Genomic DNA, 144,179 nt, shown 5'->3' with positions numbered 1-144,179 from the left:
GCGGCCAGCACAGCTGGCTGGCGGAGAGGGTCTTCCCTGCTGCCATCACCGCACAGCCACAGCTGGCATGGCCAGCCAGCAAAGAGAGTCCTCACTGTCACCAGCTCAACGCAGCTGCAGCTGGCGCAGCTGGCCAGCAGAGAGGGCTGCCGCTACCGTCAGAGGCCAGCGGGGAGGCGGGAGGCCCTCCTCCTCCAACTGGTGCCAGATAAGTGGGGGTGGGGAGATAAGGGTGGGGAATGGAAAAGTTTAAAGGGCCCTGCCACTTGTGAAAGGGCCCTTTAAACTTAACCCCCCCCCCAAAGCTTTCCAAAGCATTACGAATCCTTAGACAAGTAGATAGCTGGGTGGCACAACCGCGCTCTGACCGTATGGTGACTTGCCTGCCTGGTGCGAAGGTAGCGGACATTACGCGTGTTATAGATAGGCTGGTAGATAGTGCTGGGGAAGAGTCAGCGGTCGTGGTCCATGTTGGAACCAACGATGTTGGGAAATGCAGTCGTGAGGTCTTGGAACAAAAATTTAGGTTGTTAGGCAGGAGACTCAAGGCCAGGACCTCCAAGGTAGCCTTCTCAGAAGTGCTACCTGTCCCACGCGCAGGGCCAGAGAGACAAACGCAGATCAGGAGTCTCAATGCGTGGATGAGACGATGGTGTAGGGAGGAAGGGTTCAAGTTTGTTAGACACTGGGATTCTTTTTGGGACAAGCGGGAGCTGTACAAGAGAGACGGTCTCCACTTGTCCCGAGAAGGAACCCGGCTGCTGGCACTTAAAATCAAAAAGGTGGCAGAGCAGTTTTTAAACTAAATGCTAGGGGAAAGCCGACAAGAGATAAAGTGTCTCTGGTTCAGGATGGTTCATCTCAGAGAGATGAAGGGCTAGGTATAACACTTCTACAGGGAGATAGATTAGAGTTGTCAACTGAGATGGAGACAAACAGTGCAGATGACCTAACTACGTCTCGAGGCAAAGTGTGCCGGGGAAGTTACAGGTGTTTATATACAAATGCTAGAAGTGTCCGAGGTAAAATTGGGGAGCTGGAATGTTTAGTGTTGGGCGAATCCATAGACATTGTGGGCATATCAGAAACTTGGTGGGATGAGGAAAATCAGTGGGACACGGTGATTCCTGGATATAAATTATATCGGAAGGATAGGGAGGGAAGGGTTGGTGGTGGGGTGGCTCTATATGTCAGAGAAGGTATACATTCCAGTAAGATTGAAAAGGTAACTGAATTAGATTCGCTTCTGGAAATGCTATGGGTTGAAATTACGGGCCCAAATGGAAACTTAACTGTGGGAGTTTGTTATCGCCCTCCAGATCAGAAAATAGAGGAGGATTATAAAATGATGACAGGATTAAAGTTGGCTGCTAAACAAAAAAACTGTGTTGTAATGGGTGATTTTAACTACCCACACATTGACTGGGCCAATGGGTGTTCGAATCGGGGGAGAGAAAGTGAGTTTCTAGACTGTCTCAATGACTGTGCTATGGAACAGATGGTTACCGAACCTACTAGGGGAGAGGTGATCCTGGATTTGGTCCTCAGTAATGCTGAAGACCTGGTGAGAGATGTAAATGTGATTGCACCACTTGGGAACAGTGACCATAATGTTATTGAGTACAACATATATATAAATAGGAAATTGCCAAATAAGACCAACACAGCCATGTTTAACTTCAAAAGGGGTAACTTTTCTGAGATGAGGGGGTACGTGAAGAAGAAACTGAAAGGGAAAGTAAAAAAGGTCAAAACACTTGGGGAATCTTGGAGACTATTTAAAACTACAATCCTGGAAGCTCAAATTAAATATATACCGCTGGTTAGGAAAGGCACAAATAGGTTTAGGAAAAGGCCAGCATGGTTAACAAGCAATGTAATAGAAGCTGTAAAAGGTAAAAAGGATTCTTTTAGGCAGTGGAAAACTAGTCGGAGTGAGGTTGATAAAAAGGAGCATAAGCTGTGGCAAAAAAAGTGCAAGTCTGTGATCAGACAGGCAAAAAGGGAATATGAGGAGCATATTGCAAAGAACATAAAGAAAAACAATAAACAATTCTTTAAATATATTAGAAGTAGGAAACCAGCTAGGGAGGCCGTGGGGCCCTTGGATGACCAAGGCGTAAAAGGATTACTAAAGGGTGATAGGGAAATGGCCGAGAAGCTGAATGCGTTCTTTGCTTCTGTCTTCACTGTGGAAGATAAGAAGTGCATGCCCACTCCGGAAGCACTGACTTTGGGAGGGGTTTTGAAAGACCTGAGTCACATTGAGGTGACGAGAGAGGAGGTTATGCGACTGCTAGATAATTTAAAAACTGATAAATCACCGGGCCCAGATGGCATACATCCAAGAGTTCTGAAAGAACTCAAGTGTGAACTTGTAGATCTCCTCACAAAAATATGTAATCTGTCATTAAACTCTGCATCTGTTCCTGAGGACTGGAAGGTAGCTAATGTTGTCCCCATCTTTAAAAAAGGTTCCAGGGGAGATCCGGGAAATTACAGGCCAGTCAGCCTGACGTCAATACCGGGTAAGTTGGTGGAAACTATTATCAAAAATAAAATTAGTGGGCACATTGATGACCAAAAGCTGATGAGGAAAACTCAGCATGGGTTCTGTAAGGGAAGATCTTGTCTCACCAATCTGTTAGAGTTCTTTGAGGGAGTGAACAAACAAGTGGACAAGGGAGACCCGATAGATATTGTTTATCTTGACTTCCAGAAAGCTTTTGACAAAGTTCCTCATCAAAGGCTCCTAAGTAAGCTCAGTAGCTATGGGATAAAGGGCCAAGTCCTCTTGTGGATCGAAAACTGGCTAATTAATAGGAAACAGAGAGTGAGCATAAACGGGCACTTCTCACAGTGGAGGGTGGTGAGCAGTGGGGTGCCACAGGGGTCGGTATTGGGTCCAATGCTTTTTAACTTGTTTATTAATGATTTGGAATTGGGATTAAGCAGTGAAGTGGCTAAATTTGCAGATGACACGAAATTGTTCAGGGTGGTGAAAGCCAGAGAGGATTGTGAGGCACTCCAAAGGGATCTGTCAAGGCTAGAAGAGTGGGCATCCATGTGGCAAATGAGGTTCAATGTAGCCAAGTGCAAAGTAATGCACATTGGAACCAAAAATCCAAAATATAAATACAAGTTGATGGGGTCTGAACTGGCGGAGACTGACCAAGAGAGAGATCTTGGAGTCATGATAGATAACTCACTAAAAACGTCAGCACAGTGTGCGACTGCCATAAAAAAAGCTAATGCTATGCTAGGGGTTATTAGGAAAGGGATTGAAAACAAATCAGCCGGTATCATAATGCCTCTGTATAAATCGATGGTGAGGCCTCATTTGGAGTACTGTGTACAGTTCTGGTCGCCACACCTTAAAAAAGATATCATAGCACTGGAAAAAGTACAGAGAAGGGCAACTAAAATGATTAAAGGGTTGGAACACTTTCCCTATGAGGAAAGATTGAGGCGCTTGGGGCTCTTTAGCCTGGAGAAAAGACGACTGAGGGGAGACATGATAGAGGTTTACAAGATAATGCACGGGTTAGAGAAGGTCGAGAAAGATGTGTTTTTCTCCCTTTCTCACAATACAAGAACTCGTGGGCACTCTATGAAATTATTGAGCAGTCGGGTTAGAACAGATAGAAGAAAATACTACTTTACACAAAGGGTGATAAACACATGGAATTCGTTGCCACAGGAGGTGGTGGCAGCTACAAGCATTGCCAGCTTCAAGAGGGGACTGGACAAATATATGGAGCAGAGGTCCATCAGTGGCTATTAGCCACAGGAGATAGATGGTATTCTCTTTGTGGGGAGGTGGTGCTCTGTTGTCTTGGTGCTGGAAGGAAGGCAGTGGGAGGGCTTCTGGTGTCCTGGCCTCACTGACAGTCCTTTAGATGGCACTGGATTTCTAGCCACTGTGTGTGACAGAATGTTGGACTGGATGGGCCACTGGCCTGATCCAACATGGCTTTGCTTATGTTCTTATGTTCTTATGTTCTTCAGGAAGCTTTGATTCGGTATTTCCTAATCGGACCCAATTCAGGTATTTTACCTGAATTGGATACCCAAAGCACACATCCCTACTCCTGACAGTCTGGCAACCTATTCAAAAGGTCTGGGCCTACCACAGAAAAGGCTCGTGATCTCTTTGCAGCCATATGGACGGTCTCAAAGGAGGAGGCTAACTGAGAAATGTAAGTGGCATAGGGGAATATACAGGGAATATACAGGGAGATGTGATTAGATATATAGGGTAGCCAGATCCCCTTAACCTCCTGGCAGGAGGGTGGGGCTTGCATTTACCTGTGCGATCTTCTCACTCACAATTTTCTTTTGCACACGGGCTCCCAACAGGCATAATTATATTACTTCCAGAAGTGATGTCATTATGCTCAGTGGTGGGTATGCTCCCACCCTTCACATGGGCCAATTTAGGCCAATTTTGGCCCCTGTGAAGGGTAGGCACATGCCCACCACCAGGCACCCAGGAAGAGCATGCTTGCTGGAGCTGGCCCAGGAGGCTTCTTGCTTCCCAGACCCATTCCCTGGAGCCTTTTCCCCTTGCTGGCCAGGTGAATGTTGGGGAGGGCAGAGGCTGAGAGCAGGTGATTCCTCCCCCACACCGGGGGACTTGCAGTACTAGTTATGTATGAGGGCCCTCGGCCATGAATATGGTATTCCCATTATTTACCATGAGTGTAAAACAAAGATTTGGAATATATAAGATCCAATGCATTGGATCTAAGGCTTAGATCATGTGCTCCTTTCCTTACTTCCTCATCCCTCCTTTCCTCTAATACTGAAATTCTCTCCTGTCTTTCCTGTTTGGAGATAACCATAGTTTGCCTATGCCCAAACCAGATGTAAACTATAATTTATGTTTTCCCTTCAATACAAAACTGCAAATCATGCTCAAATAATGGTTTGCAATTCCAGTTTGGAGGCAAGCACTAGCCATATTTTGTTCATTCAGATGTTATCTCAAACTATGGTAATTCCAAAAATTAAAAAAATTCCATATAGCCTTAAATAAATGGAGTCTAAAAATACCATAATAAAAATATGAATGTTTTAAAAGGATTTAAACAACATTTGTAACGAACTTCTTCACAATCAGGTTCTACATATCATCTCTGAAATATGAATGTACACTTTAGAGGAATATAATTTATCCTACCCTATAGGGTCATCAAAGAATGTCGAATTAAAAATAAATTTAAAAATAATGTAAATAATGTGTTGGATTTTTATATAAGGGAATATCAACGAAAGGAAGCAACAGAGACCCATTTTCCTGTTCTGTGAACGTTGTATGCCATCTACTGGGAGTTGGAAAGAATTGTCGACTGAGCAAATCCTTGAAATAAAATCAGTGTTGCAATAACCACACTGCTGTCAAACATTATTAATATTTTATTATTTATATTGTTATATTGTTATTGATATTTTCCAACACTTTCTGTGAATGGCAGAAATAAGGGGAAATGGCACGGGATGTGAGTGTGAAGATGCAAAAATCCACAACTTCCAGTCCATATTTTACTAAAATTTGCTTTGAGTGCAATCTTCCTAGTAAAATTGTACCAAAAAACGTTTGGGGAAACCTACAGTAGGGGTGGATAAAACTCAAAAGGTGAGTGAAAGTACAATAATGCTATGCAGAATCCCAAATGTTTTAAAGTTGCCATTTGGGAAGGAATGCAAAGCAAGAACACTTGTATATTGAGTTCTGGAGTGGCTTGGACCACTACCGCAGAATTCCAGACTGCTCTATACCACTTATACAGAGGAAAGGTGATAGATCCCCAATATGTGTTCTGTGCTTATAGATATGGTTGAAATGTTGAGGTCTTATCAGTGTATTAAATAGGTTTGCCAGATGTCTAGTTTTGAACAAGTTTGGTGTAGTGATTAAGAGCACGGGACTCTAATCTGGAGAAGTGGGTTTTATTCCCCACTCCTCCACTTGAAGCCAGCTGGGTGACCTTGGGTCATTCACAGCTTCTAGGAGCTCTCTCAGCCCCACCCATCTCACAGGGTGTTTGTTGTAGTGGGAATAATAATGATATACTTTGTAAACAGCTCTGAGTGGGTGTTAAGTAGAGATGGGCACGAACAGCAATACGAACCAAAAAAAGCCACGAACAGCCCAATCCACTGTACGCAAGCAAGCGGTTCGTGAGGCCCCATTCCCGGCGAACATGTGTTCGTTCCAAGCCCTCTTTGTGGCATTCGTCAGCCGTTCATAAAGCCAGACACTGGCACCTTTCAATCAATTTCCCTGGCAACATAGGCATGGACTGTCTGAACTCTGTCTGAACTCCTTCTGGCCTTTACTTCTGGCTTGTAACCCCTCAAAATAGCTTCCAGCAGACAGTCCAGTTTTTGCCACTGTAAACAAAAAATGACATGAAAGGGAGAGACCCATGGATCATGCCTTTCCCAGAGTGCAATCTTTCTAAAACTTGGGGGGTCTTCAGAGGACAGTGAAGACTATGTCCCCTACAAATTTGGTGGGTATTGGACATTGGGAAGGTCAGTTTGTAGCCCCTCAAAGTAGCTTCCACCAGAGAGTCCAGTTTTTGCCACTGTGAAGAGAAAATGACATGAAATCATGAAATCCCGGCTCAAGTTCAGCTAAGTCCCAAGGGGGCCATTCTGGTTCCCACGAACCTCCAACTACGAACATGTTTGTGGACATGTCATATCTGTCAATGTTTGTGAAGCCCTGTTCGTGGATAGCAACGATCAATGAACATCGTGTTCATTTTCTTTCCCTGTTCATGCCCATCTCTAGTGTTAAGTCGTCCTGAAGGCAGTATATAAATTGAATTTTGTTGTTTAACAACGGAGCTTATAAATACTGCCTTTTTAGTTTAACATTGCTAGAAAATGTTGCCTCTATTATTATTATTATTAGTAGTAGTAGTAGTAGTAGTAGTAGTAGTAGTAGTAGTAGTAGTAGTAGTAGTAGTAGTAGTGCTTGCTGTCCAGGAAATAAACTGAGAAGAGACTGGACATACAAATATCCGGTATTTTCTAAGATGGTTTCTCCTCTCTGAAAGAGGGTGGTAGAGTTTTGTCTATGCGTGGAAGCTCTCTCCTCTCCTGCAAGGCCCATGGCTCTCTCCTGTGCTGGAAAGTGGACAGTTAACTTCTGCTTATTTCTGTTGTGTGTGTTTTTTCCCTTTCTTCTTCTCACTTAAGGAAGCATATCTAGTATTTTTTATCAAGTGTGCACAGTATATTTGTAGAACCCATCTGGCAAGCCTAGCTGTTAATAAAGGTGAACAATGTATAATAAAGGTGAACTTTGGGCAATTTCATGGAAGCTGTGGAAAATGAGATAGATTTGCTGACAGACAGGTGACCACCAGCAACACTGCCTTCTCAGCAGCGGCACCTTGCCTTCCTCAAGATATCAACAATATTTCTTCCTTAATTGTTTTAGGAAGCAAGACTTTTATCCGCCAATATTTTTAATTGAATGGGTATTGAAGGGGTTATCTTTTAAACTCCTTTTAATGCTGCTGTATTGGTTTGGAATTATTTATCCAAAATAAAATTCAGATTAGTTTTATTATATATTTATTATTGTTAGATTTAATTTTATTTAAGTGTTCTTTACTGAAAGACAAAACAGAAATAACAACTAGACAATATAAAATAATTCCCCCTCAGTAAATTTAAAACAGCTTTGCAGTTTTTATTTACTGTAAAAATAATCTTTGGTGTCTTGTATCTCAAGGCAAATTTGTCAACAGAGGAACTCAATGAAGCCTGGCATCTGGTGCTGTTGCTCAGCACCATTTTGTGTCCTGTCACAAATGACCTTTAGTGATTCACCAAAGCCACTATCACAATAGTTAGTGCCCCTTTGGCTGATTTTGGATTGTTAGTGCCTTTTAACTGATATTTTCAAGAATATTCGTCTCTGAGGAAAAAATTAATTAAATTAGATAATATTAAACTGACATTTGTATTCCTCCAATAAAAATAATTATTGTTCTTTATCTTCTTTTGAACGAAACATTAGGAAATACAGTATGAAATACTGTATGAAATACAGGAAATACAATAATGAAATACAGGAAATACAATAGTTTGCAAACTATTGCTTAATGGATACCAAAAGAATTTGATAGTAAATGGTTCATTCACATAAAGGAATGAATTACGTCTGACAACAGAAACAATAGGGAAAGTATCCTATGAGTGCACAGAATGTTTCCCCATAACATTCTAAGTAGAAATGCTTCTGGTTTTGCAGCTTGCAATCAAGATATGGTATGCTCATTACCTCTGGAAGAATTATAAGGAGAGCTCACACTTACCCAAGAGTTCTTCTCTTCTGCTTGTAACTTAAAGAGATCATTAATTCATTATCAAATTATTGTATGTGGATGTATGTCTGCTCAGTAGGCACTGGGGAGTTGTTTTTGTGGAAGGAAACCTGTCTGTCTTCTCTCCAAAGTAAGAAAAAGTGCAAAGTTTAAAAGAAAATGTAATCTGATAATGCTTCCCTCGAAGTAAGTCCACACAACACAATATCTTACTAGTATTAAATAAAAAATGCCTGGATCAGGCCAAAGGAGGAGGGGCAATTTAAACACATTAAGCAATTGTCATCAGTACACTTTAACAATGTAAGCACTTCTTATCAGCACAGCCTTTTTCTGATTTATCTGAACAGCGCTCAGAATGCTCTAACTTCAATCTGGGAGGAACCTGTCATTTCCAGTTATAAATGGGGCAATGGCTTTTAATAGTAATCAATCAGCACCTCTAATGTTTAACAACTGTTACAAAATTTTTTACTTACACACACACACTAACAGTGCAATCCTAAACAGAGTTACTCTAGTCTAAGCTTACTGAAATCAATGGGCTTAGACTGGAGTAACTCTGTTTAGGATTCCACTAAAAATTAATGAGTGTTATCTATATCTATAATAAACATTATCACATATCTAATTCCTTGTTAATCAAGGAAGTAATCAAGAAAGTATGGAATAGCCTACCTGATGAGGTTGGGGGTTTTTTGCTCTCCTGGTTTCCACAAACTATGCGAATTGAATTATCCAGGAGAGCATTTTACACAGGTTGGAGGGCTGTACTATAAAGATATGTTTCAGAGAGATGCTTTGGTAAAGATACAGGGACCACAGACTATACTACTGTGTACTGTATGTTGCTGTAAGTATATGCTCCTACTGAGTAGCTTCTGTATCATTTAATATGTCATGTTTAATTGCTTGTGCTTTGTTTCAGCATTGTTTTCAGCCCTGTACTGGATTTCTGCTTGTTTTCAGATTTCAGCAATCCATACCCTATTGTGTATTTTATTGAAAGTCCCAGGCATTGATTGCATTGACTGACATTGTGTAATCCAAGGCAGAATATAGCTAACCTCCTGTAATATAAAAGGCAAACCATATTCCTGACAACTCACTTCCTACCCTTTTGTGCCTCCTGAGGGCACTGCCATGGAGGGAAGCCTAGACGAGGCAGCCTGTCCGTCCACAGAGTGCTTCGCAGCAGGAAGCCCAGGCCAGGACTGGGCATGGAGCAGGGGGCGATGCCCTCCCCCCGCCTTCACCTGGCCGGAATCAGGCATTGAGTGGAAGGCAACACACACACCCTTCACCCAGCCAGGATCAGGAGCGGAGCAGGTAGCACTGCCCGCTCCCCACCTTCACCTGGCCGGGATCAGTCACGGAGGAGGAGGCAATGCCTGTCTGCCCGCCCTCTCCTTTCATTGTCTTTTCCCCCCACAACAGGCTTTGTTACTAGTAAATAAAATAAATACATTCCAAACCAGGACGTAGAATGTGGGCCAATAGATCCGTAAAATGGAGATAGAGAAAGATGGGCGCAATTTCTCTATAAACCAGAAAAAAGGGCCAAGATTGCAGAAAAAAAATGAAAAAAAATAACCATTGGCCAAAACAGCCCTGGATCCTGTCATGTCCCTTGGATGGAGGACAACTTGCCAGATACAAGCCTGGCAGTGACCAGTGGAGTCTAACTATGTCACTTAGTTTGACTTGGCCTGGCAGCCACCACACAACTGAGCCAGCCACAGAGAAGGGCAAGAAAGGCTGTCATCAGTCTCCTTGTGCAACTTTCATAAAATGAGGCAAATTATTTTCTTTTCATTATATCTGAGGGAGTAAACACACAAAAGTTCATACACGAATAAAGGTTCCACAAGACTTCTGTTTTGTTTTGCTATAATACACCAAAACAGTTATCCCTCTGGAACCATTATTGAAATACCATGTTAAGTCTCATCTTCCAAGTCTTCATAAACTGATATAAAAGCTTTCCTACAAGCTTCCTATAGATGCCTTAAAATATAAATAAATTTGGAAAACAAAACTCACAAGAACGAGTTATGCAAGATACCTATATCAGAGGATAGGTGGAGAAAATTCTCACCTCTGAAAATGAGTGCACAGGAAAATAATGTAAAAATAGACCAAGGTAAAATTAAACTTCTACATTCTGGCTGTCTCCACATACCTGTATAGGGACAGCCCACTTACAAAATGCAGGCGGCGTTTCCTCAGGAGTCCAGACGTCTCTGTTTGCAAAATGGTTGCAGGCTATTTGGCTTCTGTTTTTTCAGTGTCTTTTCTGGGAATGCACTCAGTGAGCTTAGACTGAAGTAACTCTGCTTAGGATTTCACTGTAAAAGTAGTTTTAAGCATTCTTGGAAAAAGATGATCTGCACAGATCATCTGGAAAGGGCTCAAGTATTTGCTCGGCTTTAACCATTTACTTTCCTTAGCTAATTTCTACAACGGAGTTTTATGTTGTGTGGTCATATTTGACAAGAGAGACAAGAGTGACACACAAAATTTGCTCTTTAGTCTGCTTAGTTCCTTAAGCATTGGTGGTTGTCTTGGAAACAAAGCTTGTGTTCTTTCCTGCATCAAAATGCTAGCAATGAAAGAAAGCGCTATGCATCTCTGGGTCATGTCACGTTAATTCACTGCATATTCTGTATGTGAGCCAGAGTACTGATTTAGTGTGTGATGTACAATTTTTAAAAATCCAATTATGAGTGCTAAGAAGAAATAAAGCTGTCATGTGGGAGGGCCATTCCTCCACTTACAACTGTGTCTGGCACAGGCATGTGGGCCATCTGTGTGCACAAAATATTGCATCCCACAGTTGGCTGCCATGAAAGATGCCTCATTACACATACCATAATTTCACTTGGCAACAGCTTTCTCCAAACAGTGCTACCCAAAATGCCTAGGCAATGCCATTTAAGCAGTCGGGAGTGCAATCACCAGTAAGAAAATTAAAAACAAGATTAATGGCCTATTCTTTGAAGATGGCCTATTCAGTGGTGTATTCTTAAGGAGAATGAACTTGAGAAAGTACCACAAGATTTCAACTGGTTATAGTATTTTGTACACTATGCATTATCACTTACAGAATTCACTGTCAGAAATGTGATAATAACAACTAGCGTGAAAAAAGGAATGTGTGAATATCTCAATGTCTGCTCACCCAAATAAATAAATGGAACTTCCATGTTCAGAGGTGGATGAATGGCTGTTGCATTCTTAATTCAAAGAATTAAGAAGACTACTTATTCAAAGAATACTTCTAATTGCTAGAGACAGAGATAGATTTCAGACTTTTCTTATTTCTTTGTTTTTTACTTTATATAAAATATTTCTACAGCTTCCATATTGCTTAATTTAGCTGATAACAAAATCATTATGAAACAGCATATTAGTGATAAAACACTCAAATTATACAGTTATAAGAGTTATTAGCATCTTTTGATTTCTTAATTACTTCTAACAACATGTTCAAAGGAATCTTAATTCAGTTGGGTTTTTTTTAACCTACTGATGTTAAGTATAGTTGACCTTCAACCATAGACACAGATTTTGCAAATGATCTCAGTCTTGAAGGAAAAGTCAAAACATATCTTTTGGAAAAAGAAGAATCCAGTCCAGTTCCATTAATCAAAAGTCAACAATATATCATGCAAGCATGCCCATATTTGACTCTCAGCAAATATGTGGTGACACAGCCCATAAATGTAAAGCAGGACAACTGAAGGCTTAGCAAAAAAACAGAATTAGCCCCCCTGTATTTTATCAAAGCTGAAAAATTATAGATTCTTAACATGAAATACTTTGTTTGAATAGGTTAAATAGGACTGTTGGGGAGAATGCTTCTCATATGTTAACTTTCAAGATTTTCCAAGTGTAGTTCTGGCAAACTATACTAAGAATCATTTTTCAGTCTGAGGAAGCCAGATGACTAAATTTTCATCTCCCCTAGCATTGCCTATGCTATAATCAAATTCCTCTCTGAATTTCTAAAACTTTTTACAAAGGTCAGCAAAGAGGCATTAAACCAGTCTCCATACCTGATCTTTAAACTCCAGAATAGTCCAATCTAACTACTCAGCTTCAAGAGCCTGAGTTTGGCCTGTTACAATGGACTAGCTACAATGGACAAAAATAATCTTTTCCAAGTAGAAACAACTTAACCATGCGATCGCAGAAGCTCAGAGTTGTGGTGAAGACCAGGTAATTCAACCAGTTGTTTAATGAGAAGACAAAGCTATAGCTATAGAACTGATTATATAAAGCTGAAAAGCTGAAAAGTTGTTTATATCATGAACCAACAACCTTGCACATAGATGTGTATAGTGATAAAGACAAGAAGGACAATTAAAATAGTCTCTTTGATGAGAATGATGGACAAGGAAGGTATTGGTTGAATTGAACCCTCAAAAGAAAATACTTGGATAATATAATTGGATGAACAGGAAAAATGGTTTCTTCTGCTAAGAATGAGAAAGGCTGCCTCTAATCAACAAAAGAGTATACAGGACTAGACTAGAACATATTATAATCAGGATTTCCTCTCTGAAGTTTTAAAACTTCTTAATGTTTCAACTTTAGTCCCGCTCCTTCCCTTCCTTTTACACTGCTTGTATTGCCTTACTGCTTTGCTTCTGTTTGATTGTATTACCTTTCAAAGGTGATGGCATTTTTCCTTTCTCTTGAGTTTTTCTTGTTGGGATAGTTTTGAAGGTTCCTTTGTTGGAAGGAGCCCATCTAAGAACCAAAGGAAGAAAAGGCAGCTATGCAAACTGCCTTAGGTTAAGGCAAAAAGAAAGGGTAACTTGGATCAAAATCCACCAGCCCTATTGAATAACGTGGCATTTGCTTCCAGGTGAATCTGCTTAGGGTTGCTCCATAAGGGGCTTAGCTTAGCTTTCAACTAGCTGACCTGGAGGTGATTAGAATGTTACACTATTGCATGTTTTAATGTTATGTAATCATATTTGTTATTGGTCTATATGGCTTTAATTGATTGCCCCAAAATGTATCACTTTTTCAATGTCTATGTTTAATAATTTTTTATCTTTTGTGGTTTGAAGATGTAGTGTTGTGCATATAAATAAGTTTTTGTATTTTATTTCTGCTGGCTAATGTGAGTTTTTAATATTTATTTACTGTGGGTTTGCCCTGGCCTAGATAGCCCAGGCAAGCTCAATCTCAAAAACTAAGCAGTATGTGCCTTGGTTAGTAATTGGATGGGAGACTTCTAAGGAAGACCAAGGTTGCTATTCAGAGATAGGCAAGGGCAAACCACCTTAGTCTCTTGCCATGAAAACCCACCAGGGATTACCATAAACCAGCTATGACTTGAAGCCAGATTCCACCACCACTGTGGGTTTAAATGCAGGCCTCTGAGGAAAGAAGGGGGGCTGAGTGAGTGAATGGAGTCTGATCTGATTGGACAGTAGCTGTACCATAGGGGTGGAGTGAACTGCAGTTTTTAGTCAGAGAGCTGAGGGGAAAGTGTTCATTCCGTCAAGTTCAGTGAATCTGTGTGGAAATTCTGTCTAAGTCTGGCAAACTACGTGTGAGCCTGCATCAATCTGTGTTTATCTTAGAGACAGATTATTGTATTTAGGAAAGGCAAGCTGTGTGGAAAAGCCTGAAAGAATCTGTCTGTGTAGATACAAGGAATGTTCATTCTGTTTGTGAAGATCTGTGTGGAAAATTAGTCTTTGTGACTGAGTCTGTGAATATACCTTTAAGAATATATAAGAATATATAACTGTTTTTGAAACCATTAAGTTATAAACCTTTTCTGAGACCAATACCCTTATCAAAACTCTGCAACTATCATGCTTATGTGCTTATAAATAAATCCTTCTTCTGGTTAAGCAAAACATCTGTTTCATTTGGAATATGTAATTCCTTTTTTTTACCTCTCATCCACACCTGCCCAGTGACAAGTCTGTCATTATTACTACCTGTAAACAAACGTTCTTATAATACCAGTTACACTGGGAACACTGAGATAGTCAGAGAGGTAACAATATATAAGTCATAGGGTGAATCATAGGGTTGGAAGGAACCTCTAGGGTCATCTAGTCCAACCCACTGCACAGTGCAGGAAATTCACAACTATCTCCCCTTCCCACACCCCCAGTGACCCCTGTTCCATGCCCAGAAGATGGCAAAACATTGTCAGGAGGACCCCTAGCCAAACTGGCTGGGGGAAATTGCTACCTGATCCCAAGGTGGCGATAAGCCTTAACCTTGGTCATGTAAGAAGGGGCCACAAGACCTAAGCACTGATGTAACCCTTCCTGCCCTGCCTCTCATGATCTGCATAGGTTCACAGAATAGGCATTGCTGTCAGATGGCCATCTAGCCTCTGCTTAAAAACCTCCAAAGAAGGAGAGCCCACCACTGCCCGAGGAAGCCTGTTCCACTGAGGGACCGCTCTAACTATCAGGGAGTTCTTCCTAATTTTTAACCAAAAACTCTTTTGATTTAATTTCAGCCCGTTGGTTCTGGTCTGACTTTCTGGGGCATCAAAAAACAATTCCACACCATCCTCTATATGACAGCCATTCAAGTACTTGAAGATGGTTATCATATCACCTCTCAGTCATCTTCTCTCCTGGCTAAACATACAAAGCTCCTTCAACCTTTCCTCATAGGCCTTGATCTCCAGACCCCTCATCATCTTTGTTGCCCTCCTCTGAACATGTTCCAGCTTGTCCATATCCTTCTGAAATTGTGGTGCCCAAAACTGAACACAATACTCTAGGTGAGGTCTAACCTAGAGTATTGGTCTATTGGCTTGTTGTGTAAATAAGTAGTTAATTTGACCATTGATGCATATTCATAAATCTTGTCTATCCATTCTGACACATTAGGACATATATCTGTTTTACATTTTTCTGTGTATAGTACTCCTGCTGCTGTCACCATGTAACAGAAAAGCTCAAATCTGAGTTTGAGAATCTTCTGCATCTCTTCATGTATCTTTATCCAGTATTTTCATGTTCTGTTACAGGTCAACCACATATGGTCAGATACAACCACAGCTCTCTTCATCAGATGCAATGAGGAGAGCTGTGGTTCTTGAAAGCTCTTTCTTCTCTCTCTCATCATGTTATTACTGCATCTGACAAAGACAGCTGTGGTTTTCAAAAGCTTATGCCTCAATAAAGTTGGTTAGTCTTAAAGGTGCTACTGGACTTTTTACTATCTTGCAACTACAGATTAACATGGCTAAACCCTTTGAATTTGATGTTTGGTACTGCCAGTTCTTGATTTTTGTCATCCTGTAATACTGTGAATCTTATCTGTAGTTTCTTCCATTTCCATATGAAGTCATTTATTACTTTCTGCCACTTGTTTAGAATTTTTTGATCTATATGAATTGGGATCATTTGAAATAAAAAGAATTTAGGTAAAACATTCATTTTGACAGCGGAGATTCTTCCTAGCCATGAAAAAACCGACCCCCTTCTACTGACAGCAGATGATCTTCAGACTGAATCCAGTGATCACAGAGCAGTTTTTGTTTTCCAAGGGAGTCCTGTCCAGTAGCTTTTCATCCAACCTGATGCTGATTATTGTTCCTGGAAGCACAGCGTGGAAGTTTGCCACTTCCTATCTTTTCAGGTGAAAATCTGCCCTATTACCTTCCAGATTTCCAATATGTTCAAATCTTATATATTGGAAATCTGGATGGTAAGATGCTTGTTACAATTGGTCTGGACAGAAATCATGTGCTGTTCGTCTTGTTTCTTTGTCATTTTTGTCATATCTGATGAAGGGACTTTGACGCTTGAAATCTTTTCGGGACTTCTCTAATGTGCTACTGGAATTGAACCTTGCTCTCTCTCTCTCATCATGTTATTACTGATTATGTAGCCATGCATTCATTCAACACAAATTTGTTTAACCAAAAACTAAATTTCACAATCCTAAAGGAACTTAATTATCCAGTGTCAAGATCCCTCCTCCCTAACGCTTTTTTTAAGGTCAGACTTTTCAACATACCCCATCTTGGTTGTTGGGGGTTTTCCGGGCTGTCTTGCCGTGGTCTTGGCATTGTAGTTCCTGACGTTTCGCCAGCAGCTGTGGCTGGCATCTTCAGAGGTGTAGCACCAAAAGACAGAGATCTCTCAGTGTCACAGTGTGGAAAAGATGTAGGTCATTTGTATCTACTCAGGAGGGGTGGGGTTGAGCTGAGTCATTCTGTAAGAGTTTCCCAGGGCGTGGAATGCTAATGGCGGGAGGCTTCACTGTATCCTGAGGCGGTTCTTTTGCATATGGATTGGTGCTTGATGTGCTAATCTTCTCTGCAGGGCTATTGTCGGGTGTGGAGTGTTTTGTTGGCCTGGTGTTTTTCAGAACTGGAGCCCATGCTCTGTTCATTCTTAAGGTTTCTTCTTTCCTGTTGAAGTTTTGCTTATGCTTGTGAATTTCAATGGCTTCCCTGTGCAGTCTGACAAAGTAGTTGGAAGTGTTGTCCAGTATTTTGGTGTCCTGGAATAAGATACTGTGCCCTGTTTGAGTTAGGCTATGTTCAGCCACTGCTGATTTTTCAGGCTGTCCAAGTCTGCAGTGTCTTTCATGTTCTTTTATTCTTGTCTGGATGCTACGCTTTGTGGTCCCAATGTAAACTTGTCCACAGCTGCAGGGTATACGGTATACTCCTGCAGAGGTGAGGGGATCTCTGCTGTCTTTTGCTGATCGTAGCATCTGTTGTATTTTTCGGGTGGGTCTGAATACTGCTTGAAGGTTATGCTTTTTCATAAGCTTTCCCATCTGATCAGTAATTCCTTTGATATATGGCAAAAACACTTTTCCTGTGGGAGACTGTTTTTCTTTGGTTGTTTGATTCATCCTGGGTTTGATTGCTCTTCGGATTTCATTTCTGGAGTAGCCATTTGCCTGAAGTGCGTGGTTTAGATGATTAATTTCCTCATTGAGAAAGCGCGGCTCACATATCCGTCTTGCACGATCCACTAATGTTTTCATTATGCCTCTTTTCTGTCGGGGGTGGTGATTGGAGTTTTTGTGTAAGTACTTACACAAAAACTCCAATCACCACCCCCGACAGAAAAGAGGCATAATGAAAACATTAGTGGATCGTGCAAGACGGATATGTGAGCCGCGCTTTCTCAATGAGGAAATTAATCATCTAAACCACGCACTTCAGGCAAATGGCTACTCCAGAAATGAAATCCGAAGAGCAATCAAACCCAGGATGAATCAAACAACCAAAGAAAAACAGTCTCCCACAGGAAAAGTGTTTTTGCCATATATCAAAGGAATTACTGATCAGATGGGAAAGCTTATGAAAAAGCATAACCTTCAAGCAGTATTCAGACCCACCCGAAAAATACAACAGATGCTACGATCAGCAAAAGACAGCAGAGATCCCCTCACCTCTGCAGGAGTATACCGTATACCCTGCAGCTGTGGACAAGTTTACATTGGGACCACAAAGCGTAGCATCCAGACAAGAATAAAAGAACATGAAAGACACTGCAGACTTGGACAGCCTGAAAAATCAGCAGTGGCTGAACATAGCCTAACTCAAACAGGGCACAGTATCTTATTCCAGGACACCAAAATACTGGACAACACTTCCAACTACTTTGTCAGACTGCACAGGGAAGCCATTGAAATTCACAAGCATAAGCAAAACTTCAACAGGAAAGAAGAAACCTTAAGAATGAACAGAGCATGGGCTCCAGTTCTGAAAAACACCAGGCCAACAAAACACTCCACACCCGACAATAGCCCTGCAGAGAAGATTAGCACATCAAGCACCAATCCATATGCAAAAGAACCGCCTCAGGATACAGTGAAGCCTCCCGCCATTAGCATTCCACGCCCTGGGAAACTCTTACAGAATGACTCAGCTCAACCCCACCCCTCCTGAGTAGATACAAATGACCTACATCTTTTCCACACTGTGACACTGAGAGATCTCTGTCTTTTGGTGCTACACCTCTGAAGATGCCAGCCACAGCTGCTGGCGAAACGTCAGGAACTACAATGCCAAGACCACGGCAAGACAGCCCGGAAAACCCCCAACAACCATCGTTCTCCGGCCGTGAAAGCCTTCGACAATATACCCCATCTTGTTTAATGAAGTGTAGACAACCACTTCCACACTTTGCAGGACTCTTCCATTTTCAATAAAGGTATTTAACTGCACCCCCACCCACCCCCAAGCACAGTTCTAGGAGAATTGTGAATTTACAGAAAACATGCAGTGACTTGATTCCAACCTGTTTTTTGGCTGGTAAAAAGGGAAGGACCACCTAAAAAGACTCTGGTGAGGGTCATGGGACCTGCATGTACAAAGGTCATGTGGGATGGAGGCTGTAGTAAAGAAGAAAATTAGGTGAGGCTGAATGAAAAAGCTTATTGGATTCAACCCAATTATTTGTACATAGAGAACAAGGGGAAAAAATGAAATGGAACAAGAGTGCTAATCCAGACATTAAAAATGAAGAGATTTGTCAAATATTCATTTTCTTTTTCCTTCTTTCTTTTCCTTGTTCTAGCATACACTTAATTTCCATTTCAAAATATATCTCGCTGTTAATGTTGAATAGAATTTCACATATGGATTATATTCACAGTATAATCAAGAGCCTTCCATTATGAAAATGAAATCAGCTACAGGATGCAGATTCATATTCTGAGCATAGAGGATTCAAACTTGAGCTCCAGCTGGCCTGATGAATATAGATATGGATATAGATACATACAAGGATGTCTGAATAAGGATTTTGTTTTGCCGGAAAGAGAAGAATAAGGGAGCCATTCCAGTTACATGCATAGTTATTGCAGCTTTATTCATAGGTGGTGTCTTTCAAGAATCTGCTACTGTCTACACTTTCTTTTTAAAAACCCGTATGCAAATGTTTCTTTTCACAATATTATGAAGAGTTTTATTTACTCTTTGGAGAACAGGCTGCCCATCTCAGACTGACTGGTACTGAGAGGGTATCTCTGGAAAAGTATTACAAAGTCTAATTTCTCAAGCTCCTATATAATAGTAATGCTAGTATAGAACTGAATTAATCATTACTGCATTCCCCATGCATTGTGGCCCTGTGTAGGGACTTTAACAGTCCTCTGTCATGGCCATTTTATAATATACCCCAGCAAGGATAAATTGAGATATAAGAAATTCAACCATGGTTGTATTATCAGAAAAAAATTAAATGCTAGGATGTGTAATACGAGTCCTATTATCATTCTGTCATGTCAGATTTAAACGGACAATCTATTGCCTGTTTCCATGCTGGCAGAAAGTAGTTTGTGCTTTTATGGCTTAGGCATGCTTTGTTTCTCAATGATATGATTCAGCAAAGGTTTTTTGTCTTGTAGTGCAGCATTATCTTTCAAAAATTGTCATGCCACTTTTGATGGGGTCCCTGCCTTTCCAGCCTCCTTCCACCTGTCTTCTCCTGAGCTATTTACTTTTCCATCTTCATCAATTCACCCAATGTGCTGAGCAGTTTGCAGAGCATGGCCATGGGTATGCATTCTATCATACTAGAGTGGGCATAAGAAATCAGTTTCAGTCCAGCATGGTATTTAAATAAGTCTGTCAGACAGCAGGGACCAATCAAACAGATGCTTCATATAGAATCAGCACTACAGTGGAAGTCATCCTGATTCCATGAGCAATTCAAGATGAGCCTTGTTCATGAGGTTGGTTCCTCTAAATATTCTCCAGGCATGTGGGAGCAGCTTCTGCACTGATGTGAGTATGGATAAAGGGCACTTGCTCACAACATAACAACTTAGAACACTTAGCTCACTAGGATTAGAAGACTGGGGGGAATTCTATGTACAAAAATGTCAGCTAGAGGCAACACTATGTGGCACAGCTGTGGACTCAGTTGGACAGCATGCCTGTCAGGCACATATCTGTTGAGTCTAGCCCCTAACCCCTGCCATCCCACTACCCCTCGCAGTCTCTTAAAAAGATACCATAAAATGGAAACTGAAAGCAAGTGCTGCTGTAGATATCGGCTTGGATCCAACAGAGGATTTTTGTGCAAGTGTGTGTGGGGGTTCCCTTTTCTACTGCAGAACTCGGATTCATCCTTGTAGTGTTCCTGGGGGTCTCCTGTCCCCAGGGAGCAGCATTTGTGGGGGCATTTTGGCCTGCAGTGGTAGTGTGAAGGTGAGGAGCTTACACTTTGCAAATGGAAATCCATTTCATCCACAAAAATTGAATCCAAACCACTGAATCCAAACCACTGTGCTGCAGCCAGAAAGATAGCCTGGTCTAGTCTACTAAATTTGGATCTAAAAATCCGGGGGGGGGGGGAATCAATCAGATTAAGCACCCTTCTGAGATTAATGAACTGAAAGTACTTAGATCACATTCATATTAGTTACAAGCAGGGGACCAGCAAGTACTTGCAGGGGACATCTCATTTCCTCCACCCCCACTATGTTTTCTTTCCCTTCCGAGAAAGCCCCCATAGCATCTCCGCTTTTCCTGCTTCCTTCCCTCCTTGCCACACACCAGCCAACCTACTTTTATCAGCCCCCACCCCACCCCACCCCTCCAGATTTCCCTCCTTGGAGAGTAGTGAAGCCAGCTAGCCAAAGATTAAGGCATGGATAAACTGAGGCGGGGAAGGAGATGACACAGTGTGAAAGTTCAGGAACAGAAGGTAAAATGGGACAAATCAGATCATACTCTGCCTGTCTTGAACAAGGGATCCTGTTGCTTTGTGTTAGCAGTGAAAGAAGGTTCAAGGACAGAATAAACTACAAAAGTTTGTTTGCAAAGTTTGTTTGCCCTTTTTATTTGTCTTGTTTCTGTGAGGTCTCAGATTTCTCAAGGGTTACCTCTAAGTCCTAATGCTGTTAGCTACGACAAGAGTGCCTAATCTTTTTGAGCCTACAGAAACCTTTGGAATTTTGAGTGGGGATGGTGAAAGGGAATAAAGTGAAATGAAGGAAAGCCTGAGGAAAGGAAGGGAGAAAAAGAAGGGGGAATAAAAAGAAGAAAAGTCTGAAGTAAGAATGCCCCTACCTGACAAGCCTGGATGTTTACGAGTCCTCCAGTGGCTCCAACTGCTATAGCAGCCATGGCAAACCTTTGATTTGAATAATGGCGCCACCTACTTTCTAAAAAGCTCAGCGGCCGCCACAGTCTCACGGACCCCGAGGGATACTCTCTTCACTAAGAAGGACAGGTGTGAGCAATCCACTCTTCATTGGTCCATCGAGTATACCCCTTTAGCGAGAGATATTGTCAACATCATTGGGCGTCACTGGGAATTGATCAATGACATCCCCGGTTGTGAGAGGGTATGTTCCATAGGCTACAGATGTACTAAGAACCTTTGTGATTCTTTAGTCAGATCCAATTTCCATGTTAGTACCCCAGCAAAGCCACAACCGGTAGGACATTATAAGTGTATGAGGTGCAATGTGTGTGATTTGGTAAGGAAAGGTAAAACTTCAACAGTTAGAACCAATGGACAGGTTATCTCCCTTAGAGACTTCTCTACATGTAACACGTCTGGCATCCTCTATGTTATTGAATGTTCCTGTACACTTACATACCTTGGCAGCACTACAAGACCAGTTAAGATCCATATACAGGAACATATCTCTCGTATTAAGAACAAGGTGGTAGAAGCACCCCTTGTACAACATTTTTAAAGAATCATAGAGACCCCAGGGATTTTAAATTCTCGGTGTTGCAGGTGGTGAGAACATCGAATGTGGAGGAGATACAGTGGAAATTACTATGGAGGGAGTCCTTTTGGATATTTAAATTAGACTCTATGGTTCCAAAAGGTTTGAATCAGATATTGGATTGGTCTTGCTATTTATGACTTGACATCCTTTTGTATGCATTGTATTTTTCCTTTAAGTATTGGCTTATATTAAGATTCATTTTGTGCTGTACCTTTAAATCCTTGTGATTTCTTGTAACATCATGGGTATATATATATGATGTGTCTGCTCCAACGTTACCTGGTATCTGGGATTCCCAATTGGGATTAAAGAAGTGAATCCGCACATATTCTTGGAACTGTAAGTTATTTATTTATGGTATTCATCAACTGTAGTTAATTGTAACATAATTAATTTCTTTGTGATTGTGATAAGTGCTAAGCTTGAGCAATTTATGATTGTAAATATAGGTTAATTGCTGTCCTTCTACGCTCTTGAGAAAGCATCCCCAAAACAGGAGTTCAGCTTGCACCCTGTTGAGCATTTTGGGTAGCTGTGTTTCGTCCCGGCACGTCCAGTTCTCCAGTGTGGTGTCTCCAGCCCGGGAGTCGGCTTCACAGCCTGCTCATTCCACCGGGAGGTTCTGCAGACGTAAGGAAGAGAGACTGTCTCTGTTGGAACACTTGAAGACTTTTGGAGATTTTGGACTCGCTGGCGAGTTAGTGCTCAAGTTCACTACTTGCTTACTCATGAGTTGTGTTATATTGAGGATTTGATACTTGCTTCTGTTTGTTCATGAGTTGTGTTATACTGATTTGATATTATTTTGTAAAGTATAGAGCACCCAGCACTTTATAATAAGAAAGTATTTTTTGATATCCATATACAAGTATTTGTCAGCAGCATGGTGCACTTTAAGGAACTGAGGGTCTTTTAGACCATACCGCTGTAGGTCTTTACTTCCTCTGCCAGGGGAAGTATGAGCAGGTGTCATGCTGTGCAGGGATATGCCATATTGGGGAACTTTGGGCAAGGACCTCTTGGGGGTCCTGTTTCTTTGACAGGAAGAAAGAACATGAATACTTTGTGACTAATGGCCAGTGCTGATGGGTCCCGTCTAATTAAATGTTTGATTAGTTTTCCAAGCTTGATTAGGATGATCTCAAGTGAACCAGGCAATTTCTTCATGCATTGGCCTCTTAATTGTGTATAGCCTTATTTGTGATTATCTGATTTGACATTAATGACAGATTTTCCCTTCACCTCCAGCTGTGCAAGGCCTGAAGATTTGTGGGGAATGAAAAGCATGGTTCTGGGAGGAGAGGCCTTTCCTTGGCAACAGTGCCTTCTTCCACAATCCCTTATAGTACCTGCTTTAATTGGTAACATGCCATAGGTTTTTTTACATCCACTCAGAAACAGAATCATCATAATTTTTTTCTTGTAGCAGCTTCTTGTATGCAAATGTTATCGCTGCAAACACTACAAAAACAAATGTTCGGTCATTGAGTTTCTTTCACATCTAAGGGCCAAAGAAGATGAGATACTGGGAGATCAGTGAATGTATTACCTAAGCAATTTTTATTGGTAATTAGCCCCCAAAGTCTTCAATTTGAATTGAAGGCTTGAATTGAGGAAACGCAGGGATGGTCAGCCTCTTTTCTGCAGTGTCATTTTCCTGTCCATAAGTCCCTCCATTCCTAGAGCTACTAATTGTATGCAGGCAATGATAAAAGTTCATAATAAAGATAACACTATTTGTTTGTGGAAGACTTCAGCATTAATTTTCTTGGTTTTGAGTGCAGTACTAAAACTCCAGGACACTTGCTCCAGATTTCATTGTAAAATAGTATATAATCAACTATCCATTTTAATGTACTAGAGCAATTATCATAAATTAATTAAAATAGACTCTTCTTCTTGCTTAGTTATATCTATTTAGTAGACAAACCCAGTTGCTATGCAATTAATGCAAGTCACATTACATTACATTTATTAAATCCCTCAATAATTATGATAGTATATTTGAAAGGATTATTATTTTTTAGTAGCCTTTTGCCTAACAGTGTGTGCAGCCAAAGTTCAATTAAAAACCACTTAATTGTCCAAAGCTCTAAGAGATAGGGAAAGGAAATGGACAAATAAGAAAACCCTTCTGACAGTTAAGGTAATCTGATGCTTTTGATGCAAAACAAAGAACTTCAACACAAAACTGAAGGATATTGGTCTGCATTTTTACCCAAGAGCTATGGGAAATTGAATTAGCTTGGCATATGTAGCATTTGATATAAAGTTCTTTACTTGAAGGCTCACTTTTGTTTAATGATTTCCTCACCTTCCCATGGTATGTATAACCTGGGGGGAGGTCTTGTACAACAGAGTTGCTTAGGTTAAATTGTCATGCACACAAGAATAAATCAGTAGCAGCTACCCAGGCACTATACTTAAAACCAAAACTTGCTGGCCTGGTCTTACAATTAAAATTAGGCCTGAACTTAGATGAGGCTGAAGTTCTCCTGCATCAAAGCAAAAAGCTAATTTGAAATCCTTTTTTCAATGTGTTCTAACAAATATATTCACACAAATATTTGCTACTGATGAGCATTCAAATTTTGTAGCTGGAAATGATTAGTGCAGTGTATGGAACCATTCTATAAATCATGTTGCTGTACCTTTAAGATATACTTTCTGTTTACTGCTTTGGTCCTAGTTTGGTGGCTGTAGTTAGCAGTGTAATCCAGCTAGGGTTGCCAGGTCCCTCTGTCCTCCAGGCAGGAGCTGGAGGCCCTGTCAGGAGGTGGGGGACCTGCTTTGGTGTCCATCATGCATGCTTTGTGTGCGCTCACTGGCCCGTGTGATGATGTCACTTCCAGGAAGTGACATCATCATGCAGGCTACAGCCATCCTGGAAGTGCTCCCGAATTGGCCTGGAACAGGGTGCTGCAGAGTGTAGGAGTGCTCCTGCACTCCGCAGCAGTCCAATCTGGGCTAATTTGGGCCTGCCATCAGACCACATTGAGTACACAGGAATGCGGCGTGCCACCCCCAGGGCGTGCCCCAGGAGGTCTGTGCCTCCCCCGCCGGTGAGGTATGCAGGGCAGAGGGTAGATGGTGGGAGCGGGGGATCCCCTGCCCTCAGCGGCAGAATGGCAACCCTAACTCCAGCCCTGATTGTTTATAAGTATTTGTTGCTCTCCCATTATACTTGTAATCTCATCTTTTGTCTCCAGTGAAGTTGACACTTTGTTGTCTTTGTGTAAAGCCAATACTTAACAATAAGCCAACTTCAGATCTAAAGAGGTACAGATTAAAACATTTGATCAAAAAACAGGGAATAAATATAGTATGCCTACAGGAAACCCATAAAGGCAAAAAAGATAAGAAACCTTTACTGAATTCCCCATTATGGGAAACAAAGGTGGAGGCAAGAGGAACTAAAAAGGCAAGAGGGGTAGCTATCCTCGTACACTCAGGTTTAAAGATACAAGTATTAGATCAAATATTTGATTCAGAAGGGAGATATGTTTTTTTGAAATTCAAGCTGAACAACAGGAAGTTCACAATAGCTTCTATATACGCACCAAATACAGGTCAAGTAAGGTTTTTAAACAAGGTATTTCAGAAATTACAGAATTTCTACGAAGGGGAATTGGTTGTAGCAGATGTTAATTATGACTTTAAGAAAAGTAAAACTTTGAAACTTAAGAAATGGAAATTGAAGGACGCATTTACTTATGGAGGGAAAACACCACAACCTACATATTTTTCTAATAAATCTAATACCTTTTCATATATAGACTATATTTTGATAAAGGAAACAAATGAGACGGAGGTGGTGAAAACAATAACTGAACCTATATGGATTTCGGATCATGCCCCTTTGATAGCACAATTCAAATTAAGCGAAGACCAGAAAGAAAATATGTGGAAATATAAGGCTAATATGCCGTTAACAGAGAAGGATCGGATGGATTTAAGAAGATATAGAGTTCTATTTTAGAGAAAATAGGAACTCAGTTACAGAAGAAGTGCTCTGGGATGCTGCTAAAGCAGTCATAAGAGGAGTTTATATTGCTAAAGAAATTAGAATTAGAAGGGAAAACAATAAGGAAAGAAGCAGGAAAGTAAGTGAAATTATACAAAAACAAAAAGAATTGCAGGAAAATTACAGTAGACAGACTCAAGAACTCCTAAAAAAACTTAAAAAAGAACTAGAGAATTTAGACTCTTTATCTATGTGGAAGAAAGAAATATTAGTGAAAAATGAATATCACAGAATCAATATAAATACAATGAAAAGAATGGCCAATTACTTAAAGACAAGGAAGGAAAAGCAAAAAATTGGATGCATCAAGGGGGATGGGGATAAACAGCTTTTTAAGAATACTCAGATAAGAGAGGAATTTGCTAGATTTTATCAACAGTTATTTAAATCTGGAGAAAATCAAAAATTTGATGAACGGTTAGAAAACAATTTAATGACAGAACAGAGGGAGAGCCTGAATAAAGATATCACACGACAGGAAATAGCAGAAGTATTAAAGGGTCTAAAAAATAGAAAATCCCCTGGTTTAGACGGATTTACTGCAGAATATTATAAAGAAATGGCGGAGTTACTGATACCAGAAATGCAAAGATTATTTAACTATATATTAAAAGAAGGTAAAATGCCAGATTCATGGAAGGAAGCTGAGATCCTTCCAATTCTAAAACCCCAGAGAGACCCTTTAGATACAAATTCTTATAGGCCAATTAGTTTATTGAATCAAGATTACAAAATATTCGCAAAAGTTCTAGCTAATAGACTGGAAAAACATTTACCAAAACTAGTTAAGGAAGATCAATATGGTTTTGTCAAGAATAGATCTATAGCCCATCCATTGAGAAATATATTAAATGTTTTGTTTGGTAAAGAAAAGAAAACCCTAGCTCTGCTAAAATTAGATGTTTATAAGGCGTTTGACACCTTAAATCATAATTATTTAATGCAGGTATTGGAGAAATTTGGTTTTACTGGACCGTTCCTAAATACTATAAGGGAAATTTATAGGGGTGGTAAAGCAGTTATTAGAATAAACGATAGACATACTAGAGAAATTTCAATCCAGAGAGGAGTAAAGCAAGGTTGCCCATTATCCCCGATGCTATTTGCATTAGCAATGGAACCCCTAGCAGACAGGATTCGAAATAGTGGTAGAATTCAGGGATTTCAAATAGGTAAGGAAGAACTTAAGTTAAATCTTTTTGCAGATGATATTCTGCTGACAATAAGTAATCCGCTACAGGCAATAAGAGAACTGCTAGTTATTTTAGAAGATTTCAAGTCAAGCTCGGGGCTTGGTGTCAATATTAAGAAATCTGAAATAATGTTTCTTAACGTAGATAGGGAAACTAAAAGAGAGATATTAGTTCTAACGGGGATGAATTCAGGAGTAAGTAAAATTAAATATTTAGGAGTATATCTTACTAGAAACATAGAGAAGCTACAAAAAATCAATTATAATAAGGTTTGGACAAAGATAACAAAGAAATTGAAGGATTGGAAGAATAAACATTTGAGTATTTTAGGGAAAATTAGAGCAGTTAAAATGTTTATATTACCCAAGATGTTATATCTATTTCAGGTACTCCCAATAGAACTGGACCAGAAAGATATAGGGAAATGGGATGAAAATATTAAAAATTGGGTGTTCGGCCGGAAAAAAGCAAGAATCTCAAAAAAATTGGTATATATGCCCCAAGATGATTTAGGATGGGGACTCCCACATTTGCAAGCTTATTATGATGCATTTCAGTTGAAAGCATTGATGGAGCTAGAATGGAGGAAAGGGGATAAGTGGGTAAGATTTGAATCTGCAAACAATAAGGGAGCAGGTAGTTATGGAATTTATACTAGAGATCTGCAAAAGGAGATAAGACAAGCAAAAGGCCCAAGAAAAATAGCCTTGATTGCTTGGAAGAGGTGGAAAACGGCTATGATGCCACAGAACTCAAAATGGACTCCACTTAAGTATATCTGGGAGAAGGAGATGAACCCGAAATTTTGGGAAGATCTTAAGGCGGAAGGTATAACTAGAGTGAAGGACATGTACAATGGTCAAGGGGATTTGTTACCACTTCAGGAATTGAATCAAAAATTGGGGGAAAGATATTGGTTAAATTTAATGGGGTTACAGCAGTTAATTAAACAAGACAAATATAAAGAAGCTATTAAAAGGGAAGACAATAATATAGAACACGCATTATATGTGGATGAAATAAAGAAAGGGCTGGCAGGGAAAATTTACCTTGAATTGGTGAGGGATAAGGAGTTTATGTTTAGAACTCTAAAAAATAAATGGAATAAAGAAAAACAAATAACTTCTGAGGAGGTTAATAAGTTAATGGTGAATTTGAAGGCAATTAAGCTAGAAAAGTATAGAGAACTTGAAAGGAAGATTATTATGAAGTGGTATAGAACTCCTGCCCAATTGGCATACATGCTTAAAGGGATGAAACCTAACTGCTGGCATTGCAATGCAAAAGAAGGGTGGTACTCCCACCTATGGTGGGAGTGTCCAAAGGTCATAGATTTCTGGGACAAGGTACGGGGGAAAATAGCATTGGTATGTAAGGTCAACCTCAATATAGATGTAGATCTAATATTCATGGGTGTATTGGGAAACACTAGAATTGAGAAACAAAACCAGGATATTTTCAAAGCGATGATACTAGCTGCACATGCAGTGATTGCGTACGGTTGGAAGGAGAAGTTAAAATGGACCTTAGAAAGATGGAATGATTACTTGTATGAATATATTCAATCAGATATGTTGGAATGTTTAAAAAAAGATAAGGCATGGGATGGAAAAATGGAGGAGATAAAAGAGAAATGGTCTGTATATTTTCAATGGGTATATAATGGAGAAGCCAATACAACTATATTTGGAAAATTGGAAAAAATGTGCTCGTGGCTAAACATTTAATTTGTAGTTATAGGATGGTCACCTTGCGGGGGGGAGGGTTACAAAAGGGGTAAAAGATGTATCATAGGAGAACTATGACTGTATTGAAATGTAATAATAAGTGATGCATCAATTAAAAAAAAAGAGAGAGGAAAAAAAAAAACTTCTGAAGCAGCAGCAACTTTGCACGGCAAAAAAAACAACAACTTAACAATAAGCCAACTATGTGATTGGCCTGTTTGAATCCATATTTGAAATCTTTGTGCTCCTTTCATCCCCATGATTCTTAAACTTACCAGCTAGTTCCTTCCTGGTAGTTGCGCACAGCTCAGCCTTCATCCATTTCTCATTCTTTATCTCTAACCAAACCAAGCTTTCAGTTCAGATGCTGCGGCTTTGTTAATATTTTATTGACATCCTTCTCCGTAGAAAATACAATATTTATGAATATTCCATTACAATCACAGAAACTTAGCCTAAAGTTAAAAGAAAAAGAAATACCAGCCAGTTTTAGTCTAGTTTATGAGATAGTCTGGAGACTTGGACTCTTTTGTATACTCTCGCCACAAGAGCCTTTTTAATATAAGAAAGTAGCAAAGGGAGACAATTCCATTCTGAAGTTTTTACAGCATGAATCAGTCATCACTGGGTGATATCAAACACTAAATGTCCGATTTTTTAAGAATAAAAGGATGTGCAGGAACATTAAGCTGTAATATAGTGACTAGAATTCTGGGCTTGAATATGGTAATTACCACATAAAAACACCAAATTATGTTTACTTGGTGGCTGAGAGATTGTGAAGGCACTTCTCAACATTTAGGGAAAGGCAGCAGTACAGTAGGGAAGCTGAAACATGGTCAAAGAAGGGCTATGAGGATGGTGCGGGGTCTGGAGACCAAATCCCAGGACGAAAGGTTGAAGGAGCTGGGTATATAGCTTGGAAGGGAAGCAACTGAGAGGTGATATGATAGCCCTCTTCAAGTATTTGAAGCAGAGTTGTTTTCTGTTGCCCCAGAAGGTCGGACCAGAACCAACAGGTTAAAATTAAATATTACGGAGAACTTGCTGACAGGGCGGTTCCTCAGTGAAACAGGCTTCCTTGGGCAATGGTGGGCTTTCCTTCTTTGGAGGTTTTTAAGCAGAGACTAGATGGTCATCTGTGAGAAACGATGATTCTATGACTTAGTATGAATTTGGGCAGATCGTGAGAGGAAGGGCAGGAAGGGATGAGTCAGTGTTTGGCTCTCATGGACCTTTATTATATGCCCAGGGTATTATATGCTTTGGGGGTCAGGAAGGAATTTTCCTCCAGGTCAGATTGGCAAGGGATATTGGAGGGGTTTTTTACCTTCTTCTGGGCATTGAGTAGGGATCGCTGGGGTAGTAACTATGAATTTCCTGCAATGTGCAGGAGGCTGGACTTGATGACCCTTGCAGTCCCTCCCAGCTATATGTTTCTACAGGGCTATAGTGCAAGAGGTCTATCATATTCTTCCATGTAGTTTCACCACTTGAAAAAGCTACTTTCTGGCCAATATTCACTCCAGATGGGGAAAAAAAGAAAGTTCCTGTCTTTTTCCCTTCCAAGGCTGGTAACAGCTAAGGGAGATAGGAATCAGTTTTGATTAACGAAACTAGTTAAACCATTTCCTCCTGCATATTCCACCCCTGATATAGATGGGGGTGGTTATATGTATGCGTCATGTCACAACCAACTTATGGCAACCCCAGCAAGGGGTTTTCAAGGCAAATGAGAAGCAGAGATGGTTTGACATTGCTTTCCCTCTGCAGAGGGCAAGTCTTCCTTGGAGGTCTCTGAACCAAGTACTGACCAGGGTCAACCATGTTTAGCTTCTGAGATGTGACAAGATAAGGTATACCATGCCACCTCATCTTCCCTCCTGGATAGGCAGCTTGCAAGGCTGCTAATTGCCTTTAAAAACTGTAGCGAAGATCTGTTCCCAGCATCACTTCTGGGTTCACCATGATTCTTGCTTAACAGTTATGAAGTTAAAACAAAATATCCCCATGAAAGCTATATGGAGTACCTTGGACAGTGTATTAACACTGAGCATCTTATTTCAAATACAGCTGCCTTGGTTTTTCCATCTGTTACAAGGTATGAAGCATTATATCTGCTCCTTGACACTACTCAGAACTTTCTATACATACTTAACTGCTTTAAAAAGTTTGAGCCAGTATAGTGTTGTGGCTACAGTAATGAACTAGAATCTTGGCAAGTCAGGTTCAATCCCTCACTGTGCTATGGAAGCTCAGTGGGTGACCTTGAGCCAGTCACACACTCTCAGCCTAACCTATCTCACAGGGTTTGTTGTGAGAAAAAGATGTAGGAGAATGATGTAAGATGTCTTGGCTCTCCATTGGGAGAAAGGTGGGGTATAAATGAAGTAAATAAATAAACAAATAAAATTAAGAAAGAAATCTGAAGTCCTTGAAAAGCTACTGAACTGCATGCTGCCATAATTTTATTTTTCAGAGCCTCTATCATTTGAAAGCAGAATCTGAGACCAATTTGAGGCATCCAGAAATGACAAAATTTACTCATTCAACATAAAATTTATTAAATTTTAAGCAGTTGGGGGAGGGGGACCTTAAACCATGCATTGTCCCTACGGAGGAGAAACACCATGCATGGAGAAACACCATGAGGTTTTGCTGAAAATAAATCATATTCATAACTGTATTCAAAAGCACTTGCGATGGACAATAGAAGGACCAGCTTCCTCATATTCATCTTTGCTGATCCACATTTGCTGGAAGGTTGACAGAGAAGCCAATATGGAACCCCCTATCCAGACAGAATATTTTCGTTCCGGTGGTGCAATCATCTAGAAGTGGGGAAGGAATAATATAGCAAAAAAGAAGAAATAGATTAGGTGATGACATCTGTCATTTTCAGTCGTGCTAAGGACCTCTATTTGACTGCTTTTTTCTTTTACACTTGCTTTGGAATGATAAATAACACAATATGTCCACTACCCCACACTGTGTATCTGTAATATTGAAAAGATAATATGCAAGTAAGTGAAATGTGAATCAGTAAAATAATACCATTAACTCTACTCTGTTTTGTAACATTTGCATAGGGGTTATCTATATTTACATGCATTTTTAATGACTGACTCAGTTAAATTTGTAGTCCACAATTAAGTCTAAAGAGAAATTATAAAAAAAATTCTCATATCCTAATCTTCTTAGCTCAGGTGAACATATAGTCCAGCTAGGAACATTCTTATAAAGATTGGACTTGTGGTTTGGTGCAGCTATACAAAGGTCAGGGATTCCAAAATAACAGGGAATTTCTCTGATTACATGGGAAGTATCACTAAGAGACCACTCTTTATTGATCATAGCAATTACAATGGGATGTATGGGGAAAGGTGGCCATTTGAGGTATGTTGGACCAAGGCCATTTATGGTCTTAAATGGTTAAAATCACCACTCTGAATTGTGCCCAGAAAACAACAAAGTGCCCACGCAGATCCTAGGCCATCAATTACTGCCAGTGACAAAGTTCTGTTAAAACATAGCCCACTGATTCTATACCTGAAGAACAGGGCTTTTTTTCAGGAGGAACGTGGGGGAACGGAGTTCCAGAACCTCTTGAAAATGGTCACATGGCTGGTGGCCCCGCCCCCTGATCTCCAGACAGAGGGGAGTTTAGATTGCCCTCCGCGCCGCTCCTCAGCGCTGAGGGCAATCTAAACTCCCCTCTGTCTGGAGATCAGGGGGCGGGGCCACCAGCCATGTGACCATTTTCTCTGAGGGCAACCCAATGAGTTCCACCACCTCTTTTCCCAGAAAAAAAGCCCTGCTGAAGAATAATAAAGCAAGGTTAGATGTCATTCAATTTGACATTCCCCAGGTCAGCTGACTAGCTGAACAACAGTACTCCTGTGTTGCCTGAATCCAGATACATTCAGCTTGCCCACATTTAGCTCTGAACTAGGGTAAGTTGTTGGAATAGGCGACTCAGCCTGCCTTTGGACACTGGGGGGCGCTGCATGTCTCTTTGAATATAATGTATAAGTCTAGCAATCTGCCACTCTCTTGTCTAAGGTGGGAACGCCTACTGACTCCTCCTCTCTTGCATCTGTGCTTCTTGGGAGATTTCACACCTTCCCTCATGCTCTTCCAAGAGAAAGATGTAAAGCCACCATGCTCCTCATGGAGCCCTTCTCTTTGTCCACAAACCCTCTTCCAGCCTCGCTGCCTATATTTTCAGGCCGTGGTATTAGCTTAGAGAATGTAACTCTATAGATAGGTTCTTTCCCTTGATATTACTAGAAGATGTTGCTATGGAGAAATCTGCTACAATAAACTGTAAGTTCTATCTTTCTATGAATTTTGTCTGAGGATTAATTAATGCACGTTTGTGAGGGTTTAAATGCTTCTGACTAAATTATTCTGCTATATGTTACTCTGCTAAGCTGCTAAACTAAAATATATAAAATACCATAAATCTCTAACATAAGTCACCAAGTGAACATAATTACCATTGATTAACTGCAGACTCTTAGCAGGATGGTAGCAAGAGGTGTAGCTACATGTCCTCAACACACTGATAATTTTAATACGGCATGAAGGAGCTCACAAAGAAAGATTCTAGGGAATGGTCAACAATTTAGCTTAATTAACTAAAAATAATAGACTACACTTGTTAAACATATAATGCTAACACTTACAAGATCCACAATCAACTGATTTGCAGCACTTTCTAAGTGGTAGTAAATATTACAATAAAGTCTAACAATATAAAAGAGATACCTTTTTCCTTATGGAGGTGAGGATAGAGACCATTAAATCAATGTCCATCACTTCTGTAGAAAACCTCTCTGTAAAATTTTCTATCCATAATGTTCCTTGAAAGCAGACATTTTAAGGAAGTCCACTGTGTTTCAGTTTCCAGATTTTGCATTTTAATGTGCGCTAAATATGCATAGGCCACAGTATAGTCATGCTCAACAGATATCAATATTTGGTTGCTTATATTCTTGATAAGCTATGACAGTCAGCTTTTACATAAATATATTTAGTTTCAAGTGGATAGCCTTTTTTAAAAATTTCAATTTACAAACATAAAATATAAAGTATAATCATTTATATTCATAATCATACATTTATATAGAGCTTACTTAAATTTTATTTTTAATATTACACTTTTATTAAAATATCGTAATTCTGTCTTTTCCGTCTAGCTTCCTATCTAATAACCTTTTTATTATAAACATATATTACCTAACTCTTTCTTTTTTAATTTAATTTTGTTCTTGAGTTTCAGCTGTATAATTGAAAAAACTTGCCATTTTTCTTGAAATTCTGAAGTCGATTTATTATGTATAAAAGAAGTTAGTTTTGCCATTGTCACATATTCATTTAGTTTATTTTTCCATTCCTTCAGGTCTGGGCATTTCACTCTTCCATGTTGTTGCAAATATTACTCTAGCTGCTGTCACCATATATTTAAATAATTCACTGTATATTTTTGTTTTGGTTTTTTTGGAAGTTTTTTTATTTTTTAATTACTAGTACTACAAAAGGGAAAAAATGGGAACAGGAAGAAGGGGAAGAAACAACACACAACAACACAAACACTACATCTACAAGTAATGCATTCCCTTCATACTGCAATTATTTAACATTAGAACTTTGTAAAATGCTGTTAGATTGGTAGATCTTATAAAATACAAACTACAATCAGGATTAGGTCTTCTTGCCCCCTCTGGGTCTCGGTCGCAATTCTCTCTGAACAGCTACAGTCACTGTGCTCGTTCCCTCCTCCCCTCCCCCTTCAGGCTTGAAATCCTCTTCTTCTTGCTGAAAATCTTGGTGTTTAGACACAAAGTCCCTTAGCTGATCTTCTGATGTTATCTTGTGAGCTTGATCTTTGTAGCTAAACCAAATACCTTCCGGAAATAACCATTTGTACTTTATTTCACGTTTCCTCAGAAGAGCTGCAAACCTTTTATATTTAATTCTTCTTTTCCGAGCTAAAAATGGAACGTCCTTCAATATCTTAACCTTATTGCCCAGAAAGTCCAAGTCCGCATTGTATGAATTATATAGGATGGTGTCCCGGATCTTCTTAGATGAAAAGTCAATAATAATCTCGCGCAGCAGCTGACGCTTCGTTGCATATTTTGAAGAAGCCCAACGGACTTCCAAAATGGCGCTTTTTAACTCTTCTTTAGTTGCCTTCGCGAGTATCGCCAAAAGTTCCGACACCAGATTCCCATTTTCCTCCTCCTTCACATTCTGGAGACGCAATATTGTCTGAGCACAGTCCACTTGCAACCCGATCAGTTGGTTCTCCAACAGCTTTAGGTCTTTGTTTGTTGCCCTCATGAATGCTGCATTTTCCCGAGCAGACTTTTCCACCCCCCCCCCACTGCTTCCTTAATGGTTTTCACTTCACTCTCAATTAAGCCAACCCTTTGATCAGTTTCGTTTAACTTGTCAACAAAGGGCTTTATTGCTTCGATGACCGACCGCTTTACTAGCTCCTCCAGAGACTCTCCTTTCCCCTGCAAAGCAGCCGAGATAGATTTGCCAATAGCGGGGCTCTGCTTTTTCGTCGCCATCTTAGGGGGGGGGAATCCACCAGCCAAGTTTCGATACTCAGTGAGGGGGAAGAAATCCGAGCCTTCTTAGCTTCAAATCCCACCAATCCTTTGCATACGCTTGTAGTAACAGAAGGGATTCGCTACTTACAGGTTTTCACCTTAGATCTGCTTTTTGCCGTTCTCCATGGCCCGGCAGCACACAAAGTGCTGCGCAAGTCTGCCGGCCTCCATAGGAGCAAATGGGCAATTTACCCCCCACATCGATTTCGGGGGGTTCTTCCCATCGCGCTCCGGACCCTGACACCCTCAATGGGAGTCTTGGGGGCTAACCTTTGCAGGTCAGCCGCCCGGTCAGGCTGCTCGGGCACTTCCTCCCGGACCTGCGGAGAGGAGTGTCCGACATGGTCGAGAAAACAAAACCGAATCAATTCACTGTATATTTTTGTGATATTGCTTGTGGGTAGCCATACTGACCTGCAGCAGAAGAGCAAGTTTCGGGTCCAGGACCTGAATCTTGCTGTTCTACATAAACGTGTGATATCTTTTTTGTAGACACAAATTAGACTAGAAAGCAATGTTATCAGTGTCAGGACAGCATCTGTTGCACCTTTACTGTTGCTTATCCTGAAAGATGTGTGATAACCCCAGAAAGATATGTTTTATTTTTTAATAAATGATGAACATTTGCTACTCTAAAATTAGTACTAAGTAGCCATTAACCTGAAACATGTTATACAGTTATGAGACAAGGTATTACAGACACCTTCAGTCAACACCAAACACTGCTTTTTATCTAGATTATATATGTAGGTTGTGTGACCACTGTTAAAACTACAAGGGGAATGTGTTTTAGCAAGTGCCGATAAGTAGACTATCTGGTGTTCTCTAACCTACGTCTCCCATTTAGAGAACAAAATTCAAGTCCTGAAGCACCTTAAAGACCAACAAAATTGTTCAGGGAATAAGCTTTCATAAGTCAAAGTAGCTTTCATAAGTCAAAGTAGGTTTCATAACCTACTTTGTAGGTTGATAGCCATCACATGCAAAACCTTTGTCATATACTAGTAGTACACATCAACTGGGTCATATATAAAGTGAGATTCCCCACTCACTGTAGGCCTGCTCTGACTCCTTTTGACCTATTTCTCTTCATAAACTCTTCTCATATCAACCTGCATTCTCCTTCTGACTCTACCTTACATGTATTGCCTTGGTGCTTTACCTCATTGAAGATGTTTCAGGGCACAACTAAACAATATGTTGGAGATCCATGACTGGACATCTTAAATTTCTGTAAATAATACTGCAAGAGGAAATAGGTTCAGGACAGACAAAAGGAAATACTTCTTTTCTCAAGAAACAAACTGTGCAATTCACTGCCAGTGGAGGTAGTGATGGCCACAGAAGCAGCAGACTTCTGGATACCAGTACAAGGAAGTGGCAGCAGGTCTTGGTCCACTCCCTATGCTTGTTTTGCCCTTCAAGGCAACTGGTTGGCTGCTGTGTGAAACAGGATGTTGGACTAGATGGACCACTGGTCTGATTCAGCAGGCACTACTCATATTCTTATGACAGAACTGGACTGAAACTATAGCACTGGAGAAGACTTTTAAAACTTTTCCTCTCCAAGTATTTTTCCTGTTGTAAATTGTCCTCCTGGACTTTCTCTTTGCCCTGGTGGGGAAAACATGAAACTTCCCTGGGTCGGAATGGGGGGGACAACAATTTCCACTGAGGAAACAACACAGGGGAGGTTGCTATTCATAGAAATGAAAAGAGATGAGAGAGCCAGTCAAATCTGCTCAATGTCTTGTTCAACTGTGTCTTCGATAACAATGATCCAACCTCCATCTCTGTGGAGGGGTTATTGCTCATGCACTATTGTCATAAAGCCCATTCAGAATTCTCACATTGACATCTAATCAAAGTCACATAAGAACTGTCTTGCTAGATCATGCCATCTATCACTTTGTTCCTGAGTGGAAGGTCATGATGAAGGAGTCAGCCAGGGCTTACTTGGCTCAAGCACCTGAACATGAATTCCCATTATTAGGTATCATCCTCAACAGTCATTGATGCACCTGTTCTCCTTTTAAACTGAGTAATTAAATAATTTTGAGTGGAAAGCTGCATAAAACTTGTGAAAAATCTCAGGAACATCCCATTATGGAATTGGCCTTGTCTGTTCATGGTATCTTAAATCAGTATTAGCAATGATACCTTAATCTTCATAGTACTTGGAGCTAAAGCTGTAATCTCCTTCTGCATTCGATCACCAATGCCAGGGTACATGGTAGTTCCACCCGATAACACATTATTGGCATAAAGATCTTTACGGATGTCAATATCACATTTCATGATGCTATTGTAAGTTGTTTCATGGACACCAGCAGACTCCATCCCTGAAAGAAGGCAAGGTCATAGGAACTTAGTAATCGAATGTTTTTTCAGCAAGTCACTTCTATCCTTTTTCTTTGATAGTTAAAGTGGAATAGAAAATGAATACAGGTATACAGGAAGTTCTGTTGCTCAGAGGTGAAGACACCTCTTGCATTCAGAAGCTGCCAGATTCTATCCCTATAATCTCCATATACAAAAAGAACTAGGTAGTAGGTAATGTAAAGCACTTTTGCCTGAAACCCTGGATAGTTACTGCCTGTCATAGCAGATGATAATGGCCTTGGTAGACCAACAGTCTGTGTCCGTATAAGGCAGCTTTATGAGTTTATGTATTCCATAGCTTCCGTTAATTCTGCTAAACAAGGAACAATCAGAAATTATATACACTAAGTACTAACTGGAAAAAAGCATTCCTTCATAAATGTTATCAAGACGAGAAGTCTAACTTGCATAACAGCTGCTATTGCAGTAAATGGGAGTATACAATTGCAAAGTTTTCTTACATCTTCCACAGTGTCAAAAATAGGCTTCATACATTAAATTCATGTGAAAAAATATACATTCTGTGGTTGCTGTACAACTATGCATGTCCTCAATAGAAACTCATTCCAAAGCTTGATTCTCTTCCCTAAGTGGCAGACTCTAAATGTGGTCTACCCCGATCAATATATCTAATTTTCAGCTCATTCAGATCTGAGGATACTTAAATCCAAAGACTGGAGTCATCATGAACAGACAAGTCAAATCTTTCTACAAACCTGAAAAATGTCCCAGGTTTGAAGAGCCTGTAGCTTTAAGCTTAGTGCCCATTGCTAGGCAACCACAAATTTTGTCAGCATTCCAGGCTTGGTTTCTGCCATTAAAAGGCAGGAGGAGAGGACAGGGCCTTTTCTAGGGCTTCTTTGGCCTTTGAGAGAGGACTCATCAAGGCCAGGCCTGGCAGCAACCACGGGATGACTTGATTCCACTCAACTAGCATGACTCACCTTGGCTTGGCTGCTTGCTACTGTTCAACAGTAGCTGCCCTACAATATTGAATATTGTATAGTGGTTAGAGTTTCAGAATGGGACATCAAACCCCTATTTTATTTTATTTATTTATGTCATTTATAGTCCACCTTTCTCACTGAGACTCAAGGCGGATTACACAGTGTGATTAGTACAGTCAATTTCAAGGACATTTCCATAAACAATGACATAGGGTAAATAAACACAATTTTACAAAGACATAGAATTAGTAAGAATCCAATACAGAGATGAAGAACATAAGCAATTCTAGGGCTGACATTAGACCACATGTACAAGTAGCTCATAGGAACACATATTTAAGACAACAGGTAATACATAAGGCAACACAGTGGTAAAGTCTATGGTCTAAGCATCTAAGTCTAGCTAAGCATCTGAGAGCCCCTCCTTACAATACAAAAGCCTTTTTGAATAATTTGGTTTTGCATTGTTTGCGGAAAGCTAGGAGAGTGGGGGCTCTCCTGACCTCCTCAAGCAGGCCATTCCACAGGGTAGGGGCCACCACGAAGAAAACCCAGGTACATGCTGCTGTTGATTTCACCCATGTGCAAGGTGGCACCTGCAGGAGGCCCTGTTCAGATGAGCAAAGCTGCTGTGGAGGAACATAGGGAGGGAGGCAGTCCCGGAGGTATGCCGGGCCAAGGCTGAGAAGAACTTTGTATGTGATAACCAATACCTTGAATTGAGCACAGTAGCTGATAGGTAGCCAATGGAGTGACTGCAGAATGGGGGTGATGTTCATGCTCCTGCTTGTTCCTGATAGTATCGCACTGTAGCATTTTGCACCAATTGGAGTCTCCTGGTTATTTTGGATGGGAGACCTATGTATAGTGCATTACAATAGTCAAGTCTTGATGTTACCATAGCATAGATCCAGGTAGCCAGGTCGGCCATGTCAAGGTAAGAAGCCATCTTCCAGGCTACAGTGAAGTTGTAAAAGGCATTTTTTGCAGCTGCCTTAACTTGTTCTAGTAGTAGCACTGGATCCAATATAACCCCTAGGCTCTTAAGCGCATCTGCAAGGGTTAGACGGAAACTCATGAGGTGACCTTGGACCACTTAAGACATTCTCAGCCTATCTTACCTAACAGACAGGGGCATAATGGCCATTAAGAGCAACAAGATACCTCCCAGTGGGCTAATGGCTCCCCACCTGCCCAGGCCAGCCCTGTGGCTGAAGGACTGAGCCCGGCCTGCCAAAGTCCATTAAATAAATAATGTAAAGCTGAAGGTGGGGGGCAGATAAAAGGTTTATGGATAGGTAGGTAGATGGGAAAGAGAGAAATAAGCAGAGAAAGGTTGCCAAGAAGAGGGGGAAAGGAAACAATGTAGAGAAGGTGATACAAGGGAAATGAGGCACCCCTTCCAAGCCCCCCATTGTTTGACTGGGCCTAGCTCAGCCTGACAACTCACACCATGCAACTGGGCCATAGTTTTCTTTAGTAGAGGGTGCCAGGGTTAGGACAGGAGGGAAAACTGAAGATGGGGAGGAATAAAGGTAGGTTGGCTGGTGGGTGGAAAGTACAGAAGGAGACAGGGAAAGGGAAGAGGCTATGGGGGCTTTCAGGGAAGGGGAAAAGGAAATAGTAGGGGAGAGTGAAATGAGATGCACCCTGCAAGTCCTTGAAGGTTCCCAGTTGTCAGTATACTCAACATGACCCAATCTATACATAAATCCAGACACTGGAGCCATGAACAGACCAGACAGATCTTTATAGAAACATGAAAAAGTCCCCGACCTACAGAAAAATCTGAAATCTAAAAAAAAGTGGAGTCATTCTCTCCCTGCCCCAAAACAGAAGCAGCCCCTGTAGCTTTAAGAAATGAATATCCTCTGAGATCTCAGTGAACATTGTGGAGCTTGCTAAGCAATCACTGTATTGCCAGCCTTCAAACTTTGGCTTCTTTAAGGTAAAGGGAGGGGGAGGACCCTCTCCAGGGCTATTTTGGCCTCCAGGTCTACCTATTCCCCTCCTTTCTGTCCTGGAGTGAGGACTCATTGGGCAGCGATAACCATGCAACTTGCTAAAATGCTGTTTGTGCAACTCACACAGGTTGCCTTCCAGATGGTGGTGCCACACAACATTCCTGATGGCAGTCTCCACAAATCAGCCTCTCTTATCTGTCCACCCAGTCTTCAGCTTTATTTATTAATTTACTTAATTTATACCCCAGCTTTCTCCTCAATAGGGATCCAAAGCAGCTTTCATCATTCTCTTCTCCTCCATTTTGTCATCGCAACAACCCTGTGAGGTCAATAAGGCTGAGTGTGTGTGATTGGCTGAAGGTCACCCAGCCAGTTTCCAGGCAAAGTGGGGATTTGAGCCTGTCTCTCTCATATCCTAGTCTAACATCTTAACCACTATACTACACTGGCTGTCAGTTTTCCCTCCCTCCTCCCCTTGTAGCCTCTCCCTGGGAAATGTCTGGCCCAGGTACAAAAATCATGCAGTAGCAAGCCACTCAGGTGAGTTGTCTGGTGGCCATCTCCAGACAACATAGATCAGTTCTCCAGGAGAAAGTGGTTGCTTTGAGAGTGGACTCTATGGCATCATACCCCACTGAAGTCCCTCCCCCGCAAACCCCACCTCGCCAGATTTCACCCCAAATCTCCAAGAATTTCCCAATCCAGAGTTGGCAACCCTACAACAGTTTAAGAACTTGTTTAACTTTGTTCAGTTCAGCAAACCCATACCAACCTATGAATGATGGCTGGAAGAGAGTTTCAGGGCATCGAAAACGTTCATTGCCAATAGTGATGACTTGACCATCAGGAAGTTCATAGCTCTTCTCCAGAGAGGAGGAGGAAGCAGCAGTAGCCATTTCATTCTCAAAGTCCAGAGCCACATAGCAGAGTTTCTCCTTTATGTCTCGCACAATTTCACGCTCCGCTAACAGTACAGAAATATAAAGTATAAGATGCTGAAGAGTTTGGGACTAGAGATGGGCACGAACAGGAAAAAAAACGAACATGATGTTTATTGTTCATTGCCATCCACGAACAGGGACTCACAAACAACCACGAACATGGCCCTGTTCACGAACATGTTTGTGGTTGGCTGTTCGTGGGGGCCAGCAGGCTCCTCCAGCCATTATCCAAGTCAAGATCCCTACCGCACCACTCCCAGAAACCTTACCTGAACAGGCAGCAGGAAAGTTACCAATAATAAATAATAGTGTGGCCCAGAGCTTGACAGCAGCCCTGGAACTTGAAGGGGTAGATCCCTATCCCACCACACACAAAGAAAATTCAAGCTCCAATGTACTCTATCGAAATGCCAACAGCAACTGTTTCTCCCTCACTGTCTGCAAAGTCAGAGCTGGGAGCCCCCCTTCCCCCTGGTCTTTGCTCCCTTGTTATAACAAATTTGCAGATCCACACTTGAAAGGAAGACCTGCCTATCAAGCTAAATTGGGCTTAGATTGGGGTTTCCAGGGCAACAGCAGGAGTTCAGACAGAGTTCAGACAATCCCTGTCTAAGTTGCCAAGGGAATTGATTGCAAGTGCCAGACTGTCTGGCTTGACAAACAGCAACGAACAAAGCTTGCAATGACCACCTGTTCATTTAGAATGGGGACTCACGAACAGCTTGTTCTCGAATAGCAGATTGGGGTGTTCACGGCTTTTTTTTGGTTCGTATTGCTGTTCATGCCCATCTCTATTTGGGACTGATGTACTTCTCTTACACCCTGCTATTGTCCAGTAGAACCATCAGGACCAGAGTTTGGGGCAAATGTCTCTGGAACAATGGGGAGAGAGATGTATGACATAGGCAGGAATGGCCTAAGGTGCATTGAAGAGGGAGATAGAAACTTAGAAACTCCAGTTAGTGCAGAATGCTGCAGCTCATTTATTATCAGGAGGAGCGAGGAGGAGAATAAATATTATTCCCATTCTGAAGTCACTCCACTAGCTGCCTATCGGTTACAGGCTCAGTTAAAGGTATTGGTTATCACGTAGAAACTTGCCCTTTTAAAAAGTGTCATTGGAGTTCTCTGGAGTTTGATAGGATTTTGCACTGGAAGCTGCAATCAGTGGTACATTCACAACCATGACATGTAAGAGTATCTAAGCACAGTTTTCTTGCTGTTGCAGAATGCATGAAACTATGGGCTTCTGATGGCCTTATTTTTTTTTCTCCCATAAACTTTGTTTCTTAGCCTGCTCCATCCCTCTTGATGTCACTGGCTAAATTGCTCTGATGTCACAATTACAATTTGGCAGTTGTGGACCAAGCTGATGCATGCAAATGGAAGATATGACCTGAAAGTCTGAAGTTCACAACCAGGTTTTGGAAAAAAACTCAAATATTCCATGCCTGGACAATGTAGATTTTTGAATGACATCTTGTTTGTGTAGATCATTCAGTATGCAACACTGAGAGCATTTTGATTCAGAGATATGATGCTTACCTGACATACTATAGCAGAATAAAAGTAGTTTTTACAAAGTAAGCACAATGGCTATAGAAAACATGCTGATTACCAGTAGTAACAAAAGAATATCCTCTTTCTGTCAGTATTTTCATAAGATAGTCAGTAAGATCTCTGCCAGCCAGGTCGAGTCTCATGATAGCATGAGGCAAGGCATAACCTTCATAGATGGGTACATTATGTGTGACACCATCCCCAGAATCCAGAACTATTCCTAGGAGAGAGGCAAAGTGAAAAGTATTAGCGTTCTTCGCTAGAGTTCTTGGCCTGCCACACCCTCCCAATCTATCCATCTGCTAAATTAAATACTTTGACAACAAAGGGGTTTGAAAGGAGAGGCTACAAATGACAATCTCTATTGTCTCCCTTCTAAATGAAACTCTCCTGCTGCAAGGGGGAAATTGCTGGCCTATACAAAGAAGCAACTGCCTTCTGCAAAAACATGAAAGAGTCAGAAATTGCATGGCATTGTTCTCTTTGAACAGATGCTAATGATAACGATCTTACATTTCTAGAGCCTTTCAACCAAAAGGATCCTGAATAATTTGCAAAAAATCCTAAATGCTGATGTACAAACATATAGATTTTGCCACCAAAATGGAGACTTTTAATGGGGCAAAACACAGCAGTTATTCTTTATGTAACCATCTCAGAACATGGGATTGTAATGCAACAACAGTAAATATGTCAAGAATTTGTGTTTTAACACAGTGGTTCCCAGCTTGTGGGCTGGTCATACCTGGAGGACCATGGAGTTATTGGGTATTGAGTATAAGGAGCCCTTTTTAATAAATAAATAAGCTAAGGTATCTCCTCTATACTGAATAAATAATATGTCTTGCACATATATGTATTACTGGTTTTCAGATTTATATAGATGTTGTTGTGACTAATTAAATACACATATATTTTAAAATGCTACTGAATTCATAGTAATTTTTTGTCATTATGTATTTTCTCAATCAATTGATCCTATTAGTAGGATTACTACCATGTGGGTGACCAATGTATTTTTTTATGTTAAAAAGGGGTCCTCATATTCAAAAAGGTTGAGAACCACTGTTTTAAGACATGAGATAAGCACTCCCTAACCCTAGCAAGCAAAATGTATTGTATTGTTTCTGTAATGAAACAGTGAACAGTGAAATGTATTGTGCTGTTTCTGTAATGAAACAGTGAACTTTAGCTGTAGAACATTTTGCCTTATTTTGTATTTGTTTCTTTAATTGTCATTGTAGGTGTGGTCATTTTTAAACTAAAGCCCCTCAAGTCTTTCCTCTTTTCTATTCACTGATCCGTGAATTGGTTAAATTTGCTGAGTTTAACACTTGGGCATTTCTTTCCTAGTCTAATTGAATATATGCTATTTTTTTTTAAGAAGAACTTTTTTTCCTGCCTAGCTGAAAATGTGCCACATTCTCCACCCATTAAACAAACAGCCCAGACATGAATCACATATCACGTACTGTCCATAAAAAGGAGATTGTAGGTCTGTGTAGCCACAATTTGCCACAGAGCCTTGCAGGGAAGGGAGATAGTGTTTAACCAGTAAACTTCCACTCAGTTTTGCTATTCAAAATAAACTCCCTAATTTATTATTAGAATTTTAACACAGAAACAATCTTTTAAAGCATTATTTTCCCTTTTAAAATACTAACAACAAAACAGGGATCCCTAGTTCAAATGACAGAAGAGTGGAGGCTGAATAGTTAAACACCCTCTTCCTTCCTTGCAAGACCCTGAGTCAAACTGAGACAGCGCATGCATGACATTTGCATTTTATTAGTGGAACAAGTTGCATGATTTCCAGTCATCTGTTTTATTCCCTTATTCCCTGTGTTTAATTAACTTTCTCATTGGCTATTTTAACGTTTTCTCTCCTTGTCTTAAAAAAGATCCACTTACCAGCCTATCAAAATGCAGAATTTCAGTTCTCCTGAATCCCATAATTTTTGGCTCTCTATTAAGTTATTGAAGAAGCAGAGCTATGAGAATGTGGCTAGGATTACTCGAAGCTCTCTAGGATGGCAGCCAACATGGAGAAAACATGGCTTTGGCTTTGAACCCTGCTTATATCAACCATTCCCAGAAGGGTCACTCCTCCTGTACCCACCAAGGAACAACCTCTTTTTAAAAAATGCTACCAGGGCCAACTGGCCATTTAATTTACAAGGAAATTTCCTGGTGGCTACTGCTCTAAAGGACCTCTGGTGGCCAAGAGCAAACACAATCAAACTCTAGCAACTGTTAGAGCCTCAGAGCCACCTGGCTCTATGGTTGTCAACATCCAAGCAGGGGCCTGGAGTTCTTCCAGCATTACAAGTGACCTCCAGGCTACAGAGATCAGTGTCCCCAAAGAAAATGACTGCTTCAGTCGGAGGACTTTATGGCATAGTACTCTGCTGTGGTCCCTCCCCTCCCCAGACCCCACTTTCCCAAGGGCTCCGCACCCAAATCTTTAGGAATTTCCCAACCTAGAGCTGGCAACCCTACTTGGCTCAGACCTCTCATCAGCAATAGTAACTAGAGTCACTTTACCAGTTGTCTTTTCCCACATGCTGCCAATTTTCAGGAGGAAGTGAAGAGTGCACTGCTGAGCTTAATGACCCCTGCATCACTGGCCTGTAGCACTGCAGTAGGGGCTACTCGGCTTGGGTTGCGCCAGGGCCCTTTTTACTTCCCAGTTCACTCCTATTTAAACACCCCACAGTTAAAATAGGAGAACACAGACACCTAAAAACAAACTTTCTGGCTCTTAGTTTTCCAAAAAAAACCTGTTCAGTACTTTTATAATAGGGGCAAAGATATTAAGAGACAACATTTCATAGACATGATCAGCACATAGTGCAGATAGGGATAAGGTGAAGGGTCAGTCTGATATTCAAAGAGTAAAATATATGCATTACACAAGGCAAATCAGACATCTAACTGGTATTGTTATGTATCTATGTGCTTGTCAAATTGAAACCAATTGATGGTGACCTCAGCAAGGGGCTGTCAAAGCCAGTGAGAAGCAGAGATAGTTTGCCATTGCCTTCCACCACAGAGTCTTCTTTGGTGGTTGTCCATTCAAGTACTTACCCTGCTTAGCTTCCAAGATCTGACTATACAATGATACCTTCCCTCCCATGGCATTGTTAAACAGGCATAAATCTTGTGAAATGGCAAAAAAGAGGATAACAACAGAATAATACAAACATTTTGACCCTGCCCAGTGCCAGATATGTCTCTCTTACTGGCCCTATTGAAAACAGAATGCTGAACTAGATAGACTTTTGATCTGATCCAGCATGGTTACTCTTATGTTCGTATTTGACATGCTACTGTATGAAAACTGGAGGATGCATGTGTATGCTTCTGCTATAGCTGTGTTCCCTCAGGCATAGACTCTGTTTCACACAGGCAGAGAAGATGCAGAGCAATATGGTAGCAATAGCTGTGTTCACATCCACATTTCTGCAAAACTCCTTCAACTCACACATACTGAACATACAGCTTATTCCTCCATATTGTAAATGCAACAAATTCAAATGGAATTATTTGCTTAATTAATTAGACATAATATATGATATATGTGTATTGCTGGGGGGTACATTAAATGAATACATAAACAAAAAATTGTAATAAAGACACCAAGAAATACTAACCAGTAGTTCGGCCAGATGCATACAGAGAGAGAACTGCCTGAATGGCTACATACATTGCTGGAACATTAAATGTTTCAAACATGATCTGTATATAAGAAGGAGAGGGTCTTAATATCTCTAAGCAGAAGCAGCCCATGAAAAGAAAAAAAACTGCAGGCTTTATTACCTGATTACAGGAGTACAACAGATAACTATTTTCCCAACAATATTATAACTTTAATCAAATTGTGAAAGCATCTATAATTTCCAAAAGAAATAGTCTTTAATTAGATGTTTGCATGTTAAGGTAATTCACTCTAGATGTGAATAGACCCAGACCTTCATCTCTGTTTCCTGATTCTGCAAACATTTCATTAACTTTTACACTAAAGTATGCCTTTGAACTGGAAGATGTGCTTCTATGCAATCATGAAGAACACTGCAAAAGCTCCATCTTGTGTAAAATCTGTAAATCAATGTTGTCTCATCAAATATGAAATGCCAATTCCTTCTGTTGGTCTGCTGTTTGGGTTGGGAGTCAACCTGGAAAGCACATGTGATCCCATGATGTCCTTGCATAAGTAGAAGTCATTTCCTGCTCACAGAAGGGCTAATATACATTTAGTATTATAAGAATTTGTGAAAATAGCTATGGGACCTAAATACTATAGCACTGTGCGAATTGTTGAGGATTTGCCCACCTAAGTTCTCCTGATTAGTTTCCTTCCATCAACTGTAGTTTTGATCCAACCCATTGTCACTAATAAATCCTTTGTTAATCCAAGACCTTCTGAAATGGAAGTATGTCTTTAGAGTAATTTGAACACAGCATTCAGTGTTAGTACTATTATAGATATCACCATGGAACAACAATGGTCAACAATGACTCTATGGAAACTTTACTGGAATCTGTTATTAATTTGATCCATCCTTTGGATCATATAGGCTCATATATTGGTTACCAGTATCCAGACTGCCCACATCTTTCCTTTTGGAGGGATGAACTAGAAAAGAGATGGCTAGGTACAAGTAAAAGCATGATAGGTGGGAGTAAACGCATGATATGAACAGTGTAGAAACAAATAGATAGTCCAAGTAGATGTTTTGTGAGAGCAGTAATGTGACTATACCAGTGATCTCCCATCAAAAGGAATGCTGCTGCATTTTGAACCAGTTTAGTTTCTGAGGGCCAAGCTACAAGTGACGAATGACACTTGCCTGGCAAGTGAACAGACTCAAGTGTATTCCTCCCTGTTCACTTGCCATTCACTTGTGCTCCACTTGATCAAGTGGAGCACAAGTGAGTGGCAAGTGAACAAGGAGGAATACAGTCTGTTCACTTGCCAGGCAAGTGTCATTAGTCACTTATAGCTTGGCCCTGAGTTATCTTCAAGGGCAGCCCTGCATAGAGTACATTACTCTATGCCTAAAGAGCGTAAGCTTAATATTAAAGTTAATCTGAATCTTAGGGTTATGGACTCTTGGGTCAGCACAGCTAGCAGACCCCAAGAAGGAAAAAATGTTTTTAAAAACTACCATATTAACCCATTTTTCAAACAACAGGAATGGGTCCCTAGACTCTTAAGAGAGTCTATTCACTCCATCCTAAGTAGCAAAGAAAAACTACTCTAGAGCTTCAGCTTTGTTAACCAGCATCACTTCGATCTTATCTGGATCTAGTTTCAATTTTAGATAAGAGAAGATAAAGAGACATTTTTCATCTCTAGAACACTAAAGCTTCATTCGTTCACTGAAGGTTAAGATCACCCATGAAACTTATTGGCAGTAGGTTCAGGACACATTAAAGGAAATACTACTTCATATAATACACAGCCAAATTATTACATTAACTGCCACAAGATGTGAAATCACTATGAGTTTAGATGGTGTCTCACAAATTTTGGAAGATATCAATGTTATGCTAGCTAAATGGAACCTCTGTATTCAGAAACATTACATCTATAAATACCAGATGTTTGAGATAAATAATGGGCAAGGACTAGGGGTATGCAAAAAAAATAATTCAGGTTTCCCGTTTTGGGAAACCTGAAGCAGAAAAAAAGAGTTGGACATAAGGGATTCCTGAAGTGGCAAGCCACTTCAGGAATCCCTTGTTTGACCCACTTCAGTGTGCTCCATAAAGATTCGGAGCACACTGACAAACTATCCCACTCCCCCGCATATTTCACTTGATGGAAGAGAGAGGAGGGAACCCCCTCCTTCCCATCCAATCAGGTGAAATAAGCCACAAGGGGGGGAGTTCAAACCCCACCAAACAGATCAGCTGCTTGGCAAGGTTTGTGACCAGCCCTTTAAACTCCATCTGGGTCATGGAGGAAACCCCTTGCGACCCAGGTGAAACACGGAAGGGCCCTTTCCAGCTGGCTGGAGGAAGCGGGGGAGAGTTTGAAGGGAAGAACGCTCCCTGGCAGGCTGCACTCAGCCGCTTGTCAGGGATTTCCCTGACAAGCAGCTGAGTCGGGGGGTGAAATGCCCCTCTCCCTGCCGCTGAGCAGCAGCAGAGAGAAGGGCATTTCACCCCAGAAGACTGCACTCAGCTGCTTGTCAGGGGGTGAAATGCCCCTCTCCCTGCTGCTGCGCAGCAGCAGAGAGAAGGGCATTTCACCCCAGAAGACTGCACTCAGCTGCTTGTCAGGGAACCCCGGCTGAGTCAGGGATTTAAATGTCCCTCCTCATGCAGGCTACACTCAGCCGCTTGTCAGGGAATCCCCTGACAAGCGGCTGAGTTGGGGGTGAAATGTCCCTCTCCCTGCCACTGCACAGCAGCAGGGAGAAGGGCATTTCACCCTGGCAGGCTGCACTCAGCTGCTTGTTGGGAAACCCCCAACAAACAATATATTGTCGAAGGCTTTCATGGCCGGAGAAGGATTGTTGTTGTGGATTTTCCGGGCTGTATAGCCATGGTCTTGGCATTGTAGTTCCTGACGTTTTGCCAGCAGCTGTGGCTGGCATCTTCAGAGGTGTAGCACCAAAAGACAGAGATCTCTCAGAGTCACAGTGTGGAAAAGATGTTGGCAGGTCATTTATATCTGCTCAGGAGGGGTGGGGTTGAGCTGAGTCATCCTGTAAGAGTTTCCCAGGATGTGGAATGCTAATGGAGGGAGGCTTCACTGTATCCTGAGGAGGTTCTTTTGTATATGGATTGGTGCTTGATGTGCTACTCTTCTCTGCAGGGCTATTGTCGGGTATAGAGTGTTTTGTTAGCCTGGTGTTTTTCAGGGCTGGAAACCACACTCTATTCATTCTTAAAGTCTCTTCTTTCCTGTTGAAATTGTGCTTATGCTTATGAATTTCAATGGCTTCCCTGTGCAGTCTGACAAAGTAGTTGGAAGTGTTGTCCAGTATTTTGGTGTCCTGGAATAAGATACTGTGCCCTGTTTGAGTTAGGCTATGTTCAGCCACTGCTGATTTTTCCGGATGGCCAAGTCTGCAGTGTCTTTCATGTTCTTTTATTCTTGTCTGGATGCTACGCTTTGTGGTCCCGATGTAAACTTGTCCACAGCTGCAGGGTATATGGTATACTCCTGCAGAGGTGAGGGGGTCTCTACTGTCTTTTGCTGAACATAGCATCTGTTGTATTTTTCTGGTGGGTCTGAATACTGTTTGTAAGGTGTACTTTTTCATAAACTTTCCCATCTGATCAGTGGGAATATATCAAAGGAATATGGCAAAAACACTTTTCCTGTGGGAGACTGTTTTTCCTTTGTTGTTTGATTTATCCTTGGTTTACTTGCTCTTCTGATTTCATTTCTGGAGTAGCCATTTGCCTGAAGTGCGTGGTTTAGATGATTAATTTCCTCGTTGAGAAAGTGCGGTTCACATATCTGTCTTGCACGGTCTACTAATGCTTTTATTATGCCTCTTTTCTGTCGAGGGTGGTGATTGGACTTTTTGTGTAAGTACCGATCCGTGTGAGTTGGTTTCCTGTAGACCTTGTGACCTAACTGAAAGTTTGCTTTGCGGTTGACCAAGGTATCCAGGAATGGGAGTTTTCCCTCGATTTCTTTCTCCATTGCAATATTTCTGAACAAAGATGATGAGAGACTTTGGCAAGAAACAGGCAAATAATGATCTATTTTCATAAGGACACTCCTTCACAGATAACTAGCCACTCCTTGATTTTTATTGTCCATTTTCATTTTTACCATTTCAGGTGCTTTGGAATGGAAGGTAAGATCACACTGTTTGTCTGCATCTTCTTCACAAGTATCTCCAACACACAATTATGCTGGACTATAGAATTCTATTGTGTTGGATCTAGCAAAAAAATTCCACTTGTTCTAGAGGTCTTGCACAAGCAGAAATGAAAAAAATGCGCTAACTTAAACTTATTGTATCCCCGCTTGTGTTTCCACTTGCACAAGACCTGGTACAAACGATTTCTGGGCACTATAATATATAGCACTATAATATATAGGAAGGAAAGTGCTAGGTTTTACAGAAGTTCTTGCACAAGTGAAACTGTGTTAAGTCCATTTATATTTCTGCTTACACCTCACTGGATCAAACCAGTATTCTGTAGACTATATAGTACTTCATCCCTGAAAAAGAACACATATTCAGGCAGAAATTTAGGAAGGTAAAGTTACTTCAAAAGGAGATATCAGAGAAACACAGAATACTATTGTGCAAACAACTTCCTGAAAAGTTCAAGATAGCATCCTCATATAACCTAACCATTGTGCAATGATGCTACATAATGCTGTTTCATTTTAATCAATGGGGAAGCTTTAGTTCCATTATATAGAAGGAAAACAGCACAACTCTGGGGGAGGAAACAACACCCAAACAATTACCTGAGTCATTTTTTCTCGATTAGCCTTGGGGTTTAAAGGAGCTTCAGTCAGAAGCACAGGATGCTCTTCTGGGGCAACACGAAGTTCATTATAGAAAGAATGATGCCAAATCTAAAAAGGGAGAGATGCAAATGGTTTAGACAATGTTTGTCTGAACCATTTGTTATTAAGCAAAGAGGTTTCAAATAATATTGTTGCAAATTTACAGTAAATGGTTCTAGGCTATGGGTTTGGCCTAAAGTGGCATGCTGCTAAGTGATTCAGAGCCTATAAAAAAGAATAGTGTTGTTTCTTAATAACTGTAGAAAGCTCTATGGGGGAGGGCTTAAATGTTGGAAATGGCTCTGTCCAAGCATCAGTCAGTGAAAAGGTGAATCTCCCTCCCAGGGGGCAGATGTGTATCTGTGTGTAAAGAAACAGCAGTCTGAAATTCTGAAAAAGACAGAGAAGCAAACAGTCACTGCTGTAAGATGACTGAAGTGCCATGGGGTGCTGGATCAGTCTCTCTGGAATGTTAACGTTTTTCATAATGTATATGATGTAATCCGCCCTGAGCCTGCTGATGTGGGGAGGGCGGGATATAAATCAAAATATAAATAAATAATTTTGATATAGATTAGCAGATCTATTGTCTTGAAAGAGTGTCTCTTTGCATCTGCTTGTGCTCAAGTTCTATATTTGTACATGAATGCTACAAAATACTATACATTTCTAGTGCTTTGTGCTTCAAAGGGAATCTCAAACCAGCTACATGCTAACTATGGAACTTCCCAGTACTCAGACAATGGAAAGCACACAATAAGATAACAAATGCATATATACACACAGTGATAAAAACATCTTACATAGAGGAGTTCCTGAATGCTTCTAGAAATCACTACTCCCTAATATGAAGACTGATTTGATATGTGAAAGGGGAACTACCATGCCCATACATACTTTTTACGCATAGAATATTTCTAGCAGCTATTGCTATCCTGAACCATCTTCTACTGAGGATTTCACACAGCCCATGTAATGCATTTTGGCTGCTGTTTGCTAGTGGGTTGAATGTAGGATTATGCCAGACAAAGCTGTGTTGAGCCAGGTTTTTTTAAAAAAAAAATCAGACTATTGGCCTACCTATCCTAATACTCTTCATTCTGACTGGCAGCTTCCTTCTAGGAGAGAACAGTCTTTCCCAGATCCTGGAGAGCCACTGACACTCTCTGCATCCATTACTAATGGACCAATGGTCTGATTCAGTATAAGGAAGCCTCAGGTGTGTTCACAGTCCTGCCTCCTGAGATTCTTTTAACTACAGATACCATAAAGCTGGGACCTTATACATACAGCACATGTGCCTCATAGCTAAGAGCCCTATCCTAATCCAAGGATTGTTCCGGCGTGTAAATTAGGAAGTCCTGCCTTCTATTTCGTCACAAACTGTATTGTAGACAATATTGAAATTCAGAAATAAAATCCATCACTCATGTCTTTCCCCCCAAGGTCTGTCTGGCTAATCTTGCTGTCTGACAGTATGCTGTTGTTATGAGGCAAGCATCATGCGTCTGAAGGAATGTTCATGATAATAAGCCTGACATTTTAATTTTCTAGTGTTATAAAAGTATCCTAGCAATTTTTACGCCTTCATAACTAAGTTAGTCAGACAGTGAGTTTCAAGTGTCATAGATATACAGTTTGAGGAGTGTGAGATCTCTGAGGGAGTGGATTAGGGGGATCTTTATTTTTAAAAATCCTCAATATTATAAATGGCTGCTTTCTTGGACTTACCTCTGGAAGGGCAGAAACCGTCATCAGCCTTTGATTTAGTAAACATTCCTGTGTTTGCACTCAAAACATCATGCGGGGGTTGGCCTGGGTCCATGCTGCCTTTTAAAAAGTAGACTGGACTCTTCCTTTTTTCTACAGCTACAGACAGACTAACATGGCTACCCATCTTGATCTAACCCCTTTTTAAAAGGCCTGGATATGTGGGCTGCTCAGAGAAGGGCAGGCGCCAGAGGTGGCTGACCAGCAGCACCTGTCCCCAGCATCCTCCTCTGCAGACTTGGTTTAAAGCTCTTCTTCCCAGCTGGAGAGGCAGCACCCTTCATCTCCCAGTTCTTCCCCCCTCTCGGGGCCTTTGAAGGGTCTTCTCTGCATTCAAGGGAGGGGGTCTGTCTTAGGCAAAGGCTTTTGCCTAGCCAGAGACCGCCCAAATCCTGAATAGGACTAAAGTACCCCTGGTGTGTGTGTGGGGGGGGCAAGCCGGCTGGCTATGTGATCAGGCTGCTCCAAGCATGGAGGAACTTTGCTGGAGAGCCACAGCCCCACAGCCGTTATGCAGATTAAACATTGGGCTGAAAGGCTGGCGTGCCTCAAAGTGTGCACCTGGGTGTCGTGGCTGAGGAGGGGGTGCTGGTGTGGTTGAGCCACTTGCTCCTTTTTGATTGGAGACACTGGCCTCGGAGTCCTCCAGAAGGTCCATTCACACATGTTTTTCTGGGCTCAGGATGCTGCCAGTGCCTGGGTCCTGGCTGCGCTACCCCTCCCCCGGCAGGGTTCCTCTGTGTCTTAAATGCTGCATGCTAGTAACACCCAGCAGGTGTAACTTCATTTGGTGTGGGGGTGTAACATCCCCCCTATGCCTGCTTGCATTTCAGAATGAGGCATGAAAAAATACAACAGGCTCCAGCAAACTGATTCAGCAGGCCCCTTCCTGGCAGCAAGCAGGTGCTTCACAGAGGCTTGGAGGCCAGAGTGGAGGGCACTGAGGAGAGGCACAGGGAGGAGTACTTAGGCCATTGATTTGGGGAGCCCCCTCGCAGTGGCCTCAGGGCCAGAGCCATCGCTTGCACGAGGATAAAAAGTGAGTCATCAGCAACACGGCTTGCCTTTTATATAGTAGGATTTTGGCTGATTCAAGCATTCAAGAAGGCCCATCAGTATCATTCTCATGGGATCACACAACCTGAGATTTCATTGGCTGGGGCAGGGGCAGGGGTAGAGTATTACATTCTCCTGGAAAATTAGCACATGAGGTTAGAAGTTTTTGTCTAAGGTTATTTTTCCTCCTGCAAGATTTGATGTGACTGCTTTCAAGTAAGCAATCCTTCACTTGAATTCTGACATGGTACATATAACTATATATTCTACTATATAATATATATATTATATATTCTACTATATAAAAGACTAAGCGTATTCAAGACAACTCACTTCCTACCCTGGTGTGTCACCAGAGAGCACTGCTGTGGAGGGAAGCCCAGACGAGGCAACCAGACCTCCAGAGAGCACAGGCCAGGATCAGGTGTGGAGCAGAAGGCAATGCCTGCCCTCCACCTTGACCCAGCTGGGATCAGGAACAGAGCAGGTGACAATGCCCACCCCCTGCCTTCACCCAGCTGGGATCTGGAGTGGAAAAGGTGGCAATGCCCATCCCCCACCTTCACCCAGCTGGGATCAGGAGCTGAACAGGTGGCAATACCCACCCTCTGCCTTCACCCAGGAGTGGAGTAGGTGGCAATGCCTGCCCCCTGCCATCACCTAGCTGAGATCAGGAGCAGAGCAGGTGGCAATGCCCACACGCTGCCATCACCCAGGTGGGATCAGGAGTGGAGCATGTGGCAATGCCCCTTCACCCAGCCTGGATCAGGCACAGAGCAGGAGGTAATGCCCGTCCCTACTTTACCTAGTAGGGATCGGGAGTGGAACAGGTGGCAATACCCACCCACCCCTTCACCCAGCTGGGATTAGCCCCCCCCCATTCACCCAGCTAGGATCAGGCACAAAGCAGGTGGCAATGCCCACCCCCCTTCACTCAGCTGGGATCAGGTGCAGAGGAGATGGCCATGCCCACCCACCCCTGCCTTCATCCAGCTGGGATCAGTGACGGCAGAGGAGGGAATGCCCGCTTGCCTACCTCTCCTTTCTAGAGCCCATTGTGTGTGTGTGTGTGTGTGTGTGTGTGTGTGTATTATATGCCTATCCTAAATGTTTGAATCAGCTGTTCATTCCTTGATTGCTGCAACTCAAGTGCCTTCATTGGAGAATTTCCATGTCAAAGCCTTTGAGATTTTATAACAACAGGAAATTGTCACAGGTGCTGAGTTACAAACTTATGGGGATTCAGTTCCTATGAGACAAAATTATTTAATGACAAATTAGGTTACTCTGCAACTCTACTTTCTTCTGTTTTCACTAAGCCTCAGCATTCACAAATGCTTAAAGTTAAAATGTAACTAAACAGCTGTGATAATGGTTTCCTTTCATACACTGTTCAGAAGACATGGACAGTAGTATTTGACATTAATGAAGTCGATAGAAGATTATGCCCTGTAGTCATGGCTCTCCCAGTCTTGAACATGATATGCTCAGAAGCTGTAAATGCTTTCTAAGATTTACATGCTGTTCTACATAGCTAGTCACAGCAAAATGGAACAGCCCGTATTTGCATATTGTGAACTGAAGCATGTGAGCCAGAGAATGCTTCAGTTCACTGCCCATGCATTCAGTTTCTCACAGCACAGTATCTATGGGCCCATGGTAATAAAGAAATATGCATCCACACAGAAACAGAAATGTAACAATAAGCATGCCTGCACTTGCGGGGAGATAAAGGAAGGGGGAATTATTCCCTTCAAAACTGATACTCAGTGCCTCTTCTACAATTTCTGATGCTCTCTCTTTGCTTGACCATGGAAAGCACTGCAAGAAGAGAAAGTTATATTCAGTGAGGAGAATGTAATAGGAAGAGCAGAGAAGGGTTTGCAAATTCTCCCTGGCAACCAGTGAGGGAGTGGTACTTACTGGGCTTCGTTCTTTGTGCATACACAAAGTGCACGCTCCTGCCAGCATATGATGATGTCACTTCCAGAAGTGATGTCATCCCGCTTGGCTGGGAGCATGGGCACTGCCTGTTTGCCCAGGTTACCTGCCATTGGCTGGCAATCATCAGGTGATCACCAGGTGATCATCATTGGTGTTACCTCCCATCAATCACCAGCAATTGGCAAACCACTGGGAGTTTGCCTACTGCTGTAGGTTTTGTATTATTCTGGTTTGTGGTTATATGTACATCTACATTTATATATTAAGCACTGCTACAAGTAAACTTTGTATTGTGTTTCATTAGTCCGTAGCATGGTGTTTATTTGCAGTTACTGACTGGCAGGTCGGAAGTGGTGTGCCACCATTGGAGGAGCACAGCCTGTCCCAGCCACAAGCCGCTTCAAAAGCTGCCAGCACACCCTACACTTGCATGCTGCCGCTACCACGAGCCCAAGAAGATCATGAACAGAATGGTGTTCAGGAGATGGAGAAGGAAAAGGCAAAGCTGTTTGGGAGGAGGGAAATGAACTGGCAAGGGTGTTTGGGAAAGATGAACATGCAAGGGTATTTGTGAGAGGGGAGGAAAGAAGAAGAGGGAAAGGTATTTGGGAGGGAGGGGGAAGACAACCAGTCAAAGGTCTTTGGAAGGAGGGAATCCCCCACCCACAATTTTCACATGCCTCTGGCTTGTATTTGCTATTAATGTTCTCAAATCTTCTTATTCTTTCCATATTTAGCACAATTAGATCATCTCTTCTGTCCTTTTTCTGTTGTCTACTATCCCCTATGTTTCTATGTGGCTTGCATTCTCCAAGACATTGGGACACTACCATTTATTTCAAATTCTGTTCTTATCATTTTTGTTTTGACGTATAATTTTTTTAAAAAATTGAACATTTTGTCTTTTTAAAAAATATAACTGCTCTGAACTGTGAAAAGTGCTATAAAATATTTTAAATTATAATGTATATGGGTTTTTAATTGCATGCTATCACCAATATCCATGGCTCCTTACTAAGTAACAGAAACAAAGGGACAGATCCATCCCCTGTGAAAATCTGAATTTTGACAGACGTTAAGAGAACAGTAGGGGGCAGGACTGAGAAACAGAAGCTACAATATCAGGAGTTTTGGAAATACGTCTTTTGTACGGAGAAAGTAGAAGACACAGAATACCTGCAAGGGGCAGCAAAGCTAACAGTTAGATAGCAAAATAAGATCCTTCTTTCTGCCTGTTTGCTGTCCTTCTTGCATGTCTCCAGATTGGTATTCTTAGGCTACTTCCTGCTTCTTCCCAGAAGTCCATCTCTCCCAGTTTAGTATGGTAGTATCTATTCTGTTTCTCTGCTTTCTATCAAAGTTGTAGTTCCTGAATAAACTCTCTTCATTCACTCCTTAATCAGACTCAAGATCATTCCTCTAAGATATACCAGAGCCTACAAGCAGAAGACTCTGAACAAATACATTTCTATTTACTTCAGATTGGTTTATGCAGGATGAAGTCAAAGGGGTTACATTTTTATGAGAAAAGTAGGCTTTGAGCAGCCTGAGAGAGACAGTTAATCCCCCATATGCTGCAAACCTGATTTGAAGGGTGGGGGCCTTGTAGCTGGTATTTGGCATGAAACGCACACTAGAGATCCGCCAATCCTGTTGACTTCAATAGATTTGAGATAGTGTAACTCTTCTTAAAATTGCATAGTTTGGACTAGAGATGGGCACAATCCGCATTACGATAAAAACCCCACGATAATGGCGATCGCGCGATCGTGACCCGGCGGATCATGATTATCCACGGCCAACGATCCAGCGATCGGGAGAGGCCTGGGTCATTGCGTTCAGGCTCAGATCGGGGATCCAGACACTCAGGCGCCAGCAATCTATTCCCCTGGCAACGGAGCCAGGGGAAAGCCTGAGCTCTGTTTGCCCTCCTTCTGTCACCCTGGAAACCTGAATGGAAGCCCAGCTTTCCTTGATCAGCAGGGCTTCCTTCCAACCACAGAGCAGCAAAGCAGTCACAAGTTGGGAGAAGACACCCAGGGGAGGGAGGGGGAAGGGGGTGTTCTGTAGCCATGGGCACGCCAATCTCATCCCTGCAAACCCTGATAGGCAGCTCTGATGGCCAAACACAGACCTCCTGTGTTGCTGAATGGGACCTGAGGGGAGGTGGCTTGTCGCCGCCTCCCCGTGCCCGCCAGGCTCGGTGGCGGCCACCACCACCCACCTTCCCACATAGCTAGGAATAGCAGCGCGGCCCACTTTGGCCTCCACAATCCACATTCCACGATCTACAATCCACAGCTCGGGAACGGAAGATTATCCATGTGGATCGTTAATTCAGGATTGTCGCTGGCGCCGATCCACAATCAGCTGGATCGTTAATTTTTTTTGGATCGTGCCCATCTCTAGTTTGGACCCTTTCACATTTCCATTTTAACCTGGTTGTTATCTATGGCTGCTCTGACTTTGTGTAAAGCAATGTGGGGCAGAAGTTTCAAACAGCATTTACATCCATTTATGAACCATATGTGCATTGCTGTGATCATTTCAAACAGCACCACTTTTTCTGGTGCCAGAAGTGGCTACCCTCCCTTACGCTTTGCATTTTTTTAAAATGGCACAAAAATATTGCTGTAGCACTATAAGTTTAGCAGGTACTCTGAATTTCCATCTTTCATTAAAACAAGCAAGTCACTATCCCTTCCCTTGCAGAGATGTAAGAGGAAAAGCTCCACAACAGAAAGAGCTAGGGACTTTTTTAAAAAATGAAAGCTGGGAATTCAGAGAACCTGCTACACCTGTCATTACAATGCTATAGCACTATAACTTTCATCTATATACATTTTTTAAAGAACACACTGGAATTGGGCAGGAAAATTAAAAAGGCGGCATTGTCAGAAGTGCTACAAACATTTCAAACACTACCCCACATCCACTGGGAAGCACATTGAACATTTGAGAATGGGAAAACAGTTTTCACAAGAACTGGCTGAACCCTACATTGTAATTGGGACACCAGCAGGTTTGTCTGCAAAGGTAAACAAAAAAGCTGTTACCAACCTGCAGCCAAGCCAGTTGTGTCTAAAATGGCACCAAAAATCCACTAGCAACCAGCAGCCAAAACAATTTACAAAGGCTGTGTGAGAAGGGCCATCTATTTGGTCAGCCACTAGACAGAACAAAGCTGAGCAAAGGAACTGATAATGGGCAAGAAGTGGAACAGCTGCATCCTCTGCTGCTGCTTCAGAGCTTTTTAATTTAATTTAATTTATTACATTTATATTCCGCCCTCCCCTCATCAGCGGGCTTAAGAAATGTGTACGACCTCTTGGTTCAAAATTGCAGTCTTTTGGCTCACTGAGTAGCACAGTCAAGTCTCCAAGAAAGCACACTAAATAATGTGCTGCAGTCACTGCTTTAATTGCAGATCTACATTAATAAAAAGAGAAAACAATGTTTAGGAATAATGAGTGAAATATTGAAATTCAGTGGGGGAAAAGCAGTAAAATGAAGCTCAGACAGAAAAAGTACGGAAAAGCTATGCTTCCATCTAGAGGATGAAGAGTGAAGGTGTGTGTGTGGGGGGGGGGGGTGTTAGTCGCTTTACAGAAAACTTAAGCATAGGAAATCTATTTTTCTGTGAACAAGATCATATTAATTTGATAGTATAATTAAGCTGATGTACATACGAGTTCCTCCAGTCTAAGCCCATTGAAATCAATCCATTGCCCCATGATAGAATATTTGCTTTGCAAGCAGAATGTTCCAAATTTAATCTCTAGCATCTCCATAAAAATATCATGTAGAAGCTGATGTGAAAGGATTCTACTTGAGAGCTGCTGCCAGTCACAGTAGACAATACTAACTATGATAGAAAAATGGTCTGGCTCAGTATAAAATACTTTGATTTGTTCATTATCACCTGCCTGCCAGAAAGTTTATACCTTCTTCTTTGTACTCAGAACATGCATGCCAAAGTTGGCCCAAATTTCATTCTTGTAATAAAAATGGGTTCTGGGGACAAGAAAGAAGAATGAATGGACATACGTTCTCAAGTCTATGAGAATTTCTTCTTTCTGTCACAGGTCTCTGTGCTGATTCTCAGAACTCTTGCTTTTCCTTTGCATTTGTACTCACACTGTTCAAAGATTTAATTGTTCTGAATTTATAAATGATCACAAGATCAAGATATTCCAATAGACCGAAGAGCTACTAAGCTTTTGCCACTAGTGGCAACAAGCCAGACCAGCAAAGAAAAGTCTTGTACAACAATAGTCTGGAACAGGCTATGTAGTATAGTCTGACTCCTATAAAATGGTTTGGACCAGGTTGCTCTCTGGCCTGAACAACAAGAGTGGTTACTCCACACTATAGGGCAGTACATGAGAATAATGCAATCATGTGGATTGGAAGAATTGCATCGAATCAGCAGCCATAAGGAATATTATCCTGGACAAAACCACAGCACACCTCACCACTGAACTTTGTCACTTCGTACTCACTCACAAGTACTTCAAAAATGGTGACAGCTTATATCTACAGGTTAATGGCACAGCCATGGGCACACACATGGCACCACAATAGGCTAACATATTCATGGCGGGCTTGGAGCAACGCTTCCTCAGCTCCCATCCACTGGAACCACTACTATACTTAAGATTCCTGGATGATATCTTCATCATTTGGACCCATGGGAAGGAAGCCCTTGAGAGACTTCATCAGGACTTGAACAACTTTCACCCTACTATCAACCTGAGCCTGGACCACTCTACACAACAGGTACACTTCCTGGACACCACTGTACAACTACATAATGGACGAATAAATACCACCTTATACCGGAAACCAACAGACCGATACTCATATCTACATGCCTCCAGCTACCACCCTAAACATACCACTCGGTCTATTGTCTACAGCCAAGCCTTACGTTACAACCGTATCTGCTCCAATGCTCTCGACCGAGACTCACACTTAAGAGATTTACAACAAGCATTTTTGAGACTACAGTACCCACCAAATGAAGTGAAGAAACAAATCAAAAGGGCCAGACTAGTACCCAGAAACAGTCTGCTCCAGGACAAACCTAAAGGAACTAACAACAGAACACCAGTGGTTGTCACCTATAGCTCCCAGCTCAAACCCATCCAACGTATCATCAGTGAGCTACAACCCATCCTGGAAAATGATACCTCTCTCTCAGAAGCCCTGGGTGGAAAACCTTTCCTTGCCTACAGACAGCCCCCCAACCTTAAACAACTTCTCACTTACAATCATGAATCGGCTAGCAGAGTCACCAGCACAGGTACCAGGCCCTGCAACAGACCCAGATGCCAGCTCTGCCCTTATATCTACCCAGGGAATATAATTACAGGACCCAATAGCATCAACTACACTGTCTCTGGCTCTTACAGCTGCTCATCCTCCTATCTGATATATGCCCTCATGTGCCAACAATGTCCTTCTGCTCTGTACATTGGACAAACCAGCTAACCTCTACGCAAAAGAATAAATGGACACAAATCTGACATTAGAAATGGCAACGTCCAGAAACCAGTGGGAGAACACTTCAATCTACCAGGACATTCCATCAAAAACTTAAAGGTCACTCTAGTTCAAAAACAAAATCCAGTGGGAAGCTGCTGAATTGGAATTCATATGTAAATTTGACTCTGTCAAGCTGGGACTGAATAGGGACTATGAATGGTTATCTCATTATCACAGGTAACTGATTTCCTTTACAGAAGCGGGGTCAGGGGGAGGCCAGTGGCACCTGGCGTGGGCTTTCGAGGATCGCAGTTCTCTTTGTCAGATACATCTGGCGGGGAGAGCTGTGATTCTCGAAGGCTTGTGCTGCAGTGGAATTGGTTGGTCTTGGAGGTGCTACTGGACTCTTTTTTATTTTGCTACTACAGACGAACACTTCCAACTCCTCTGAACCTTTACAGAAGCAAACTGATCTCCATATCAGAAAGAGCTGTTTGCATCTACCTATCAGAAGGAGCTGTTTGCATCTAACCCCCCCCTCTCCTCCTCTATATCTGACCAGTTTCTTTTGGCCCTCCATGCATCTGACAAAGAGAACTGTGATTCTCGAAAGCTTATGCTACAATAAAATTGGTTAGTCGTAAAGGTGCTACTGGACTCTTTTTGATTTTGCCACTACAGACTAACATGGCTAACTCCTCTGGATCTGTCAAAAGGAGAGTAAGATATAATGGGAAAGACTCAAATATTCACCCCCTCACCCCAGCCACAATATTCATACATGCTTCCATGCACTGTAGGATTGTATCATGCAGAAGTGGCTTCCATACAGCTTGAAACACACAGGAAGAGGGCCCTTGATTGTCACTAGTGGTAGCACATTGGAACCTCATCGACACAGATATTTATGTGCCATCAAGTCACTTCTGACTTCTTATCTGCCATTTTAAAAAAGTGACAAATATAGTTATGACAATTACTAATGATTATAACACCAAAGTTCAAAGCCATGAAGTTCACTCACCTTTTCCATGTCATCCCAGTTTGTGATTATCCCATGCTCTATGGGATACTTCAGGGTGAGGATCCCTCTTTTACTCTGAGCTTCATCCCCAACGTAGCTATCTTTTTGGCCCATCCCTACCATAACACCCTGGAAAATTAAGTCACCAAAGGAAAAGCATCAGTTTCAGTATCACATCATTGTGTACAAACATTTACCAGGAGAAGCTGCTATTGTCATCTCTGAGGTGTCTATTTGAGTGTGTATGTATTGAGATTAACAAGGAGGAAAAGGCAGTTTTTATAGGATGTTTCCATTTATGTCTGGCATTTTCATAGGATCACTTGAATTTCTTTATTATGTATAATTATTCCGTTCTGGCCCCATTGAAATCACTATATAACAGAAGAGGAGCAAAATGCTTTTAACTGCATATTTCAGATGCTATCTTAGAAGTTTTTCTGATGTTTTAATGTTATATTAACTTTACAACTCATAAAGCTGTGTTTGGCATCAGAAATTAGTACAATGGATTCAAAGATTCAAAGTTAAACACTTTTAAGTTCCATAGAGACAATGAAGGATCTTACTCTCCCAATTAAATTAATTGTACTTAATATTGTTTACCTATAGCTGCATTGTTTTATATATTTGAAAATGTTCTCAGTAGTTCTTAACAAAAGCCAATTTAGATTTGGTCATGTGGCAATCATCCCACCAAATCCAACTTCTTCTCTAGGACACCAAAACAATCTTTGTGATTCTGGTTTCATGCAAATCCAAGGGATTTTCAACCAATCAGAGCCCATGGAGCTCCACTGGATGGGAAAGGGTGAGACAGTCGCAGTTTAAGGGTAGGGGTAACTTTTTCCTCAGACAGGGAATTTGCAGCTCTGGACAAGAGAGTTATTTTAGCCAGTTCTTCATTTGACTTTTTGGTAGGATTTGGGATTGGCTTAGGAAAGAAAGCTGGGTTTAGTGAAACAAATAAGCATCCTGTTAAGGGCACAACATGCCAATCTTACGTGCACAGGATCTGTAGAAAGAAGCTCTCTGGTTTTAAAAGGGCAGCCTTGAACCCAAGAAGTAATTCTGCTGGTTGCAGTAAAAGGTTCCTGTTATACCTTGTATGCTAAGGTAACTCTTCTGGATAAAGGGCAACCAAATCTTCCCTTTATTTGTGTTAACTGAGGCTCTGTTACAGTGAATTCTCATTGAGAAAGCTTGTAAACTCTGGGAATGAAGTTAGGGATGCCAGCCTCCCAATGGGGGCAGAGGATTCCCTGCTTCCATCTTTCACCCCCTGGCCTTGCTCACCTGGCCAGCTTGGGGGAGCGGAGGGGGAGCCAGGCCAAGAGCCACTGGAGCACGTGGCAAAATGGTGCATGCTCTGGAAGCCCTGATGATGTCCCTTCCAGTTGAAAATTGGCCCCAAACATAGCAAAAATGGGGGTGGCCCCACTGAGACTGGAAGTGATGTCATCGGGGCCACTGGAGCATGCATGCACATGAAGAAGAGGAATTGGGGGGCCCTGCCTGCCCAGTGACGCCTCCATTCCCTGCTTTGATGGTAAAGGGGGCTGGCAACCCTAGGTGAAGTTTCACATTTACCCTGTTAAATACTTTTTTTCTTTATTATTAAAAACTTTGTTATTTATCACCATTTGTGTCTTGTCTGTCCAAATATCTATGAAAAGTTTATACTTACTTGATAAATAACTACATTATTCTAGCAGGGTAAGGATCCCAAATAAGAGACTTTTAGAAGGGACATAGCTTAAATGCTACTAACTATAATTTAAGTTTGTGTCTCCCTTTTACCTGATTGTGGGCAGTTGGGATTTAAAAAAAGAAAACAGAAGAGACCAGAGTGTGGAATAGGACCTTTTAAGAAAAGGAGCACTCCCTTCCTTCTATCCCCCATAGCCATTACAGTCTGTTGTCTGGTATGTCCAAAATACTGAAATCATTTCCACTCCCATGAACTTTTATTTTAAAAAGTACACATATGACGGAATTAAATGTAAGCAATTTTAAGACCATAGTAAGTGCCTTGCTGGAGCAAAGGTCTATCTTATCAGCATTGTGTCTCTGACAGTGATCCCCCCCCCACATTTTTAATTTAAGAAGAGCTATAAATTAATGTAAACAATAAAATGTGTGTATGTGTCATCAAGTCACAACAGACTTATGGCAAGCCCAGCAAGGGCTTTTCAAGGCAAGGGAGAAGTAGAGGTAGTTTGCTATAACCTTTCTCTGCAGGGTCTTCCTCGGTGGTCTCCCATCCAAGTATTGACCCTGCTTAGCTTCCGACATCTGGTGATATTGGACTATACCAGGCTGCCTTCCCTCCCCAAACAATAAATAACACAGTCATTATCTTGGGTATGCTACAGTGATAGAGTTCAAAAGTTTCTGCAAACATATAGTGATCTACTTCACTAAAGGAGCTATGTTGTCACCGATGTGAAGCTCCTGAGTGCGCAGGAGTGAGACCTTGGAGAGCTGCTGCCGGTCAGAGTAGATTATACTGACCTTGATAGCCCAAAGGTCTGATTCAGTAGAAGGCAGTTTCATGTATACTTGCAGTTATAAATGTTGTGGCCTGTTTGATTTGTACAGAAGCAATCACAAACATTGTTCCTATATAGCACTACATTTTGCTAAAACCCCAAGATAATACTGCATAAAAATATAAAATACAGGATTCCTGTTCCAGTAAGGGAATTTATGCAGTGCATGGGCTTGTGCTGCTGGACCAAGTTGTCTGTTTTTCAGTTCAGAGCCCAAGTTTAAACATGCTATGAATCTTCAAGGTCTTTCTTAGATATCAGACACCAAATCCCGTGCCACACATCACAAACTACTTTGAAACGTCAACTTAACTCAAAAGGACTTCTGTCGTGTTAAGAACCCACTATGTGTAAAGCATTAGTCATTGAGGTCACTGACCTGGTGCCGAGGTCGTCCAACAATGGATGGAAATACAGCCCGTGGAGCATCGTCTCCTGCAAATCCTGCTTTACAGAGCCCAGAACCATTATCACAGACAAGAGCTGTGGTTTCATCCTCATCACACATGGTTTCTCACAGTGTTAAGCTGTAGAAAGAACAATATAGGAAAGGTTGGGCGCACCTTTCCCACAAACCATCCCTCCAAAACAATCTACATCTACAAAGTCAATGGTAAACTTCATTCTTTGATCCAACAGTATGCTGCTACAGCAGTCTGAAGGTCCCGAATTAAATGCATCTTATTTTTAATACTCAAGGCTTCCTTTAACTTGGTGAGGCTACAATAATGCATCTAAGGCTGAAACAAAAACTGAAATAAATACAGATGACCATTTTTAAAATAGTTACTATCTATGGTGTGCATGCTACTACTTCTGCACCTATTAATCTATGAAGCTGCTTACACTGAGAGGTGAACTAGATGTGCACAAACATTTTTGATTAAAAGGAAGGTACAGGGGGCGTGGCGTCGCAGCGGAGAGGAATGGACACATGTTGAGAACGCTCCGACCCTTCCGATCTCAAAGCCTCGCCAATAAACACTACGAGGGGAAATAAATCAAAGAAAATAATGCTTACAAACCCCATCAAGAAAAAGAAAAACAACTTGAAAACGGTGAAAAACCTACAAACATTTTTCGCGGCTTCAGGAGAGCCGACGGGGAAGGAACGCGGCAATATGGAGAAAAACAAAATGGCGGAACTCGTCGCAAAAGAAGGCGTGGCGGAGGTAGGCCTACCAGGAAACTATTTGGATCCCCAACTAACACAATTAAAGCAAGATATTATAGAGCAAATGGCCAAACTAATAAACCCAATTACAACACAACTCACAGACATAAAACGCGATTTACAATCGGTTAATCATAAAGCTGATAAAGTTATGGAAGTGAGTGTGAAGGCACAACAGGACATCAACGACATGCAAAAAACAATTACAGAACAACAGGACAGACTAATGAAACTCGAACTAAATGCCAGGCAAAATCAGATTAAAATAAGGGGGATAGATGAACTACTCACGCACAACACAGATCTCACAAGCTTCATTGCCAACTGGCTAGCTAAGCAATTAAAGCTTGAAGAAGGAGTCTATCCCTACATCACAAAAACTTACCGAGTGGGACCTTATCACCAAAATAAAAATAAAGATCGCCCGAGAGATATAATTATCGAGATACCAGATCAAAGGACAAGAAGGAAGATAATGGAAGAAGCCAGAGCAAGAGGATCGTTCAAATGTGAAGGCAAACTGATATATATTTTCGCTGATCTTCCAAAGGAAGTGCTTGCCAAAAGAAGAGAACTTAAACCAATTTCTGAGACTCTGCAAAGAGCAAATAGAAGATATAAATGGCTGGACCAATGCAAACTTATGGTCTTTCATCAAGGCAAAAAGTATATAGCAACGGATGTCGACACGGGACTAGAGCTACTGAACGCAGTCGGGCTTGAAACACCAATGGAGACGAACAAGCAAAACCAAAAAAGAAAATCTTCTGATCTACTATCTCCTCAGAAAGGGAGTAAGATCCCCATCAGAGACACTTAATTTTCCCTATCGTTGTTCCTCAACGAATAGGTAAAATGATCATCAGTATGGTAGTTTGATAGAATATGAAGTAGTGTATTTGTAAATAGAGGTACAAACTCAGAGGTTTTTGGGGGGAGGGGGGGGCTCTCAACATAGCTCACACAGATTTATTTAGCTCTCATAAGTGGACGAGGAGGGAGGTTGATTTCCACAACCGGTGAGTGAAGTTAACTCATCAGTTTGAGAGAGCTAAACTTGAATAAATCTTAACGGGAAAACAGAATATTGGCTTTATAATCAACAAAGTGTTATTTTTAGTTCATTATAGTATAAAGGGGTTTTAGGGAGGGTGGGAGGGAGGAAAGGGGGTAAGGGGAGGGTGTGGGATTAGTTAATTAGCTGCATATATTAACCAGATTTATATAGTTAATAATCTCAACAATAAAAAATAATAATAAAAAATAAATAAATAAATAAATAAAATATTAATAAAAAAAGAGAAAATAACAAAAAATAGTTTATTGCTACAGTTTACTGACATAGAAGGGGAGGGAGGGGTGTGAAGAAAAGGGAGGGGGTTTGGGGTGGCTATAGGGTGGTGGAGGGGAAAAGGACAAATATAAAGCAGGTTAAAGATTGCAACAACGATAGAAAACCAAGAGAAGGAAAGAAGATAGTAGTAGGAAAGGTTATAAAAGGAGGAAAGAATAATAGTAAAAGGTATATATAGAGAGAGGAATCGAACTAATACTAGGAGCTGGTGGGATAAATTTGGTTTAACTGGTTTGAACTCTAAAATCTGAAAGGTTCATGTTACAAAGAGAAAGAAAAGCACTGAATTTATAATACTTATATATCGATTTGAAGGGTGTGGTCTAACTACAGCATCTTGAAACAGCATATTAGGAAAATATTGTGATACCAGTAACACCTTTTTAATAACTATACTACAATACTTTATGAAGAAACTACAAGTTGTGCTACGACATTAAAATTGATCGATCTTTTAAGACCAACTCAGTTAGCCTTTATACTGTCTAAAGAGAAAGAAAGAGAAGATGGGGAAAAAAAAGACCTAGATATTGTATTTGTCTTTTGTTTTTCTTGAAGTGGGCCAATCAAAAAAACCGGTATCATAGTGAACAATTGCATATAATTGAGAAAATTCAAATTACAGTGTAACTCAGATTATTTAAAATAAAATAAAATAAAATAAAATAAAGCCAAATTGGAAACCCCAGAGTGATATATCAATAATAATAATAAAATAAGAGTTAGTCACAAGTAATTATTACAACCTAAAACAGAAATGTGTTCTAAAATCAAAGTTTTAACTTTCAATGTCAGAGGTTTGGGAAACCCAATTAAAAGAAGGAGAGTGATCTCGAATTTAGCCCATACTAGAGCACAAATTATTTTTCTGCAGGAGACCCACTTGCGGTATAACAATTCTGATTCATTGAAAGCTAGGTGGCTACAAGCACAATACCATGCAACTGGTAATTCCAAATCAAGGGGAGTAGCCATCCTTATCGCAAAAGATATACAATTCCAACAAACAAAAACTCTCAAAGACAAAAATGTAGATATATCTTCGTTAAAGGGAAAATAGGGGAACACAAACTTACACTAGCCTCGTTATATGCTCCTAATACAAATCAATTAGATTTTATAGAGGAAATATTGCTGAAATTAACTAAATTCTAGGAAGGAGACTTGATAATTGGAGGGGACTTAAACTATATAATAAAACATCAATTAGACAAATCGAACTTCAACAAGCTTCACCCAAAAAATATACATAAAACAACAAAATTAGCAACTATTCTAAAGAAATATCACTTAATAGACACATGGAGGTACTATCACGAAGGAGAAAAGGACTACACATATTTTTCACAAAGACACAACACATATACAAGAATTGACTACATATTAAACTCCAATACTACTATCGACAAAGTAGAGGAAATTGAAATAGGAAGCAATACAATCTCAGACCATGCATGGGTAACAATGACATTTAACCTAGGTGATAAAACACAGAACAGCAATCAATGGTGCCTACCAAAGCACTTATTATTTAATCAATACGCATCTAAAGAAATTGGGAAAATAATAGAAACAGGTATCGCAGAAAACATATCTAAAGAAATTGGAGAGCACATACTTTGGGACACAATTAAAACAGTGACCAGACGCCACATAATAGCCCTTACGGCTAAAATCAATAGAGAAAAACTAAAGCAAAAACAAGAGTTAACTAGTAATATTAAGGCTTTAGAAACCAAACATAAACTAACAGGCAGTAAAAAAATATACAGAGAGCTTCTAACACAAAGGAAAATCTTAGAAACCTTAGAAAGCCATACGATATATAAACAACTGTTAGCTGTTAAGCAGACGCATTGGTCCAACTCGCCTAAAATGCTTCGCATTTTAGCAAACAAAGTAAAACAAAGAAGATCACAAAATAATATTAACAGAATCTATAACAGTAAAAACGTAATACAGTACAAATCAGAATCAATTCTCAAGGTCTTTAAAGACTTCTACACGCGACTATACTCTTCAAACAATCCTGACCAAGCTAAAATAATCCAATTTCTAAAATCACTAAAACGTCTCAAGAAATTAGAGGAAACACACCGAACTCTTCTTGACAAACCCATCACTATTCAGGAAACAACAAATGCAATAAAAAATGCTAAAAATAATAAAGCCACAGGGCCGGATGGCTACCCGGCAGAATTTTATAAAAAATACACAAATTTAGTAGCAACACACTTAACTAATTTGGCCAACTCAATTTTAGACAAGGGTAAAATGCCACCTACTTGGGAGAGAGCTGATATTATTGTACTTCACAAACAGGGAAAAGACCCTCTGAAAGCAGCATCCTACCGTCCCATATCATTGCTCAACCACGATTATAAAATCTTCACTTCCATCATAGTGAACTGTTTAAACACATTTATATCCAATTACAGACCAATCAGGATTCATACCAAAAAGAGACATTACAGATAACATTTATAAATCAATAAACCTTATAGATCACTGTACTCACAACAGCATGGAAGCTATCTTGTTATCACTAGACGTCGAAAAAGCTTTCGACTCGGTAGAACTATCATACCTCTTAAAAACACTGTCATACATGGAATTTGGAGAAAAATTTTTAAATATAATCAGAGCAATTTATCACCAACCAACAGCAAACATTAAGGTAAACGCTATGCATTCAGAAACTATATACATCAAAAGAGGCACAAGGCAAGGTTGTCCCTTATCTCCCCTCTTATTTGCACTCGCTCTAGAACCCTTTGCGACAGGCCTCAGAGAAAATAATCAGATAAAGGGGATAAAGGTTAATTCCACAGAATTCAAAATCAGCTTGTTCGCGGACGACATGTTGATATATATGACTGAACCAATAAATTCACTGTCCTATCTCTTATCTCTACTTACAAATTTTGGAGCGATTTCAGGATTAATAATTAACCAAACAAAATCCTATTACCTTGCTATTAATATCCATAATAAAATGATCCAACAAATAAATAAATTGTATAGTTTTCAGTGGTCACCATCACACTTAACTTATCTAGGCATTAATATCTCTCCTAACTTGAATGAACTGATAAAACTGAATCACCTCAAGTTAACAAACCAAATTAAATCAGACATTATTAATTGGAACAAATTAAAACTCACGTGGTATGACAGATTTCATTTAATAAAAGCTTTTATACTACCAAAATTTCTTTATGTGTTTAGAGCAATCCCTCTCACCATCAACAGATCACTAATAGCACAATGGCAAATTCTACTTAATAAGTTCCTTTGGCAAAATAAACATCCGAGAATTGCGTTTAATACTATGAGGAGGAAATCAGTAAATGGAGGTTTCAATTACCCAGACTTAGCATTATATCAATCAGCAGCAAGATTGGTTAACCTCTTGCAACTAACATCTAATTCTACCCTGCCGGATTGGATTGAGATCACACAATCATCCTTAAAGCACTATGACATCACAGACATAATTTGGAATAAGCCAAAAAATAGACCACAAAGTATCAAAAACAGTTTTGTGTTATCGTCTATATTAAAGACGTGGGACCAAATTAAGATCAAAATTGTCCCAAAACTGTCTAGATTCTCGACATTTATAAATCAAGAATGGTCCCCACAGGGGTGGGATCGGTCCCTCATCCAAACATTGCGACAGGCCAAAATTACTAGATTAATAGACATTGCCACACAATCAGGACTATTAGGGAAGCTAGATATAGAGGGAAAAATAAAACAAAAATTACAATGGTTTAGCTACTTACAACTTTCACACATGGCAGAGAACATAAAACTAAGGAGCATCATGAAAGAACCTCTGACAGAATTTGAACAAATTCTAAACTCATCTTCACAACAAAAAAAAGGGATGATAGCTAAATTGTAAAAAATACTATTAAACACTATGGAAAATAAACACCTAAGTTGCCAAAATAGCTGGAACAAGGTGATACATAGATGGTACTTAACTCCCAAAAAGCTAGCACTAATGTCAGCCAAATCGTCCCCTAAATGTTGGAAAGATTGCGGTGAGGAGGGAACCTTTGCCCACTGTTGGTGGGAATGTAAAAAAATTAGACAATTCTGGGAGGAGGTTCTAATGAAAATTAAAGATATTACTAACTATGTACTCCCTTTTGATCTGAAAATAATTTTTTTAGACTTATGGGGAACCCTGCACATACCCAAAATTAGAAAGGAACTTGTTGACTCACTCTTTATTGCAGCTAAAAGCACCATTGCGACAGTATGGAAATCTAAGAGACTACCAACAATTGAGACGTGGTTCTCAAAAGTTTGGAACCATTTTATTTTAGAAAAAATAAGTAACGACATACAAAATGCAGAACATTTCACAGAAAATACCGGTTTTATTGATAAATGGCTCCCTTTCTTGGAATATATAGAAGAACACAATTTGCAGCCCAACTCAAAAATTTTTCAAGTTATAACACACAATGGTTTCCTTTCGTTCTATTAATCTAACAATATACTCGAGTCATCAGAAGAATATATTAATGTTAATTCTCAAAAATACAAGGTTAATAATGCATTGTACACTGGATTTTTGACTTGATTTGAATTGTTGTTTATGATTGTAAGTTATATGTTGCAACAAATGTTTAATAAAATTATTTAAAAATTAAAAAAAGAAAAAGGAAGGTACAGAAGGCTGCAAATTTGATCAAAGGAATGGTTCAGTGGAACATAACCCATTAAAATGTTCTCCAATGCAAATTCAGCTTTCCACATATTTTTCAACAATATACAGAAAAGCATATTGGAGGGAGGCAGAGAAACTGGCGATGAACCCCCCCCCCTTCACTCTCTCCACTGAAAGGCAGATTTTCCCACCTCAAATTTAGTCTCCTTGCTTTGACTGAGCTGTACCAAGTAACTTGTTAATATTTGTGGTTTAGAAAGTTTTTTCGTCCCATCCTGACAGATAGAATTTTGACTTTTAGTCCAGCCCAGGAACTTGATGGGAAAAAGCAGGAGCCCTCTTTCTTTTTTCCTTGGAAATGGTACTAGAGTATGTATAACATTCAAAAAGAAATAACTTTATTTAACAGGTGGGGATTGAGTAAGTGTAGTCAGGGGATGGAAATGCAAAAGTAAAATTTTGTTGATATTACAGAATATACTTCATGTAACATGCAAAATAGTATCCTTGAAACTTACTTTCCTATATTCTTGGTTCTTAACAGTGAGAGATGTTTTACTTAGTACTTTAGTTACAGCAACAATGTTTCTTCAGGAAGTTTCCTACAACAGTTCAGATTTTCCCGAGTTAGTCACTTTCTTTGTGTACCTAACTTGATCTTTTCTTGAAACTAGAGGATATTTCTGTCTCCTCAGTAGTCTAAAACCATTTTCCCTTCATAATAGACCCGGGGGCCTCCTCAGAGCCAAACCTCTTTAGAAACTGGGCAGGGATTAACTTTCTCCTCAGAAGATATAACCTCTCTTCTTTTTGGTTTGAAAGGGAGTCTCAACCCACTACCAAATCACTCTCACCAAAACACACTCCCAGTGCCTGTGTAAAGTGTACTTCAGATTATGTTGACAGACTTTGAGTTCTTAGATAGAAGTCTTCCTTAGGACAGTAATACTACAGTTAAGGCAAAGGAGTCTTCTTCATTTACTCTAAAGGTGAACCTGTCTGATTTTTCTTGTCAGTCTCCCTGACTCCAAATCCTGTCAGAAATCAAATGACTGCCTTTGCACTGGTTCTAACTGACAGAAACTTCAGTATGGAATAAAATTTTTAAAAATCCACTCCTCAGCACTCCATTGATCATATAGGGTTTTTTTTTCCAGCTGGAACTGACCAACCAGAGAAGAGGAAGCAGCCTGTCATTTAAACTTTCCATTCTAGGGAATAGTTAACCCCTTCTACTCCCAGTTCTCTGATTTTGCTGCACTTCAGAAACTTACTGTTAAGTGCAGTCTGTCACATTGGCTCATTCCGATAACCTCAGTTTCTCATGAATGCCAGATAACTAAGTCTCTCTCTACACAAAACACTTGGGCAAGTGTTTGTCAAGTGCCAGGAGACGCAATGCTAGCTGGGAAGAATAGTTTTAAAAGACAGAGCCGGTGGAGATCACTCTTGAGGGGACGGATTCACTCCTAGCCCTTCACTGCCTCTGGCATGCCTGACTGTCTCCTCTTCCAGAGCCTTTGCTTTGCCAAGGCTCGGTTAATTCAAAGTTTTAAGCAGTGAGGTGGCAGGACAAAGGCTCCAAAAAGGGAAACAGTCCAGCAGCCAGAGGCAGCGGAGGGCTGTCCCTCCAGAGTGATCTTGGCCAGCTCTGTCTTTTAAAACTACACTTTCAAAACTATGCTTCCTGGCTAACATTGCATCTCCCAACATGTGAAGAATATGGACCAGAAGACTTGTGTAGAGAGACTTAATCTTAAACTGTACTGCATAAGGAGAAAAAATTAAGCATCCTTCTCACTCCACTACTCCTCCAGTCAAATCCACAGCTACCCGTAGCAGCTGTGTTTACTCAGGTTGGACCCTGAATAAACTCATTGGTCAATTTACCTCAGTATTGTTCATCCTGACTGACTGTAGACAAGTTTTTCCATTCTGTTATCTGAGGCCTTTTAACTGGAGGCCCTTTAATCTGGGATATTGTTTATGTGTTCAACCCACTGAGATAAGAACACTCCAATAAGGAACTTTTAAAAAGTAAAGGAGTCCTCGCCTCTCTATGAGACAGTACAGACAACCACTTCATGTTACATAGCACTGCGGTAAATGATCATTTATATTCACCATTCTGTTGCTTAAACAATAGAGGAAGCACTAAATACCATATTAAAGAAATATTTCCCTCCCAAAATTTACTTTAATGATATTAACAAGCTTAGCAGGCAAGGTCTAAAAATAGATCCTCTGTGGAAAGCTTCAGGAAAGTGTTGGTTAATGTTTTGAAATGGCAACTATTCTTGTCGAGTGCCCCCTTTCATGAAAAATATCTGTATTTGTGACCTATGAAGTTCTTATCACAAAGTCTGTTCTGGGAAATGAAATGTGATAGGTCTCATTCCTTTGGCCTCAAATAACTTGTGCATGTGACTTTTATTTGGGATCCTAAAAGGGCTAGATACTTCCCTTCACTTATGGAAGTACAGATGAGCTAGAATGTGTGAGAGAAATGGGCTTGTGACAGGCTGCCCTCCCTGGGACTCCCAAACATACTGTACTAGCAATCCACAAGCAGGTCTGAATGGGAAAGTAATTAATAAATATTATGTGAATGGAAGGAGCAACTACTCCAGAACAGAACAATCAGTATGTGTGTAAATCAAATGCCGCTGGATTCCATCATATAACATCAGACATAATGCTTTTCAATGGAGATTATTCACATGCTCATCTGTGAGTTACAAAGTGATGTGAGACATGAAGTGTTTTAAACGCAAGTGCAAATCTGCCCTCCTTTATGGTTTGAGAATTTGCAATTTTCTTCAAGCACAGGTGGTATATTTTGCTTGTCAGGCTCTGTGTTGAATTTTGGTACCATGAGAATATGCCAGAAAACCATTAAACATTAACCATTAAACCAAAACTATAACCATGCTTAGTTATAGAAAGTACCATTTTACAATCCTTCTGTACACATTTGTGAGAAAGATTAAAAATGGCACTCTCACTATGTTCACAAGTGAACAGGGAGGAATACATGTGAGTCTGTTCACTTGCCATTCAAGTGTAATTCGTCACTTCTAGTTTGGCCCTATACATATTTTCATAAGATTCCCAGATTACTAACAGAGGAGAACTGGCCTGATGGATCAAATCAAATAAGTTCCATGTGGTTCTAGCATTGCTTCCAGTGAACCGAAAAAATCAGGATTTACCTTTTTTTTAATGTACAACAATTCTCAGAGAATTACTCTTTTAAGTTCCCTTATGTAAAACTGTCCATGTAGGCCACATAAAGTAGTGGTTTTGATGAATTTGAAAGTTGCTGCCCTAGTGAAATATCTGAGACATTCAGAAGAAAACAAAAAACGCTTCCAATTTAGAAGAAAACAAAAAACGCTATCCCCCTTCGTTCTTGTGGGAAAAGGTAAGAGGCAGTGAAGAAACAAACAAAAACACCAACATGGGAATGAATACGTTTCACTGAAATTTGATTAGGAAACTAGCCAATCAGACACAGCTGGATTGCTATCGATGCCCATGATGTCAACATATCAGAATTATATATAAAAATATATAAAAATAAAGAGTTAGAATGAGTCCTTGTTTTCATAAAATAACCCTTTAGTACATGGTAATTTGATTGCAGGAATTAAAATTTAAATATTAACAATTATGATGATGAAATCTTATCTTAATAATATACACATCATCTTTCTAGACTTGCAGAAAATGCTAAAGCAATAGTTAATTCTAGACAGCAGTCATTCTAGGTATTTGCCATTAAAAAAGCTTTATTTATTGTTTTAATACAGAAGCCCCCCCCTCCATTATACATATAGACAAATGCTAGTTCCAACATAAATCCCATTCTTAGTGAGAGGGAGTGGTTTCAGTTTGCATATTACAACATGTAGTATAAAGCTAATGTACAAGTGCTCTTGCTTCTCTCCTTTTTGCTCTGTGTTGTCACAATCATAAACAAAAACAAAGCATGTCTACTCCAGATGAGAGGATGGAGATCACCCATTCTCTACAGCTGGATACACACATTTCCCTTCTTGATGTGATAGTGTTCACTGAAAAGTGGAAGACTAAATACAGATGTACATCTGATTCCTGTTACTTTATGTCAATGCTGAAATGTTCCCTCAATTGAGCTTTAAACTTGGTGTTACTGTTACTCAATAATCTGTGGAATTTTATATACAGCATTTATAACTAAACACAGGTTTGAAGTGTTTATTTCTGGTAATAAGCTAAAAGTAACACTTTATTTAAAAAAAACCTGGGGCATTGTCCTTACTGCTATGTAAGCATAAACTATTGCATTTTACATATTTGTATTCTTGTTCCATTGGCAATCAGGAAGTTCAAATTTAAGATTGCAATGTTAATTACCTGTGTACACTGTATACCTGTATTGGTCCAGTAGACCAATAGCAATTAGTAGGACTCTTCTAGGTGTATAGCTGTGTTGGTCTGCAATAGAAAAGTAAGATTTGGGTCCAGCGGAACTTTAGAGACCAACAAGATTTTCAGGGTATAAACATTTGAGAGTCAGAGATCCCATCTTCATGGCTGTTTGGTGATTCCTGACAATCACTAAATGCAACTAGACTGTAGATCCAAAATCAACTAAAAGTTGGATATGCCATTTCAGCTGCTCATTGTTGCTTATTAAAGAAAACTATCTATGACTTTAGAAAGAACCAAAACCTTTTTGGAAATCAATCTTTGTTAAATTAGTAATCAAACTGAACAGATCTCCGGGTAATACTTACCCCAAAGACCAGGAGATGCCCTCTTGGAACAAATGAAATGACCTCACTTTCTATTACATTTATATCTGCTTGTGGAATGGTTGTTCACAGAATACCTTTGTCTGCCGCACCATTTTTGGAAACATTTTTCAGCTTGTGCTTATCAAAGCAATAGCTTCAATGGCTGGATAAATTAGGGCAGAATTTCTGACATCCTTGGATGCTTTCCCAGTTGGAGTTCTTTGTGTAATTGGGCTTCCCTTCTGCTACACTACACACACCCCTCACACTCTCTTTTCTCTTTTTTCCAAGAGGTAGGCTGAATGATCACTATATTCACTGGCAGCCCCAGATTAGAACTGTTAACATTATTACCTACTTAGCTAAAATAGGTCTGTTCATATTTAATAGGTACCAGTTCCAAGAGATGTTACCATGCATAGTACTGCTATTTGAAATGTACATATAGTTATCAGGCTTCTGTAACGGAGACAGAAAATAGCTGCCTTATCTTAAGACTGTGTGACTCAGGGCCTGAAAATGGGATCTGAATCAGAAACTAGTCACCTATGAGGTGGCAATTCCAGCCAGGTCTGCTGCACACAGTTGTTTGTGTGGCCTATAACTCATTTTTTTAAAATCTGGTTATCTCAAACAATAGAAAATATAGTGTGCATCTTTGCAAGCATCGTTTTATCCTGGGACAACTTGGGCATCCCCTTGAAGTGCTGTGCAATGTATGGGACATGTGAAGGCTATAGCCAGGGGTGTGTGGAAATTTTCTTTCGTAAGGATGTACAAATGTTTCTCTTCGCTCAAATGCATTTTTGGTTCTAAGCTCAGATCTTGGAATCATCATCAGCACAGCAAATTCTGTTGTTCTCTCCAGAGAGAGGAAGAACAAGATTTTACTGCTTCTCCAGTATGCTACCAAAAGCCCCTCCTGTATAAGCTGGCCAGACTTCTAAGTGTAGAGGCCCTGGACAGATTTTCTCTTTATTTCATATATCTTCTCCTCCTAGAGGTCATGACTTCATTCATTTTGGAGGGGAATGCTTTTCCATAAGAAACATGTAAAGTGGTTAAAAATAAAGAGATTTTATTTTAAAGATGTTGGATTTTAAAACATAATAAAGTAAGCATGAAAGAATTTTCAAAATTAAAAATTAAACCCAATCATAAATCATCCATGAACATAAATTTGTTCATAAACTCATACAGAAAGGTACATGGTCTAATCTAGGACATGGTAAAATCTGAAATTATCTGTCCAGCCCTACATGAACTGTGTTCAGACTTCTCTGCTTCTGCACTGCCTTTTAGATTTCCTGTTCCGGGGCCTTTTGTTCCATCCATCTCTGGAGAACTTATGTTTAACTGCCTTGGCATTGAAAGGGTCAGTTAGCTAATCTCAGGTAGTTCAATGAAGTGCTCTGTACACCTCTAGCATCTTTTAAATGATTTTTAAACTAATTCTACACCATCATATGGATTAGATTATTACCATTAGTGATAACCGATCAATACAAATGGGGACCTGCAAGGATTTCTGGAGGCACCTACTTTCTACAGTTCAGCTCTGTAAATAGGAAGCAGTTCAACGTCTGATCTATTTCATGGTAAAAATAGAAATTGATTGCACAGCGGTATATAAGTTTATATTTAAAAGCTTTCAAGGCTACTGGAGGATGTCTCCAAGGATATCATTGCTCATATGATTTAAGAATGCTGGGCTTCAATTGCACTTCTCTTAGGGGAAAACTGTAGTGCAATTTGGGACTTAATCTACTTATCTACCAAGAAGGACAAATTCTTTTTTGCAGACACATTATTCAGATACCAGGAAAGGTAAAGAGAAAAGTATGGGGGAAAGGAAAATGAGATGCTCCTCATAAGACCTTAAGAGTCCTCTGCTTGTAATAGCTAAAGGGAATACACGCTACTTGTAGTAGGCTAATAGACTGGCAGTGTAATCCAAAAGCTTTTGCTTGCACATCCAAATTTTTCCAAGATCCTTTATAAGCAGTTGCCTCATAAAATCTCAAACTATGAATTCATCTCTTAAAAACGCAAAAGGATTTGGCATGACAGCTGCTTAAAAAGGTAAACTAAAACAAAATATTCCTTTGCTCAAGTTATTATTCTGAATTCAGTAACAAAGAACACTTGCATTAGACTGCAAAACAAGCACTGAATATAGATCCCCCCTCCCCCAATCAGCACGTTCACATCTGACAAGTTAATGGTAGACCAATTCAATTACTACCAGCTTCTCTCAAACATCAACGAGAGTTCATTTCACTTTGGGTGTCATATGTTCTTACAATCAGCTGTCTAGCTGTCACATCCCTTTAGACATTCAGCACTTCCTATTTCAATAATCACCATGTGTTTGACTTTTAAGTTCACTTTTCAGGTGTTAATTTGCCTTCCATAGGCCCAATACATAAAAAGGAAAGCTTTTTCTTCATGCATGTCTCTTTCTCAGAGCCATCATCTGATTTGACTGTTATGATAATCAATATGTTAAAAATCATCCTATTGTGAAAACAATGGCTGATTCCGCACACGTTGGATAATGCATTTCCAATCCTCTTTAGAGATCATTTGGAACTGAATTTTTTGTGTGTGAAACAAAAAATCCACTTCCAAACGATTGCTAATGTGCATTGAAAGTGCATTACAAAAAACTGGAAATAAGGAAGGGGACGAGACAAGGGTGTCCACTTTCTCCACTGTTATTTGTGATGGTATTAGAAATTCTACTTAGACAGATACGTGAAGACGATATGATAAGAGGACTGAAAATAAAAGGTCATTCCTATAAAGTGAGAGCCTTTGCCGATGATGTGATGGTAAAAGTTGAAGATCCAATTCAAAATATGCCAAGATTAATGGGAAAAGTAAAAGAATTTGGTGACCTTGCAGGATTTTATATTAATAAGAATAAATCAAAGCTACTATGTAAAATATGACTAAACAAAAACAACAAGAATTGATGGAGATAACGAACTGTGAGGTGGTGCATAAGACAAAATATCTAGGCATTGAATTAACTGTGAAGAACATTGATTTATTTAAAACAATTACAACAAGCTATGGCAACAGATAGATAAAGATATGTTGAAATGGAACAAATTGAATTTATCATGGCTGGGTCGTATTGCTGCGATTAAGATGAATGTACTTCCAAGGATAACGTTCTTGATGCAAACAATACCAATTGTGAAAGATAATAAGCAGTTTGATAAATGGCAAAGGAAGATTTTGAGTTTCGTTTGGGCAGGGAAGAAGCCTAGAGTGAAAATGAAAGTGTTATATGACGCCAAGGAAAGAGGTGGATTACAATTACCAAATTTACAACTTTATCATGAAGCCATTTGCCTAGTTTGGCTGAAGGAATGGATTTTACTGAAAAACCACAAATTATTGGCTTTGGAAGGATATAATTTTTTTTTTGGATGGCATGCATATTTGTGGTATGATAAGATTAAAATGGATGCTACGTTTTTGCATCATTTTGTGAGACAGAGTTTATTTAGAGTGTGGCAAAAATATAAAAGATATTTCGAGGAAGAGACTCCATTGTGGATTATACCAGCTGAAGTCGTAAACCCAAATGTGGAACATGGTGGAGAGGAGTGGATGACGTATAAAGAAATTTTAAGAGTGGAACAAAATACATATATTATGAAAACTAACGAAGATTTATCATTTCAGTATGGTTGGTTTCATTATAGACAAATTAAAGACTTATATGATGCAGATTGTAGGAAAGTAGGATTTAGGGTTAAAAATTCAGAGTTAGAGGAGTGTTTACTTCAAGAAGGGAAAAAGTTGATATCTAAAATATATAAGATTTTGTTGAGATGGTATACAGAAGATGAGGTGGTTAAAGTTCAAATGGTTAAATGGGCAATAAATTGTAATAAAGATATTATGATGGAAGCTTGGGAACGATTGTGGAAAAATACAGTAAAAATTTCAACATGTACCACTATAAAAGAAAATGTTTATAAAATGATTTACAGATGGTATCTTACACCAAAAAAGCTAGCTAATGGTAATAGCCAAAAGTCAGAAAAATGTTGGAAATGTAAGAAACATGAAGGTTCCTTCTATCATATGTGGTGGACGTGTGAAAAGGCAAAGTAGTTTTGGGGGAATATTGTGGATGTTATGTCAGATATTTAGCAGAAAAATGTTGTTAAAAACCCAGAACTGTTACTGTTATGTATGAACTTAGAAGAATTTGATAGTATGGACAGAACAATGGTGTTTTATATGGTGACAGCAGCTAGGATGTTATGCGCAACTTTGGAAGACACAAGAGATACCATCAGTGGAAGATTGGATCCAGAAGTTATTGAACATGGCAGAAATGGACAAATTAACAAGGAAACTTAAAGAACAAGATATAGATGAATTCATTATGAACTGGGTGAAACTTAAGAACTATATGGAAAGAAAGGGGGACATGAAGGGGAAAAATCTGGTCTTTGGATAACTTGTAAAGGGGGAAGGTAGTTCTTTGCCGGTAGTTGAAATATTTAAACAATAGATAATGATAGATAAGGGATTTGTATTGTTAAATATAGTTTAATAGAAGAGATAGCAGATAGACTGCAATTTAAATGGGGGGGGGGGTTGGAAAACTGTTGGAAGTCTATTATAAAAAGGGGGGAATGGGGGGGAACCGAAATAGGATGGAGATGTTAATTGAATGTTATGAGTGATATATGTTAACCCATCCAATAAAACTTTAAAAGAAAGTGCATTACGTGTGCAGAATCAACCAATGTAAATCTGTACTTTCAGAGACTGTGCTTGGGCCTCCCATTTCTAATCACAATTTCTTTGTGATCAATAGATATTTCACTACAGGGAAGAGGGATGAGTTGTATAATGATGCGATCATATGCATCCTCAATTTTACAATGTTTTACAGTTACACATTGGCATCAGGTGAATATTTCTGTAAGAGCAAAATAATGCACACATTAAGGCAATATAAAAGACAGAACATTATGCTGTCTATTAGTATTGTGTCCACATGATGTTCTTTTTGATCTTTGGACTGGAAAGCCTAAGAAAATATCAAGCCCAGTTTAAATAAAATTACATTTGCATTAATAAAATTACATCCAGGCATGACATTTCAAAACATTTCTGTGTAATAAATTTCAATTCCACTAGCACCTTAAAGGCCAATTACATTTTCTAGGGTTGAAGCTTCTGTGAGTCAAAGCTCACTTTGAAAGATACCAGTCCAGAAACCTTAAACCCTGATCTTTAAAGGTGCTACTGCACTCAAATTTTGTTCTGCCATTACAGACTAACATAGCCACCCACCTGAAACTCTCTTTTTGTAATAAATGCTTTCTTTTACCAACCCTTAGAAAAGATTTAGTCCAAAATGGAAAGAATTAACTCTGTTTTCAAAATGAGAAGATCTCTGCAACTGCTTAGAGCGAGTTCCTTCCTTTGTAAATTAAGCCAGGAGGCAGAGTGCCAACCTCTTCCACTGTTAAACTTGAGCAGCGGGCAGCCGGGGTGCAAGGAAAAAAAAATCTACCAAAGGAAGCTCCAAAAAAAAAAGGCAATAAAGCCCCAAGAAAAGGTTCAATGGAGTTAGAAGATGAGGACTGACTTAAAACTTCCAGGACTCAAACTATAGAGTGGCTCCTATATCGATGTTGTAAATTTAATTACTTATTTTGCTATTCTGTCTTTTGATATAAAATCGCTTTGTAATGGCCAGTGTGGGCGGGGAGTGGGGGGGAGTTGAAGCGATAGTAACCCCTAAAGTTTAAGTCTACTCTAGACAATTTTTGTTATTTTCTTCTCTCTTCTGTTTGTAGAAGAGCAATATGTGCAAACTGTTTTTTTTTCTTTGTTATTTTTTAATATTCTTTGCTCTTACAGTTAAAGTTATGCTGTTTAGGGGGATGGTTGGAGTGTGTGGGGTAGGGAAAAGTTAAAAGGGGGGAGTACTGCTACAGTTTGGCTTGGGGGGAGTTGGTTATGTAAGGAGGGAGATAAATTTTTGTTGCAGTAAGAGAGAAATGTTGGGTTGGGTTTTTTTTGCAAAAGTTGGGGGGGAAATGGTGCTCTTACTAGAAATGTTAATGTTTTAAATAATATTGTTATTACCTGGTTATCACACATAAAGGTTCTAGTGAAACTCTTAAATTTATTTAGAGAAAAAAACATTGATGCATCTGTTTTTTCTAGAATTAGGTTTATCTCTATGGTGATTTGGAATATTTTGCACTCAAGCTTTGGCTTAAGATTATAATGTTACTATCTCAACACATTACTGACAACAAAAACCTAAATGTCGATTAAAATACTCTCATTTAATTGCAGAGGGCTTAATAACAGAGTAAAAAACAAGAGTCTTTATGGCTGTAAAGAAGCTGCATCCAGATCTGCTTTTATTACAAGAAACCCACCTAAAAGATACAAGACTACCGGTATTCAAATCCCAATGGTGGGCCCACCAGTATCCAGGGCCAGATTGAGGGGGGGCAGGGGGGGTAGTCTGCCCCCGGCGCCGCCAGGGAGGGGGCGCTGGGAGCAGCTGCCAGGAGCGCGTGGGCAGCAGTGTGGGCAGCCTTGAAGCTGCCGGGAGCGCATGGGCAGCAGCGCGGGCAGCCCCGCAGCCCTCCACGCTGCCTTTTGCGTGCCCCGCAGGACAGGGGGCGGCCGGCTTGCTGCGCGCCCTCTGTCCTGCAGGGCAGGCAAAAGGCAGTGCGGCTGCCCACACCATTTGCCCCTGTCCTGAGGGGCAGCCGCCCCCTGTCCTGTGGGGCAGCCGAAAGGCAGTGCGGGGGACTGCGAGGCCACCTGCGCCATTCGCCTGTAGGGAGGCGAATGGCGTGGGCGGCTTCCCAGCCCCACACGCTGCCTCCGCTGCTCCGCCCTGCATGATGACATCACCGAAATGGAGTCGGACTAGGGTTGCCCTGGGCGCCAGTATCCCTAGCCATCCTCATTTCAAAGAATATTCGCTTTGATCTTGTGAGTATACAAAGGGATTCTCTGGGGAGGTTCTTATTTGTAAAGGGCAAACTAGAAAACCATTTAGTTACCTTAGCTTCTATCTATGCTACCAATCAGAACCAAGAATCTTTTATTGAGGAAATGCTAAAAAAATTAGATGCCTTCCAGGAAGGAAGCTGTATCATTGGTGAAGATTTTCATTTGATAGTTAATGAGGAGCTGGACAGAAAATCATTCTGAATCAAAAGAAAAAACGCATTAAAAATGTGTCAAAGATTGCTCCAATTTTAGCTAAATATGAGCTGTTGGATGTGTGGGGGCATAAACATATGGGTGAGAGGGATTTTACATACTTTCCCCCCAGACATAATGTTTTTACAAGAATAGACTATATATTAATTTCCAAAAGTTTAGTATATAACATTAGCTCCTCAGACATAGGAATTAAATTGTGGTATGACCACGCCTGGATCGACTGCATTCTAAATTTAAACTCAAGACAAAATACCAATTCAAATTGGAAGCTGAACATTTTTTTTTATTTCATAAAGATTCTTTCCATCAAATAGAAAATGAAATCACTGAATTCTTTGAAAATAATCAAAACTTTGGGGTATCCTCCCCATATGATATGGGATGCAATGGAAGCAGTCATCAGGGGTAGATATATCTCCTTGGCCTCTGCATACAAAAAGAAGAAAGAAAAAGTCAGGGCAGAAATTTTAAATACTCTACAATCTTTAGAGGCAGAACATAAACGTACCTTTAGCAAAAAAATCTATTAAAAACTTCTAATTGAAAGAAAGAAACTGGAAACCCTCGAATGCTCACAAATAAAAAATAAATTATTATTTCTAAAACAAAAATATTGGCACAAATCCCCAAAATCGATACGCATTCTGTACTGGAAAATTAAACAAAATTTGGCCTCTAAATATGTCTAATCCCTAAAAGACTCTGAGGGTAAGATGCAATCTGCATCAAACAAAATTTTAAACAGTTTTACCCAGTTCAACCAAATATTGTATGACTCTACAAATCCATCATAAGCACTAATAGACAGGTATCTGGCAAACCTTAATCATCCTTTTCAGATTGATGATTCCTTTAGGGATCTTCTTGAACAGCCAATTTCTTCAACAGAAATTTGAAAAAAGTATTAAAACACTTAAAATGAATAAAGTTTTAGGAAATGGTCTACCTTCAGAATTCTATAAAAAATATGCATACATCCTTGCAGACCATCTGGCGGAAACATGTAATCACATAGTGGCTTCTAATTCAATCCCTCTTATGTGGGCACAATCAAACTTGATAGTAATCCCAAAAAGCAGTAAGGACCCATCCAACCTGGCGTCCTACAGACTTGTAGCCCTTATCAATCAGGATGCCAAAATATATACCTCAGTTTTAGCGGCAAGATTAAATACCCACATTACAAAGCTGATTCATCAAGACCAAACAGGGTTTATGCCCAAACGTCAAATTACAGACAATACCCGTAAAGCATTAAAATTATTAATTATTGTAAAATTAAAAATAAATCAGCCTTGGTGTTAACTCTGGATATTCAGAAAGCCTTCAACAGTCTAGAACCTAGTTACACCCAAAAATTGCTAAAATCCATGGGGTTGGCTCAAGATTTCTTGCCTCCCTGGCTGCACTATATGCTAACCCACAGGCTCAATTGCTGGTCAATGGGCTGAAATCGCGTTGAAGACGGCATTCCTGGCGGGTCTCTACCCGCCAGGAATGCCGTCTATCCCCCTTACTATTCCCCATTGCGATAGAGCCCTTAGCAATCAAAATTAGGCAAAATTTAGAAATTAAAGGCATAATTATGGGTAGCCAAGAATATAAACTATCATTATTTGCGGACGGCATGGCTGTTTCTCTCTGAACCTAATAGTTCTCTCTCTGCTTTAAATAAAGTTCTACAGGAATTTGAACTCATCTCTGGACTCACAATAAATCATTCCAAATCCGAAGTATGCCCTATCAATTTGTCCAAGACTTTAGAAAGCGACATAAAAAAAATGTACCCATATAGTTGGGTAAAGGAATGTCTTAGCTATTTAGGCATCAAAATCTCATTAAACCTCAATGATCTTATAAAGTACAACCACAAAGAGTTAATTAACTCCATTTCAAATCTATTTGCTCAGTGGAAACAGCTAGATCTCAATTTCTTAGAATGGAAAGATATAGTGAAATCTATAATCTTACCTAAGTTTATATTCTTCTTCAGGTCTATCCCGATAAATATCCCCGGCGCAGACTTCAAATTTTGGCAGAGGAAACTTTCAAAATTCATTTGGAATAATAAGCAGCCGAGGATAGCTTCAAACATACTAATGAGATCTTATAAAAGAGGTGGCCTAAATCTTCCTGACCTAAAGTTGTACAATGAAGCAATTCAACTGAAAAATTTATTAATAATTTTGGACCAGTCACCTGACTGGAAAAAAATGGAACAAATCTATACAGATTTTAATAGTCTTCATGACACCATATGGACATCCCCTAACTTTAGGTCCCAAAACATCAATAATAATCCATTTCTAAGTTCAACATTACGAATTTGGGATAAAAAAGGCACTTCTTAGTGCCACAACTTTCAAAATTTACTACTTTTCTACACCAACCGTGGTTTCTACCTGCAAAGGAAGCAGACTCTTTCCAAAATTGGAAAATAGGTAACTTAACTAAATTTAAAGATATACTAAGAAATAACCTATGTATGGACAAAACTTCTCTAGAGGTAAAGGCAGGAGTTAATTTACCTTGGTTTGAATATCTGCAGGTGCAACATTTACTTGAAAGACCAGATATTAAAGCTTCAATAACAAAACCTAGCACAAAATTCGAGATGCTAATGAATAAAGAGGTTGGCTGCTCAAAACGAATATCCAAAATTTATAATGTTCTAAATTCAACTATTACCTCAAGCCTACGACCTTATCAAAAATCTTGGCGTAATGATTGTCAAAAAGAATTTAGTGAAGAACAATAGAGATTTGGCGCTCCCCTACTCTAAATTCCGAAATTATTAATATGAAGTTACAGACACTAAAAATCATAACGAGGTGGTATGTTACACCATCAAAAATGAATCATATCGATCCAGCTATCTCCTCCCTGTGTTGGAAGGGGTGTGGAGAGAGAGGTACTTTCTATCATTGCTGGTGGGGGTGCAAAGTGATTCAGAACTTCTGGAGTGAGGTCATTAGAATAATCTCGGAGATGACAGGCCTTTTAGTTCCCTTACCACCAGAAGTAATTCTATTAAACTTATGGCAGGATAGGAATATATCAACACCTCAAAAAAACTTTTTAGCCATCCTCCTATCAGCAGCTGAATCAACAATTGCGGGGTGCTGGAGAGAAAATAAAGCCCTGCAGATTGAGACCTGGTATCTCAAAGTCTGGAACTGCTTAATAATGGAAAAATTTTCAAATCACATAAAGGTAATTGAATTTCCAAATCACAACTCTATCTTTCTTGAGACTTGGCTCCCCATAATGGTCTATATAGAGAAGCTAAATGCTATTGATGGGATAAGAAAAGATAAATCTCTATCCAAGTTGTTAAGAGTATTAATACAAGGATAATCTTCCCTTGATTGACTCAAGTCTTCAAGTACGTGCATATGTTGTATTAATATGTTCTGTAATAATCTTAGAAGTTGTAAGTTTTTGAGCGCTGAAAGATATGTTTTAATCGGTTCCTGTTTCGTGTTTCATATTTGTATGTTAAATACTGCAACCAATAAATTTTTTTTAAAAAAACTTGAGCAGCCAATTTAGGTATTATACTTGTTTTGATAATCGATAACTAAATCTTTCTTAACAATAATACCAACCTAGTGGAATTGTTCTATTTTGTGCTGTTTTGTTTCAACTGGAACAAAGTTTTCTATAGCAGCAAAGGATAGCCTTGGCTACCTATTCTATCTGGCTTCCAGGGAAGATTTAATCTGTATTAAGTAGTCACACGACATAACAATTGCTGTGACTGTGAAAAGGAGTCTGTGCTTAGTTACTCTACCACTGCCACTTTGAGGGATGTGTGATCCAGGACTTGTACAATGGCTAAATAGCTGGATTTATGCTGATCTGGCATACTCCAACTATGTCAGATCACACTGAAGAATCCCAGATCAGATCTGAGGAACTGGACTCTGTTGGGCCAGATTATTTGGCTTATCCAAGCTTTGAGGGGAGGGCATGGGGGAAGGAAGGCATGATCATCTCTCCTTGGCCCATGCCCTCATGGTTCCCCATGCTCCCAGGTGGCTACTCTCCCAGCCTCTCTGGTTGCTGCCTCCTGTCCTCCACCAGCCTTGCACCACTCTCCTGCAGCAGCATGGGAGTGGTGCACTTCACGTTGCTGGGCCTCCACTTCATGCTGCTGGACCCACATCTCACAGAGAAAAGCATGCAGCCACAGCAGAGTCAGAACAGCAGCAAGGGAGACGGCAGCAGTGCATAGTGGAGGCAAGCTTCATGCTGCAACAAGAGAGTGGCATGAAGCCAGGGGTTTGTTGGTTCAGCTTCCATTGGGAGTGGGTCTTGCATTGGGGCTGGTTTGTGGCTAGGGGTTGCCTTTAAGGTTTCTCTTTGCTTGGAAAGCCTTGGAAATGTTTTCCACATAGGAAACAACAGCGAGTGGCTGGAGGCACCCAGTTTAGGGCCCACAGAAGTCCAGTTTTCCTGAATCTTGGGGGTTCTTTAGTAGACAGAAAGGAGTAGGTTCCTTACAAATTTGGTGGAGTTTGCATGACTAGCATGGGATAGTTCAAGAGATGTGGACTTGAGGGAGTTACATAGCAAGAAGTCCACTTGCAGAAAATCAAAGTGGTGAGTAAGAGTTTGTTACTGAGAATGTAGTGAATCAGCCTTCTAAAATCTGACCATTGTGTCTATTTGTGCAACCATTTACAACTTGTCACCACATCTTTGTGGGTCTTGAAATGCTCAGGAGAAAGACATACATATTTTAAACATATAATTTTTGTATCAACCACATTACATACAGAACATGGTAAATATTCAAACAGATTAGAGAATGCTATTAAGTTCTTAAGATTTTATTTAAAATTAAGAAATTCATAATGATTCCAGCTTTTTTTCCTGTATTGCACTCTGTATGCTTCTTGTTATAATCAAGAAGACAAGACACCCAATAGATGAGAATATTTTTGCAAATTTATAATTCAACTCTGTTAAAATAAAATTTATATAGAAAAGATATCATTTACAGCCTATTCAGCAGTATTCACTCATTATATATTCAAAAAGAATATGAAACACCCAATTGCAGCATGTTCTTAGTAGTGTTTTGATAAGACAGTATCTTTTTCTTTAGCAAATATAATATTCCATTGTTAAAGAGCCATTCAACTCAATTTAAAACTTCTTAAGAAAGAAGTTCAAAAGCCACACACTGAGAATATACTGAGAATATTTACAACTGTATTCAGTGCATAGCATAACAGCAGCTTGTGAAAAGTCCATCCTCTCACCATTATTGGCACACCATTATTTAGGGAGAAAATAACCAGAAATGTCAGTGCATTTATAAGATGCCTGTTAGACAGAAGAAAACAAGAAGATGTAGTATCATCAAATAACTAAGAAAGAGATAGCGGGATTTTGCTCTGGAGGTCAGCAACTTGGAACAGTAAAGACTTCGCCCCCGAATCCATCTCCGGAAGGAAAGGGCTCCTCCTTTCACCTGTTCAGAAAAGAAGCACACAGTCATATTACAATGAAGTCAGGAGTTCATATCAAGTTTCCAACTGGATCTTCAATGCAAAGGCCTGCACTTAAAGAGGACCAAGGATGGAAATGCAAAAAGGTAGAATTAGGCCAGAAGAAAAATCAAAGGTGGCATCACAGATAAGGAGCTGTATTTACTTCTTCACACAATATGCAATCTCCATCTGCAGAATAATGGATTCCTTCAAATTATCCCCCTTGCTCTTGCATGAGTAGATCAAGCCTCAGAGCTCAACTTACTCTGCTAATGGAAGATCAAGGGGGAGCTTAGCAATTATATAGCGCTTTTAGTGTTAAAAAGTTATTTCAGAAACATTATCTCAGTAATCCCTACAACAGCCCTATAATGTAGGCCACTACTGATACTTAGCATTTATAAAGCACTTTCAGTATTCAAAGTACTTTGTATGATTATCTTGCTCAAATTCTTAGAATAACCAAGTAAACTGTACCAGAATTATCTCCATATTACCAAGGTCTTGCACCTAAGTTGATTGACTGACCTACAGAATCCATGGTACAGACAGTACAGTGCTAAGTCTTCGGCTGTTGTTAACTACCTACTTACTACAAAAGCACAGCTGGGTTCATCCAACCCATCAGCAATCTGACAGCGTTGCAGTTGTTGACATTAGCACAGAACTGGTTTTAAACATTCTGTTGTCCACTAATTCAACCACTGGAAACTGAATTACTACTATTCACAAATTTATCTAGTGTTTCAGCAAAAGTCCTAAAATTTAAAAAGGCTTCCAGATATTTCTTAACACACAGCTGTAAATAATTTTATAAAAGTGATCTCAGGTTTACTTTTAGGATTTAAAAACTTACCTTTCGTACTATAATATGTTCACTGGTGTTGATGATCAAAGCCTCTCTTTCCTCATCAGATTCCATCTGAATGGTGTATTCTCTAGGTATGGACCTATAACTACCCATTTCAAGCCTTAAAAGGGGAATTGAAACAAGGAAAAGCATTAGAAGAATCCTTGTTTGTACAAGCTATCTCTTATCTGTCTATGCAGATTTTTCTGGATATCAGACTATTTGCCCTTATCAAATGAAACAGTTTCATTAACTAAGTCAAAATTTTATTACAGTCTCTGAGAAACACATATTCTTTCTAACAGTGAAAATGCATAGTCTGTCTTGGTTACTCAACATCTTCAACTAATGGTTTTAAACAGCTGTAAAAATCCATCTACAAATAGAAGGTCTCAATTCAGTAAATCAAAGATTTTAAATCTATTTTCCAGGAAACTGTGTAAACTTGTCAGGGGTTTCCTATGCCAAGATCAGAAATTGCATGCATGCTTTCCTTGGGTGCAGCTACCAATCTTCCCCTGAAATATACAGCCACAAGAGAATGCTGAATGTATTCTAGTGTAATCTCACCTAGGTAAGAAAACAATGAAGTCCAATAAAGCCTTTGACTAGCATTCCACATGAACTAATTAATATTCTTTAACCATGATCCAAAATTCTCTGCGGCATTAAGGTTTTCCAAGACAGATGAAGTGGGTAAAGGGAGAGGAGAGGAACGGAAATCAGTGCAGTACAACATAATGCAAAAGGGAGGGGCTGATTTGCATACACAAAACAAAATAGAAATCACACTTTTCAGTCTGCGCTTCCATCTAATCCAAAGGAATGGATTTCTGTATCCAATATGGGCACAGCTACAAATATCCAGAGGAGCTAGCCATGTTAGTCTGTAGTAGCAAAATAGAAGAGTCCAGTAGCACCTTTTAAGACTAACCAACTTTACTGTAGCATAAGCTTTCAAGAATCACAGTTCTCTTCGTCAGATGAGAACTGTTGATTCTTGAAAGCTTATGCTACAGTAAAGTTGGTTAGTCTTAAAGGTGCTACTGGACTTTTTTCTATTTAGCTACAAATATCAAGATACTTCACTGGTGAACACTGAGATGCTTCAGCAAAAAAACCAAGGAACATCTTATAAAATTGCTCCAATTACCTAAATGTTTGTCTGAGGTACTATGAACTTCTAGATTAGCCTGAGAGATCTCTTCAAATATAGCTACCTGTTAAGTTGTTTCTCAGAGAGCCCAAGGTGCTCTTCTGCAGCTTGCCGCCTATTCCTCTCTTCTGACAGCATTTCCGTGAGTTGTGATATCATTTGTTGCATTGAATCATGTTGTAGCTCCATTTCTGTAAGCCTAGAACAAAACCAGATTCCAAATAAATCCAAAGCAAATCAAAACTGGCTAACACCATGTTGCTTAAAATTTATACCTAACATGAAATCATTCAAGCTAAAAATCAATAAAGGTAAATAAAATTTAAATATGCAAAATAAGTTTTCCTTAAAACTTACCATATCATTCTGTATGTTATATTTTATGTCACAGTCAACAACAAAAAAGAGCTGTCAACAAATAATCCTGACCTTTTACTGAGTTCCACATTGTCTGTTTCAACAAGGACAGCAGCTCTCTCCTGGGGAGCTCCTGGGGGAACTTCTGCTTGAGCTTCACCCTAAATACAGCAAATATCAATATGCTGTATATAAAAAAACTATTCAATATCAATAACTTGATTTCCAAGTAGAATTAACTTGTCTTACACCATACACACATACAACACTTCAGCCCTTTTTATTAAATATTTTAAAAGAAACTGAGTAAGAAAAGTTGATGTTTATATAATCTTAAAACAATTATTTATAAGAATGTCTTCCAAGTATAAACATTTCACAAATGAAGAGGCAGCTGTTGTGGTATAAAAAGATTTTCCCCTCCTCCATTCTATCCTCACAACCCAGTGAGATAAGGGAAGCTAAGAGAGACTGACAGGCCCAAGATCACCCAGTGAATTTCAAGATGTGAAAAGACCTCTCCCACTAAAATACACATTTTCAGACTCAGTGTGGGTAACTCGCCATTACTTGCCTCTCTTGCATGAATTACCTCAACCTGCCTTAACCATGGTTAAGGGTCAGCATTGTTAACGTTCACCAGACTCCCTTTTAACCAAGATGTGATGTACAGTACTGGCTCCAGCTCCACCTCTCCTGAGAGACAGCCAATGGAAGTGGGTGGAATGCTGGGCCAGAGTTAGAGTTGGAGGGAAAAGAGGGCTTTCTGAGAGACTGAGAGGAAGAAGAGTTTTTGAGACATTGCTTAGAAAGGCAGCAGAAAGTTAACTGGCTGTTAATCTGTTCTTTTATTTTGAAACCTTTCCTGTTTAACCCCAGTATATGTTTTAGTTTAAAATCTGTTCACTCATACGTTCCTTCTTATAAATAAAGTTTATTGTTTTGGTTTAACCCTGACTGGCCTAAAGTTGTTAGCTGAGGGGGAAATAACACACACACACACGTCACATGGAAAGGGCCTAGTGCATTAAATGGTGGAAGCATATATTGATGGAAAGTAACTTGTGAGTTTTCTTTTCTTCAACAGCCCTGGGTTGTAGCTGGGTGAGGGGAGGTAAACACAGGGAACTGGCTGCCTGTCTGGTAGAGCCTCTGGAAGAAGAGAGAGGGGATCCTGTGATGATTTGGATCAGGGCTCTCTGCCTACTGTTGTGGAGACTAGACAGGTGGCGTGTGGCAGGAGACTCCTGGCCTTTACTTGCCTGGGTGGCAGGAGTATGAAAGCCTTGTGTGTGTGCATTTGGAAGTGGGATCTATCTACTATTCCTGCCATACAAGGTTTGCTAACTAACTGGAAACCTTGGAGAACTGGATTAACCTTAATCAAGGCTGACTGTGCTGGCAGAAGCAGGTGTGGTAGATTCTCAAATACTTTACAAAGATATCAAGAATACATTACTACAACCAAAGTAGCAGTTCATCTTTAAAAAGCGATTTTGATGCATTGTGAGGAATGAATAAATTCTTAAACATTTTAAAACAGATCTTGACACACTTAAAGCAAATGGCATTAAACAGCTAGGCACTTAGGTAAGGATCTGGTTACACTTCTTAAATTATACTGAAACCAGTATATAAAACAGAGCACAGCATATCAGTCTCTCATGAAGATATGTGCACTGCGATTCAGGATTACATGTTCCCATCAGTGTTGAAACTTTCACTGAAGGCCACAATGTCCTGCTTTATGTACCCACATGGCAATTATTTTAACATGACAGATGATACAATTTTCTACCAGCAGCACGTTCAGTTTTTCTTTCAGAGTATAGATACTCTTCTTGTAGAAATAATCATTGAAATGTTATATTCTAGCCAAGATTTTTTTACCCTGGTTATGTACAAGATTTTTCTGCTCATATATCCCTCCAAGAAAATGTTATACATTCTCAGAAGAAATGACCAATCTGAGCATGTGCAAAGAGTTTTCAGCTCTGCTTTTTCTGCCTTCTCTTGTGTATCAGTCTTGTGACCTGGAAGAGATCCTGCAGAGCTTCAGAAATTTATTCAAATCTGGCTCTGCAGCTAGAGGGCTTCCCATGAAGACTGCCTTACAGAAAAAATAAAAAAAATTATCTATGCTTTCTTACCTCAGCAGTACCCTGAACAGAAATTTGTGTTTGATATTCCTTTTCAAGCTGCAAGTAACAATTCTGCAGATCAGATCAGTATAATGGAGCTGGTTATCCCGCAAAGTCCGGGACACTGTTTTCGTCTGGGCAGATAATACAGCATTTTCTTCAACTGACTGTTACCTGCAACACCATGAAACTTCTTTCCCAAAGAAGTTTGTGCATTGAGTTTACTATGGAGTTGGTCATAGATCCAGAGGAGTTAGCCATGTTAGTCTGTAGTCGCAAAATAGTACAGTCCAGTAGCACCTTTAAGACTAACCAACTTTATTGCAGCATAAGCTTTCGAGAACCACAGTTCTCTTCGTCAGATGCATCTTAAAGGTGCTACTGGACTCTGTCTTTACTACTATGGAGTTGAAATTCTTCTAGGTATGTTAATATGCCAGTTTGCTTTGTAAAGAGATACAGTGATACAGAAAGATCCTTGAAGCATGCTGCACATAATCCTTTTGATTATTATCTTTGAAAAGCCTTACCCTTCTGATGTACTGCAAAATGTTTTTGAAACTGTCCCAAGTTTAGAAAGCATTTTCTCCTTGGCAAAGAGAGAATGATGGGCATGCAGAGTTAATAAAGCTTTGGGCTTTCAAGAGCTAGAACTCCCATGGAAGCCTTGAAAAGTGCCCTGCTCCCTGCCCCTGCCCCTTACTGAAAGAAACCAAGGTTTGAAGTCTGGTAATTCTGTTGTGGTTGCCTAGCAACACCCACTGAGGCATGCAAACTTTAAAGGTACAGATGCTGTTTCTAATGGGGGGGGGGTTAACCCCCAATTTTTATTTTTAAAGATTTCAGATTTTTCTGCCAACCTAAGGCATTTTTTAGGTTTGTAGAAAGATCCGTCTTGCATATTCAAGTCTCCAGTGTCTGGATTTAAATATGGCCATGTTAGGAATTAGATATCTATTTGTGTATGTGCCATCAAATTGCGATCAACTTATGGTGACCCCAGCAAAGGGCTTTCAAGGAAAATTAGAAGCAGTGGTGGTTTGAAATTGCCTTCCTCTGCTGAGTCTTCACCCATCCAAGTACTGACCATGCTTAGTTTCCCAGATCTGATGAGATTAGACTATACCATGCCATCTTCCTCCAATATGATATCTACAGAACACCATTTATTTAGAAATCACTCCTTTTTTACCTTTGCATTTATTTGCTGAAATTGCACCTCTCTCTGGTGTAACTCTTGAAGGCAGCACTGGAGCTCATTCGGAAACTGATTTCTCTCAGCCAAGAGACGGTTCATTTGTTCAGGGACCTCTGTGCTTCCAACAAGAGCAACAGTTTCTAATCCCTTAAACAAAGCAAACAAAAAGGCTATTGGAACTGGCAATAGTACATGTGCATTTAATATTTTCAATTCAGTGTTATTCTAAAGACAATTTTTCTAATATTTGGTTTAGTCTTGGGTTACAAACAATAGACCTTAATACAGATTTTACACAGTAAATAAATGCTCATTATTTGCCCTCACCACAGAGCATGCACAGAGCAGTGGAGCTCTGTGCAGATCCAGTTTAAAAATGCTCACTGTCACTGATTGGCAGGGCGCTGCAAACACAAGGAGACAGAATGAACTGATGAAAGAAACTACAAAATAGCTCTCTCATTTTTAAAAGAATCTGTTTTGCGTACCTTAAAGCAAGTCCCCATCTCCCCCATCGTACTGAACTGCCTGTCTCTTTGTTTGGGAAACGAAAGAGTGCAGCTATATGAGCTTTTCTGTATCTGGAACAACATCAGAAGCAGGAATGTGCGCCAAAAAAATTTGTTCTGATCCATATCCAGGGTTCAGAGATAACATAAAAATTTAGTATCCCTGAATTCTGGGTCAGATTCTCTAATCCAGTTTGGTAAGATTAAAGAATCCTGATTTATTTGGCCATTATTCGCTATGGGGAAAATGATCTGGTGGATGGAGGGAGGCCTTTTTTAAAGCAAACTCCACCAAATTTGCAGGGAATCTACTCTTTCCTGTCTACTAAAGAATCCTCAAGGTTTGGACCCAATTCTATGGATTTGGGGTCCAATTCTATGAGTTCTGAACAAGGTGCCTCTAGCCACTTTCCTTTGTTTCCTATAGGGGAAATGTTTGCAAGGCTTTCCAGGCAAAGAGAAACCTTAAACAAAGGCACCCCCTGGTCAAATGCCAGTACAAATGCAAATACCACTCCCAATGCAAGCTGAACCAACAAAGCCCAATAGAACCAACCTACTGCAAGGTAACCAATGTCAGACCAGAGAACCCCAATGTCAAACCTGAGAGTCCAAAAATAAAGCAAGGGGGTTGAGTCTTGCTGGAGCTGCGGAGTTTAAAAGGCAGCCACTGCCAGCTTGAAGGGCCCTTTTGGAGACTGAACAGGGGTGGTTGGGTGGGATGCAAATCCACTCTACTTGCTGCCTCCTGTACCTTGCCAGTCTTGTGCTGCTCCTATGGATCAGATTATTTGGCTTCTCCAGACTTTTTTTTTCAGGCATTGGGGAGGGAAGACAAGACCATCTCTCGGCCTGTGTCCTCATGGCTCCCCATACTCTCAGATGGTTTGTCTCCCAGCCTCTCTGCCTGCTGCCTCCTGTCCACTACTGGCCTTGTGCCGCTCTCCTGCCATGCCAGAGAAAAGCAAGGAGCCTCAGCAGAGACAGAACAGCAGCAAGAGAGAAAGCAGCAGAGTAAAGTGGAGACAAGCTCTGTGCAACAGCTGGAGTGTGGCATGAGGACTGGAGGAATAATCTGGCACGTCCGACTTCCTGAATCCAATCTGAGATTCTCCTATGTGATCCAGCATAGCCAGATTATGCTAGATCAGCATAAACCCAGCTATTTAGCCAGTTAACAAATCTCAGATTGCACACCTCTAATTGAGAGTAGGCCTTAGGTTTAATGCTCCTTCTGCTCCTTTTATTCAGGGATGAGTGAGCATATCCTGAAAAACTTAATGTAAAGGCAACACTTTAATCCACAGAATTTCATAGGACCTGAAAAGATCCCATCTCTCCAGTGTGCCATTAGCTTCTCCCTGTAATGAGAGAAGGAGGGAAGGGATGGAAGAAAAGGAGCAGAACAAGGAGTATGTGAACCACTTCGTCACTCCCTGTATATAATCTGGGTGTAATATCAAACAATGGTGTAGTGTAGTGGTTTAGTGTACAACTGATGCAGTGGGGCTCTAATCTGGAGAGCTGGGTTTTATTCCCCACTCCTCCACTTGAAGCCAGCTGTCTATGCATATATTTATTCAAAATACTTATATACCCACCTTTCTCATAAGACCCAAGGTGGGAAAGAACAATGTAAAATCTCTTCTGGGATGCTGTTCCAGAGGCATGGGGCAGCCACTGAAAAAGACTGAGCCTGGATTATGACAGATCATAGGGGACTGATAATACAACCTGATAACAGATCAAAGCTACTGCATGTGATAGGTGGTCCAGGGATAGGTTGTCCTTCAAGTATGTCAGCCCTAGGTAATTAAGGGCTCTGAGCACCAACACCCTGATTTGGACCCAGAAACTAACTGGCAGCCAGTAAAAGGACTTCAGAATTGAAGTAACATGGTCCCATCAGTTAGCTCCAGGCAACAGATGAGCTGCTGCATTTTCCTCCAGGGGCAGGTTAAGGATCCTCTTAAAGGACAGCTCATGTAGAGTGTGTTACAGTAATCTAGCCTCCAGGTTACCAAAGCATGGGTCGTCTTGGGTCGGATTAGATGTTTGCAAATTCCTAACTAGATGTAGCTGATGCAGAAAACATTTTCACTGTCAGGGACATCAGTTTCTCCAGATGGGACAGGGGCATCTGTTTCTCTGTTAGATTCCTCCTAACAGAGCTGTTCAGCAAAAATGGTTTAACATCAATGGTAGGAAGAACAATCCCACTTAAAGCACTGGTCCTTCCTGCCAGCATCACCTCTGTCTTCAATTTCTGTTTGTTATACAACGTACATAAATGAGATAGTTTAAAAAACTAGCCAGTTAAAGATTGAGCAATTTGTTTTAAAAATCATTTGATTTCTGCTTGATTCTCAATGCTGAGGATATTAACAATATAGAATATTATCTATATTGGAAATGTTCCAAAGTTATTAGAGCAGGTTCGTCATTTGGTTGTTTTACCTTAGTTAAATGAATGCTGCCAGCAGACACAGTCCCCTGAGATACCATTTCACTATGTGCTCTCTGAAGTTCTGAAATCTGTCGTTCTTTTTCTGCAATAGTTGCCTGGAACTGATTTTGGAGTGCATGAAATTCTGCCAGCAGAAGATTTTTTTCCATCCTGAATATAAAAATATTACAACTATGTAAAATAAAATGTTACATTATTAACGCTCTAACACATGCTGTTTCAAGTTACTAGGATTTTACTGATAGCAACTTTGAAGAGGTGACATATATTGCAATATACAGTTGTAGTGACTTGGACACTCTCACTCCTGTCCCTGAAGACTGCACCTAGCCTCTCAGGTCCCCTAGGAGCATCTAAGATCTCTGGTCACGGATCTGTGAAACTCTCCAGCTTTCTGGGTTCAATTGAGCACATGTACCTCTGAGGCTAGTAAACACTGGACACAGGCAAGTAAAATATATTATTGGAGTTTATTAAAGAAAGAACGGAGGAGCATATGGAAAGCAGGAATTGCTCTTAAAAGGCATTTAGGCAAGGCATGAAAACAAATAAAAGCTTGCTATTCTAAATAACTTCTGACTAACTAAAATACTGCAGGCTAACTCTAAGCATTCTCTGACTTAGTTCCAAGGCTGGTTGGTGTTACCAAAGACATAGCAAAGAATCCATCCATGCCAGCTAACTCTAGGTATCCTGGTAGAGTGGCATGGAGCTGAGAAGCTCCCTCTCACATTGCAGATGGTCAGCAATGGATGAAAGGTAAAGGTTGGTTTCTTGCCTAGAGACAATGAGGCTTCTTGAGATCTGGGAGGAGTTGACCCACCAGCTTGGGAACCAATCAGGGCTCAATTACTTTATTGGCATTATGGCATGCAAAAGTATAGGGAGTGCTGATTAGGAGGTGAGCTCAACACCAGGCTCTGGCCTGCTCAAGGACACTTTCTCACAGGAACGAAGTAACCCACAGGTGCATCCAATTAACAAAGCTGGGGACTTTCCATCAACAGGCCTAGTGAAAAATTTGCTGGAACAGAAGCCTGAACCAAATTTTCAAACTTAGCATTCTATAAAAGTTGGTAAAACGCCTGGTCCTTACAACAGTTCAACAAAGTAACAAAAAAAGCAATTAAAATTCAGCTCTATACATAAGGAAACACACAGCATTGGGCTATGCTGGGGGTACAATAAATGCAATTTTTTTGTTTATATGAATAAGGGAGAAGCTTTTCATTTTCTATTGCAGATTATATTCCTAAACTGGAAAAGTATTTATACCAGATGCAGCTGGAAGTATAGATTAAGAATGGCAGGATTACCAACCTCTTCATTACTTCTGTCTTATTCATGATAAACCACTGTCTCCTAGGGCTATTCCCTTTCCTTTTTTCTTCAAGTGAGATACCTTATACTTTCCAAAAAAATAATTTTAATATAGATTAACACCCATACTGCTGATGAAGCCCATAAACTAGGTTTACCAAAAAAATGCTCCCATCCACACACAAGAAAAAAAGAGTATTCAAGATTTTTTACTGCCCACACTTATGTTTTACCGTAATTTAATTAATTCATTCTGGTTTGAAGCTCTTTCTTTCTCAACTTCTTCTTGAAAAACTTTTGTCTGGTTCAAGTCTCTCTCAAGTTCATTCACTTTGGACTTTAGATCTGCTATCTCAGCTGTTGCAAGACTAGCTCCTTCTTTAGCCTACAGGAGAAAGAGATTAAGAAAACAAATATGAACGAGTCTATCTCTACATAGTTTTGTAAACTGACGGTTCAGCAGCAGATAGTTTTCAAACTTAATGTTTGAAGTTGCAGGCTAAATACTTTGGGTGAGATCCAAGAGTCCATTTTGATGATGCAAAAAGGCTATGCTAGAGATCATAGGATCTGCTTGGCCAAAAGTCATATGGGATGGGGCTGTAATAAGGAAGAGAACTGGGTGAGATTGAGTGAAAAAGTTGGCTGGAACCAACACTTAGTCTTGATGTAAGGTCAGTTATTTATATCTGCAACTTCAAACATTAACCTTCCTTAAGTAAAAAATAATAGCCCCTGTTACTACAGTATACAGTGCACTATACTACAGTATAGTAGTACTTATTACTGTTATAAGACAATACACCTATTAACACTTACCAGTCTCTCCCTATCCAACTGAAGAGTCTCCACATTACGTTTAAGAGAACTAATCTCGTTTATGTAGTCAGAAGGTATGGAACTTGAACTCATGCCCTGTTTTCCTTCATGAACTATTCTCTGTTTACCGAGTTCCTGCAGAAGTCTGTCTCTATCGTCTTGAAGACTGTCCATAGCCTTAGAAAAGGCATCCATCTTCTGGGAATAGTTTGCACACTGGGACAAAAGCCTGTTGATTTCAACATGTTGAATATTTAATGTCTTGCACAGGTTTTCAATTTCATCAGTAAACTGTTCAAGAGTGATGTCGCTTTTAGCTTCTTCTGATGCCTGACTCAAAAAGGCATGTTCTTTGAGCAAGCTGAAAATATTTGATTTGATCTCTTTCAGCTCACTTTCAAGTTTGTCTGCTCTGCATTTTTCAGACCTGATTTTGGAAGTATACTTGCTTTGAAGTACCTTGAAGTCCTCAATTAACCTATCTCTATCACCCTGGAGAGCTGTCATAGCTTTTCCAAAAGATTCAATTTGAGACCTCAGTTCTTTATTCTGACCCTGAACTTCCAATATCTTCTTTTCTGCTAATTCATTCTCTAGTGAACTGGCTTCATGTTCGAAATGTGAAACAGTCATATGGGGCCTATCTTTTGGATTGACTACATTTTTAACGGTTTCTTGTTGTAATAGCTGTAATCTTTTCTCACATGTTTCTTCAAGCTGTTGACTAATGGCTTGCCCTCTCTTCTGATGAAATCTATCACTTTCCTGAGGTGGAAAATTCTCTCTGGATTCAGAAGCCAACCGCTCTTTATTTATTGAAGCAATAAGAATTTCTAAGTCATGAGCTTTTGTTGTTAACTTCTCGTTTTCCAGCCTTAGAGATTCTATGATCTCCTCCTGCACTTCCACTGTCAACTTCATTTCTTTCTGTTTTTTCTGAAGTTCAAATTTTTCCTTTTCAAGGCTCTTAATGCTTTCCAATTTCTGTGTAAGTAATTCTTTTAACTGGTGATCCTTCAGAGATAAAACTTGATTCAGATCTTCTCTATATTTGACGAGTTGTGCCATTAGCATTGCGTTTTCAGAATGGAGATCATCTATCTGATTCAGAAGCTTCCTTGATTGTTGTTTCAAGGCTTGGTTTTCATTTACACTGTCAGCTATAAGACTCTCTTTCTCACTTAAAATGGTCTGATGTTCTCGCTCTAGCTCCTTCAGTTTAGAAAGCAGACAGTCTCGGTTATACTGAAGAGATGACATGGACTTTTTAAAGGCATCATTTTCACTGACCATCTCAGCCCTATCTTGAACTGCTTTGTCAGCTTTCACCTGAACAATTTTCAGTTCATTCTGTATCCTCTGACACATTTCATCAGATTGTTTTTTGGCTATTTGCAGAACTTTTAACTGTTGTTCATAATCAGCAACTTGCTGTCTGTTTTGAGTTTGTATTTGAGTAAGATAGCCAGAAATTTCTGTGTCTTTGGATGAAATGAGAAGAGAAATTTCTGTATCTTTCTTATTCAACATGACCTTCATTTGTTTACAAATGGAAACTTGTTTTTCCAACTCAGCTTGGAGCTCACTTTTTTCTGAAAGAAACTGTTGCAGTTCCTGTTCTTTTTGTGTCAAATTGCTTTGCAGTGCTTCCATTTCTTTTTCTATTATATTATTATTTTTTATGAGATGATTAAGAGATTTTTTCTCCTTAATCAATGCCTGAAGAGAATCTTCTTTTGACTGGAGAGCAGTTTCCAGATCATGTTGCCTGTTCTGAAGAATGGCATTTTCTTCCTTCATTCTGGAAAGTTCCTTAAAAAGGTGAGTTTCTACTGAGGCCTGCATCCCACTCTTGGGTTCTTTTTGCATAGAACATTTGAACTCCAGTTCTTGAACTTGAATAACTTTTGCTTTTATTGCTTCTTGTAAAAACACAATTGTTTTATTGTTGGCCTCTATCTGTTGCTGTTTATTTTCAATAGCTTCTTTGAATTGTATTTCCCATGTTTTCATTTCACTAATGACCCGATCCCGATCATTCTGAAGAGAAGACATACACTTAGCAAAAGCAGCTAATCTAGCTAAGGCTTCATTTAGCTTAGCTTGAAGATTCTTGTTCTGAGTGTCCTTAACGCCAAGTTCTTCTTGCTGTTTATGGTGTTCAGCAAGGATTTGTTCTTTCTCTTGTTGAAGGGCACTGTATTTTTCTTCTACTTTTAAAGATTCTTTTAGACAAGTTGCTTGCATCTCTTGAAGGCTAATTTCCAGTTTTCTATCATACTCTTTGTTTTGATTTAATATTTGGTTATCTTTCTTTTTAAGTTCTTTTTTATTATGTATGTTTTCAGTAGCTAGCAAGTCTATTTCAGCCTTAGACTCATCTAGCAACATTTTCTGTGAAGAGAGCTTTTCAGTCAGCTTCTGTATCTCTTCATTTGATTTGGAAAGTTTTTCTGTTGTGTTATTTAAATCTTTCTCAAACTTTTCATTTTTAGATTGTGACAGTTTCACAAATTTTTCCAAGTCTAGAATCATCTCCTGGTACTTAATGGAATCTTTCTGCAACTGATTGATCTCTTGCTGTTTTTCCTTTAAAAGTTCTTGTAATTCTTTGGTTTTGTTCTTTGTCCCATTACTGTTTCTTTGGGCAGATTTCACTTTTTCTTCAAATACTTTGACCAGATACAGATGCTGTTCTTCTTTCTCTCTAACCATGCTGCATTTCTCCTCTTTTAAATCTTCCAACTGCTGCACCAGCAACTTGTTTTGTACCTGTGTTGCTTTCAGTTGGTCAGTTGTTTCGTCTAGTTTTTTGATGTGATTCAGTAACTCTGTCTCCAAAAATTCTCTCTCATTTTTCACTTTGTAAGAATTTTCTTGAACACTTTCCAACTCTTCCTGTAACAGACATTTGTCATCTTCTAATATCTTAATTCGTTCAGTCAGGCTTACTACATCCTGATTACGATTTTTACCATCATTTTCTAATTTTAATAAAGATACTTCTTTTTGGTCCAGCAATTCCTCCAAATCCTTTAGCCTCTCTGAAATAATTTTGTTCTCTTGTTTTAAGATTTTTACACCTTTCTCCTTCTCTGATATCCCTTCATGTAACAAATGGATGTGTTTTATTAATGACTCTCTCTCACTGAGTGTATCATTGAACTCAGACTGCACATCCAGCTTGTCCAGCTCCAGCAGTGTTTGGAGATCCTTCAGGGAAGATTTTGTCAGATTAAAATCCTTACAAAGAGTCTCGTTTTCTTGTTGAATTTTCTCTAATGTTTGCTTTAAGGTTTCAGATATTTCTTCTAATTGCTTATTTTTCTCTGTTAGTTGCCTATTCTCTTCAGTCTTTTCTTGATATGTTTCTAAACACAAGTGATGCTCAGATGCCCATCTTTCTAATTCAGTGTGCAGTTCATCAATTTTCTTCTGTTTAGACTGAACAAGCTGTTTTAGTTGATCATTCATGTGTGCATTTTCATCAGTTGTTTTTTGAAGCAGCTTCTCAAGTTGCTGTTTTTCAGATTCTGTTTCACTTGCTCTGTGAAGAGCATCTTGCTTTTCTTTTCTTGTAATATCAATTACTTGCCTCATTTCTGCTATTTTACTACTAATATTCTCATAAGCCTGCAACAATGACTCATATTCCTGTTTCAATTCACTGTGCTTTGCTTTCCAACCTGTCAATTCAACTGTCTGAGAATCTTTTAAAGAATTCATCTGAAAAGAGAAAGCTTCCTTCTCCTGGACTATAGTTTCCATGGTAGATTTAAGACTTTCACATGCAGCACTCAAATTTTCATTTTCAACTAATAATCTAGCATTTTCTGTCACAACAGTTTCCTTCTCTTTATATAGTGAGGAAGTAGCAGTCATGTCTTGCTTTTCTCTGCTCAAATCAGACACCAGGTTTTCAAGAGCATGCATCTTATTAACCAATTCTTTGTTTTGTATCATTAGTGAGTCCATTTCGTCTTTAAGTACTTTATTTTCTTTCAGTGCTTCTTTACGTAATATTAAAGCAGCTTGGAGCTTTCTTTGGAGATGTTCCCTGTTTTTTTCTTCAGCAGCATACTTCTGCTCTTGGGGTTTATGGTCATCTTCATTTTTGAGTTTTCCTATCACTTCCTGAGTGACATCTAGTGATTTACAGGAGATGTCTTTTTCTTGAATTGTATTCCATATTTGATTACCTGAACGCAAACACACAATTTCCATGTTGTTTCCTCTTTTACTTTCCACACATACTTCCACATTTTTGCCTAAATTAGAAAATGGTAAAAGCTTCTCATGCATCAGATTTACTTCCATCAATAATTTTTTGTTTTCTTCACTGCTGTATCTTAACTTTTCTTTTACACTTAGCAATTCCGTATTTGACTTCTCTAAGTTGCTGATATATTCTTCTTTTTCTTGTCTCATTTTCTCAAATACCATTTTGAAATGCTTTGCTTCTTCCTGACTTTCATGTAAACTCTGCTGCAATTGAGAAATTTCTTTCATTATTTCCTTTCCATGATCACATTTTCCTTTGAGATCTTCAAGAGAATTATGTAAATATTGGATCTCTTCATTCTTCTCTGCAATTTGGGTGTTGGCATATTGAATATCATGTTTCAAATTTTCAGTTTCAACCTTACTGAGCAGGTCATCATCTTTGCTATTTTTAAGGAGAGTATCCTTTTCATTATTCACACATTCAATCACCTTTGTCTTAACTTCCATCAACTCATTTTCATGTGTTTTCTGTTGCTGCTGAAGCCGATCTCTCTCAGCTGGCATACTGTTTTTGTTTTCTTCATACTTCTGGTCCAGATGTTCAGCAGTGTTCTTCAGATTCACTACATCCCACTCACATTTCAGTGGTTTCTCTCTAAACTCTTTAAACTCTTTGTTTTCTTCCAGAAGTCTGGTGTAGTCACTGTGACATTCTGTTAGCTCAGCCTTTTCCACCACCATTCCACTTACAATCTTTCCTGACTTTTCTGCCACCACATGGTCCTTCATGTTTAGCTTCTCTGAACCCAGTGTTTTATGTTCCATATTTTCACTGCAGGGAAGCACTGCAACAGTTGCCATCTCTTTCTTCAGAGAGCATAAAAGCAACATATTGGAGTCAAATTCTTCACATTTTATTTGATGCATCTCCTGGAGTGCATTATGTTCCATTTTTAACAGCTCAAAGTCTTTAGTTTGTTGATCAAAATCTGCCTGCAGCTTAGCATGCTCCTCTTTTTCTTGCTGAATTTTTTTAGTGCTTTCCTTACGGGCAACAAGCAATGCCTGAAGTTTCTTTTGCAAAATTTTCTTCTCCCTCTGCAACTGATTTACTTGATTAATTTTAGAAGAAAGATACTTGGTATCAGTACAACAGCCTTCAGCACTTAAAGTCTCTTCTGCCTCATTTGTTTCCTTGAATGTTTCTTCTCTTTTTGCTAGTTCAGCTTTGAGACTTTCTATAGTTAAGAGAAGCTGAGAACATTCCATTCCATATGTTTTCTCTCTCAGATTGAGTTTAGACTGCAACTGTTCAACCAGAGCATCTTTCTCCTGTAGAGACATCACATTCTTATCAGACATGCTTTTCTGTTCAGCAATAAAATCTTTGAATTCTGCAACATTCTTCTGGAGTTGCTCCAGAAGCACAGCCTTAGCAGCCAACTTTTCACTTACATCATTTATCTTTGCATCTTTTTCTAACAACTGTTCTTTTAGTACTTCAAGCTGGGCTTCGAGATCTTTCTTTTGAGCTTCAACACATTTAGCCTGTTTTGTTAATTCATCAATTTGCTCCAGTAATTTTTTCGTTTTTTTCTGTTCCCTTTCGATATCGTCTTGCCCAGTCTTCTCAAGCTTCCCAATCTTCTCCATTAAGTCCTTCCTTATTATCAAAGCCGCCTGAAGTTTCTTTTTCAAATTCTCTTTTTCCTGAAGTAATTTTTCCAGGTTAAAATTTATCTGATCCTTCTCACTCATTAAGCCTTTAATTACAGCATCTTTGTTGGTGAGCACTGTCTGAGTGAATTCAAATTCTTTCTTGAATTCATCAATCTGTTGCAATAATGCATTTGTCTCTTTAGCATCATTATTCTGAGTGGCTTCCAGTTGCTGTAGTTTAGAAATAAGTAGATTTTTCTCTTCAGAAAATTTTACCATTTCATTAGACATGGATTCCATGACCTGAGTGACTGAGTAATCTTTCTCTTTTAATTGCTGACTTAGAGAAGAAATTAAATCCTTCTGCTGGTTAGCTTGTGAAATTAAATTTTCTATCATCTGGTTTTTGTGCTCTACATCTTCTAAAAGTTTTGTTACTGTTTCATGATCAGCATTTACTACTTCCTGAGCATTTTCAAGTCTTTTCTCTGATCCATCAATCTTCTCCTGAAGAAAAACAACCTCCTTCTTCATGTCTGTTATTACTGTTTCCCTTTCTTCACAGATAGATTGTTGCTGACATAATGCCTCCTTAACAGCTCTCAAATTATTTAACAGATGTTCAATCTCTGATTGATGAGTATCTTTAACTTTCTGAAGGTCAGTTTGTATCAGTTCTTTCTCTTGCCTCAGAGACTGCATGCTTTCCAGCTGATTATTTAACTCATGCATTTCCTTGGTTCTGTCTGAAAGGGCCTTCCGCAGTGACACTGCTTCACTTTCTTCACTGAGAATTCTAGCTATCAGAGTAGAGAATTTTTCCAGAACAGGCTTATATTCAGTTATTTGTTGATCAACGATACTATCACTGTCTTTGATGAAATACCTACTACTTGATAACACGGAGAGGAGTTCAGACAGCTTTTTTTTAATAAAGTCCTGTTCTTGTTGCAAAAACTGAATTTGATCGACTTTTGACTTTATTTCCCTTTCTAAATTACTTAGTTGTTCAAGATTAATTGCATTTTGCTGAGTTGCCCTATCAAGTTCTGTCACCCATCTGTTTTCTGACTCACAGAGACTTTGTTCTAGTTTTTCAACCTTAAATTTTAACTCACCAACTTCTTCACCCTTCACACTAACCTGCATCTGCAATTGTTCTCTCTCATTCTCCAGCTGCAGAGTAATGGCATCTATTTGCATCTGCGATTTATTTTCTTGGTCTTCTAGTTTTCCACGGAATTCTTGTAGTTCTTTTGATTTCTTCTGCAACTGTTTCTCAAATACAACCAGATTTTTATTTTCTATACTCATTTTATCAATATTCTCCTGTAAAAGAGTTTTATCCTTAATTAAAGAATCGACTTGTTGTTGTAATTTTTCTATTAAAAGTGTGTGATCGTGGCATTCTTGAAAAGATTTAGAATTTAGAATGCTGAGCTCAGAATTTAAGAATTCAATTTCCTTAGCTTGCTCAGTGCATTTTTCCTGTACAACCTGTAGAGCTGTATCCCTTTGTTGTACAGTTAACTTCCATAGTTCCACTTCTTCCAGTGCTTTCTGGTACTCTGATTTTGCAGAATCTAGATTCATTGTCAGAGAGTCCATTTTCTTTTGACTAAGGGCAATACTTTCATCCTTCTCTTGTGACAGATGTTTTAAGCAAGTGGCATTTTTTTCCAGTTCTTCTCTAAGCAACTCGATCTCATTAGTAAGTGCATGAACATTGCTTTCTGCTAGGTGTATGCTGACATCTTTCTGATCTAAAGAATTAAGTAATCCAGCAATAAACTCTTCTTTTTTACTCAAAGCAGCACTAAGGTCATTTTTTTGTTCATATTGAGCAGCAAATTTGTCTTGCAAAGATAAGAAAGCATTTTCTTTTTCCTGTGCTAATCCTTTTAACTTTTGGATGTCCTGCGTCAGTTCATTAATTTGACCATGAAGTTGAGAAATCAGCAGTACCTTTTCTTCTTTCGTATAGAGTTCCTCTCTTAGTTTATTAATTAGACTGGCATTATCTAAAAGAGAAACTTTCCCCATCAGTGTCTCGTTAATATCATTTATTAATTTTTTCTGATCACTTATTTCATTTTTTAAATTCAAGTTCATTTCCTCTGCATCTGTAACTTGCTTCCTCAAAGACTCACACTCAATATGTTTGTCCTGAACTTCAGTCTTTAATTTACTGTTAAGCAAAGAAATATTATTTAACCCCAATTCCTTCTCAAAAACATTCACTTTCAATTGTTCTTTTTCAGAGGTCAATGACTCTATCAATTTCTGGTGCATAAAGGAAGACTCAGAAATGTGTGCTTGCAAATTAATACATTCTTCTTCCTTCTGTTTTAAGAAGTCATCTTTCTGTATAACTGACTTATTTAATTCTTCTATCTTTTCTATCATCGTTTTAAGCTGGCTTTGAAGATCAGAAATTATTTCCATATTCTCAGACAGCTGAATTCTAAGCAAAGCAGATTCTTCAGATTTATCTTTAAGCAATTTTAATTCTTGTTCTTGCTTTTTAAATTCATGTTCTTTTCCTTGCAATTCTTGCCTAAGCTGACCATTTTCATAATCTCGATCACGTACCTGCCTCTGCAAATCTGAAATCATCTGCAAATACTGGTTTTCTCCTGCATCCTTGTTTTCTTTCATTTGCTGGATAAGAGTGTCCTTCTGAGAAAGAAGCACCTCTTTATCCTGAAAACTACTTTTTAGTGTTTTTGTTTCAGTGATCAGAGTATCAATTTGGTCCCTCAAGGCTAATATACTATGGCTTTGCTGTGACAATTGTGCATTTAGGGCAGCTGTTTCTTCACATTTTTTCAGTAAGGAAGCATTGACTGTTTCAATATCTGTTCTAAATTTTTCATTTTCCAATTTCAGCATATGAGCTTTGTGCTTCACAGACACAATTTCATTCTGATGCTCTGTCAACTGATGCTGAAGAGCATCACATTCACTTGATTTTTTACTGCAAATAGCCAAAACGTTGTCCTTTTCCCATTTCAAAGCATCTATTTCTTTGTCTAATAATGCTAGTTGACCATTTAATGCTGCACATTCTTCAGTTTTCATTGTAACCTGCCTGTAAACATTCTCCAGCTCTAGTCCTTGAGACTGTAGAACAAAATCCTTTTCTTCAACCTGTTGAGACAACTGCATGCCATCACCTTGAAGCCTTTCTATTTGTTTCTCCAACACTGTCAAGTTGACTTGCTTTTCTTCTATTTGTTTAACCAAGGCATCATTAAACAGAGTCTTCTCTTCTAGAGATTTGCATTTTACTTTTAGGTCCATTTCTATGTCTTGAACATGCTTCTCCAATGACAATATTCTTCCTTCTTCTTGACTGAGCTGTTGGACCATTTTATTATACTCTGATTCTTTCTGATTTAGTCTCACTTCTTTTTCCATCTCTCTGTCTTTAGCATCCTTCAGCTGGGCACTGTATGACTGAATTTCATCTTGTAATTGCTTTGTCATCTCCCTGCTTTTCAAGAGCTGATCAGCCAGCACACCACATTCTTTTTCTTTCTCCTGCAGTCTCTCAGCAACTAAATTTTCTTTTTGCTCAATAAGGCCTGACAGTTCTTCAACCTTGTTCCTTAAAGTCTCTTTATCACAGCTGACCTCTGAAAACCTTTTCTGGAATTCCAGAGCACTGGCAGACATCTTGCTGTCCAACTCTGCCATGGATAGAGTGCACTTGAACAGTTTGCATTCTTTAACATCTAACAACTTTGACAAACTTTCATTCTCGCTGATGAGCTGCTGCTTTTCCTTCTCCATCGTATGCATCTCATTTCTAAGACCTTCATTAGCTTTAAGTTGATCCACAAAATCTTTTTCTTTCTGCTCAAGAACTGCTTGCAATTGCTTATTAGTTAGGGTGTTGTTTTCTATTTCTGATTTCATCTTATTAATTATTTCCTGGTTCTTGTGTAATTCACTATTAAGTTCTTTCCACTGTTTTTCTTTGTCATCCAGTTCTCCAGCTAACTTAAGCATTTCCTTTTCCTTTTGCTGTTCCAAACCTTTAATCTTATCTTGCAATGAAATTATAAACTCTGATTTTTCTAGTAAAGACTTCTTGGTGATTTCTAGATGCTTGGCATGTTCGGAAAGCTGTCTGGATAAATTAGTCAAGTCTTCATCTTTCTTAGCATTTTCTAAAATTAGTTGATTATATAAATCCTTCACAGATTTCAGTTCATTCAAAAAACTTTGCTCTTTGTTCTCTCTCTCTTTCAGCAAACTCTGCAGTTTCTCCTTTGCAGAAATATGTTCATCAAGTTGGGATCTGAGATAATCTGCTTCCTCTCTACATTTTCTCTCAGCTTCCTGCAACTTTTCAGATGATTTACTTATTTGTTCTTTAAGCAATTTAATTTGCGACTCACACTCCATGAGCTTGGTGTTATATGTTACATCTCGAGTCTTGATATCAGAATGAAGATTTTTAATTGTTTTACTGGTCTCTTGGATTTGCCTAAGAAGCTCTTCGTTTTCTTTGGTTTTAGCCATGTTCTCAACTTTCACCTTTGTCAACTCTGATTCTATCGTATTAAACTGTTCAGAAAGTGCTGAAATTTTTGTGCTTGCATGTTTCATGTCTGTGTTTTGTACATCTTTCAACAACTGTGCTTCCCTTTCAGCCTTGGTTCGTGCTTCTTCCATCTCTTGTATTTCATCCTCTTTGCACTGAATCTGGCATTTCAGAATATTAATCTGTTCAGAATATTCAGTCATACTGGAAGAAAGAGCAGAAATTTCTTTGTCTTTCTCCAGCAAAACTTCTTTTAGGTTGTCAATTTCTCTTTCACGTCTCTGGAGATCTTGAATTAGTTGAGATCTTTCATCTAAATGGCTTGTATTCAATCTGTCAAGTTCTTCATTTGTCTGTTCAAGATCTAGCTGTATTGCTTCCATGGCAGCATCCTGCTTCGAGGTCTAAACACAAAAATAAATAATGCTTATGAGTGCCTAAAAATCAAAACATTCAACAACTTTAGTTATAATTAGGGGTGTGCAGGAGGGGGTTGATTTTGGAAATATCTTAATTCCGAAGCGACAAGCCATCCACTTATCTTACCTGGCGGGAGGGTCAGCTGTGCTGCAAGCCATCGCAGCAGCCTCGTGCTGCCGCTGCCGCCTGAGCCTGCCCCACGCTGCCCCACGCTGTTTGCATCTCCATATCAAAGGAGTTGTTTACATCCCTCCTCTCCTCCTCCCCTCCCCTCTCCTCCTCTATATTTGACCAGTTTCTTTCTGCCCTCCATGCATCTGACGAAGAGAACTGTGGTTCTCGAAAGCTTATGCTATGATAAAATTGGTTAGTCTTAAAGGTGCTACTGGACTCTTTTTGATTCTGAGACCCTGGACATCCTTGGTGGTCTCCCATCTAGGTATTACCCAGAGCTGACTCCAACTTAAATTCTGATGAGACTAGACTAGCCTCCAATCTATCTAGGTCAGGGCTTACTTTTAATATGTAACATATAAATAGGCAATTAAACTTGGAACTATACATACATTTTTCATTTAAAATTAGATTTTTGTACCTTTTCTTTCAAGGCAGCCATTTTCTCTGTTAGGTCATTGATAACCACTTTCTGTTCAGTGCATTCTACTTCGTAAGTACTGCATTTCTTCAAGGCATTTTCCAGCTACGGTTCAGAAAAACAGTATTTACTAACTTATGCAATAATGACCAAAAAAGCAAATTAGACACTGCAATACAACACTGATTTTTATTAGACACTCACCCAAACATGTTTCCTTCATAATTAATTATGACACACTTAACCTAAAATGTTCCAAAATATAAAGTATACGAACATATTATATACACTGCCTGTGGGGACTGACCCTTTTTCTAGTTAATTAAAGCTATATTTTTATACCATGATTTTTTAACTCAGGAGACACAGCAGAATATTTATAGTCATTTGTTCAGGTTACCTAACCAAATCTTGTACCTTCCTCAGAGTTAAGAGGGATTTATTTTTGCTGGCATTTTGCTCTAATAATAAGCAACTGGTTGTTTCAACCCAATATTGCAAGGACTTTGACTTAAAAGAACACAAATTAAAATTCTGAAAAATGTATGTGGGCAACCCATTTTATGAAAATTATATTAATTGTTGTTAACAGCCAGTTGCTTAAATTCCTGTACACAGTAAAAGCAAGTCCCTCTTAACTGGGATGTAGGTGCAGGGTCACAATTCAGGGTTTCATTGTACACTTGCTACAAAAGAGTAAGTCCAAGTCAGTTTAGCAATACATATTTCTGAACAAACATGCATGGACCCATATTGTCCATATGCTGGTATCCTCCTTACAGTGCTGATGCAGTGAGTGGTTACTGGCTGGATAGCTTCTGCTTTAAATTTCATATAAGCCATCAAATCACTAAATACCCTCAGGCAAGCTGCTATGGCTTGGCTTGGCTCAGATTTAGCACCAAGCCAGGTTTAGAACAAACCTAGAGCAAGAGAATGTGTGTACTCTCCTGCTCCCTCCCATGCAACATATACATCACCTTTGCTGACACTGTAACTCACCTTTTGTTCCATCTGCAAAAGCTTTTCACTTAGTTCCTTGTTTAGATTTTCTCTCTCTTGAAGTGAATTTCTCAAGCCTTCTACTTGTTCAACCTTTTCTGCTGCAATCAAAAGTTTCTGCTCCTTCTCCCCAAGCAAAGTTTCAAGTAAACCGTTCTTTTCATTTAACCTGCCCAATAAAACAAATTTCTGGACTTAGCAAATATTGGCCTGTATCCAACCATGTGTACATGAAACGGATGCAGTGTTTTCCTGAGTCTCTTCCATCCTAGCATCTCCTTCCAACTCCTGGAAATATCATGCCTGTGGTAAAGGTATCTGCAGAGAGCAACACCTGTTATGTGTCAGGTTGCTGCATTGAGGAAGGAGACAAAATCATTCTCTCTTCTCTCTCTTCCTTCACTGGAGCAATGCTTGTGGAAGACATGAAAGCATTTCACACCTTTCCTTATACTCCCTGCAGCATCATGACCTGCACAGATACTCCTCTGTTCAGGTCCTACAACATCAGGATTTATCTTTCCAGGAATCAGTAGAAGTTAACAAAACAGATAGGAACATGGGGGGGGGGGTGTTAAATCAGTATTCTGGGCACACATGGCTGGTTACTGGTCAAAGTGGTAAAACATTCCTGAGGAACAAAACAAAATTTAAAAGTATCTCTATGTTCCTGGAAACAAGATCAATTTTTCAAATAAAATAATTCACCTGTAATTCACTAATGAAATTAACATGCTAACTTCTAAAAATGTAAGTATTCCCTCCCTCTACCCAGTTATTTGCTATAAATTTAAACATCCTTGAATTTGTAGACATGCATAGCATGTCAACCTGGGTGATTTTTATAAACAAACAACAAATAAATAAATATGTGTATATGTTTTATACTTTACCCTTTAAGTTGTTCATTCAAATTGGAAATAAGAACTTGGTGTTTTTCTGCATCACGTGCTTGCTGATTACGCAGCTGCGTAAGTTGGGATTGTAAACGGTCATTTTCATTCTGCAAGGATATGGTATAAATGACATAAATTGAGATAAACAACTGGGTTACTTTTAATTATTTGAGTTAGAATCTATCATTGCAGTTCATTCATTATAACCCAGAAAAGCAACATCAAGAATTATTTTTTTCTAATACAAACAGTTCAGTTTTATTTTGAGAGTTATTGCTCATGGTGATCTGATCACGAGATTACCAGAACAGAGAAAACCGGTACCATCTTCATACAGAAGCACACCATGCATGCATACTGTGTGGGAGCAGCTTACTTCTAACCTAAGCAAAAGAAGCTTACATAACTACAGAAATTTGATCTCCAACAAAATTTTAATTTGAAAATCGCCAACACAGTTTGAATTCCTTGTTATTCCCTGCCCTCATCAAAAATCACCCAATGATCAGGAACTGGGTGTGAAATAAACAGTGAAGTCAATGCCAGAGGGAAGCAAGCAAGCTCCACTGACACAGTCAATTATGCAATCTAAACATGTTAGTCTACCCAGCTTCGTAACACTACTGTGCAAGGTTAAACAGCAAACCAACAGCAACCATAAGCAGAAGAAGCTCATACACATACAAAGTCACCATCAAGTGCTGGGTAGGTCAGACAACATAATAAGTCTCACTTCTAAGAAACATGAACTATCATTTGGGAATGGGCAGGACACACCTGTACAGCCCTCAATAGGTGCCCTTCTTCCTCTACACCAAATGCCACCTGTATTGAAAGTCTTTGTTACAACTCAGATATCACATTGAAATACTGCTATCTGCTGTGGCTTGAGAAAAATTCTGTAAATAGCCTACCACCACACATGCATTTTTAGTATGTTAGAGGAACTATTAGCCACACACTTAGCTCAAGAGACAAAATATTTAAACTATTACATTTTGTTTTTAAAAAGCTTCAAATCCTAACATTGCATGCTTTACTTGTTTGAAGTGAAGTGTCATGAAAATTTATGGGTGTGCTCTGACAAATTATATAAACTTTTTTTACATTCACACAACATGGAAAAGTAGAAGACATTCTAAGGATTCTAATTTGCTATAACTTGATTGTACTGATTACACTTTTAAAGAAGTATATACTATATGAACACTACATTCATATCTAACAGCTGACCACTTAAAGGCAATACTGAGTAGCTAGAGAGCTACTGTAGCAGAGTGGTTAAGTGGTTTGGCTGTGAATCAGCACTCTACTGGTTCGAATCCCACAACTACTTGAAGCCAGCTGGGTGACCTTGGGTCAGTCACAGCTCTCCAGAGTTCTCTCAGCTCCACCCACCTCACAGGGTGATTGTTGTGAGGATAACAACATACCTTGTAAACTGCTCTGAGTGGTTGTTAAGTTGTCCTGAAGAGTGGTATATAAATCAAATGTTGTTATTATTATTATTACTGCCATGAGCTCAGTAGGTGGCCTTGAGTAAGCCACTCCTCTCAGCCCCAGCTCCCTAGCTGTATTGTGGGGATAATAATAACACTAACTTGTTCAGCGCTCTGGGTGAGGCACTAATTTGTATAGAAGAGCAGTATATAAGCACAGTACTACTACTACTACTTGGTAGAAGAACTTCAATATCTTATGTCTCCTACTGTAATCTTAAGAAGGCTGAATAAATTTTCCTTTCATTTTTCATTGTTCATTTGCCTATCCCTATCGAACACCATTTTGACCTTTGTCATCTGTCCCAAACTCTTCTTTTGTATTGTTCAATTATATGAAAAAAATTTCTTTTGGATAGATTTCTTCATCTGATCAAGTAAATTATTAAATTTTAAGCATTTAAAAATGTTATGCAATATCATTTAGAAGATTATACTTTAGTAAACAACACTGACATTTAAGCACTTCATAGATCCAATAGCACAAAATACTGTTAAGATAAAGTGTTTTGCTGTTATAAAATTGAAAATGCTGCTAACAATAACAAACTATAACAAACAAAAACAATAAACTATAACACTAGCATTGTTCATCTTAAGTCTCTTCCCTGTGGTACCCCAAGTCCATACCTGTAGAGCTTCCATTCTGCCTTGGAGCTGTAATCTATCTTCCAAGCCCCGACAACGTTCTTCCAAGAATAGAATTTGTTCTTGCAACTGATTTCTTTCCAATTCCAACTCTTCAACTACTGTCCGTAAACCTATTTCATTCAAAGTACGTATTTTTATTTTGGCTGTCACCCTATTACAGACGTTTCTGCTGGTTAAACCTATGACTTACTGCAGTGGTTCTCAAGCTGTGAGTTGGGACCCACAAGCGGGTTACAATTCTCTTGCACGTGGATTGCAAGCCATGAGGGAAGAGGCAGAACAGAGTGAGCTGAGAGGAAGCTCGGGGAGTCTCAATAGCAAGTTTGAATTTGCCTCTACATTATGAGCAAAACACCCACGAACAACCTCAGCATTGCTATACGCTTATAAACACTAAACATGAAAAATAAAATATAAACGTTTTCAGTGTTAACTGATGTAAGATGTCTTTTTATGTTGGGAATGGGGGGGGGGTGGAAAAGCATAGTCATTTTTGCAAGTAGGGCCCAAAAATGCAGTGGGTTGGATCCCATCTAAAACTTCCACATACTCCTCCAGCCTCCCACCTCCCTCTGCAGCCTGAAATATTCAGTGAAAACCTGTCCTGGGAAGGTGGGGGACCTCTAGGACCAGCATATTGTGGGGTAGGGGTTTGGAGGGAAACTAAGCTAAAATTGCCCTCTTGCGCTTGCCAATCTTTTTGACCAGATCTCATCCAATACATTTAGAAGTGGGTCACACTTCAAAAAGTTTTAAAAGCTTTAACTTACTGAATGGATTAATCAAGTAAATCAATGTACATGCCATATCAATGATGTTTATATATATTGACCACAGGTGGCACAGCAGGGGCTACCTCCTTCTGTGTATGACAGAAGAGGAAATGCTCTTCTAAGAGACTGTGGTTTTGGAAGCACTTGAATTAAAAATTATATTAAAAACTGCTGTCTGATTAATCAGAGGCACTTTTGTAATGACCTGACAACCTTTCAGCCCTTAACAGAAGAAAAGACTACCTTTAGAGAGTCAGTATGGTGAAATGACTAGAAAATTCAGGCAAAAACCCATATCCCAACAAGAATTCCACTGGATAACCCTAAGCTAGCCACAGTCTCCCACTTTAATTTCCTCACAGAGTTGTTATAAGGATAAAAAGGCTGTAGAGAAAACTTTGTATGCTGCCTTGAGTTTTTTGGAAAAAGGGTAGAATAAAAATGTAACAACATATTTTTTATAATTTTTACAGTAACAAATCAAAACAGCTTTAAAATGAACAAATTGCCTGTAATTCATTAATTAAAAGTTGTTTTAATGTATTAAAATTAGGCTCCACTAACCGACTAAAACATGATTAACTGATTTTCGCCCTAATATATTTTGTATCTCACTTGCTCATTTTTTAAAAGGGGGAAGGGCTTCTCGGTACACAGAATTGCTTTTGTTTTCTGAAATTCAAAAAAACTGTCTTTATGTATAGTTTTAAAAAGAAATATTTCATTTTCTATTCTGCCCTTTATTGCAAAAGCCATGATGTTTTATACATTTGAAAATCTGGGATTTCAATAACATACAGTAATAGTAGAATGGCTAATATGAGTAATTCTGTGAAATATGCCCACTTTCAATCTCAAACACTTTAGCAGACCCAGGCAATATGGGCATATGAATGAATTCCTGGAAATATCTTTCAACTTTATTACGATCAGTTGCGATAGAGAAATGTAGCTTTTCATCAGTGACTGTTCTTGAGATAAAGTCTTGTCTGTATTACAAATACATGTATAATAACGAACACACAGAATACCAAACAGAACCAGAGAAGGATGGTTGGTTGGGGAACAAAATACTATAGACACTTACACAACAGGACTTGTAACATAAAATAATAATAATCTTACCATGAATGAAAATAATCTTTATTCAGATTTGGGAGACCAAAGTGTTAAACAACTGAATTCTAGTTTTGAACCAAAACTAGACAGTTCATCCAGCACGCACATGCTTCCAAATGAAATAAAAAGGCAAGCCAACAAAAATTCAACATAGATACAAACACAAACACAACATGGTTTGTTAGTTGAATTTGAAAAACAAAAGTAAGACAAAACAGATGCTGTGCATGCTTTAATAAACTGTCTAGTGGTTGTCACACCTGCACTAGGGGAAGTGTACTCTGGCCACCAACCTCCCATATTCTCTCCTTCAGTTGAATCAGTACTATCCAAGGTGATATTCAGTTCTTCATAGCACTGTTTTCCATCGAGGCCATAATCTTCCTATAGATGAGAGAAAAAAATCCCCTGAAATTAACATTCCATAAAACACATTGTAACCAAGGACAAAACATCATATTATTTTGAAACTCTTCTTAGATCGATGAACCAAACACTTCATACCACCAGGCCTAAATTGCACATATCTATATTCAACCTCCCCCCCCACACAAAGACACGACTTATACCTACGATTCTACATGAAGCCTTGCTGTTAACACTACCAATGAAAATGTGGGTTCTTAAGGCATCCAACATACCTGAGGTTTCCTGCTGGGCTGAGTACTCTTTCTTCTCTCTGGATGCATCCTGCCAATCCCTTGACCTGTAGCCAGTTCCTCCTCCAGCTCCTGCTGCCCTGAGACTATGGCTGGATCAGAGCAGCCAGGAAAGAACCAGTCATCCTCAATCAGTTTTGTGCCACAGGAAAGCAATCACAAATCAGACAAACATTTTGTACACATTCGCAAATGGGATCAGTGATACAGACAGAGGACTGTGGTAGGAATAAAAGTTATAGGAACACTCCATATCATCATTCACCTTGTGGTTTCTCTCATTACAGAGCATATAGGAAGAAGCCATATAAGATATAAATATCTTAGGCAAAATTGTTCAAATTAAAAAAATGATACTGACAAAGAGGATAGCCACTTACATAACCAAATTAAGCCTTAACTGAAAGCTCAGATAGAGCTGATAGTTATGGTAAATGCATTACTTCATTCATATTCTTCAGGTTAGCTTATATTTGTAAGGAAATGAAGCAAGTACCACTTATCTTTTTACTATTAAAGAGAGTTCTTATTGTAAGTACTATGAGGAGGTTACAAACGTGCATTGTACACTGCAACTGAATCAAGCCATGTCACTGATCAGATTTATCTGTCAATAACTCAGTAAGTCAAGAATTTCAGAACGTGCTAACTTAATTTCATATACTGTGAGACATGTTGTTTCTTTAAATTTAAGGACATTCCCATCTGTTTTGTGATACACAAAGCACAAATATGTAACATATTTCATGTAAAGCAGACAAAAGTCAGCATGAAGAAATGAAGGCAAAGTTGGCTCCATACTTCACATGTTGCTAAATCAGTAAATAACTCAACTGTAATTGTTTATCATCCATAAATAAAAACCTTTATTTAAAAAAAAATAACACCAAAGTAATGAGCATAATTTGTCCATTTCTAAACAATGGATTACAACTGAGTTTCAAGGGAAAGAGGCTGGGTTCAGTTAATTTATTTTTAGAAATTTAGTTATCTCTTACACATTGGATTAGATCCAAATGTGCTCTTGTACAAGTGGCAGGTACCTCTGCTTATGGAAAAAGTCTGTAATTTTTAATAAGGGTTCTCTGACCACTAGAAGTAGCTTTTTGGACACCAGAGAGGCTGCAAAAGAAAGGAAGAGGTGGAAAAGACCCATTCTGAGAGCAAAGTTTCAGATTCCATCTTCTGATTTTAAGCATACACCTCAAATTGTAAACTGAAATATGACACACAGCGCTTGAAAATGTGTATTTGGCCATGAGTCCTCCTGAGTGTACAGGAAGTGGCAAACCTAAATTTGTTGCAACACAATATGTGAAATGGGACCACGTTAATAGTTTCTTTGGGGACTATGAAGCATTCTTTTGTCTAGATTTGTCAACTGAAACTTAACTCGTTTCCTTAAGTACTGGAAGAACAACTGGTACTAAAAATTTTCCAATAGTCAACCACAAATTTTAAAGTAATCACTTTTAATTGGTATTTCTAGAATTTATTGGCTTTAATCAGTATCTCCCTATTCACACAGGAAAAGCCATTTTTGTTCCTTTCTAGGCCGTGTGAAAGCATCACATGCAGGTACTGAAACAATTGTGCATGTGTAGTCCTTGCTGTCACACTCCAATGTACTTTCAAGTACACAGATATGCCTTGCACCTGACATAAAGGGGGTATTAACATGTTTATATGCTGCTTGATGATTCAAAGAAAGATACATGCAACAGTAATATGAAACCAGCAACACCAGTATAACAGAAAGATTTTTTAAAAGAAGCCAGAACCAAATCAGTTAAAAGAGAATTCTACAAGTGCTTCATAGTACCTACAGAACTCTGTAATGGATTCATTTGATGTGATCCAGACACATATTTCTGAGGAAGGCTCCCACTACTATTTATGACAGGCAGAGTTTTCTACTTTCTACAGTGTTTTCTAGTGCTATTGCTCACTAAAGAAAAGGCTGACTTTCACCTGCAGGATTTCACTGATGGATCACAGCCATTTCCATGGAAGTGATTCAAGAAGTTCTAGCTACCACCATTTACCTTACCAACAAATACTTTATGAAGCACTATTCGCTTTTGATATTTAATACTAACAAAATTTTAATCTTAGATTCTTTGTAAATGTTCCAAAATGACTGTATGAATATAAGTTATTTGCTAATGTTCATATACTACAGCAGTAGTCCCCAATGTGGTCCCCACTGACACTTTTTCTGGTACCTGCTAAATGTTTTGAGAAATTAGGAGAGGCTAGGTGGGGCTCTTGCCCAGCAGGGTTTCTGATTGGTATGGTAACTAGGGATCTAACTGGGTGTGCAGATTTTTAAAAAGTTGTTTCAGCAACCACTGTCACCATAGTTCAAGGATCTTCACAGTGTTCCTGTGTGTGCATGCAAGAAAATATTTTTAAACAATAAGTTCATTTTAAAAAGGTATCCTGTTAAACAGAGTTTCTACCTGAAATGTTGAATATTTATGATTATTGCTATGCATAACAATGTTGAAGCTTTCACTTTTCAAAATCATGAGGAGAGGATATGGTGGTATCCTTTTGAATTAATCCTATGATCTGTGTATTTGTATATAATTCATTATGAGGTGAGTCTATTTTTCAGCAGAGACAGTTCAACATTTGGGCAATAATTGACAAAATATGCAAAATGGTAATATTATTTGCATCATGTAATTGAGAGATTAACACATTTTGGGGCTTACTGTTTTGCTCTTATCAACAGAAGCTGTAGATTTTGGGGGTAAAACCTACCTAAGCTAAGCGAGATAAGTGTACATACTATAAATATCCCTCTTTCAAACCATCAGCTCTCTGAAAGCAATGATTGTCTACCTCTAGATCTCACTCAGGCCTTAATTGTGCATAATTTTCACAAGACTGCAGCCTGGGCTTTGGCACTAGGTCCAACGGGGCCACTCAGACATCATTTACACCAGTATGAAGACCTGTTAGTGAATTCTATTACAGGGCTAAGTTCTAAAATGAGAGTTTGACTTGTTCTTGAAAAAATTTGACAAAAATATAACCACTGCATTTACGGTCTGAAAGTTCTTTTGAACTATTTAGCCAAACATTTATTCAAGTTTCTGCAAAAATTTGCTTTTCTAGAGAAAAGTATAATTTCTGGAGAAGTATAATTATTTTCTGCAAACCATATAGTTGCTTGATAAATATGGAGTCAGCTATTAGTACAAAAGACAATGAAAAAAGATTATGTTAATACAAATAAAGAACAGGCATTGCAAAAGGGAAGAAAACAGACATTAAACAACAGCATTTGTTATGTATGCGTCTAACATAAAACTCCACAAAGCACCACAAGCAGCTGTTATAACATACTATTGGAGATTTCCCACAGAAATTGATTTATAGAGGAAAATCAGCAGTAGTACTTTATAGGCTGTTGTGGTTGCAGAATCCTGCATGCACAAAACTGATGGGAAACTATGTTCTCAGTGGCTGACCAAATCGCAGTGTAGGTTAGGAGTGGAGGGGGAAGGGACATCAAGTGCTCGTCAGGTTTAACCATGAAGGGGAAAAACAAACAGAAAGGTCATGCTTAACCCAAGGGAAAAATGCAAATTAAATATTGAGTGGATACATAGGAAATTCAACATTTGACTGTACTAATGCATAAGGGCTTAAAGGTAACATGGACAATTTCAGTCTTTGAATTCTCTTAGCTTTGCCTTTCATCTGCATTCAGGCAATGGACCAATAAGTAGCATATACATATACTCTTGCCATGATGATAGTGGCCCACTTATTAAGAAAAGAAATTGTATCAGTTTGAGGCTCCCAGATCCTTTTAAGGGGCAAGAAAGAACTACAAAGGAAAAATAAAGGGGTTGAGAAATATGGCTATAATCGGTTCTCATAAATTATTTGCCGTGTCCCTAAGGATGACAACAATAACCCTTGCTTAGATTTCCACTGCTCTCAATGTTAAACATTAATCCATATTATAAAATATAGATTTGAATTAGTTTATTTTTTTTAAATCTCTCTATTAATAGAAGCATTTGAAAAGAAACTTCAGAATATATTTGACTATTGCTGGGCAACTTTCCTGTTCCACTGCCAACACTTGATAATGTCGCCATTATTCAAACCACTCACTCAGTTTCCTTTTGTAAGACCAGACCAGTATTTCAATGGTCACATTTCAAACTAACATTCTCTCCCTTTTGGCACACTATCATCATAATGCCTTTAACTGATTGTCACCTGTGGAATTTCACACATTTCCCTATGTATTCTTAATGCCAAAACATTAAATCCTAGAGGCAGTTGCAGTATCATGGCAGTGATTCCTCAGCAGTACATGCATAGTGCAGCTGTGCTAGACAAGGGACACAAGTCCCTCGTGAGCTTAAGCAGAGAGTGCCTTGCACTAGATCTTCAGGAAAGCTGAAGTTGCTCTGAATCTCTTATACCCAACTTTAGTAAAAACTGATGTCACTTCTGTTTGATGGCAGTGCAAGCAGAACTAACAGCTTTGTTGCAAGTGCTATGCTTCAGATGTCGTTTTAACCTGCTGGGGTAAAAAATACTAGAGCAAAAACTAAACCCTTAGGACTAAGAGAATAGGCAATCCCTACAGCCAGATGCTGCTCAATGCCCTGCTGTACAAATATGACTTGAATGATAAACAAGAGGTGTATATTGTCTATGAACCTTTGGAGCAGCAGATACAACTTGCATATTTCCAGTATTTGCCAAGCTAACAAAGACATGGTGACACTGCAAATATATTAACTCACCTTCTCTTTCCTCTTCAATTTGTGCCATTCTTAGAGCCATAGCAGATTTCTCTTCTCTGATTTGATTGTGCATGTCCTCAGACTCAGGAACAATCTCTTGCCATTCCAAAAGCTGACTCTGTAGTTCATCCACACTGCCTGATTCACTAGCCTGCAGCATATGAAATTGAAACATGGAATTAATACAAGCCAAATAACCTGACACAGGCTTTCTTGTACATACCCAGTTAGTGAAAACCAGGGCTTTTTTTTCAGCAGGAACGCGGTGGAACAGAGTTCCGGCACCTCTTAAAAATGGTCACATGGCCGGTGGCCCCGTTCCCTGATCTCCAGACAGAGAGGAGTTTAGATTGCCCTCCACGCTGGTGTGGAGGGCAATCTAAACTCCCCTCTGTCTGGAGATCAGGGGGCAGGGCCACCAGCCATGTGACCATGTTCGCAGAGGGCAATTTAAACTTTAAAAAACTCCCCCCTTGTTCCAGCTAACCCAAAATGACGTCATTGTGCGGTCTTGAGTTCCACCACTGAGTTCCACCACCTCTTTTCCCAGAAAAAAAGCCCTGGTGAAAACAACATACTAAATACTAAGTTTTAGAGCTGGCAAAGTGTTATTGTACATTTACATGGTGACTGTACATTTTGATGATCACAGATAGGTGAAAAATAATAGAATTAAATTGTTTCAATTCTACTACTGATCTTGCAGTGAACAGCTACTGCTCAAATGATTCCAGAGAATCATTATGGTTTGTTTTAAAGCCTCCACTTGAAATCCAGTTGCTTCAACCATTTGTGATTAATACGATAGCTGCCTAGTTGATTTAAAAGTGGAAGCAGTAGGAAATGGGTAAGGGAATGCACACATTTTTAAAATCCTGGAAGGTGAGATCCAGAGAACTCTGAATTGGTTAAAATGGGCTTTCTTTTGACACAGAAGGTAAACAGCCCTGAACTCAACAAACATACAGAAAGTCAGAATAAATGTAGTAGCATGTAAAGATAATACAGATAACATAACTATTAATAATTCACAAGATTTTCAGCACAGCAAATTTTAAATACTTCTCAGTGCTGTACACCTTTAAACATAATTTCTACTACAGAAAATTGTGTTATCAAAAAGCGACAGACCTGTGAAGCTGCTCTCTTTGTAACTTGTTCAAGGTCAGCTTGCAATTTTCGCTGCTGTTCTTCATAAACTTCCAGCTTAGTCAGCAATTCTTCTGTAAAAGCAATTAACTGTATTAACTGCTATCATCAGTAGTATGATAGAATAGAAGTAGAATAGTCATATAGAAAAATTTAAGTTCAAATCGCAATTGCAAATACATTCAATGTCCATCAGACTAGCCACTCAGGCACTAGGAAATTAACTATTACATTTCTAAAAATTATCCATATAGCTCTATCTGCATCCCAATACTGTCAGTATGATTCTCACATTATTGGTTGTTTCCTCTGATGCCATGGGTCCCTTGAAACCTCCCATTCTGCAGTCACTCCACTGGCTTCTGGGCTCAATTCTGGGCTCAATTCAAGGTGATGACTATCACATTCAAAGCCCTTTATGGCCTTGGCCCCTCATATATGTGCGACTGTTCTACCACAGAAGCTTCACTCATCTGGTCAGGGTTTTCTGCAGGCTTTTCCACACTGCAGTTGTGCAAAATCAATAGCTGCCTGCACATGTACTTTCTCTATGGTAGCCCCCACCTTATGGAATGGCCTGCTGGAGGCGGTCAGGAAAGCCTCCACTCTCCTGGCTTTCCACAAACTATGCAAAACTGAATTATTCAGGAGGGCTTTCTACCCAGATTACAGGACTGTGTATTAAGAAATAGCTCAGAGAGATGCCTTGGTAGGGATGGGGTCTAAATGCTACGCTGTTGGGTATTGTCTGCTGATATAGATATGCACCTACCAGGGAGTTTCCATGCTGCTAAACATGCCATAAAAATTAGTTATACTTTATTTCAGATAGATTTCATCTCAGTGCTTGGCTTTTAAGCTTGCTTAAAAATTTTCTGCTACTACTCATATTGTATCTTTTCCTTGAATGTCCTAACTGTTGTTCGTTATTGTACTTTGCTCTGTGAATGTCCTAGCTGTCAATTACATTGTATTTTCACCTGCACTGTTGTAGTCCGCCTTGAATCTCAGTGAGAAAGGCAGACTAAGAAGAAGAAGCAGAAGTAATCAGCACCCTGCAAGCACTGCAAGCTGCTTCCTAAACATGAGGGAGACTAAATATCAGCTCTCACATGTGGACATCCTGCCTGCGATTCTCTGGACAGTAATCCATAAGTATCTTTACAGACTGGACTGGCACTCTTAAGCATATTTATTTGCTTTCAAATTGCAGTAAAATAAACTGCAACTAAAAATACTGAAGCATGGTGTGCAATTAAACTGACTTTGGAAGCCTACAGATGTTTACTTTGTGCAGCAGATGCCAGGCACAGTTCTAGGCTTCCAAACTTCCTTTCCGTACTACATCACACTTAATACTACTAGACTCATATTCTGTGAAATTTTACTTTGAAGGAAAACACATAAAAGCAACTATCACCTAGAATGCAAACTGAACCTGACACGTCGGGATCTAGCACACAAGCCTCATGCTAATGCTTTTTCTAACATAAAGTCTGTTGAAAGGATTCCCAGTGGATGTTGCATTGGGCTTTCTAGCATCTAGAGACAGCATAGTGGAATGGCTAGTTGTGTTGGACTTAGACTGGGTGGCTACAGGCTACTCACTACCTCTAAATACAGGGAACAGAATCAATCTGGACTTAAACTAAGTGGAATGCACTGTGAAACCATATAAGACATCTCCGTCACCCCTTATCATCAGGCTCTACCCCTTTATTTCCAGAGTTTGGAATGCTGGAGATTTATCTACACTAAGAGCTCAAACAGATGAGACAAAGATCACTAATCCTGAAATAGCCATCAAATTTAGGGCTGTCACCCTCTGCCTCTCATAGTAGCAGGCAGTGTGTCCTTTTAAAATGAAGAGTAGCAAGCTGCACATGTCCCATTAGAGCTCTTGGACTCTCATGAGAACTGGAGCTTTGTCAGACCTGGAAAACAGAGAGTTGTTGGCAATCATTCTGGGCATCTGTCCCCTTTGGCTTGTCTAGGAGTTACCATGCATCTTTTCTGGACCTTAACTTAGTTACTACCAATCCTACCTACTGTCTACAGCATCCTATTAAATGTAATAGTAGTAAACAAATTAAGGCCCAGTAAAAAAACTACTGAGTTTAACCCCACTGAACATTTTGGCTGACTTGCGCCAATTTCTCTTCCTGTGGCAGACCTCCAATACTGTTCCTAGGGGGTCCCCTGACCTCCAGAAGCAACATTTCAAGGGGTATTTCAGGCTGCAGCAGGAGGGAGGAGTTGAGGAGGTTGCGCTACGCTGGCAGAAATTTTCTGTGGGATCCAAGCCTTCAAACTGAAACCCAAAACATGATTTCCCTTTTGCCATCTGTTCAAAATCTGACAAGAAACGAAAATCTTGTTACTATTCACCATTTTGAGTTTTAAGTTCAGAAAATGCTTGTAGTGTAGATTGTAGGTCTTCCTTTTCCTTTTCTAATTGTGAAATTTGGTTGTATAAAGCAGTCACATCATTACTCTTTGAAGTAACCTACAACAAAAAAGAAAACTTTAAAAATCCATTGCAGAGTGTGTGTCAAACCAAGAAACAGAATCCTATATTCATCTTACAACATGTTTGACACTGATAAAACATTATGGAGTAGCAAGGTTTCTCCAGTACAATGGTGCACATTACTTGCAACTCAATTATTCTAAGCATTTCAATAATTTATACTGCACAAATATTTTTATTTACTACAACATGAAGATCTTTCCACCCCAGCATCAGCTTTCTTGGGATATAATGAGCTCCTGGGGAGGGAGGAAGAAGATGAAAGACCTGTGATCACATGAACACTACCTGCTTGCAATTCACAAGTATTTTGAAATTTAAGTGGGTACTTCTGCACTGTTTTAGTCCTTTTAAATCTTCTCCTCCATCACCACAGAAACTTATGCAAAGCATTACTTCTTTTAAAAAGTATTACATACATTTTTCAGTTCATCTTCAAGCTGCTTGATTCTGGATTTGGACCAAGCTTTCAGCTTAAGAAACTTAGCTTCAGATTTGTTGGCTTCTTCTGATTTCAGTCTTGCTTCAGCTTAAACAAACAAGAACTTCAGTTATTATTCACAATTACAATAGTAAATGTATTTTTACAAAACCGAGCCTGATCTGTTGAGTTTAAAAGATAAAATTATTGAGGACTGTTATTAACACATTAAACATTACTAAGAGGCAGCTCACACACAGAACAGCGGTACAGGAAATCCATGTAGCAGGATGCCAGAGTAAGAGTCTGAACTGCACACCCTCCCTACCTGTAATGAAGAGGTCATGAATATGGCTTACCCAAAGCAAGTGTCTGAGCTCAGCTTACTTCTGTATCCCACCAGATGAATAACCTTTAGACTCCCACGTTACGGGCTAATCAGCCCTGTTTCTTATTAAGGGAAACCATGCTACTAGACTCACATAAGCTGCTTCAAAGCAAGATCACATGAGAACTGAATGTACTGAACAACCTATTGTAAAGGCTACTATTATTTAACAGGATACCTTCTAGTTGTTCCAGCTTCTGCTTAATTAGAGAATCTGTATCACTAGTTTGTTCCAAATTACTTTGTCCATTGGTACTTAATTTGGCTGCTTGTTTCTGAAGCTGAAGGAGGGCTTGGTCTTTTTCTTGCAGCTCAGTTTCATGCTTCTCTTGGATTGCCTGCAAGTCAGCATTATGTTTCTCTTTGACTTTTTTCATTTCTACCTCATGTTTCTCCATCATGTCTTTCAGCTGGGCTCGCATGACATGCTTTTCAGCATCTAATTTGGACTGGAGGTTATCTTTCTCTGACTGAAGATGTATCAAGGTTTCATTAACTTCCTGGATCAAAACAAGGATATTTCAAATAAACAGAGGTGCAAATTCATTTTTAACCTGAAAAATATTTCCTTTGTGTATACAGATAGACAGCTATTCTTATTTAAGCTGTTACAGAATATGTATGTGTTGGAGAGCCCTGACTCCGAGGGGATCCAAGGAGCCATCCACAGTATCCATGCAGCAAGTTAGCAATGAGGGCAACACCTTCTGGCCACTGGCTGGTAATAACTTGCCATTAGATGGCCCATTGCCTGACAGTCCTCTGGGAGAGAGTCTTAAGCTGAGGATGGGGAAACAAGGTGATGCAAACTCATTTTTAACCTGGTATTTCCTTTGTGTGTACAGATAGACATCTGTGGGCGGGGGCGGGGGGGCGGGGAGAAAGAAGGAAAGAGATAGAATGTGTCTATGAAGTATCAGATATAATACTTCATATCTACGGGTTCTGAGACACAATAGAGATGTTCTCTCTCTTTCTGTTTTCTCTGCCATGTAAGTATCAAAGGAATACTCCTCCCTGAGCTGCACTTGGGCATGTCTCCAGATTCCATGCCAGGGGCCATCCAGGCCTGATTTCTGTGTGCCAGCTGGAAAAACCATTTTCAGATAGAGAGATCTGCTCCCAGATCAGTTTTGCAAATAACCAGAGGCCCACAGAGTAAGGGATTCCCCCAAACATGTTAGCACACGCTTCACATGGCCTGAAGTTTCCAATAGGGAGAGATGACAACACCTTTCCTTCTCTGCATCAAAGCCAATGTGTGTGAGGTCTTTCTGTGCATGCAAAGAAAACACTGGAGTCTTTGTAAAGAGCAGACGAGAATCATTCCGTTGGTCACCAAAACTTTTAGAGCTCTGCATCGTAAGAAATTTAATTGGAGTCACTTCCAGATAGATTTATTTTTACTCACAATACCACTACTATCCTGTTCCCATGTAATATACTGAGGTTTACTGCAGGGAGAAATAACCTGTTTGTCACTGTTACATTTAAATTAAATAGAAAAGATGTTTTCTGCAAAGACAGAGAACACAAGAGTCAATCATAAAAGATGAAGAAATATTAAATCATTGTTGGGGGAAGGACAAGGGTATGGAATAATAACAGGTCATTAGAGGATCATGGAGGCAGAACTTCAGATATTTTCCCATCTGTTTAAGCAATATTCCAACATTTCTCTTTGCCTTATGAAGGCCCTGCCCAGCCCTTTTGGTGGTTGCACCTCTGGAACTCTCATGTGATCTGAGCAGTCTCTGTGTGAAGCTATCACTGCCCCTACAGCTCAACTAAGACTCATCCCCTCGTCTTCCCATCCTCAGTTTAACAGTGCAATCCTATGCAGAGTTACTCCAGACTAAGCCCATTCACTTCAATGGGCTTAGACTGGAGTAACTCAGCATAGGATTGCACTGTAAGACTATCTTCCAGAGGACTGTCAGGCACTGGGCCAGAAGGTGTTGCCCACGTTGCTAACTGGCTGCATGGATACTGTGGATGGCTCCTTGGATCCCCTTGGAGTCAGGGCTCTCCAACACATATATATCTGTAACAGCTTAAATAAGAATAGTAACAAACTGGTTGTAAAAAAAATCAGTACTTGCACCCTACTTACTTTTAGCTGCTGGTCCTTTATATCTAGTTCTTGTTGCAGCATGACTATCACTTGTGTCCTTCCTAACATGACTTCCTCTTTCTCATGCAGCTTCTGTTTCAAGGCCTTCAGTAACTGTTAAGGATAAAAGGTTTTCATTTTATAGAATAGAAGCAGACACAAGATTTCCATTACTCTACATCCAATCCTTGAATTGCTGTCCTGCACCACTCCCATAAAACGAAATATTAAGGTTCACATTTTAGGACATATGGTGCAACTTTACATTAACTTAGCTAACAGTTCTTCAGTGTACAAAAGGTAGGAAAAACCAAGCCCTGTGGTTACAAAAGGCTATCTCCTTATTCCCATTAACCCCCTACAATCATCCCATGAAGTTTATTAATTTTGCCTGCCCTGCTATTTTTCTTGCCCACGTTCCATCTCACAGAGCAGGGCAATCTGGATTTTTTCCTCTTAAAAATACAAGTAGGGCTTTGTTTTTGGTACCCCAGTCACCAGAGCATGGGAAAGTTTGCTGACTATGGAAAGAACAATAAAGACTGTCAGAGGGCATCTTGTGACCAAGACCACCATAGGTCAATGACTACAAGCTGGAAGCAATCTAAGATGTTACAGTGTGGGCAAGGTAGACAAATGGAGGATCACTACACGGAGAAGATGATCTCATGTCTGCCTATAGAAGAAATGGCAAGTCCCCTGGTGAGGATTTGATTCCCCCCGAGATGTTTAAGTCCTTCCCTGACTGGTGGGCTCCCATCTTAGCTAAATTATTCACCCAGGTAAATTCAACAGGGGTCTTCCCCTCAGGGTGGTATAGTAGTTCCAGTGTTTAAAGGAGGGGGGGGGCAAAGCAGATTTCCAGAATTACAGTCCAATAAGCTTGCTGAACATAGCTGCCAAATTGTATAGCAAATCTCTTCTATGTAAGCTGGAGGATTGGGAAGCCTCCAACCAAGTTATCTATCCTGAGCAAGCTGGCTTCCGCAAAGGGCATTGTACCATCGACCATTGTCAAACCCTCTACCAACTGGCATCCCAAATCAAGGGCCCTACTAAATCTCTGTATGCAGCCTTTGTGCTTAACAGCTGCTTTTGATTCCATTGATAGAGAACGCCTCTGGATGAAGCTAGCTGCTTCGAACATAGATAGGCGGCTATTGTTTCTTCTGTGGGAATTCCATTCCAACGTCTTTGCAAAAATCAAGGTGGGCACCTCAGGCTCTTTAACAGAGGCAATACCAATTCTGAGAGAGGTAAAGCAGGGATGTGTCCTGGCCTCTTTGCTTTTTAACCTATATTTAAACGATATTATTCCGACGTTATCCGCCCTGAGTTTTTCCCCTCCTCTTTAGGATCTCAGAAAATATCAGTTCTTTTATATGTTGATGATCTCTCTCTTTTATATGTTGATGACCAACACGGGTCTCTCTTACCCATGTTGACCTTAAAAGGCTTTTACATAAACTTGGTGACTTTTGCAAAGAAACAAAGTTTCCTGAAACAAAGTTATCCAGAGCAATTCGTATTGCTTCGGGAAGCTTCGGGCAAAGTGCCAGCGACCACAGCACTTTTCTAGCTGTTTGCATTTGCTAACAGAAAAAAAAGTTTCAAACTTCCTGCCCCGCTGCTTTTTGCACCCGATAGGAGGGCAAGAAAAGCGTTGGTGTTTTCAAATGCTCCGTCACTTTTTTCTGCCGATGAGAGGGAGAGGAGAGAACCCCCTCCTCCCTCTCCCATCGGGTAAAAAAAACAGTGGGGCAGGAAGCTTGAAAGCAAGCTTCCATTTCCAAATGGCAAGAAAAGTGCTGCTTTGAGCTTCAGTGTGCTCCGTAAAGATTCCTGAATCTTTACAGAGCATACCGAAGCGTTTAAACACCCAAATTGTTTTCCCGCTTCAAGTTTACCTGAATCTTTTTCGGGTGCACACCCCTAGTGCTGACTGTTTAAATATTTTATATACACCTATATTTTAAATGCTGTTTTAAAGTCCTGATATCCCCTACCATAAGGACCCTATTTGGGTGAAAAGCAACATAGAAATTTTTAAAATAAATAAATATTTATCCTGCGGTGGGAAAAGGTAAGTATTTGTACCTTGCTCTGAGCCTGCTTGTGTGGAGAGCGGGTTACAAATTTAATATAATCAATCAGTCAATCAATCAATTAATTTCCCCCCATTTGGAGCTAACTGCAGCCTCACAGGAGCTGTTTCAGTTGTTCTCCAGCAACAACTCTTCCCTGATCTCCAAAGCCAATGCTAATTAGCTTTAAAATCAACAGAGAAGATTCTAATCCAGGATTTTTTGTATTTCATTTAGTTTGGTCCTTTGGCTGTTGGTATAATTGAGGGGATATGCAGCAATGTATGTCAGAGACTGCAAGATAAAATAATTATCCCTGGATACAGCCTGCCGGACAAATCAAATTGACAGCGTAGCAGCAAACAGCTTTAACTAGGATGTCAGGAAACAAAGTGATGGCTTCATATGATGGCTTCAAACACTGCTTCTGAATTATAATTTACTTTCAATCTATTTTCTCTTACCTGTTCTAAATCAGCGCTCGCATCAGATTTGGCAGCCAATTTAAAGAGTTCCTGTTCATGTTTCTGCGCCAGTCCAATCAGCTCTTTTTCTTTTTCCTGGATAATATTTTGAAACATACGGATCTGAAAAAAAAGAACAAATCTCCATACAACTGATTCAGACAAATGAAGACCATTAAAGTACTATGCCAATGATTAAATGTGCTTGTAAATCAAGCATCAAAAACTAAAATTTTGAACTGTACCAATGAACTTCACTAAACTAATTTTGGTTGGAAACAAATTGGTGTTTAATTCAGGGTATCCCACAATACAACATTCATTATTTTAATAAAGCTCACCTGGATGGATTCAGATGCCTATATTTGCTTATGATGCCTGTCAGTAAAACAGGAGGCTGGCAGACACAATTGGTTAATTATTTTAGAAAATTTTTACACTGCATCTCCAGGGACCTGCCTAAGGAGGCTTACAAAATAAAGCATAATAAAGACATGAAACATTAAAAGTTTTAAATTAAAATTTAGTATTAAAACCCAGCCAAAGCATAAAAAACACAGATCACTGAGCTACTCATAATGAATTCCAGTATTCAAACCAGTGCTTTTTTCTAAAAACAGAGTTGCCGATACTCACGATGTTCTCAGCACAAGTCCCAAATGCCCAAGAGGTACCAGTACTCCATAACAATACATGCTCTTGGGAAAAAACCCTGCTTCGATCAAACACACATTACGAAGATGGTGTTAAAAGATCAACCCCTTAAAATGAAAAAGCAGGTTAAACAGAAACATTTTGGCCTGGAACCTAAAAGAGAAAAGTAGGCTCCAGACCAGCTTCAGAGGGGAGAGCACTCCACAGGCAGGGAGCCACTACTGAAATACCCTGTCTTTGATTACCACCCAGACAGAATGCAGGGCTTGTGAGGCGGATCTTAACTGGCAGGCTGGACAATATGAGAGGAGGCGGTCCGTGGAAGTACTCCAGCCCAAATCCATTTAGGTCTTTAAAGCATTTTGAATTGTTCCTGGAAATAAATGGGAAGTCTCTTCCAGCACTGGAATGATACAATTCCTGTATCTGACCTGACAGTAGACTGGCTGCTGCATTTTGGACCAACTGAAGTTTCCAGACCAAGGCCACTGATGAATTATTAGTACTTTAAGAAAAGACATTTAGCTCTCCTGCAATAACTACTGTAAGCAATATCCCAGTGTTTGGACAGACACATTTTTTCAAAGTCCCTCCTACAAACTGCCTGCCAATCTGTTCAGGCATGACCGCATGATGGCAGAATTAAGGAGTCAGGGAAGGCCTTACTGGTCAGTCCGATCCAGGTCTGACATAAGACATGCCCCTAAGTTGGCAGTGGCAAGCAGCCAGAACACTTTCATAAATTATTCTTCCTCCTTGGGTCCCCAGCACACTCAGCAGCTGGGCTTGCCAACAGGCTGACAGCAACATTCAAGCATCCCTGTACATGTTCTGCCTAAATTCACAGAAGCTGCACTCATTAAACAGCCAATATGTGTAGCAGTTAAGAGTGCCGGACAAGGTACAAGGAGGCTCAGGTTCAAATCTTCCTCTGTTAAGAAGCCCTTTGGGGTGACCTTGAACCAGTCACTCTCTTTCAGTCTAATCTTCTTCACAGAATAGTGAGGATAAAATGAAGGGGAAAAAGCTCTTTGAAGGAACAGCAAGATAAATGCAGAAAGTATATACTCGTGTCCAGTTTTTAATCTAGCACTATATTATTTCTCATCTTTTCCTCCCCCCACTTTAGTCCCTAGCAAATCAACATATATCTGAACCTGGCCCCAGAACATAGTTCAAAAAAATTGTGTAATAGGGAAGGGACAGAAAGGGTTTTCAAGAATTCTTAACAAGTAAACAGATAAAAAATGGGAGAGGTGGATTTACAAGCACACACATTGCAGCTTAACAAAAAAAATGCCAACTGAGATCTCATGAGATCACAGTGAGCATAACCAGGGATTTTTTTTAAAGTGAGGAGCTGAGAGGGGGAGAAAACAGTGATGGGAGAGCTGGGGGTGGTGAGCGAAGCAACAGGAGGAAAGGATGCAGTGAAGATGGGGGGGGGCAGAAGGAGGGGCTGTGACCAAGATGATGATTGGAGGCAGCAGGAGCAATGAGAGGGTGGTGACTTGATTATAATGGGGAGACGTGATGGCAATGGAGGAGGTAGCAGTGATGTGGACGATGACAGGAAGAAGGCAGCAGTGATGGCCCTGCCACATTTTAGAGGCCGTTGTTGGACTGTGTTTTATTGTTTTACTGTTTTATATAGTTTTAAATTATATTTTGTAGTATTTTTTGGTATTTCTATATCGTTGTGATTGTTGTAGTATGAGTTGTGATCTGCCCTGAGCCCACTTGCGGGGAGGGCAGGATATAAATCTAGTAAATAAATAAATAAATAATGGAGTGGAAGTAGGAACCAGCATGGGAGGCTTGAAGCAGTAAGAGCGCTTTCCACCCCAAGTTTCAACCATCAGCCAGCTGATACAGCTTGCAGCTGAAAGCACACCCTACCCTTATGAGCTAGCCAGGGAGGAGTGCACCTTGAAGATCAAAGTGCAATGACACCCACATGTATCTGTTGTTGGACAGCCGACCCAACTCTGTCCCAGATGCCTTGGCTGGAGCCTTTGAGTCCCTGACTGGATGGCTGAAACAGAGTCAACTGAAATTGAATCCTATGAAGATGGAGGTCCTGCACTTGGGTCATGGGCTGATGGGTTCGGGAGTCCGGCTCCTGGCCTTTGATGGGGCACTGTTTGCGCTCATCCCTGGTCTGCAGTCTGGGAGTGATTCTGGACACCACCGTGTCAATGGAGGCCCAGATTGTTGTGATTGTTAAATATGCCTTCTCCATCTGTGTCAGGTCAAGCAGCTTGTCCCTTACCTTTCAAACGATGACTTAACAACAGTGATCACCTGCAGACTAGATCACTGTAACTCGCTCTACTCAGGGTTTTCCTTGGATCGGGAAATTGCAACAGATCCAGAATGCGGCTGTGTGTGTCCTTACAAAGAGACCGCATGGGGCGCATGTAACACCTGTTTTGCGTCAGCTGCACTGGCTTCCGGTGGAGTTCTGGATTAGGTTCAAGGTGTTGGTCTTAACCTATTAGCCCTTAGTGGATTGGGACCAGCATATCTGCGGGACCGCCTCTCACCATACATTCCTTGGAGGGTACTTAGATCAGCTGATAATCAACTGCAGGTGGTCCCTGGCCCCAAGGATTCTCACCTGGCCTTGACCAGGGCCAGGGCCTTTTCTGTCCTGGCACCCACCTGGTGGAACTCTCTGTCTGCGGAAACCATATGGTTGAGGTTGGGGTGTGGGCGAGCTCCTTTGCCAGTCTCCTGTTGAGGGAGGAAATATAACCCCCCTCCCCCCGGTTGTCTGCAGACTCACTTAATTGTATACCATCTCCAACCACATGGAATGTACTGGGTTGGGTTGGCATATGGGCTGCTGTATAGAGTTGCTGCTTTCTTGTGCTGAATTTTATGTTTTTAATGTGTTTTAATGTGGCTTTTATTATGTGATGTTAACTGCTCTGAGCCCGCTTGTGGGGAGAGCGGGCTATAAATCCAATAAATACTAATAATCAATTTTCAGATCTAACTTTTCCCCTAGCCATCACTAGCCTGTATTCTGTGCACTTTCACCCCAAACTCCTCCAATTAGCTGGCCAGCCTCACCAGCACCCCTCCTGGGACACAGGAGAGGAGGAGAAGCAGTAGGCATGTCTCCTCTCCCATGAATCCTCATAGGTTCCCACTTATTTCTTACATTTTGAGTATACATGGCTTCTCTTTCCTGGAAGTGCTCTTTGTCTTTGTTTTGAAGAATTTTCAGATTTTCATTCTGTTCTTGGAGGAGGCTACATCTTTCTTCACTGTCTCCAATTTTCTTGGTAAGGTTCTGAACTAGAATTTCCATACTCTGTAATGAGGCCTCCTTTGTGGAAAGTTGATTCTTTAAAGTTCAAGAAAAGACAATTAAAAGAGTAACACAAAAATAATACAAATGGAATTAACAGCAGACACAGCTAAATTCTTATCAAGCTTACTGGAAAGTTGGCAACAGAGATTTGATAACACCCGGAGCAATTAAAGGCTTGTGTTTTTGTACAGGCTATTCAGCATACCCAGGAATATGCCACTGCAGTTAAGCACTTCTATGTGATAGGACTTACATATATATGTTCATAGCTTAAGTGTACCTTTAATTCACTGTTATGGATGAGTACTTCTTTGGCATAATTACTTGATCCACAAGATAACTGTAAATCAATTATATAGGCTTCTTTTTCAGCTAATTTCTTTTGCTTCTCAGCAAGCATGGCATCCATTTCAGCCCCGCGATGACGTGCAGCACCCAATTCAGCAATCTAGAAACAAAATCACGACTTTTAAAGAAATATTTTGCTACCATTTAATTAGCTGAGAGAGCAAACTCTCTTTGCTTATTATGTTTGCTTTTGCTCCTTCCGTTCTTTGTCATCCTATAAAGCATCATGTTCATTTTCAGGTTTCTCCCAACTTCACTGAACTAGAATGGCTAAATAGTTTCACCTGATGCCTGTTTCTACCGCTTGCATGAGATATTCCAATCTTACTAACAAAGCCATCACCTACTGCTATCACTTCAGAAAACTGGCTCAAAAATGACCATTTGTATCCCTGCCATGTCTGAACCCAGTAATATCAAGTTCTATCCTGAGTGAGACTGGTACTGATGGCTTCACTAAACCCACTCCTCCTCTAAAATTGCTACTACCACCATCAATATTTTTAATATTCCATAACCTGTAAAAATATTCAGACAAAGCCTTATCTCAAAAAGCTAAAAATACCAAGATTATAATCCTATGCACATTTCTTGGGATTAGGCACCATAAACTTAGTGGGACATTTCCAAAAAATTGTGCCTAAAACTACACTTAATTGCTTCAGGTCTATGGACTGCTACCTGGGAGTGGATTCCATTAAACTTAGTAGAACTTATTTATAAGTAAATTTGCTTTGGACTGGGCAGTAAAATCACACACAGACTTGCATGACCACTTAGTATTGTAGTGAACATGTTCAGAGAAATCTTTTAAAGGATGTGGACAAAAATCAGAGGAATATGGAAGCATTCTCATCCCACTGAACTCTATTTCTAATAAACCAGAAAACTGAATGCTATCTTTGCACTAACAGCTTGCAATCTGAAAGGATCTGCTCAACCTTCAGAACAGGGACAGTCTTCTCTTGGCACATGTGCCAAGGAGCATCACACCAAGCCATTTTGCTTACATTGGCTGGCTCTCTGTCAACTGAGGTGAGCCCCTGAAGCACTGCCAGTGTGAGCAAAGACAACAGAAATAGCTTATGGCCTTCACTGCCTCCTGGACATATGCAGATGCAGGGACTTAGCTTGTCTCCAGCATCTGGCCAAGTACAACTCTCATGCCACCCCCTTTTCTATTAAGATCTTTATCTCCCCCCTTTCATTTGCTAGAACACCATTATCTTTACAAGTAAATTTACATTTTTCATTACTCAGACCAAAACAGTTGCCTACCACTGCTTTGAAGAAATGCCTGCCAAGAACTGCCCACTTGGTCCCCAGTCCCCTTCTACCAAGAGTCCAGTGGGACTGGTCATGTTTTAATTTTTTTTTACTTTCAACTTCCCCCTCTCAACTAGGAACTACCTTACCCTGGTAGAAACTGTCACCTTCAAAAGAATACCCCATCCCCAGTCAGGATTTTCCCTAGATCTCTTGAACATCAAGAGTTTGTGATGTGTGTAAGAGAGAAACTGAGACCTGTGGCTTTCCCCCCATCATTTCTCTCCCTCTGTATTTGTCAAGGCTTTATTTAGCACTCCCGACACCTGGTCAGTGGAAAGCAGAGCAGCCAACAAATGTGAGTAAGATTCTATGTAGTCAGCTCATATTCAAAGATTGAGAATAAAATGAACTTTTAATATCTACACATAAAACCTAGAAAGCACAGAGAACTGGAACAATCAGTAGACAGACCAGTTAGGCAAAATCTAGAAAGAAAATATGAAGATGTATCTTGTTAGCTTATCCTATACTTACAACTGAATCTCAACACTGCTCTCTTAGGAATGACTTCAGGATGGAATATGTAAGGGCTTGCCTTACATATCACCATTTTCTTCAAAACTCCAAGCCAGGTTAACATTTATATAGATTCTCCTGCAGCCTGAGGAGCTTCCTTTCCATCCAATAGAGTTTGGAGAGTAGCTCACAGGTCTTGGGTTGTCTCCAAGCCTGCTTTTGACCAATCACTTCAAAAGTTTGGATAAGAGATTCATATGCCAGGCAGGGAAATTAAAACTGGACCATCTTGGCACCTCTGACAGCTTGACCAAATGAGAAATGTACCCAGGACTCGATTCTCTTTGGTTTGTTCACAGATCACTATATACTTTTCCCCTTCCTGGGATGCAACATTAGTACTTTTATTGCCTTTGGTTGTTGAGGATTTTCCAGGCTGTATAGCCGTGGTCTTGCCAAGACCACGGCTATACAGCTTGGAAAATCCACAACAACCATCATTCGCCGGCTGTGAAAGCCTTCGACAATTTATTGCCTTTGTCTACAGATGTGTGCATATTATTCTAAGAGCACATTTTATCCTCCCACAAGAAAGCCAATATTAATTTCAAAAGGATTACATGCTTATAAAGACATACCTTTTTCTGGAGTTCTTCATTTTTTTGAGCATTCTGGATTTCTAATTCTTCAACTTTCTTTTTAAGTACCAATATTTTTCCACGACTTGCAGCAGCATTATCCTGATCACCTTCTCTGCAGCCCTAAAAACGTAAACCTGATAGTTTAGCTTCTGAAAAAAACAAATGGCAAATGATTTATGTAACATCAGTGCTATAGGACGGCTACCTTTTCAATCAGTGCATGTTTTGGAATTCTTTTGTGTCCTGGGAGTAAAAGAAATTTTATTCAGTGAAGTTTACTCCCAGGAAAATGTTCTTAGGATTACATTCCAACTTGCCTAATCAGGCAATAAAATGAATGAACTGTAAAATATGAATTAAGTATGAACAAGAACAATTTTCAATAGAGGATTACAAGAGAGAGTCTTGTGAATACTCATAGGGAAATGGAATTTCCTTCCTCTCCCCAGCCCCTGCTTTCTCCCCTATTCCATCTGTCTCCACTATCTCCATTCCAGATCTGCTTCCCCCTTTACCTGCTCACTCACCTTTAATCTTCCTGCCACCCTCTTGCCAGTCTATGCCTTCTCTCATGCTCACTGTGTGTAGAGCTTCTGACTACCTTTTCAAGCTTAAGATTTTCCACACCCTCACCTTTCCTAGTCCATTCTCCTTCTCTCCTCCTGCACCTCCATTATAGTCCAAGAGAGTCTCGTGAGATCTTGGCCACCAGTTTAGGCAGCCCAGGCAATCACAGTCACAATGACCTTTTGTATTTTATTTCATTTCTCCCACTTTTTAAAATCTATATAGAGATGCAGGCCCATGATGCCTATATGATTCTTTTTGCTAGGGTGGGGGAGATACTTTTAAAATCCTAAATATATACAATTATCTCTCCTTGAACAATAATGAAATGCAGTTTATGGAAGTAAAGAAAGATTCCACTACTGGAATTTTAATAATAGCAGAAAGTATACTATCAACCATTGTATCATTCTGCAAAAGCTGGGAGCGGGGTGTGTGTGTGTGTGTGTGCTGTGCTTCAGTGGTTCTACTCTTCTAGGATATACCTTCATTGATAGTATCAGAAACCACTTTAAGGCCCAGGAGAATCAAAAGGGAAAACTATCAAAGATCATCAGTCAAGGAGACCAAGGCTTTTCCTATCTTAAACCCAGACCTGATTCCAAATTGAAATGCATCTAGAAAACCTGTACCTGTCTCTTCCAATACTGCCTGAAGCTGCGTAGACACCAACTGCTTGAGCACATTCCCCAAAAATGGAATGTTGGCAGTTATTTAGGACAGTGGGGTCCAGGGATACTCTCTTCAGGAAGGGCCTTATGACTGCCTCTTTTAATACCATCCAAACTACACCATTCCACAGAAAGAGGTTTATTACCTCCTGGATCCACTTGACCAACCCAGCTCAGCTTGACACTAACAGCCACAATGGGTAAGGGTTGAGTCTAGAGGTGGTGTTCCATACCCTTCTAAGAGTTTATTCACTTCATCAGGTCTTACTAACTGAAAGTCATTCGTACACCTGGGACTAGGCTATGGCATTCTAAGACTGCACTGAACTGTGGAATCTTAGTCACAGAGGATATGAGCAAAGGCTGCCATCATCACCCCTTTGCTGCCATCATCACCACAGAGTATGCATGATAATCTTCTCTCACCCATGTTTGATCACATTCAGTCTGCATTTTCCTTTATTTGTGCTCTGTCTACCCAACCATTGCAACACCTAAAGCTCCTTGGTAAACCAAGTATCATTCTAGCCTTCACAGGAAGGAAGAGAACAATCATGCCCCCAATCGAGGTCATCTCTGCATTCCACAGATAGACCAGGGATGTAGCAGGAGCACCAACATAGTTGATCTATATTTCTAAGCACATTTACCATAGAGAAAGTCCAATTCAATGTAATGAAGTTTACTTCTGAGTAAATTCTTACGATTGGGCTATTATGTTTATATCTAAACATGGGACACACACACAAAGAACCACACATCAAGCAAACACACTCCACATTTTCCACTGTTGAAAAGACAGCTCACAAGTTAATAAGCAACTTGACTCTTCAACATCAGTAACAAATTTGCAAACTTTATTTATTTGTGTTATTTGCTGAGACTCAAGGTGGATTACACAGCATAGGGTAAAAGCAGCAAGCAAACCATTGGAAGGGGGGATGGATGTTACATGAATACATAAAGAAGCACACATACAATTAAGGCCAAAATCTTAATTACAGCCTAAAATTTTAAAATTAAAACTCACTCTTTTTTGTTCAGGTTTTCCTTCTTGTGTTCCAGCTCCTGATAATTGCTTCTTAAGTTCCTCTAATTGTGAATTTAACGATGTTACTTTGGCTTTGTTTTGCAGCTTTAATTTGGAAATCTTGGCCTCAAAAGCTTCTTTTTCTTCCTAAAGGTTATTAAGAGCTTGTTTTTAATTGAAAATGCAATCTGCACATACAAATTAATTGCAACTATTTAAGATAGATCAAGACATAAATATGTTAAAACCCCATGTATAAGGCTAATTTTTGCATTAAAAGAACTTCAGTTCCAAGACAGGTGGCATTAGGCCCAACAGTGCATTACAGTCACCAATTTAGAAAGGGTAATTTTAACCCTGGGCTTGTAACAGCATCTGTTCTCACTTGGGAAACATTTGCATTTTGAGTGACAACCAAATCTGGCAATTTATGGAAAGTTAAAAGAAGGGAAATGCACCTGCTAATTATGATCACTGGTTGAGAATCCGGTTCTGAAATAACAATTGTTAAGCCACCATTTAGGAAAGAAGCTCCCTGTACATAGAGCAAAGAAATTCATTTTCACTACCTTGATATATACAAACAAATACCTTTAATTGTTGCTCAGTACTGCATAGTTTATTATCCTTTTCCTTGACGAGTTCCTTGAGCTGCACAGCCAGCTGTTCAGTTTGGGCTAGCCGTTCAGTCAAATCAGTCACTGACATGCTTGCTGCTTTGGAAGTCCCATGAGCCTAAAAGATATCAGAGAATTTATCAGCAGCAAGATAGGTGCAATACAAGCTTATATAGTTTTGGAACATAACATTTTCTGTATTTCTAAATCCACAAGAGAGCTGTGGGGAAATCTTTACAGGTTCTTTAAAAACAAGTGCTCCATCCCAACAATTTATGAAGCAGGAACTAATACAAACTATGAGATCTCCTGCCAGCTAAGGCTTCCCCACAAACATTAGTGGAAATAGCAGATCTTATTATCTGCACGGAACTGCCCATTTCTCATTCTGAGTGCTAGTGAAACACTTCTAAGCATACTGAGCTACTACCCTACAGAGTATATGCTTTAAAACTGAAATCTAAATATTTGTTCATTTTCACCTTATGCAATATATCATACTCTCTAAAATAAGTAACAAAATTCTTATTTGTAAAGCTGAAAATGTTTAGAATTGTTATACTGTGAATTACAATTTGTATAATGCAAACAAAGCGTTTTTTTACCCTACTTACTCCAGATTTAGGGGCTGAATCATCACCACTGCTCCATTTCCACATAATTTAAGATGGTCTGTGGAAGAGTATAAGGAATTTTAGTATAAGCTACAGGTATTTTAAACTACATTTTAAAATAAACATATAAAGCCATTTACTAGAAGGAAATAAAAAATAATCTTTTGTGAAACAATCAAACCTCCAAGACAGAGACAAACAAATTAAACATAAGGAGAGCTCTATTGGATGAGACCAACAATCTGTGCCACCAGATAACCCGTAAGACCCACCGGCAGGAGTACATAGGCTAGGCCTCACCTATTGTTGCCCTCCAGCAACTATTATTCAGAGGACCTTACCTCTGAATAGCGAGGTTCCATTTAGCCATCATGGCTAACAGTATAAAGAGTTGCCTTGGATCCTATGAAGCCCAAGCAGAGCTACACTGAATAATGGGAACTTTCACTCCTTGTGGGAATCTATGCCCCTAGAAGCCGTGCTTTGGCGCTTTCGCCTTTAACCTTCATTGGTAGTCGTGTCAAGTCTCACTATTTTCTGCCAGCATATCTCAAATTGTTAATATTCCTTCCACCAATTTTCATTCCACCTTCTTTTAGATCTAATCCAGCTTTCCTTATATCTCCCTTATGAACAGGTAGGGAGA

The 144,179-nt window shown here is 39.7% G+C and overlaps 2 protein-coding genes across 6 annotated transcripts; both read right to left on the bottom strand.

The window, feature by feature from the left end:
• Positions 1-31,695: 31,695 nt before the first annotated feature.
• On the bottom strand, positions 31,696-66,260 carry LOC129324228 (actin, aortic smooth muscle). Of its 5 annotated transcripts, XM_054971363.1 has the most exons (8): positions 66,132-66,260; positions 63,201-63,329; positions 51,878-51,988; positions 47,082-47,166; positions 43,487-43,648; positions 41,700-41,891; positions 37,795-37,976; positions 31,696-31,839 (listed from the first exon to the last, which is right to left on the bottom strand). In XM_054971363.1, the coding sequence occupies exons 1-8, from the start codon at positions 66,258-66,260 to the stop codon at positions 31,696-31,698; spliced, it is 1,134 nt and encodes a 377-aa protein (XP_054827338.1). The 5 variants fall into 5 exon arrangements, with proteins under 5 accessions (XP_054827338.1, XP_054827341.1, XP_054827340.1 ...); XM_054971366.1 differs by lacking the exon at positions 41,700-41,891; XM_054971365.1 differs by lacking the exon at positions 51,878-51,988.
• An 18,989-nt stretch (positions 66,261-85,249) lies between these two features.
• On the bottom strand, positions 85,250-143,895 carry LOC129323430 (golgin subfamily B member 1-like). Its single transcript, XM_054969960.1, has 27 exons — positions 143,875-143,895; positions 142,894-143,037; positions 142,303-142,449; positions 140,032-140,154; positions 137,541-137,708; positions 137,108-137,293; positions 133,285-133,407; positions 130,737-130,850; positions 128,802-129,123; positions 128,234-128,343; positions 127,673-127,790; positions 125,267-125,358; positions 124,136-124,286; positions 119,337-119,503; positions 118,956-119,079; positions 116,783-116,913; positions 114,651-114,760; positions 113,758-113,926; positions 112,756-112,860; positions 101,306-112,144; positions 100,720-100,871; positions 99,157-99,316; positions 96,185-96,337; positions 92,924-93,012; positions 92,559-92,693; positions 91,345-91,459; positions 85,250-90,469 (listed from the first exon to the last, which is right to left on the bottom strand). The coding sequence occupies exons 1-27, from the start codon at positions 143,893-143,895 to the stop codon at positions 90,311-90,313; spliced, it is 14,427 nt and encodes a 4,808-aa protein (XP_054825935.1). The 3' UTR covers positions 85,250-90,310.
• Positions 143,896-144,179: the final 284 nt, after the last annotated feature.

Source organism: Eublepharis macularius, chromosome 2 (assembly GCF_028583425.1).
Source record: "Eublepharis macularius isolate TG4126 chromosome 2, MPM_Emac_v1.0, whole genome shotgun sequence".
Taxonomy (NCBI): domain Eukaryota; kingdom Metazoa; phylum Chordata; class Lepidosauria; order Squamata; family Eublepharidae; genus Eublepharis; species Eublepharis macularius.
The sequence above is the reverse complement of the archived record's forward strand: the minus strand, read 5'-3'. Positions and strand labels throughout refer to the sequence as shown.

Excerpts from the sequence above, each read along its gene's own strand:
- LOC129323430 (XM_054969960.1), bottom strand. The coding sequence starts at position 143,895 with ATGGAACCTCGCTATTCAGAG. Across the intron at positions 119,504-124,135 it reads AATTGAAGAGGAAAGAGAAG|CCTGTGGCACAAAACTGATT; the intron begins GTGAGTTAATAT and ends TGTGATTGCTTT. Across the intron at positions 99,317-100,719 it reads AATGAATTAATTAAATTACG|GATGGAAAAAAATCTTCTGC; the intron begins GTAAAACATAAG and ends TTTTATATTCAG.
- LOC129324228 (XM_054971363.1), bottom strand. The coding sequence starts at position 66,260 with ATGTGTGATGAGGATGAAACCACAGCTCTTGTCTGTGATAATGGTTCT. Across the intron at positions 41,892-43,486 it reads ATATTCTTTTGTTACTACTG|CGGAGCGTGAAATTGTGCGA; the intron begins GTAATCAGCATG and ends CTGTACTGTTAG. Across the intron at positions 37,977-41,699 it reads CTTCCAGCCATCATTCATAG|GGATGGAGTCTGCTGGTGTC; the intron begins GTTGGTATGGGT and ends GCCTTCTTTCAG.